Genomic DNA, 144179 nt, shown 5'->3' with positions numbered 1-144179 from the left:
ATTAAAAATATACGGAAATACTAAGAATAATACACAGTAAGTAAAACATAAAAATATTTCTTTGTCTTGTGAGCTAGGTAGGTTTTGTTTTTTCTTTCAATTTTAAAACATAGTATATGGCCCCACTAACTCAGTGACTTATAAGTATAAATCTTCAACCTAAGAAGAGGAAATGCAAGGCAGGGTTCTAGCCAGGATTCTGAGTTTACTCAGGGTGACCTTGGGAAAACTCCTTACATTGACTTTTCTTCTTTGTAAAGTAGGAAGAACCAAAACATCAGTCCCACAGGTTGCTTGTGAAGATTACATGGTATAATATATGTAAAGCACACAGGACAGTGCTATCACTCCATAGCACTGCAATTATTATTAATCACTGCTTTTGCTGCTTTGAAATTTGTATTCTTTACTGTTTTGGATCCTGAGCTCTGCTTTGCAATAAATAATGTTAACAATTAAATGACCTGCCTCTGGCCAGTGAGATGCCAGTTACCTACCCAGTTTCACTATTTTTAACACAAATTAGTGTAGAGAAATCTTTCAAGTTCATCTAAGATTTCTTCTAGATAAATCCAACTAGTATTTCAGTGAAATATAATCCAAAAGGCTTAATCTGAACACATTCAGGCTTAATCTGAACACTGTTTCGTCCCCCAATAATAGGTCCGTGATCAAAGGAGCGAGACTGATACAAAGCGAAGGTCAAGCAAAGCTTTATTTCGCACCAAGCATCGAGAATCAAACCGACCGGCCAGGGTCTTACAAAGAGGCGACCCTTCCCCGCCTTACCGACTAACTTTTAAAGGGCAAGGCCTATGTGGTTGGGCCTGGCCACACACAGGTGGCCAATGAGATTGCAACACACAGAGAAAGCTGCATAGTCATGCTAGGTCACACACAAGTGACCAACTGAATCACAATTTACCCTATAGTAGACATTTGAACTAGCCTATCACCTTGGTCAGAATTGGCGCCCAAAAGGCGGGGCCCACACTCCTTGGTAGCTAGGGACCCCGTATGCATGCCCCACTGATTGGATGTCTCCACCCGGCCTGACCCGTCCTTGTATTTGGGCTTTGTTACCTGGGACTAGTTTCCTGGACTTGCTTTTAAGTAAGTCCCCTGGCGGGGAGTGGGGGGGTCAGTTTAAGTTTTACTGCATAAACAACAAAATAACTGTTTAACTCGATGGAATCGCTATGGCTAAATAGGCCCTTACAAACACATTGAGCTCCCTGGGAATAAACCCACATTTTTGCTCTCACTGTCAAAAGCAAATTTATGCTTAAGAAGTTGAAGCATTCTATCTTTTCCTTCTCAGGGGCTACTTTATTATACTTCCTATGTTTATCAGACAAAGTAGGGTACTATAAGCCAGTATCACTTCTACAAATTGATGCTGCTTTCTGTTGCACACATTAGCACTAGCAATAAAAAGTTTAGGTCAGGGATCATCTGTTAGATGATTTCTCATCTCTTGATCAGGCCTCAGCTCAGGACAGCCCAGTGTGCTTTTTCCCACTCATGGCATCACGGCTTCTGTGCTCCTGACACCGATAAAGAACAGGTACCACTGAAGGAGCTAAAATTGTTAAGTCTGGAGACATGTTCCAGAGGGTACAGAGGTGACATTTTCACCAATTTCATTTTAACTCTCACTATATTTTTTGAAATTTTGTGTTCTTTGTATTTCCTTCTTCAAATCACCCCTGGAACCCTTCTGAGCCTACACATCACTGTCTTTGGGTTGAGAACTGTATTATTATGTCAAATTTGAGGCCCTTCACAGAAAGGGAACAATACTCACAGGGATTATGACCAAGGTGACATGCACTGGGAACCAAGGTACAAAGCGTGCCAAGGGAAAGGGGAGAATGGAGCTGAAAATGTTCATTCCCTCCAAGCAAGGAATTTACTGTCTCCCTAGGACTTACATTCTGTCCTACTATTAGAACGAGTGATTTCAGACTTTGAACTGGATGACCACATTATTGCAACATTGTTAGAAAGGTTATTTAGAGAACAAAAGACAGCATGGTTGTCTGCCCAACCCAGAAAAAGTTGTTATCTGAAAGCATCGTCCCTTTCATTTTTTAAAAACACCATGTAATGAGTGACAGTTACCCATTACCAATAGTACGCAGTGTAAATTAGGTGCCTTCAGATTCTGAATTAATTTCTCCAATTGTTCTGTTTTGGTTGATCATTGAAACCCAAAAGGGTGTAACTTCCAGATATATTTATCTTCTGGCCAAAGAACACCTTAAGCTTTTAGGAGATTCTAATTTAGAATCAGAATTGATTAGTAATTAAATTTAACCATTTGTTAATAATTTAATTTTAATAAGTACAAGCAAATTCATTGAATTTAAATGAAAGCATACTATTGATAAAAACCTGAATGGAATAATGAAGAATAAGGAACAGTAAAGAGTACTAATACCACAAGAGTAAAGAAAAAGTGAGACTGGAAAAATTATATCACAAATTTTAGCATTGAGAATTTGTGTCATTAGAGCAAAGTGAAAAAGTAATTGCTATATACAAAAGAAAAATGTTAAGCATAATGAAACTGGCAATACTAAGAGGTACTTTAGAAAAACAATAAATTTTTTGGTAAGTTTCCTCTCAATAGTAGAAAATTGATGAAACTGGTCATCAAAAATCAGAATTAAATGTCCACAAAATATATTTTAAATAGTTGTTAACAGGATCTAATCTTATAACTTCAGCCAGCTATAAATTGGCTGAGACTCCTGCACATAAAAGAAAACTTAAAAAAAAATTTTTTTTATTTATCTATTTGACAAAGAGGGACAGAGCGAGAGAGAAACACAAGCTGGGGGAGTGAGAGAGGGAGAACCAGGCTTCCTGGCAAGCAGGGAGCCTAATGCAGGACTCAATCCCAGGACCCTGGGATCATGACCCAAGAGGAATACTGATGCCCAATGACTGAGCCACCTAGATGCCCCGAAGAAAAAACTATTTTTAAATGGAGATATGAAGGGATGTCCTTAATTGGTACCCCACCCCATGCTCAAAAAATCTCATGCATGTCTTTTTGTAAATATTGTACCTTTCAAAGAATAATTTGAGCTAATATAAAAAATGAATTTGGGGCGCCTGGGTGGCTCGGTGGGTTAAAGCCTCTGCTTTCGGCTCAGGTCATGATCCCAGGGTCCTGGGATCGAGCCCCGCATCGGGCTCTCTGCTCAGCAGGGAGCCTGCTTCCTCCTCTCTCTCTGCCTGCCTCTCTGCCTACTTGTGATCTCTGTCAAATAAATAAATAAAATTTAAAAAAAATGAATTTATATCATGATGGACAATATTACAATTGTATTAGATAAAAATGTACATTTATCCGATAATTTCTAATTTGGAATTCTAAATTCTAAAACATTATTATTTCTCTTGTTTCATTCCTCTTATGTTGAAAATATTTATTCTCAGATTTTTGAAACAGAGTCTGTCTATAGAAGTATCATTGAAAGGACTGTCAAAATTCATCAGTATATCTGTATAATGGTACAGTATCAGCTGTTTATAAAACTGTTGAAGAAAAATACACAATGAATCTAGTGATCCCGTGTTCCTTGTCAGTACATATTGGTTAAGTCTTAGAAAAATTTTACAAAGATCAACTGTTTTGAATAGATTTGTGGTTAATTCAAAATAAAAATTTTCTTAGAAATTTAAAGTTCCAAGTTTATCTATGACCTAATTAGGCAGATAAAAAAGAAGTTGAAATGGAAAGCTTGCATAAATACAAATCAGTAATAATGATTTACACATCTAAAAAGTATTGATATAAAGAGTTCTTTCATTGTAATTTATAGCATTATGTAAATTGGCTGCAAAAAAACTACAAGAAAAAATTCTGAAAAACTTTTTGTGGATATAACTATACTTAGAGTTGCTTCTCATCTTCAAGACCTCTTCCAATGTAATGGTAATATTTAGTTGACATAAGAGATGGTGAATTAAGTTATTTAAACACATACAGTTCTACAACTGAGATTGTTTTTTATCAAAGATTCATACATTTGTTTATAAATTTTTAAGTTTATATTTATAAATTTTGGTTAATGTGGATACAAATATTAGAAGTGATTTCATTGTTTGAAATTTTAAGTATCTTTAAAACAACTTTCATGTGAATCTATGATTTTAACTTTTTATTTTACAAAATCTCAATTAAGTGCTTCCAGTGAAAATCTGAAATGGATATGGTGTAAGAATAAAATGCACAATGGACTTTGAAAACAACACAAAAGAGAACATAAAATCTCATTGATACTTTTATGTTTATTATATATTAAAATGATTATTTAAGATCTATTAGATAACAAAATATATTACTAAAATTAGTATGTTTCTTTTTACTTTTAAAATGTGACTACTAGGAAACTTAGAATTACATATGTGGCTTGCATTATATTTCTATTTGTTTTTCTTGAATTGTGCAATTTTTCACTATTAATATTTTGCCAACATTTTCCATTTCCCTTGTATTTTTTCCTGTGTGTATGATTGGTAATAAATACTACAAATATTTAGCCATAAAACTTAGCTTAGTATTTGTATTACATTCAGTGCCTTTTTGTTAAATCATTATTTACTCAAATTATTAGGAGAGTAAATGTGGAAATTGTGTTTTATTATATAAAATAATTATATATTGTATAATACATAATATTTCTTAGTCGTTTTGAGAATTTAATGTTAAAATGCTTTTAAATTAATCAACATTGTATCATTTTTGCTTGTGGGCAATGCCATGCAGAAAGCTAGATCTTAGATAGGGCCTGTGGCTGGCTCAGTGGGTTAAATGCCAACTCTTGGTTTCAGCTCAGGTCATGATCTTAGGGTTGTGGGATTAAGCCCCATGTGGGTCTCTGAGCTCAGGGGAGAGTCTGCTGGAGATTCTCTTCCTCTCTTTCTGCTCCTCTCCCTGCTTGTGTGCTTGTGCTCGCTCTTTCTCTCTCACTCCCTAAAATAAAGTCTTATAAAAAAAAAAAAAAAAAGAAAGAAAGCTAGGTCTTAGATATTAACATATCCTGTCCTTCCTTTTCTTTTAGATTTGTTCTTCTTTAAAACTGAGACTTTGAAATCTTCCTTTGACAAGGAAGCTTAAAGTGAGAAAAAAAAAGTATGTAAATTTCAGTATTTTTCCATTGTATCTGGGTTAAAATCATCAAAGGAAAAATATTTTAAAAATAAGACTTTCAGGGCACCTGGGTGGCTCAGTGGATTAAGTCTCTGCCTTCAGCTCTGGTCATGATCTCAGGGTCCTGGAATCGAGCCCCACATCAGGCTCTCTGCTCAGCAGGGAGCCTGCTTCCCCTTCTCCCTCTACCTGCCTCTCTGCCTACTTGTGATCTCTCTCTCTCTCTCTCTGTCAAAGAAATAAATACAATCTTAAAAAAAAAAAAATAACACTTCTTAGCAAATTTGAGAAGGATAGATTGGCACATATGTGAGACTGCTGGGTGTCATACTTCAGGGTTGATATATGGTAAAATCCTCTCCACTCCATCAAAGAGGAGGTGAATTAGAAATTAGATCAACATAACTATAGGATCACTAGACCTAGGCAACATAACTGTTCTCAGAGTCCCAGAAGTAGCTCAAATGATAGCCTCAGGGTAACTGGCACAGAGAGACACTGAAATTACATGTTGGGACCACAATCTCTGCAACTAATTTAATTATGCTCAGGACTACTAAGATCTGGTGCAGAATGGGATATTAAGGTTGACTCTGAAATGTGAATAATGCTGATTTGTCACAGATCGAGCTCAAAGTGTATTAATGTTTTAGGCCGTGGTATAGACATGATGGTCCGTCCTTCCTTAGACTTTTTTTTTTTACCTCCATATTTAGAGTTCTGAATCTCAAAACATAAACAAAACCAGAATAAGAGATGGAGGAAAAGCATATAGATAAGAGAAAGGGAAGTAAAGAGAAAAGGAGGAAAAACCCAGAAAAAGAGAAGTCAACAATAGCAATAACTCTAAAAACATTAGAAACGATTCCTGTATTCCTCACATAGAGTGAGTTCTACAATCGCACATTTCTTCCTTTTTTTGAAGAGAATGGAGTAGAAATTATAAACATTTTTCAATTTAACAGAGATTTTCCAACCCCTATTTCTTATCTTCATTCTCTTATGAACTTGGGCACCCTCAGCATCACAGTTACTTTCCTCAATCCCGGCAGGTTCCTGTTTAAAAGAATCAGAGTCTAAGACCTAAACTGGGTTCAGTCAAAACTCAAATGGACACACTCCCTGATTTCAAACTATACTACAGAGTTTTTGATAGTAATCAAAACAGGGTAGTACTGGCATGAAAACAGACATATAAATGAATGAAACCAGATAGAGAGCCAGAAAAATCCCTGATGATACTGTAAATTAATCTACGATAAAGGAGGCAAGAATACACAATGGGAAAAATACAGTCTCTTTAATACATAGTGCTGAGAAAACTGAACAGCTACATGCAAAAAAAAAAAAAAAAAAAAAAAGAAAGAAAGAAAGAAAGAAAGAAAGAAAAAGAAAAGAAACCAGATCACTATCTTATACCACATACAGAAATAAATTCAAAATGGATTAAAGACTTGAAGGTAAGATGTGAAATAATAAAACTCCTTGAAGAAATCAAAGGCAGTAAGTGCTTTCACATCAGTCTTAGCAATATATTATTCGGACTAGTCTCCCCACGCAAGGGCAACAAAGTCTAAAATAAATGCAACTATGTTAAACTAAACAGCTTTTGCAGAGTGAAAGAAACCATCAACAAAGTGAAAAGGCAACCTACAGAAAGGGGAAAGATATTCATAAAGCATACATCTGATAAGGGGTTAATATTCAAAATATATAAAACACTTATACAAATTAGTATCGAAAAACAAATCCAAATAACCTGGCTGAATAAATATTTTTTTTTCCAAAGAAGACATACATGTGAAAAGATGTTCAGCATCACTAATCATCAGGGAAATGCAAATCAAAACTACAATGAGCTACCCATCTCATTCTGGCAGGTTGGTTGTTATAAAAAAGATGAAAAAATAACAAGTGTCGGCAAGGATGTGGGGAAAAGGAAACCCTCATACACTTTGGTAGGAATGTAAATCAGTGCAGCCACTGTGGAAAACAGTACAGAAATTCCTCAAATAATGAAAAACATAGCTACTGTATGATTCAGCATGTCTACTTCTGAGTGTTTCTCCAAAGTGATACATGCACACTTACATGCAGATTTATTTACAATAGCCAAGATCTGGAAGCAACTTAAGTGTCCACTGATAAATTAATTTTTAAAAAGGGGGGGTGGAGTACACACACACACACACACACACAATGGACTATTGTCCAACCATAGAAAAGAATAAAATCTTACTATTTGTGACAACATGGATAACTTAGAGGAAATTATGTTAAGTGAAATAACTCTTACAGAGAAAGACAAATAATGTATGATTTCAGTTACACATTGTTTCTAAAAAAAACAAAACAAAATGAAATAGAAACATTGACAGATATAGGAAATAAACTGTTGGTTATGAAAGGAGGGAGGGATTGGAAGCAGATAAAATAGGTGAAGAGGATTATGAGGTACAAACTTCCAGTTATAAAATAAGTAATTCATGGGGATATAATGTACAGCATAGAGAATAGAGTCAATAATATTTTCATAACTTTGTATGGTGACATGGTAACTAGACTTATGGGGATCATTCCATAATATATAAAAATATCAAATCACTATGATGTACACCTGAAACTAATAGGATATTATATGTCACTTACACTTCAATCTAAAAATGTAAAAACTCAAATGCCATTAAATGAATGGGCATAGGCACCTGTACAGGTGCAAATACATGTACCCACACACACCAGAGTTCTACTACAATGAATGTTTTAAAGCTTAGAGTATGCAGTTTATCCACCATTAGAGCAGCTGGCAGTGCAGATAGACCAAGAGTGCTTTAGAAGTCTCATAATACACTCAATTACACTATTTGTAAATGAGTTGCCTGACAATGATTCTGTCATGTGCCATGCAGACCCAGAGAAGGTCAAGGGGAATTACTATTCTGCCAGAAAAACTTTGTCTTTTAGTAGGGGACATTAGCAAACCAATCGTTTATCAAGAGACCCCTGAACTAATATCAACTATTCAGGTGATCCATTTACAATATCTGGCCTAGGCACAGGGTAGAAAATGTGGTCTAGTTTCTTGATGCGTATAAAGTCTTTCTTTGATATAAATGAGGCAGAAGGGAAGATGCAGGGATACTCAGGGGACACGTAGAAGGTTACTGGCCAAAGAGGCTTTACGTGAAGTACAAGTACATGGAAGATGAGAGAAGTGTGTAAACTACAAATATAGCAGTAGTTTTACTTTATACTTTCTATGTGTCATCATTGGTGTGAATCCTTAGGGAATGTGTATGTGAGTCACCCAACTTTTTATCCTCTAAAAAGGGTTAAAATGATTCAAGATCGTTGTTGGTGTCTTTTTATTTACCCCCTTCAACACTTCCACTGGAGTTTTCATTATAGCTCTACTCTATGACCAACTGGACTTTCCATGTAAATGTGGCAAAGCTGAGAATATGAAGACCTCCAGACCAAGCCTGGGTGTAGTAAACAGGCATTCTCATTAAGATAGAACAAACATGAGCAACACGACACCACTATAATTATTCTATGCTTTTTGCTGTAATGTATTTCAGCACTTCATCAAGTGTGCCCAGTAGCATTTGCTGGAGACAGAGAACAAGGTTAAGATTTTCTCTCCCCTTATGGTGAGTGTTGTGAAGTGCATAAACCTGGCAATTCACAGATCTGTACCCCTGGGGCTAATAATACCTTATATGTTAATTTAAAAATTTTTAACAATTATTTAAAAAGAAGATTTTCTCTCCCCATGCATCTTAGTTCATAATGATTTCTGAGCATCTACAGAGCCTGGAACCAGCTTTGTTTACCCTTTGTGATAGTTGACAGAGTTTCCTGGAATATAATTTGCACACACATGCCATGCACCTTAATCATAGTTTTGACACAATCATTGTCTTCCCATGATCCTTTTGTACTCCAGTTTGTCTTATTCACATCGGCCTTATGCGTATCTCCCAATCAGTCCAGTGAGAAGTAGTCTTTTTCCTACCAAGGCCCTTTACTAGCACTATTAAATTAAAAAGCAGGGACAGTCTCTCTAAGTAGAATTTAAACAGTTAAGCCAAGAATTTGTCTTATACTGCTGCAGGAGTCTGCTAAAAATTCATGATTTTTATTCACTATTTACCTAAGCACTTTATATTATGTAGTGTTTTCTACATTTAAATAATCTTTAACCTGCCAATTGATGTTAATTGTAGTGCCAGCTGAAAATAATGTGCCGTGTTACCACGTTCAAATGCATGTATATGGAAATGTCATGTATTTTTCATGAAACTTAAAATTTTTTCCAGTAAGTGTGAGCACACTGCAAAAAATTATAAATGCATCTTGTATGCATAATTGAAAAAAAACTAGGTAATTTCAAAAGCAAAGTATTAAGACCATGTTGTTGTGAAGTTCCATGCATTTTTCCTTCCAACTATAATTCCATTCTGTCACTCTACAGATCTTATTCTATTTGAGGAATATTCAACTACTTACCTATTTTAGGCAAACTAACATAAGTATAAATATCACACAATAATTTGTGTGTTAAGTGTTTAGAAATTCAGAGAGACAATGCATATTTCTAAGCTACAAAATAATGCATTGTTCATAATTTCCTAATGTATTTGGTTTTTAAGATCCATTCAAATACCAAAACGTCAGAAACTAAACTCACCTTTTAATCTACATTTTAGCTGTTACAACATGGCATGAGCTTTAAGAGATACTTGCAGTATTACACACTTAGAAAGTTGTAGGTATAATGGATTCTGAATTTTTCCCAAAGTCTGTAGATTTGCTTTATCAAATTCAGACCCAATCAAGTTTCCTGAGATTCTTCACACTGGTACAAGTTTACACTGTGACATTCTGGTCATTTGGGTATTGCTCTGGTTTTGATCTTCATCATGGGTTGACATTATTAACTACATGAAAATTTGTTTTCTAAAAGTAGACTATAGAGACTCATGAAACTTCAGCACGCAGTTGAGCAATGGCACATATACTAGTAAGATATATAATCAAATTTCTATCATTATGGATATTATTCTACTGAAATCTTTGATCAGGACAAAAGTTTTTCTTTATGTAAATTCATCTTAGAATAGGTTTCATACATTGGTAATATGATTCAACTAATTAACTCCTTGCATACCTAAAATTTTTATGTTTTATCAGGTATTAAATAAAGTACTTAACCTAATGGTAATATTCTTCTAAACAAAATCTCTGAAACCAGACTAGGAAAATCAGTATTTTTTTCTGGAAATTAGTAATAAGACTCTTCACTTGGGTTTGATTTACATAGGTAAAATCTAGCTCTTACTAAGATCTTGATGGAAAAAGATGTTTAAAATCAGTGATGCTCTTTCCAAAACTTAGTGTCTATAAGAATCATCCTTCAGAAACACTAGAATTTCACTTTAAATTGTTGTCTGAAAGAAGAGGAGGAGGCCTGGAACAAACAGATTAAAATCCATGGAAACAGAATTATAGAATGAATGATGCCATGAAACCGCAAAACTGATGGGGCAACCAAGGTAGTCTGAGAGAGAGAGAGGGAAGAAGAGGTACAAGGAGCATATTAATGTCAAGAGTTGGAGCGATAAGAACAAAGGATACAAAGAAAAAGCAGCCAGTGAGGTAGGAGGAAAGCCAGGAAAGTGCATCTGGGAGTAAAGTGAAGTAACTATAAAGGAAGAAAGAGTGTGTGATACGTGCTTTTGCACAAGAAAAGCTAGGAACTGATAATGCATTTAGTAATAGGAATGCCACTGATGACGGATGGAGAGGTGGAAGTAAAAGGTGGATTGGAGTGCTGTGGGGGGGGAAAGGAACCTAAAAAGAGACATTACTACTGATCTTACAGCCTTTAAAAGGTAAAGAGAGGATCGAGCCCCACATCGGGCTCTCTGCTCAGTGGGGAGCCTGCTTCCTTCTCTCTCTCTGCCTGCTTGTGATCTCTGTCAAATAAATAAATAAAATCTTTAAAAAAAAAAAAGGTAAAGAGAATATTTTGAATAACTTTATGCTAAGACATTTTAAAATTTAACTAAAATGAGTCAGTTTTTAGAAAAACACAATTTATCAAAACTGACAGAAGATCTAAATAGCCCAACACATATTAAATTCAATCTGTGATTTAGAATGTACCCATAAAAATTCTAGTCCCAGATGGCTTCCCCTGTGAATTCTCAAAAGATTTTAAAAAGATATAACACTGACCTTATTCAAACTGAATAAAGTAGAACTGACCAGAAGGAACAGAAACAATATACAGTAACAGTCACTTTACAGACAGTACAATGGCACTAAATTTGTATCTTTCAATAATTATTCTGAATGTAAATGGACTAAATGCTCTTATCAAAGACACAGGATACCAGATTGGATTAAAAAAATAAGACCTACTGATATGCAGTCTACAAGAGAATCATTTGAGACCCAAAGACACCTACAGATTGAGATTAGGGGATGGAGAACCATTTATCATGCTAATGGACATCCAAAGAAAGCTGGAGTAGCAATCCTTAGACAAATTAGATTTTAAACCAAAGACTATAATAAGAGATGAAGAAGGACATTATACCATAATAAAAGGATCTACACAATAAGAAGACCCAACAATTGTAACTATTTTTGCCCCAAACTTGGCAGCAGCTAATAATATAAGCCCATGAATAACAAAATTAAAGGAACAGTTTGATAATAATACAATAATAGTAGGAGACTTTAACACTCCACTCACAGCAATGGACAGATCATCTAATCAGATCAACAAAGAAACAAAGGCTTTGAATGACACACTGGACCAGATGGACTTCAGATATATTCAGAGCATTTCATCCTAAAGCAACAGAATATACATTCTTCCCAAGTGCATATGGAACATTCCCCAGAATAAATTACATACTGGTTCACAAATCAGGTCTCAACTGGTACAAAAAGATTGAGATTATACCATGCATTTTTTCGGACCACAACGCTTTAAAACTTGAACTCAATCACAAGTAAAAATTTGGAAGGAACAAAAACATGTGGAGTTTAAAGAGCATCCTAACTAAAGAATGAATGGGTCAACCAGGAAATTAAAGAAGAATTAAAAAAAACAACATGGAAACAAATGAAAATGAACATACGACAGTTCAGAACCTTTGGGATGCAGCAAAGGTGGTACTAAGAGGGAAGTACATAGCAGTACAAGCCTTTCTCAAGAAACTAGAAAAGTCTCGGGGCACCTGGGTGCCTCAGTTGTTAAGCATCTGCCTTCGGCTCAGGTTATGATCCCAGGATCCTGGGATCAAGCCCTGCATCAGGCTCCCTACTCAGCAGGAAGCCTGCTTCTCCCTCTCCCACTCCCCCTGCTTATGTTCCCTCTCTCGCTGTCTCTAGCAAATAAATAAATAAAATCTTAAAAAAAAAAAAAAAGCTAGTAAAGTCTCAAATATACACCCAACCTTACACTTAAAGGGGCAAGAAAAAGAACAGTAAATGAAGCCCAAGTCCAGCAGAAGAGAAATAATATGGAAGGGAAATCAACGACATAGTAAAAAAACAAAACAAAACAAAAAAAAACAAGACAAACAAACAAACAAAAACAGCAGAACAGATCAATGAAACCAGGAGCTGGTTTTTTGAAAGAATTAATGAGATCAATAAACCCCTAGCCAGACTTATCAATAAAGAGAAAGGACCCAAATAAATAAAATCATAAATGAAAGAGCAGAGATCACAATCAATGCCAAAGAAATACAAATAATTAGAAAATAATGTTATGAGCAATGATACGCCAATAAATCAGGCAATCTGGAAAAAATGGATGCATTTTACTGATCAGTAATCAAAAATCACTCCCCCCCAAAAAAGAGTCCAGGGCCAGATGGCCTCCCAGGGGAATTCTACCAAACATTTAAAGAATTAATACCTATTCTTCTAAGGCTGCTTCAAAAAACAGATATGGAATGAAAATTTTGAAATTCCTTCTGTGAAACCAGCATTACCTTGATCTCAAAACCAAAAACCACACCAAAAAGGAATATTACAGACAAATATCCTTAACAAACATGGATGCAAAAATTTTCAACAAGATACTCACTAATAGGATCCAAAAGTACATTAAAAGGATTATTTATCAAGATGAGATGGGATTTATTCCTGGGCTGCAAGAGTAGTTCAGCGTCTGTACATCAATCAATGTGATACGCCACATTAATAAAAGAAAGGATAAGAGCCATGTGATCCTCCCAATAGCTGCAGAAACAGCATTTGACAAAATACAGCATCCTTTCTTGATAAAAACGTTCTTCAGTGTAGGATAAAGGGAACATACCTCAGTCTCACAGAAGCCAATGATGAAACAGCCAGAGTGAATATCATCCTCAATGGGGAGAAACTGAGAGCTTTCCCCTAAGGTCAGGAACATGGCAGGGATGTCTACTCTCACCACTGTTCAACATAATCCTGGAAGTCCAAGCCTCAGAAATCAGACAATAAAAAGAAATAAAAGCGATCTAGTGGTGCTTGGATGGCTCCGTCACTTAAGTGTCTGCCTTCAGCTCAGGTCATGATGCTGGGGTCCTAGGATGGAGCCCGAGTTGGGCTCCTCGCTCAGCAGGGAGTCTGCTTGGCCCTCTCCCTCTGCCTCTACCCCACACGTTCATGCCCTTGCTCACTCTCTCTCAGATAAATAAATAAAATCTCTAAAATAAAAAGTAAATAAAAGGAATCCAAACTGGCAAACAAGAAGCCAAACTTTCATTCTTTACCATTGATGTGATACTCTATGTAAAAAATCTAAAAGACCTCACCCCAAAATTCCTGAAAGAGGAATTCAGCAAAATTGGAGGAGATAAAATCAATGGTCAGGGACATTTCTCTACACTTAAAAATGATGCAGAAGAAAGAGAAATCAAGGAAACAATCCCATTTGCCACTGCACCAAACCCATAAGATACTTAGGAATAAACCTAAACAAAGAGGTAAAGCACCTGCTCTGAAAACTACAGAACACTCAGGAAAGAGGGGCGCCTGGGGGCACAGTTGGTTAAGCATCTGCCTTCAGCTCAGGTCATGATGCCAGTGTCCTAGGATGCAGCCCCCACATCAGGCTCCCTCCTCAGCTGGGGAGTCTGCTTCACCCTCTCTCTCCCTCCATGCTCCCTGTTCATATGCTCTCTCTCTCACTTTCTCTCTCTCACTTTCTCCCTCTCACTTTCTCTCTCAAATAAATAAAATTTAAAAAAAAAATAACACTCATAAAAGAAATCAAAGAAGACACAAAGATATGGAAAAATATTCCATGCTCATGGCTTAGAACAAATATTGTTAAAATGTGTATGGTACCCAAAACAATCTATCTGTGCAACGCAATCCCTATCAAAATACTATCATTTTTCAAAGAGCTGGAACAAACAATCCTAAAATTGGTATGGAACCAGAAAAGATCCCAAATAGCCAAAGTAATGTTTAAAAAGAAAACCAAAGCTGGAGGCATCACAATTCCAGACCTCAAGCTGTATTACACAGCTGTAATCATCAAGGCAGTGTCGTACTGCCACAAAAACAAATACATAGATCAATGGAACAGAATAGAGACCCCAGAGGGGAGCCTGCGTGGCTCAGTCGTTAAGCATCTGCCTTCATTCGACTCAGGTCATGATCCTGAGGTCCTGGTATTGAGATCCACATCGTGCTCCCTGCTCAGCGGGGAGGCTGCTTCTGCTCTCCCTCTGCCTCTCTCTCTTTGTGTCAAATAAATAAATAAAATCTTAAAAAAAAAAAAAAGAAAAAGGATAGAGATCCCAGAAATGGACCCTTAATTCTATGGTCAACTAATCTTTGACAAAACAGGAAAGAATATCCAGTGGATAAAAGACATTCTCTTCACAAGATAGGATTGGGAGGGAGACAAACCATAAGAGATTCTTAATCTCAATGAAACAAACTGAGGGTTGCTGGGGGTTGGGGGGGGTTAGGGATAGGGTGGCTGGGTTATGGACATTGGGGAGGGTATGTACTATGGTGAGTGCTGTGAAATGTGTAAGCCTGATGATTCATAGACCTGTACCCCAGGGCCAATAATACATTATATGCTAATAATAAACAAAAAAAATGGTATCATTGAATAAACAACAGAGTATTTCCTCTTGGGGAAAAAATAAAAGACATTCTCTTCAATAAATGGTGTTGGGAATATTGGACAGCCACATGCAGAAGAATGAAACCGGGTCATTTTCTTACACCATACACAAAGATAAAGTCAAAATGGATGAAAGACCTAAATGTGAGAGAGGAATCCATCAAAATCCCAAAGCAGAACACAGACAGCAACCTCCTCCACCTTGGCAGCAGCAACTTCTTGCTATACATCTTTCCACAGACAAGGGAAACAAAAGCAAAAATGAATTATCAAGATTTCATCAAAATAAAATGCTTTTGCACAACAAAGGAAACAGTCAACAAAACTAAAAGGCAGCCTACCCAAGGGGAGAAGATATTTGCAAATGCCTTATTAGATAAAGGGCTAGTATCCAAAAATCTATAAATAATCCAATCAAGAGATGGGCAGAAGACATGAACAGACATTTCTCCAAAGAAGTCATACAGGTGGCCTATGGATGCATGAAAAGATGCTCAACATCACTTATCATCAGGGAAATGCAAACCAAAACCACAACAAGATATCTCCTCACACCTGTCAGAATGGCTAAAATCAAAAACCTAAGAAAAAACTGGTGTTGGTGACAATGTGGAGAAAACAAACTCTCATGCACTGCGGGTGGGAATGCAAACTGGTCCAACCACTGGGGAAGAGAGTAGGGAGGTTCCTCAAAAATTAAAAATAGAACTACTTTATGATCCATTATTTTCACTACAGTTATTTACTTAAAGAATACAAAAACACTAACTTAGAAGATATATACACCCCTCTGCTTATTGCAGTGTTATTTACAATAGTCAAATTATGGAAGGAGCCCAAATGTCCATTGATAGATGAATGGAGATTTTATATATATATATATACACATATATATATATATATATGAATATGTATGTGTGTACACATATATATATGTATACACACACACACACACACACATAGATATATATGGCAGGATATTACTCAGCCATAAAAAAAGAATGAAATCTTGCTATTTGCAACAACATGGATGGAGCTAGAGAGTATTATGCTAAGCCAAATATGTCAGAAGACAAATACCATGTGATTTCACTCATGTAGAATTTAAGAAAGAAAACAACTGAACCAAGAAAAAGGAGACAAACCAAAAAGCAGACTTAATTATAGAGAACAAACAGATGGTTACCAGAGGGAAAGTGCATTGGGGGATGAGTGAATTAGATGAAGGGGATTAAGAGTACATTTACTGTGATGAGCACTGACTAATGTGGAGAATTATTGAGATACTATATTACACCTGAAACTAATTAAACACTACATGAATTACACTGGCATTTAAAAAACATTTTTTTAAAGTGAAAATGTAATGCTTGAAGGGGGAGAATATATTCAGCACTTACAATAGTCAAAGAGCCTGTATCTCAAACATGTAAAAACTTTTTCAAGCCATTAGGAAAAAGATAGATAATCCAATAGAAAAATAGAAAATATATTTGAGCAGGAACTTTGTAATATAGGATATGTAAGTGACAAATAACGCATGAAAAATGCTCAATATCATCACAAAGAAAAATGCAAGTTAAAACTACAGTATTGCACACCTCATACCACCAAAATGGCTAGGCTTAAGGAAAAAGACTGATGTTACTAAATACTGGTGAGTCACTAAGTAAATGGAGCAACAGAAACTCTCGCCCAGCTGGAAGAGTGCAAACTGCTTTAAACACATTGCGCTATCATTTAGATTTACCCCTGAAGTTGAATCTACGATATAATCTTGCAATTTCACTCTTGGGTATATGAAAATGCATGTATATTTGCACCCCCCCCCCCCGCAAAAAAAAGGTGCACATCAATGTTAGTGGCAACGTTATTCCTAATACCTAAGAATTGGAAACAATCCAGACAGCGCAGTAAGACTGCACAAATAAGTTGTGGGCATCTATAGAACCGACCACCAAAAAGGCAACAAAAGTTAAGGAATTATATCTGTATTCACCCATGAACAAATTTCACAAACATAATGTGGGATAAAAGAAACCAGAAATAAAATATATTCTAAGATTTTATCTGTGTAAAACTTTCAAAATTATGCAATAATAAACTCACAGTGTTTGGAGACAGGTGTCATCATTTTAAAGGGGCATGAAGATATTCCTGAGTGCTGACCGTCTCCTCTCACTGGATCTAGTTCAGTGTTCTAAACTGCATGTTCACTTTGTATTATTTCACTGAGAAGTACACATGTACTTTCTGTATGTGTTAGTACTACAGAATACTTTTTCAATATACATGTTACTTTTTTTTTTTCTAAATCGGGAACTTTCAACACTGGAAATCATCTTGTGATCATGTGTGTCCCTACCAGGAAGATACACTAGGACTAACTGCTGTTGAACTTTGAGAATGAACGATCTTTAGAAGGAGGACAATATTATTTTTCCCCTGGTTTAATTTCCTCTAAATAGAATAGAGGGGTTTTAGGCTTTTTCCCCATAAAAGTAGGCTACAATGTCAAGACATGCAATATATTTTGAATCTATGCAAAACCTTTCTTCCTGCTGTGCTTAATTTCTGAAGCCAACGCTGTCACAAAAACAGATGCAGTGTGATGCCGCAAGTAAAGAAGAAGTAAGGTTTTCATCAGGGCTACACGGCCCCTCCTGTAAATTGGTCTTGCATACTCTGCTCAGGCAGATGGACTACATGCTTTTAAAGGGTTTTATTTTAAAGATAGGCTAATAAAAAACAAAGTTCCTTTTAAAATCAAGAGACGAGGGGTGCCTGGGTGGCTCAGTGGGTTAAGCCTCTGCCTTCGGCTCAGGTCATGATCTCAGGGTCCTGGGATCGAGCCCCGCATCGGGCTCCCTGCTTCCTCCTCTCTTTCTGTCTGCCTCTCTGCCTACTTGTGATCTCTGTCAAATAAATAAATAAAATCTTTAAAAATAAATAAATAATAAAATAAAATAAAATAAAATGTCTTGTAGTTAAGCAGAATCACCTCCCAAACATGCAAACCCAGCAGCCAGTTTTGATGTCTGCGGAGTACCTGGATCCAAGTTACTTAACACTAGGACTTCCCTTATCAGTTGCGGACCCTACTGAGACTCTGGCTGGCACCTGTTGAAGACCTAAAGTAACAATATTCCTAGGTCAACCTGCATTTATGTCTACCAACCAGCCCTAAAGAGTCTATTTCAGGCATACATTTTTTAAGACCATCCCTTCCTCCTCTCATCCTCTACACCTTTTTCTCTCAGCACAGCGATCCTCATTATGCTTCCCTTCTCTTTACAAAAGCCTACTCAATTTTCAGTTTCTATCATGAATAACACCCTTTTCAGAGGCAGGAAATGGCAACATTCTAATCTTTTTGATGACTGGGTAATACACACATGTGGTGTGCATTCTTTATCCATTCATCGCTCCATGGATGTTTGGGCTTTTTCCATAACTTAGCTGTTGTTGACAATGCTGCTATAAACACTGGTGCATGTGTCCCTTTCAATCAGTATTTTTGTATCCTTTGGGTAAATACCTAGTAGTTCAGTCACTGAGTTACAGGGCAGTTCTATTTTTAACTTGTGTGATAAGGGGTCTTACTGGAACTCGGAGGATCTGATTCTTGGAAAGATACCATATGTTAATCAGTGTATTCTTTGAAGTCTGCTAAACATAGCCTAGGGCACAATGCACACAATGCTTAGATCACAGGGTGCCTGTTGGGGCTAAGAAAGCTTTGGGGAAGGCAAGTCACCACGGCATTCCTAGGGCAGAGTGGTTATGCTGGCCTGGGCATTCCAAAGACCTACGCCCTTCTCTGAAACCTTCCCTGAGGGATGTTGGCCTATACCCTGCTCTGAAACCTTTTCTCACCCGCAGCACCCTCTGTGTTAATTTTAGCAAGCCAGGTATTTATGATTTCATGCTCTACATCAGCCCCGACACAGTGTAATATTAATTTCAGATGTACAGTACAGTGATTCCACACTTTCACAAAACACTCAGTGCTCATCACAAGCGCCCTCCTTAATCCCCCCACCCACTGCCCCTCTGTTACCCATTCGTTTGTTCCCTATAATTAAGAGTCTGTTTATGGCACGTGGGTGGCTCAGTTGTTCAGCCTCTGCCTTTGGCTCAGGTCTTGCTCCCAGGGTCCTGGGATCGAGCCCCACACTGGGCTCCCTGCTTAGTGGGGAGCCTGCTTCTCCCTTTCCCACTCCCCCTGCTTGTGTTCCCTCTCTCGCTGTATCCCACTCTGTCAAATAATTGACTAAAATCTTTAAAAAATTTAAGAAGTGTTTCTTGGGTTGCCTCCCTCTTTTTTTCCCCCTTGCTCATTTTGTTTCCTAAATTTCCTGTATGAGTGAAATCATGTTTGTGTTTCTCTGAATGACTTATTTCATCTAGCATAATACTTTCTAGCTCTATCCATGTCATTGCAAATGGCAAGAGTTCATTCTTTTTCATGGCTGAGTATGATGCATGCGCATGCGTGCGTGCACGCCTCTGTGTGTATACTGTGTACTGTGTGTACATCTTTTTCATGCACTCACCAGGCAATGGGCACTTGGGCTGCTTTCATAACATGGCTATTATAGGTAATGCTGCTGTCAACATCAAGGTGCATGTATCCCTTTGAATTAGAATTTTTGTATTCTTTGGTTAATAACTAGTAGCATTTGATATTTACAAATTGCTAGGTCATAGCATAGTTCTACTTTTAATTTTTGAGGAACCTCCATACTGTGCTCAAGTGGCTGCACCAGTTTGCATTCCCACCAACAGTGCACAAACTGTCCCACCAACTGTCCCCACATCCTCACCAGCATCTGTTGTTTCTTATATTGCTGATTTTAGCCATTCAGACAGGTGGGAGGTGGTATCTCATTGTAGTTTTGATTTGTATTTCCCTGATGATCAGTTATGTTGAGCATCTCCTCATGTGTCTGCTGGCCATCTGGGTATATGTCTTCTTTAGAAAAATGTCTATTTATGTCTTTTGCCCATTTTTCAATTATATTATTTGGGGTTTTTTGGGTGTTGAGCCATACTACCCTGAACACACCTGATCTCATCTCTCCACTTTAAATCACCCCCTTCGATCCATTCTCCATGCAGAGTGGTCTTCGATCCCATCCTTATTAAAACTTCCCATTTATCCTAGCATATGTCCAAAATAACTCAATGTGGCCTGCAGCCCCTGCATGATCCGAGCTAGTTTCTGCTTCCATTTCTAGTCTCACCTCTGATTTGTCTTTTCCCTAAAATCTATAACCAACCATATTCACTTTATCCAGAATACCCCCTGATCCATGGCCTTCTCACAAGCCAGTCCTCTGAGTAGAAACCCTCTGTTCTCATCACACTCTCTTTGAATGGCTCTTTCATTCAAATTTTTCAGTATGACCTAAGGTATCACCTCCTGGGTGATAAGTTCTATTATCTCCTCTCCTTTTCTAGATCCTTCCCACATCCTTCTGGGCTAGGGCCTTCTTGAATTCTTCAGAACCTTCAGTGTTCCCTAGCCTAAGAATACCATGCTGTACTACATAGATTTACCTGTCACTATTCTCAATTAGTTGGTACACTGCAAAATAATGTTTATTTTCCAGCCAACAGTCTAAAATGGTACCATCTCTCATTACATCTCATCCTAAGCCCCTTTTGAGTCTCAAGATTATATTTCTTTTTTAAAAAAGATTTTATTTATTTATTTGACAGAGAGAGATCACAAGTAGGCAGAGAGGCAGGCAGAGAGAGAGGGGGAAGCAGGCTCCCTACCAAGCAGAGAACCCGATGCAGGGCTCTATCCCAGGACCCTGAGATCATGGCCTGAGCCAAAGGCAGAGGCTTAACCCACTGAGCCACCCAAGCGCCCCTCAGGATTTAATTTCTTGATCCTAGGGCTTACACTCTTATTTTATCATCTTCGGTTCCAGCAGCTTCCCAAGAAAGAATGTGTGATAAATAATTATTTCAATTTATTGTTTACCCCCGAATTGTCTTTATTCACCACTCACAATTAATTGTGTTGCTGGATATAGAAATCTAGTTTAAAAACATTTTATTTCAGAATTTTGAAGGTATTACTCCATTTCTTAAACACAAAATTTATTTAAACACATTACTGTTATAACTAAAGCAAATTCAGTCTTATATGTGGGGGGAAACAGTTTTAGGTAACTCTAATTGCTAGATTTTTATGCAAAAATCTTAACAGTTCATAATGTGAGAGTGACATTAAACAGCAACAACCAAAATACAATTCTCACATTACCTAGAAATAAAATACTTACTCATAAAATTTACTTTAGTTCTAACAAGATTTTTATTTCAACAGTAATTGTGTTTTTCAGTTTTTCAGCTTGTAAATAATCTCCAAGTCTTTAGGTAATTTAAAATCTTGGGTTAATGGTAAAATAATGACCTATGGTTAAATTCCCTGTGTGTGTGCATGTGTCTCATTGTTCTAAAAATCTCCCTCATGTTATTTCTATGTGGCCAAACCCTCCACAACTCCTAAAGCCTGCCAACTACTGATCTGTTCTCTACTGCTATATGCTCAGTTTTCCCAGAATGTCATATAAAGGGAGTTATAAAATACATATATAACTGGATGTCTTTCACTTAGCATAATGCCTTTCAGATTCATCCATGCTCTGTGCCTACCAAGATTTCGTTCCTTTTTTCCAGTAGTATTCATTTGTAGAGCTTTACCAGTACTCATTTACCCATTCACCCATTGGTAGACAATTGAGTTGGTTCTAGATTTAGGCAGTTATGGGTAGACCTGCTATAAAGTATGTATGTGTGTGTGTGTGTGTGTGTGTGTGTGTACGTGTACATCCATTTTTATTTCTCTAGAGTAAAGCCTCAAAGTATGGGTATGCAACTTGTGACAAGCATACATTTAACTTTGTAACAAACTTCTAAATTCTTCTTAAGAGTATTAAAAAAAAGAGTAGCTATACGATTTTGCACTCTCACAGCAATTTGTGAGGGCTCCACTGGTTCTACATCCTTGTCAACACTTGGTATTGTTAGTTTTTAATTTTAACCATTTAAATTTGTGTCATATGGTATCTAAACATGATTTTATTTTGCATTTCCCCTAACAGCAAATCGGAAGCATCTTTTCTTGTGATAATCTGCCATCCAGAGACAGTCTTTTGTGAAATATATGTTCAAATATTTTGTCCTTTTTACTGGGTTTAAGAATGGAGTTTTAAGAATTCTTTGGATACAAGTTCTTTATAATGCTTTCAAACTTTTTCTCAGTTTCCAGTTTTTCTTTCTATTCTCTTAAAGTCTTTCACAAAACAAAGGTTTTTTTAATGAAAAAGTTCAATTTATCTTTTCTTTCTTTTATGAATTGGGCTTTTAAGGTCAGATCTGAGATTTCTTTCCTAATGCTAGAGCATTAAGATTTTATTCCACATTCTAATGTTTTGGAGTTTATAACTCTCATTTAGAGCACTGATCTATTTAGTCTACTTTGTACAAGATGACAAGTTTAGGATAAGATTTTATGTTATTTTTTTAGCTAATGGATGTCTAATTGTTCACACCATTTGAAGACACTATCTTTTATCCATTGAATTACCTTTGCACATTTATCAAAAATGACCTTGGTCACATTAGTATGGGTTTATTTCTAGATTAAGCAGTTTAATTGATTGATCCATCTACCCTCTTCACCAAAACTAGTGTCTTAATTACTATGGAGTCATACTAAGTCTTAAAATTAAGTTCTCTCTTTCTTTTTTTTTTTTTTTAAGATTTTATTTATTTATTTATTTGACAGAGATCACAAGTAGGCAGAGAAGCAGACAGAGAGAGAGAGAGGGAAGCAGTCTCCCTGCTGAGCAGAGAGCCCGATGCAGGACTCGATCCCAGGACCCTGGGATCACGACCTGAGCCGAAGGCAGAGACTTAACCCACTGAGCCACCCAGGCGCCCTTCTCTGACTCTTTCATATTTACTTTTCAAAATTGTTTCAGTTATCCTAACTCCCTTTCTTTTTCATTTTTATTTTAGAAATAGCTTATCTATATCTACAATAACATCTACTGTGGTTCCCATTAAAACTGAATTATAGATGAATTTCCATAGATGAATTTGGGAAGAATTTACATCTTCACTACATTATGCCTTTCAATTTATGAACTTTTTAAAAAGGATTTCTTACAGTTTTTCATCAGCATTTAAACCTTTTCAACATACAGATTCTCTCCTGGTTTTGTTAGATTTATGCTCATTTGTTTTATATTGCTGCTCCAAGAAATTATTATAAACTTAGTGGCATAAAACAACACAAATTTATTACCTTATAATTCTGTAGATTAGAAATCTAACAGGTCTTACTGGGTTAAAAATCAAGCAGTTTACAAGGCCACATTCTTTTCTGGAGGCACTAAAGGAGAACCTGTCTCTTTGCCTTTTCCATTCAATGGAAACTGCTTGTATTTCTTGGCTTTGGGTACCATTGTTATCCATCTCTCTGAATCTCTTCTGCCTTCCCCTTCCACTTTGATTACATTAGGCCTGAACAAACCATCTAGGGTAATTTTTTTTTTTTTTTTTTTTTTAACTAGGATCCACACCCAGTGCAGAGCCCAGCATGAGGCCCAAACTCACAACCCTGAGATCAAGACCCAAACCAAGATCAAGAGTCAGATACCCAACCAAGTGAGACACCCAGGTGCCCCCAGAATAATCTATTTTAAGATCAGTTCATTACAACCTTAATTCCCCTTTGCATTGTAACATAATTCACATTTGATGTGAACATTATTCACAGTTTCTGGGAATTTCAATGTGGTGGACATCTTTAGGTGGCCATTATTTTGCCTACCACACTGAGCATTTCTTTTTTTTTTTTTTTAATTGAAATGGAATTGATTTTTTTAATTTCCAATATTCATTGATAACATGTAGAAACAGGATTAGTTTTTTTCCATGTTGACTCATGATCCAGTTACCCTGCTAAACTCATTTTCTAGCTTTTTCTGGTAGATTCCTTAAGATTTTCATAATAGGCATTCACGTCAGTGATGAGGAACAGTTATTTCTTCTTTTCCAATATGTACACCTTTTACTTTTTTCTTATTGCTGTTGATAATACTTGTTATTAAATGCTCCTTTAGTGAGGAGGAAGAATGAGACAGTGGATATCATTGTTTTGGTCCTAATCTCAGGAGGATGTGTTCAGTCTTTGACCACTAAGTATGATATTCGCTGCTAATTTATTTGTAGAGTCTCTTGTCAGACTAGGGAATTTACCTTCTGTTCCTGGGTTTCTGTGTCTTATGAATAGATGTTGAATTTTTATCAAATGCATTATGCATCAATTGAATGTGATCATGTAACTTTTGTTTTTAGTCTGTTAGTATGATAGACAATCAATTTTTAAATATCAAACCAACTTTGCATTACCAGGATAAATCTTATGTAGTCATGCTGTATCTTTTTGCATATGACTGAATTCCATTTACAAATATTTTGAGAAATTTTTTGTGTCCCTATTTGTGAGGATTATTAGTCTGTAGTTAGGCTGTCTTGTACTATTTTTGTCCGGTTTTGGCATCAGAGTAGTGCTGACTTCTCCAAATAAGTTGGGAAATTCTCAAACTTCTTTTATTTTTGGAAAGTATTTATATAGAATTTGTGTTATTTTGTGTTCTTTTTCTTCTTTAAGTACAACTGGAGATGGGAGAGATTTTTCTTCCCCTGAAATTTCTCTAAATAGGACAATTCTGGCAATTTATTTCTTTATGCGCAAGTGTTTATTGTTGGTTGTTTTTGAGGAACTGGTTCATGTCATTTAAGTTGTCAAATTTGTGTGCACAGAGGTATTCGTAATATTCCCCTAAAATTCTTTCAATGTTTTTATAGTATGTATTGATATCCCTCTTTCTTTCCTGATTTCAGGAATTTGTGTTCTCTCTGCCTTTATTAGTCTAGGTAGAAGCTTATCAATTTTAATAATCTTCTCAAAGAATCAGCTATTGTTTTTATTAAGTTTTTTCTCGATTTCACTAATTTCTGCTTGAATCCATGATTCCTTCTTTTAGTTATTCTTTTTAATTTTTTTTTTTTTTTAGTTTCTTAAAATGAGAGCTTAGACTGTAACTTGAGTCCTTTTTCTAAAAGAAAACATATAAGGCTATAAATTTCATCTCATCACTGATTTAGTTGCATTCCACTAACTTTAATGTATTGTACCTTCATATTTTTATAAAAGTTTAGTATGTTTTCTAGTTTTTCTGAAGACTTCTTTGACCTTTGAAATAAAAATGTGTTTAAGTTTTAAGTACTTTCTTTTTTTTCCCCATTTTATTTCCTTACAGTGTTCCAAAATTCATTGTTTATGCACCACACTCAGTGCTCAGTTCTTTTGGATTCTTTGTCCTTGCAACAAGTTCTCTAAGGTTTTTGAGGGGTTTTGTTTTTGTTTTGTTTTGTTTTTAATCTCGGAATGTATTCATTTGACTTTCATTCCTGAATGGTATTTTCACTGGGTATAGAATTCAGAGTTTGTAGTTCTCTTTTGGCACTTTGAAATATTACTGTTTCTGGTGTCCATGGTTATGATGGAAAATATGTAATCTTAGTAATAGGTCATTTTTATATGGCTGCTTTGAAGATTATTTGTCTTTAGTTTTCATTAGTTTGTTTCTGATGTATATTCAACACATTTCTTTGACAGTATCATCTTTGGTATTTGCTGAGCATTTTGAAACCCTAAGTTTACATTTTTCACCAAATTTGGGAAGTTTTCACTGATTATGCTTTTGTTGTTACATAAATTAACCCGTTTATTATAGACCAGCAATGTTTCAAATAATGGCCCTTCAACTGGTCTTTCATTTCCTTCAGTCTTCTTTCCTTCACTTTACTGTGATGGTAGAAGTGGTGTTGTATGTCCAGGCACCACCTGCTACCATTTTCATGCAGGAACCACAATGCCAGATGCCCACAGCTCATCTGTTCATCTTGGTTTTGCCACAGAAGGAGCAAGCATACTTGGTGTGCTGGTTTATTTCACTCTTTTCCTGAGGAAAGCACAATAGGTCCTATATTTACCAATGATTCTGACCTTCTTTGTGTTTAGCCATGTGACTGCAAACTAGGTCTGAATCCAGAGAGGATCAACCATCATGTGTTTGAATATTTTCTACACACTCTTGCTCTACGTCTGGAAATATAATACTACACGTTTTTAAAATGTTGCACCAGTGATTCCTAAGTTCCTTTATTTTTCAATCTTTTTCTCTGTCATTCAGATTGGATCATTTCTATTGATCTATATTCAAGTTCACTGATGTTTCTCCTCCTTTCTTCATTGTGCTATTGAGCCCACCCAAGGAAATTATCTTGGCTATGTTATTTTCAGTCCTATAATTTCCATTTTTTACTTACTCTTTCTGTTAACACTATCTCTCCATAGGTTGCACGAGTGTTTATGCTTACTTTCAGGAACATGGTTTTAATAGCTGCTTTAATGTTTTTGATTCTAATATCGGGGTCATCTTGGTTTACTCAAATCTTTTTTTCTTAAAATATTGAAAGGTTTCTGGTACTTTGTATATGAGATAATTTTATATGATATCCCAGCTCTTCTGAATATCTTATGAGACCCTGGGTCTTGTTTAAATTGTATAGAAAATGTTGATTGTTTGTTTCAGCAGGCAATTAGCCCAATTAGGTTTCATCTGCAAGTTTCTTCCCACATTTTTATGTTGTATCTTCATCATCAGTTTTCAAAACCTCTGCAGTGTCATTCCCTGTGTGTCCACTGCCCAGTAGCCAGTCTAGGACTGGGAGCATGTCTCAACTACTGTCTGTTCTCAAAGCTTTTCCTATGTTATTAAGGGTAATGTCCATGCATATGCAGCTCAGCAGTGAACCCAGGGGTTCATACACAACTTTGTGTGATTGTTTCCCTCACCTTCCTCCTCTCTACAATCTCTCCCACACTTTGCAGTTCCTAGAAGCCCTCTCTTCCTGACTATTTGGTTGTAAACCTGGGGTTCTGGTTCCACGGCTCTGCTATGTACTTCCCACTACTGTGCATGCCTAGGTGCATGGCAAAGTGATAAACAGAATGGGGAGAAGGGGAAAGCAGTAGGGAGGACTCTCCCTATGCTATTGCAACCACTGGAACACTGATCAGAGATGTAGTCTGTCCCCTCAAGTTTTACACACCTACTCAGTTACCACTGATGTTTCCACTACTGCCACTGTAGGGGTGACTGGGAGCTAAAACAGAAGAGAACAGGGGGTGGGGGGAGAATTAAAATTTTCCCTACTCTTGATACATGGGGGGTTCACTTTCCCAGTCCTCATAATAGAAATAGGAAAACTGTCTTGAAGCTCTTTCTGTCTGTATCTGATGTGCTATACTGGGTTTCACGTTACAAATGCACTCAGGCCAGGAAATACGAAAAGGGAAATACCATTTATTTTTCAGTCCTCAGCCACCTCATGCCTTCTGCCCAGAAATTTTAATTGTGTTCATTTGGTAAAACAGGATAGAGTATCCTTACTCTGTCTTGACTAGAACAGCATCCCTCCCCCCCCCCCTTTTTTTAAGAGAGGGAGAGAGAGTGGGGAGAGGGGCAGAGGGAGAGGGAGAGAAAGAATCTATAGCAACCTTCATGCCCAGTGTGGGGGTCAATCTCGCAACCCTGAGATCATGACCTGAGTTGAAATCAAGAGTCAGGTGTTTAATGGACTAAGCCACCCAGGTACTCCCCAGCATTTCTACTTTTAAAAGTTGAAAAAATTTTAATTGTGGTTTTAAAAAAACCCACAAGTTACCATCTTAACCATTTTTAAAGGCTATCGTTTGGGAGTGTTAAGTATATTCACTTTGTGAATAGACCTCCACATTTTTTTCATCTTGCAAAACAGAGTCTATGCCCATTAAATAACAACTCATTTCCCCCCTCCCTCCAGCCACCATTCTATTTTTGTTTCTCCATTTGACTACTTTAGATATTTCATCTAAGTGGAACCACAGACTATAGGTCTTTTTGTGACTGGTTTACCTCACTTAATATATGCTCTTCAAAGTTTATCTGCGTTGTAGCACATGACAGAAATTCCTTCTTTAAAGGCTGAATAGTATTCCAATCTATGTGTACATCACATTTTTGTTCCATTCATCCACTGATAGAAGTTGCATTGTTTCCACCTCTTGGCTCTAGTAAACTATGCTATTAAAAACGTTATGAACATGGGTATGCTAGTAAGTCTTTGAGATGCTGCTTTCAATTTTTTTGGTTACACATACCCACAAGTAGGATTAACTGTATCACATGGTAATTCTTATTTTTTTGAAAAACCTCAAAGCTGTTATCCATACCAGCTATACTATTTAATGGTGTTACACATCTTTTCATGTGTTTGTTGGTCATTTATATACCACCTTCAAAGAAACGTCTACTCTATCTTCTGCCCAATTTTTTAATTGGGGTTATTTTTGTTGAGTTGTAGGAGCTCTTTATTCTGCTTACCAGTTTCTTCTAAGATATTTAATTTGAAGTATTTTCTCCCATTCCATTTTCTTTTAGCTTCTAGTATCACCATTGAGAAGTCTGCGCTTTTTTTTTTTTTAAGATTTTATTTATTTTTGTGAAAGAGAAAGCATGCACATGGTGGGGGGGAGGTGGGCAGAGGGAGGAGCAGACTCCCCACTGAGCAGGAAGCCCAATAAGGGACTCGATCCCAGGACTCCAGGGCCCCAGGATCATAACCTGAGCCAAAGGCAGATGTTTAACCAAGTGAACCACCCAGGCACACTGGTCTGCCTTCTTGATCCTCTGTATGGAAGCTTTATTCCACCTACCTCTGAAAACTCTTATGATGCTCTTTTCCCCCCATCACTTCAAAATTTCAGGACTATGCAAATTGGCATGTATGTATTTTGCTCCATTTGTATGAGCCCTTTTCTTTTGAAAAGTTATCTCCTTCAGTTCTGAGAAAAATACTGCTCTTTGAACTTTTTTTTGTTGTACAATTACTATATTCCCTATTTGCTTCTCTTGTCTGTTCTATTTAGATCACTGAGTTATTAGAATTTTCTCATTCTCTTGTTCTTGTTATTCTTCTGGAATTTGTACAGTTCTGTAGCCTTCATGGCGATATAGCCTTATAGCCTATTTTCTACATCCCTGTGGAGGTTGAAGCCCCAGACCTACCCTCTTTAACCTATTTTCACCACCTAACACTCTGCGGGCTACCTACACTGCTATCCTTTGTATTTGGTCCATTTGTGGCCAAAAGGACATTTGTGATGGGTCTGTTTATTTATATTTAATCCAACATTTCTGTTTCTAACAGGTAGGGTTACACTGCAGAGTGTCACGCTGCTTCACAGAGCAGTCGTCCCTTAGCAACTGTCAAATACAAGCCTATGCAGAAGCACATATAGGTAGGTAGGTGAATGCATCAGGTGAAGTAAAATAGGCACATGATTTCACACGACTCCACGTAATAGTTTTGTTAGCCTTAATCTTATGAAGAGAGCTAGGTTATTTTATATAAACCAAAAAAATCCTTGACAACTGACACCTTTCAAAGCCTTTGTAGTTTTAGAGAAGTTGCCCCATAACCATCTCAGCTGAGTTTGATAATGACTATCACAGACAGCAGTGCACTGTGATCCCTAGCAAGAAAAACTTGTAGTTGTTGCAAGGAGTGAAATTTGGAAGTATTCATCAGACCTTCTGAACTTTGAACAAAGTTAGAAAGCCTGGCAGCATTTTTTCCCCCTGAACAATGTGTTGGTTGACTCAGAAAACAACTTTTCTATTTGAACCATGGCTTGTATCCCTCTGTGTTAGCCAGAGCAAATGTTCATCATTATTTTAAAAGCTATAGGGAGTAGGAGGGGGAGTAAAATATCTGCCTTGAGCATTTTTTTTCTCCAAAAATAAAAATAAAAAGAGAAGGGAGGGAAGACGCTTAAAACAATATTACGCTGCATTCTCCACTTTGTCGTTCAGTGCTTTACAATTGCCTAATTGTTCATCAGCGTCACAAAAGAAATGCCTTTTATTTTCTCCAGGCACTTAGAGATGACTAAGTGTCACTTAGTCGATTGGCAGAACAAAGAAGTCAATTTATGGATCACATTTTCTCTGTTTCCTTGTTCTTGAAAATAATTCACTTTATTGGTTTAGTGTTCTGGAAAGGTGAGCGATTGACAGGCCTGAAGTACAGAAATATCCTCCCTAAGATACAGGTTGCACACACATTTCTGTTCAAAACTAGAGGTGAAAAGGTAACCGTTGCTCAGTCTCTTCGTGTAGCAAACCACTCTAAAAATTCAATACTAACAACTCCTGACTTCTTCTATGCATTTTTCACCTGAAAGTAGTCACCTGCTGGCATTATTCTTCCCACACCAAGCCTATTGATTAATTAAGCTAGCCCTCATCTCTTTGATACATAATAGAAAGTAACTATTTAGCATTACAACATAAAAAGCTTAATATATCATTTTTATAGTTTTGTCTACTTTAAAGTAACATTTTAACTGCCAAGGTTTGGAAAATACGTACAATGTAAGGAAGAAAAAAAGAATTACCAACAATTTCCTACCAGAGAAACCCCCAATTAACACTTTTATATAATCTTGACATAATTTTTCTGGCATTCATATTAACAAATCATTATCATGTGAACTTACTTTAACTTAGTTTTATATTTTGTGAGCATTTACAAGAGATCAAATATTCCCCCGGAATGATTGCTAAACTGTCCATATATGAACATACATACTTTGTTAAACCATTCCCTTTCTATTGGACAAATTATGTACACTTGGAGGGATCATGACACTGAAGTAAGTTATCATTGAACCTGTCTTTGTATAGATCTATTTTCTTAGATTAACTTGTTTCTAATAAATTTACTATACTAAATGATACTGAAATTTTTTTAAGGCTTATACAATATGTGAGCAAATCACCTTCCCCAAGTTTACTAATTTACTACCCTTCAAGTGTAGTCAGTTTTACTTTATATTCATAATACATTTTGGAAGGGTGAAAATAATGTCTTATCAACAGACCATGGACTGCCTTGACTCAGAGTTGAGCTACTGGATTTTTCTATTAGCTTGTATAGAAAATTAAGTTTACTATGGAAGAATGTGTGCTCCTTTATTATTACACTTGTATTTTTCCCAGTATCATCTCAGAAAGAAAACAATCTTAATTTTATACTTTTAATTATCCTTTAATCTCATCTACTGGTAAGCCTGTGAAATAACTCATTGCTAGTTCAATAACTCTAAATTCATTCTTCAGAAATATGAAACATATTCACGTACCAACATGTTTCCTTATCTTTTAAGAAAGGTGTCTAATTACAGAATGTCATTATGCTCTTTAAGAAAATGTACTACTCCTTTTTAAATTAAACTGAAAACTTTTCAGAGTCTGGTTAGAGAAAAATTTAGAGAAAAAATATTTGGAAGAAAGATGCACAGATGTTTGCTATTCCCTTTTAATCACTTTCCCCCAGAAATTGTTTGTTTCACCGGAATTCACTAAATATGGGAATAAAACTGCTGCCGAGTACAATCTATATCCACAAATGAAATTATCTAGTTATATTCAATCTATTCTGTATTTTTGAACAGCAAGTGCATTTTCTATATGCATAGTGAGCATTGAAATGCACTACAGCCACAAATTGTGATTAGAAAACTGCTTGTTTAGCAGTTTCAAAGGAAACCAACATGACAATCAAACATGGAAAGCAGATGGAAGATTTATTTTAGGACATGTAGCAATAATAGAGAAATTAGGGAGCAATTAAAACATGAAAAAAAATCAGTTTAGCTGAGAAAGTGAATCCAAAGTTATTTCAGTTCAGTCCTCAATTATGCTTGTTCTTAAATGAAGATTTGAATTAGGAAGAATGAAATCTGAATGTTCTTTCAGCAAATAAGGTACAACGTAGAATGGCATGTAGTGATTGTTTAAAACAATCTTAGCAACCAGAGCAATTACTCAATACGAGCATTTATTTTTAGATGGTAAATTCCCATATTTAGACTGTTGGCTAGATATCAGCAGTATCAGAAATTCATTGTATTCAGCCTTGTACACTCTTAATTGTCTTTAAAAATTACATTTTCCATCGTAAGTAGATCAAATCATAGTAAGGCCCCATGTGTGAGTTTCTTATACCTCTTGCGCCGAATACATCAAGAGAAATCAATGTGACCCTTGAAAATAAAGCCTTCTATAAACCGCTATTACTGGACTTGGTGGGAACATGCCAAGGCACAAGGATACCTTTGTAGGAATATCTCCAGTTCTATACGTAATGAATTACAGTATCAGGTAGAAGCAATCCCAGACACTCACCCAGAATTCTCATATCGCACGTGCTGGAGACGGACACAGAAGGCAGCAGGCATATCCTGAGGAGAAAGGGTTGGTGGAAAAGGAATGGGTTTACCGGTGTTATTTATAGTGTCTTAGGCTGGATTCACAGGAAGGAGATCCTAACCCAGAGACTCATGTGCAAGTGGTTTAATAAGAAAGTGCTTCCAGGAGAAACCAACAGAGGAGTGGAGAACCCAAGACAAGGAAGAGTTGGCGCTAATTAGGTGCTGTTTTAAGCAGAGGCCCTGGAGGGCGATTTCAGCCTGATCCAAAGAGAATTTTGAAGTGTTAGTTATGCCTTAGTTTTATCCCAACACATAAACGTACTTCCGAGAAGACAAGACTTGATTAAATTAAGTTGCCGGTAGATGACTGGTCTCTTCAAAAGCTGATAATATATGGAGCAAATAACATCAGAGTCTACTTCTGACACATTAGATATGCAACATCCTTGAGAAGCCTGCATTATTGGTCCCTGCATAGTTGCCAACCTAACACCACAGCTACTCAGTTTGTGAGCCTAAAGGGGAAAAGATGGTAGTTGTTATAAAACATGATTTACATTTGTTGAAAAAAATTATACAGGTATATAAGGTACTGATGAATATCTTTTATTTCCCCACCTCCACCACAGGTATAATCACTATTAATTATTCAGTACATGCCTCTTTCAGACCTTTCCGAAAGTTTTCTCTGTAACTGTTTATTGAAAAACCCTGTGGGGAAAAATCATTCCTGAGTCTATGATCACTTTAAAAAAGTACTTGAATAAAGGGCAAGTTTCCCCTTCTGTCCTCCTTCCTCTCTTGAGAAACAGCTACTAGAAATAATCAGTATCATATTTGCTATTTATTCTTCCGTATTTTCCAAGTTTATACAGATATATCTGCTAATATGTATTTATATAAGTGTGGTTTTAGAAAAATATAACATGCTATGCTTATAATTCAGTGTATTGCTTTTTCCAGTCAAGAATATAATATGCACAGATTTCCAAATTAATATATACATATATAAATTATCACATTCTGTTTAATTCTTGTATAATATCCACCTTATAGGACACATTGTAATTCATCATAAATTATACGTTATAATTATAATTATAATTTATACATTATAAGTTACACATTATAATTTACCCATTCTGTTTTACAGGACATTAGATTGTTTCTAGGTTGTTGCTTCAGAAATAATACTGAAATAAATACCTTCTTACTGATATTATGGTATTGCTTTTTGGGGACAGATTCCCTGAAAAGAGACTTGTGTCAAATGTGTTTATCTTTTCATTTAATATATATCATCTTTACAGCAGTTTTTAAAAATAATGAAAAGTCTCCAAAACACAGGTTTTTAAAAAAAATCAATTCTATTGCTGCAGATATATAACTTAGTGGGAGGGAACATTATGTATTTTATAAAACAATTTTGAACAGTATATCTTAAAGATTAAAGAAATCTTTGGATTGTCTTAGCAATTTTTAATTTTTCAATTTTTTAAAAAGATTTTATTTATTTACTTGACAGACAGAGATCACAAGTAGGCAGAGAGGCAGGCAGAGAGAGGGAGGAAGCAGGCTCCCCGCTGAGCAGAGAGCCCAATGCGGGGCTTGATTCCAGGACCCCGAGATCATGACCTGAGCTGGAGGCAGAGGCTTAACCCACTGAGCCACCCAGGTGCCCCAGTTTTAGGAATGTTTTTAAAAGGATTTTATTTATTCATTTGAGACAGAGAAATACAGAGAGAAAGCTTGAGCAGGAGAGGCAGAGGGAGAAGCAGACTTCCTGCTGAGCCAGGAATCCAACACAGGGCTCCCTCCCAGGACCTGGAGATCATGATGACCCTACCCAGAGACAGACATTTAACCATCTGAGCCACTCAGGCGCCCCTGTTTCAGCGATTTTTCATAAAATCCCCGAACTGTTTGTTTATATGATAAAGCCAAGGCATGACATGCATGGCCTAGTCTCAGATAAAAGAAAAGAATTCCTCAGCCAAAGGAACTTTTAAAATTATTTCTTTGTCTATTGTTATACCTCACGCAGGAATACATGTTCACAATGGCACTAATTTAAATTCTTTTTCTCCCTTTTTTTTCTTCACACATTCAAGATGCTCCCGTGTTTCATCCTTAATGACTATCAAAAACCTCTACCTTAGTTTTAATCTGCATTCCACCTGTCTCCCTTCCCCATTCTTTTTGAGTTTTCATTTCAAATAAAAACATAGGCAAAGTATAATAACCCTCTAAAAACAAAGAGAAGAAACTAAGTCGGAAAGCTAGAATTCTCTTTAAAAAGGAGGCAATAGAAAGCAGGTAAACCTTCCTACCTATCTTTTTGTTTACTAGCCAACAATTTCATAAAGGACTTGAGGTTATTTTTTAAAATATATGCAATACAATAAAAAAAATAGATATGAGGCCAAACATAAAAGTAAAACCTATATTGCATAACAGAGATTTCCACAGGATGATTACACTATAGCCTAGAACCTGACTGTGACCTGGGAGGTAGTCAGAACAGAACAGAAGAGTGTACTTTGGGTTCTGTTGAGGATATAGAAAGCTGGAAAGTACATTACTCCCATCCATACAACAATAAAAACATTCAGATTCTGCAAAATCATAACTACTTTTGAACCCAATGGGAAGTTAAGGTTTCAGGGTAACTAACTTGAAATCTAAAGACAGGAACCTCCAAGGAGAGACAAGATATGAGCACTTACTAGCTTGACACCACACAATCTGGTAAGAGAAATTCAGGTGAAAATTTTAACCAATTGGTAGAGGCCAAATGCGGGCTAAATGTGAGAATATAGAACATCTGGAAGACAAAGACACAGGGAGGATTCATACCCACTCACCAAGTCTTCTTCACAGATCTCATCAGGTATGTATAACAACTGGGGCAAACTTTTTAGAATTAATAATTAGTGTTTCATGAAAGCTGTTTCTAAGGATAGAAAAAAAAACCCATTTTATTAAATGAATACAGCTTAATATCAAAACAGAACCGTAACAGTCAAAGAGAAGAAATTATATGCAAATTCCACTTGAAAAAAGATGTAAAACCCCAAATTAAAATGTTATCTAACCTAATTCTACAGCACATTTTTAAAACAAGACAATCATAATTGATTAAGATTTATCTCAGAATAGGTGGGTGGGGTATGGGATTAGGGAGGGTGAATGATGGGGACAAAAAGCAAAACAAAGGAAGTGAAATAAAATCAGGGTCATAAATGGACTGGATGATAGTAAGCTTCACATTTATTCTATGTACCTGAGTTTTAATTAAAAAGAAAGTAGACTGGAGGAAGAAGCTGTGGGAAATAACATGAAATGTTCATTTTTGGGAGCCGGTCAGATATCACCCTGGGAGAGCCAATATATTTTTCTCCCTGTTAACCTGCATCCTTTCCCCCACCCCAACAACAGTGGGAAGTGTCATCTGGTTGGTCTTGTCTCTGTGAACAAAAATTTATAAGGCATTTTATAATGTCAATACCTCGCAAGAATCCTGTGACCTTGAGATTATGTACACTCTGAGAAAGCAAGACTCATGTGGTCAAAACCCAAAAATGTATCCATGGACAGAATTTTGCAAAATACAGGAGAATGAAAATTAGAAAGTAAAAAAAATATATATTTTACCTATAAATAGAAGAAATATTAGGCAAATACCATTATAGACATCTCTCTAGCCACATTTCTAGATACAGGACAGAAGAATGTAGATAAGAGAAATTAATAGATATATTTTCATAAATAGAAACATACTGTGCATGTTATTTTAAAATAAATTATTAAATTAGTTTTATTGAAATATAACAAAAGAACAAGGAAATGAAGTGAAACAAATAACTGCTAACGTCACATAAATATTTCTTCACCACAACATATGTTAGTTTCTAAAATATACCTATAATGTTGAGTGTGAGAAATGCTACAAAGTCTTTAGGCATTAAAATAAAATCTTAACTACATTAGAAATTTCTAGGTATCAATTAACTCCCTGATATTAAATAAAAGTAATTAGTAATTTCGGCACTTATTTCCACCAGAAGTTTTTAAATCTGTCCACAAACACTTGGACATTCCTTTTGACAAGCTATAAAACTAACTCAACTTGTTCTCCCTTTGAGAATAGGAAAAAGTAACCTCTGAGATGAGGACATGACGGGCAATGTGGTTTTTACTTTTCTCTCTTCCTTAGACCACTCATTCTGGGGGAAGCCACATACTATGTCCTGAGGACATTCAAGCAGCCCTAGAGAAACATCCACTTCAAGAGGAACTGGGGCTCCCTGGGAACAATAGCAAAGGACTAAGTCCTTTGCCAACAGACATCAGTGATCCCCCAGCTGCCTCGCCAGCCTCAGTCAAGCCTTTTCATGACTCAGACCCAGCCAACAGCCTGACTCATGAGAAACGGTGAGTCAGAACCACTCAGCTACACCACCCCCAAATTCCTAACCCACAGAAATTGTGACTTAATGCAAGTTTTAGGGTGATTTTTTATGCAGCAGTAGATACCTAATACAGCTTTTTATTCTTGAATTTAAAAATTTTGATTCACTTTTAAACACTGGATTTTGGTTTTTCATTTTTCTTTTCCAGAAGAGTCAAGGGTTTGTTTTGACCTTTAAATCAAACGATAATTTAGCTGAGCATAAAATTCTTGGATCATATGTCCTTTCCTTTATAAATTTGTGGAGACACAGGGAGGACTTGATAGCCCATTTTCTGGTACTGACCGGTTAACTAGTCCCTTTAGCACAGTTTTCCCATTTATCCACAGAATAATTTGGTTCTCAAGTACTTAAAAAAAAAAAGTTTAAAAAAAATTTTTAGATTTATAGAAAATCTGCAAAGATCATAGACAATTCCCATATACCCTGTATTCATTTTCCTCTGTTATCAATATCTCACATTACACTGAGTTGGAGGACTTAAATGTTTCCAAAATGAGAAGAGCAATTCTGACTACAGATTAAATGTAGGTTTATTGCAATAGATAATTTTTGAAGTTCTCACCATGGATGAGACTGCCTAGGCAGTGAGTTTACAAAGAGAGTCTAGGGCAAAACCTTAAGGAAACCCAATGTTTATTAAAACAAACAATCAAAAAACAAAACAAAACAAAAACAAAAAACCAACGTTTAATGGCTAGATAGAGGAGAATGAGGCTAAGAAGTAAGTATAGAAAGAATAATGGCCAGGGCGCCTGGGTGGCTCAGTGGGTTAAGGCCTCTGCCTTCGGCTCAGGTCATGATCCCAGGGTCCTGGGATCGAGCCCCACATCGGGCTCTCTGCTCTGTGGAGAGCCTGCTTCCTCCTCTCTCTCTGCCTGCCTCTCTGCCTACTTGTGATCTCTGTCTGTCAAATAAATAAATAAAATCTTAAAAAAAAAAAAAAGAAGAATGGCCAAAAATATAGGGAAAATCATGAAAGTGCAATGTTACAGAAGCCAGTGTAAGAGTGTTTTTAAAAGGAGTAGTTAGGTTTATCAAATGCTATAGAAAGATCAAGAAAAATAAGTGTCCCTTGTACATATATGATATAAAAGTCCCTCTTTCAATAGGAAAACAGAAAACTCTCCAACAATGTCCATATTACAGCTTTTTGAAAAAAGGGTGACATGCTGGGGAATTCTAATAAAGGTAGTGAAATACCTTTAAGAATTTCTAATTATAATTTTCAGTGAAATGTAAGGCAAAATTGCATCCATGGAAAGGAGTCAATACCTAAAGTAGTGACTTCGGGTTCTGCACTCACAATTATAGTATACATGCCTTAATCTGTGTTTTGGGGATATTTCAAAATGTACACTTCTCCTAGTCATAGTTGATTAGACGAAGGGTGGATTCTTCATATTACAATGGCCCAGTCAGAGTCCTTTCCCAAGCCCAAATTAGAATTGGAAGTAAGATACAAAGACTCAACTTCTCTCTGAGACTCTAATCGTAACAGAAAGACTTGAAGACCATTTTGTCCCCAGTAAGGTTTGTATAGCCCAAAAAGTCATCTGCTCTACAAGAGATAGCTTGTTCTGATCTCTCTCTCTCATTTCTTTAATTCTCTCCCTGTGTATGTCTTCTTTGCCAGTGTAATACCCAGGGATTTCCTATTTTTCTTCAGCTCTAGAATTTCTAGTTTTGTTAAATAGGCTATATCATTATTCAAATTTCCAGTTCTTAACTGACATTTAAAAATTATGTTTTTAATTCTAAGAGCATTGTAAATAAAGTTATTTTACAATCTGTGACCAGTAATTTCATTGACTAGTGTGCCTGTGGATCTATTTCATTATCTATTGTGCTGCTTGTCGCTTATGTTATCTTTTTTGCCTCATCTTTGGCTGTGTGCTGGATTTTTTGGGTTTTTAAAATATATATATATATATATATATATATATATGTACACATATATATATGTGTGTGTATATATATATATATTGTTTAAGATTTGATTTGTTTATTTGACAGAGAGGGATCACAAGGAGGCAGAGAGGCAGACAGAGATAGGGGGGGAAGCAGGCTCCCCACTGAGCAGAGAGCCCAATGTGGGGCTCGATTCCAGGACCCTGAGATCATGACCTGAGCCAGAGGCAGAGGCTTAACCCACTGAGCCACCCAGGCACCCTGTGCTGGATGTTTTATTTGAAAAAGAATTTGTAGAAATAATTTGAAACCTGAAATGAAGTTATGTCCCTTCAGAGAGAATTTCCATTTTCTTTTGTCAGGCATCTTGGGGCACAAGCAAAACAGATGACCCTAAGTCAATTTTAAGATTTGAGGTTTTCTGTGGAAATGCAAAGGTTGCATTACTTTGTCCTTACTCCTAAGGTGTGGGTAGTCCTTAGGGGTTGTTTACCAGGGTAGGAAGCCTTGGACTCATCTTTTGTTACTCTAGATCAAATAAGTTGTCAAAGATACTGCTCAGCTTCACAAAGTTCTTTCTAGAACTGTACATGTCCCCTGCACAGAAGGAGACCCAAAGATCAACTGTATTTAGACTTCTATATTCTCCTAGATACTGACACAGTAACTTCTCACTATCATTTTGAACTCTAATACTTCTTTTGGTTGACTATAATGCTTTGTGCACTCCAAAATTTTAATACAATTTGTGGGTCCATCTTTAGGAAAAGGATACAAAATCAGACACAGGGTCTTGAGAGGAAGCATGCAAGTGAAAAGCCCTGGAACCTAAGCATCATTAGCTTCTTCGTAAATCCTCCTCTGGTAGGCTTCACTTGGTGGTTTGGTCCAAATTACCCGGCCATTCATTACCAAAATTGGAAGGCACTTTAATGTGTCCTTAAAGATCTGTACCCTAATCACTACGGTGTGAGATTCATATCACATGTGGAGCATGTAGAGCAGCAGAGCCGATAAAATATCTCTTTTTTCACATGAGTCTCCTCTTTGAATGGGAATGGCAGTCAGAATCAACCCCATTATTTATATAGTTATTTATATCTCACTCTCACACTCTTTCTCTCATATAAGTAAGCATATTTGAATCTGAATCTGCAGAAGTTAAATTTGTATGAGATGCAACTCCATTATTATCTGTAATTTTTCTTTTGAGGGCTTCTTCAACACAAGAGCTATTTCATAGTGCATATTCTAATATCAGATGAATATATATTTTAATCTATTTTTTATTGTTAATCACAAACTTTATCACATTGTTCTTAGTATTATAATTAGTATGGTTTATGCTTTTCGAAATTCTCGAGATTATGTTGAGGCCAAATTGTTAACTTTTTAACATTTTGTGTATGTCTTAAAACAATGTATATTTTCTTTTAGTTGGTAGGAAATTCTCTGTAAATGAATTGGATTAAAGCAATTGAATGTGTTGTTAAAATTCTCCACAGCCAGAAAGGGGAACCCTCCTACACTGTTGGTGGGAATGCAAGCTGGTGCAACCACTCTAGTTGAAAATAGAGCTATCCTACGACCCAGCAATTGCACTACTGGGTATTTACCCTAAAGATACAAATGTAGTGATCCCAAGGAGCACGTGCACCCAAATGTTTATAGCAGCAATGTCCACAATAGCCAAACTATGGAAAGAACCTAGATGTCCATCAACAGATGAATGGATAAAGAAGATGTGGTATATATATACAACGGAATACTATGCAGCCATCAAAAGAAATGAAATCTTGCCATTTGCGACAACGTGGATGGAACTAGAGGGTATTACGCTTAGCGAAATAAGTCAATCAGACAAAGACAACTATCATATGATCTCCCTGATATGAGGAAGTGGAGATGCAGCATGGGGGGTTGGAGGATAGGAAAAGAATAAATGAAACAAGATGGGATCGGGAGGGAGACAAACCATAAGAGATTCTTAATCTCACAAAACAAACTGAGGGTTGCCAGGGAGAGGAGGGGAGGGAGAGGGTGGTGGGGTTATGGACACTGGGGAGGGTATGTGCTATGGTGAGTGCTGTGAAGTGTGTAAACCTGGCGATTCACAGACCTATAACTCTGGGGCTAATAATACATTATATGTTATAAAAATTTTTTTTTTAATTTAAAAAATTAAAAAAAATTCTCCACAGCCTTATTTATTTTTCTATTTTACTTGTTGTTATCTGAAAGAAATGCCTATTGGCTGTGTCATCATCAATTCTTAATATGGTTGTGGTTTGTCAATGCTGTTAGAACACAGAAAATGGTCTCTGGTCAACCAGAAATTCCAAATAATCTGTGAAAAAAGGAAAGAGAATGGGATCTAACTGGAGAATTTATCAAGTCTCAAATACAAGCAGAGGTGTACATCTCTTGCCAAGATGTAGTAACAGGGACTGGAGTCACATTTTCATAGGAAACAATTAGAAAACTGGATTAAATATCTTTTTTAAAAACCTGTTTTTAAGACTTTGGACAACAGGCAGTTTAGGACCATTAAGGTAAACAAAATGGGTAAAGTCTATGATGGCCTGGCTTTCTGCCTGGAGGCAATTGCAAGCCGTGAAACGTGGAGAGCAGAACGTTGCTCTTGCTGAATCGACAGAGACTGGAGTTCAGGGAGACTGAGGCAGCCAGGAGTTGCAGGATAGAGTTATGGAGAAGGGGAGGTAAGCAGAAGAGGAGATTCACAATTCCACAGAAGAGTTTTCTTAAGTCTTTGCTGAATACTAAGAAGTGTATGTACAGGGCAAACAGGCAGCAGGGGCTTTCAGCTGAATACTTTCCAGAGCACACAGAAGATGTTCTTGAAATTCACTCAGGGAATTCAGTAGAAACCACAGAAGAACCATGTAGGACTAAACTATCTCCAGAGTAAAGGTTATTTTCAGCTCATCCAAACCATTGTTGAAAATGCCAGGGAAGCCACAAGTAAAATCTAAAGCCAGCATGATAGCAGGATACAAGGTCAGTGTGCAAAAATAATTTTCATGTGTATATACTAGCAAGTAAACTATTATAAATTAAAAGTTTTAAATACCATTTAAACTAGTGTTAAAAACATGGATTATTTAGGGATAAACTTAACATAATATATCCAGGGGCCAGACCTAGATACTGAAAACTACAAAGGTAGTTGTGAGAAATTAAAGGGGGTTTCAATAAATGGAGGGATATACCATGTTCATTCACCAGTATACTCAACATTAAGATGTATATTCTTCCTAAATTCCTCTGTAGATTCAATGCCATTCTAATCAAATCCAAGCAAGCTTTTTTTTGTTAAAATGCAAAACACTGGGATGCCTGAGTGGCTCAGTGGATTAAGCATCTACCTTCGACTCAGAAGCCTGCTTCTCCCTCTGCCTGCTTCTCCCCCTACCTGTTCTCTCTCTCTCTCTCTCTCTCAACATATAAGTATTTAAAAAAATATATAAAACAAAAAGCAAAATCTGATAATACCACATCAAGAATGCGGAGCAACTGGAATGCACATCGTTGGTGGAAATACAAAGTGATACACCTAACATATTATTCTTGTATTTCTGTGTAACAAATTGTCATAACCAGCGGCATAAAACACACACACAATTATTATTAACTAATAGTTTCCACAGGTCAGAAGCTTGGGCATGGCTTAGGGAGGTCCTCGGCTTAAGGTTTCACAAGATTGCCATAAAGGTGTGGCCAGGGCTAGGTTCTCATTTGAGGCTTAAGATTCTTTTCCAACTTCCTCAGGTTTTTGGCAGAATTTATTTTTTGGCTGTAGAATTCATGAAAGCTGGCTTTTTCAAAGACAGCAAGGTACAGAGTGACTCTAGAGTGAGTCTACCAGCCAGCAGAGATTCGTATATAAGATAATGTGTTGATGGGAATGACATACACTCATATTTGCCACATTCTGTTGGTTAGAAGCCAGTCACAGATCTTGCCCACATTCAAGGCATGGAGTTACAAAAGAGCATGAACACCAGGAAGCAGAAATCATGGGGCTACTTTAAAGTCTGTCTTCCACAGACAGACTGAAAAAGTCTGGAAGTTTCTTGGGGGTAAATCTGCACCATCGCACCACTCCCCACTTCTAATCCTAAGTATTTCCCTGAGAAAAATTAATGCATACATCCAGATAAAAAATTGTATACAAATGTTCATGTAAAACTCATGTATAATAACCTCAAACTGGGAACAATTCAAATGTCTAGTTTCTGGCAGATGGAAAAACAGACTGTGGTGTATATACAATGGGACGTCTTTCAGTATTAACAGGGGATAAGCCACTGACACATGCAATAACATGAATGAATCCCAAACATTTGTGCTAAGTAAATAAAGCCATACACAAAAGACTACATTTTACATATATGAAATGGTAAAGAATTTTATAAAGAAAAAAGGAAGATATAGTATTTCACAGTGACAGAAAGCAGATTTATACTTGCCTGGTGCCAGGCATGAGGGATGGAGACTGACCAGAAAGGAACACAAAGGAACATTTTGGGTAATAATGACATCCTGTATTTGCATTGTAGTGGTAGATTTCTGCAGGTGCATAATGTCAAATATTTATGACCAGCACTTGGGATACCCTTTTCAACATCATATCCCACTCCTCCTGGGAGGAAGTAGAGCATATAAAGGAATGAGATGTCCATCTCTTTGTAGAGATTGAGGGTGATAATATGAGTTCAGATTGCACTCAAAAAAAAGAAAAAAAAACAACCTCAACATTCATATGTCTGACTGTATGGGAATGGGAGTAAAGAAAATGAATGTGGGGTTCATTTCTGGATAGGAAAGCCCTGAAGGTAGACAGTTGAGGGGATTATAGTACATTTACTATGGCTGCTCTTAGAATTCAGATTGGTACAAGAGCAAAATAAAAACAGAGATATACTAGATCCAGTGAAAGTTAAAAGAAGGTTAAGTGGAAAAGAAGTGGGCGAGCTGTAGGTACAGGAGAGAGAATGCTGTAGATGTACCATGGGTAATGGCAATGTTCAAAGTTTGTAGAAATGCAATTGAGATATTTAGAGTTAAGGATGTTAAATGCAGAATTTTGGAAGATACATGAAGGGGAAGTTGAAGCTGCCAACCTTTAAGTCAAGTAATTAAATATGTGAAAAAAGATTAAATGATAGACAGGAAAACTGTATACTATGGCAATGAAGTTATGACAATGAAGATGGGGTGATCGTGATGCAAATAGCTACAGTGGTCTTCAACAGACATAGCACAGGATTGACACGGGACAACAACCTGAAGACAGGAGCTGTTTAGTCTTCTGGAAATATTCTTACCAAAACACCAATCTGTGTTCCAAAATATCAAAGTTCAGAAATTATCTTAGGAAATGAGACTCTGGGCTGCAACAATATACCTACACTAGGATTGAACCAGAGGTTAAATCAAGCCATCAGTTAGAATCCCTGCTTCCTGGGGTGCCTGGCTTGCTCAGTGGGTTAAAGCCTCTGCCTTAGGCTCAGGTCATGATCCCAGGGTCCTGGGATCCAGGCCCTCATTGGCCTCTCTGCTCATCAGGGAGCCTGCTTCCTCCTCTCTCTCCACCTGCCTCTCTGCCTACTTGTGATCTCTGTCTGTCAAATAAATAAAATCTTAAAAAAAAAAAAAAAAGAATCCTTGCTTCCTCACTAAAATGAGATCTATAACATCTTTGTAAATGCTTTTGCAATGAAATTTACCAAGATTACCTCCTTATTTTGTTTTTGTTTTTTTTTAAAGATTTTATTTATTTATTTGACAGAGAGAAAGACAGGAAGAGAGGGAACACAAGCAGGGGGAGTGTGAGAGGGAGGAGCAGGCTTCCTGCTGAGCAGGGAGCCCCACCCAGGGCTCCATCCCACAACCCTGGGATGATGACCTGAGCGGAAGGCAGATGCTTAACGACTGAGTCACCCAGGCGCCCCACTTTTAAAGTTTAAATTAGGGACCACTACAGCCAATATCATTTTGGCTGATTCTTGTATATAAGTAGTGATTTGAAAGATTCATTTGAACCGAATTTTCTCTGTCACTGGCCCTTCTATTAAACTGTTAATCGAATTAATTTATCAAGTTAATTTCAGTGAACCAGATATCATCCAAAGCCCTTAAAAAGAGGAAGCAGTAAAAGGAATTTTGAAATGTCAGGAAAAAGCAAAATCAAGAGCTGAATATATTGAGGAGCTCTATAATCATGATGTTGGGTTCATGCAAACCAAGCAGTTGTCTACTTTTTAATTTGAGGTAGAGAAGACCTAGCTGTCTATGTGTAAGCTTCCCATCTTATGTATAACAAGACCATAATTCTCAATAAGCAGTTAAGCTCCCTGAGTTGATTAAAAATAGTTTTCCCCTGTGGAGACAGAACATTTTCTAGAAAAAAACAGTCTACCAAATGATCTTACTAAAGAATGGCATTTATCTAACTTTGGTGGACTTGCTTATATGGTAGGCAATGCTTACTAAGGAGTCAAACAGGAAAGAAATGCTGCTGTAGGTAAACTGCAACCCAAACGTAAAGGCTGTTAGTTATTGTAGGTGAGATCACAGAGCAGATAGATTGTTTCTCCATTACAAATAGAGATCTATAAGATAGTACTGATGTTTTATTTTACTTTCCTATTATAGATGTTTTTGTTGATGTTGTTATAAAAAGGATAGCATGATAATATCTAACATAAGCTGAATTGTCAAAATGTATACATGGAAACAGCCTGGCTACATTGTGGTAATCTGCCCTTTGTGCAGATTATTTTTCTTCTGAAAGACTCTTTGGACCACAAATGTATAAACATACAACTATCAAATAAAAATATAAGAATCAGACATGTATAGATTGAAAACAGTGCTACTTCACATTCACAACTCAATTCAAATGCCTCAGGTCAAAAATTCATGCCTCAAGGGAGAGCATAAAGAAGTAAAGTATCCTGGTGAGAACTCCTGGCAGTTGGAAAACAGGGGGACCTGATTAGAAGAAGCAAACTTACCCGGCTCTGGAGTTTTGTTACTTCACAGGAATGCCAGCCTAGTAAGACACACTTTCTGATTTTCTTGGAAAGTCAAACCTGGTTTTTATGTAAAATCTTATAATTTTTCATCTTGGTAACTTATTTTAATTTTAAAACATTTACAGAACAAATTTTAGGTGTTTATTTTTGGGGGGAGAAGCTAGTGCTTGGCCCAATTTTATATCTGGGCCAATGGACTACCAATTGCACCAGATGGATTTACTGATTGAGGTTTGGTTGCATCTGTATGTTTGTTCACTCCGTCTGGATTGATTACCTGCAGCCCAATGGGTTGGCTTCAAAAGAGAGACTCAGACTTCCAATGTAATCAGCAAATTTATGAAACTTTATAAGAACTTACAGTTTTTAGCACTTAATTGTGGTCACAGAGCAAACAACTGAATGAATTATGAGCCTGGAAATTATGAATCCATCATTTAAACCAGTTAAGTTAGTTCCAGAAGCATAGGATGATGTCATGTGGGATATCCTACTTTGGTTTTCCATGGAACCTGTTCACTGAATAAGCTACTCTTGCTCAAATGCATACAAGATAAAGGTCTAAAGTGACCATGGCCTAGGGCAGTTCGGATTTGGTTTATAAATATTTTAAAGTTGTCAGAAATACCCCAGAGTTGTACAAGGGCCAAAGATTAAGAGATTCAATCCAAGAAAAGGAAAGAAAAATCCCACTAATGATATGAAGAATGGACAAAGGATGACATTAATGATACCCACTTATGTTTTGCTCTGACAGTTCATTTGAGGGGTGTGTGTGTGTGTGTGTGTGTGTGATGTGTTTCTTTGAAACTAGAAATATCTTTCTGAAGGAAGGCTTGGTTTTTTGCAACCAAAGCACAGCTAATGTAGCTTAAACAAGCAATAACTGTTATTGGTAAAAATGCACTTGAATTTTAATTAGAAAGTTGGAAAATTTTGAGGTTTAAAAGAAAAATCTGAATTTACTAACATGAAAATGCATTGTCATATTATTGATTGGTTTTGTAATCTTAGCATTTCTTCTGGGGCTTTTTTTTTTTTTTTTAAGATTTTATTTATTTATTTGAGAGAGTGAGAGAGAGAGAGAGCATGGGAAGGAGGGAGAAGGAGAAGCAGACTCCACTCTGAGCAGGGAGCTTGACATGGGGCTTAGTCCAGGACCCTGGGATCATGACTTAGGTTGAAGTGAGATGCTTAACCAACTGAACCACCTGTCTTTGGGGCCTTTCAATAAAGGTTCTTATATTGAAAACAAAATCAAACTATAATTATTGTTATCATTATCATTAGTAGCCACTGAAGTATTTTATCTGAAACATGTTTCTATTAGGATTAAGGTACATGAAGAAATGCTTTTTAGAGAAATAGCTGGGACCAGATAATTAACTATGTGCTCTGATTTTTAAGAAATAATCCTAGGGCACCTGGGTGGCTCAGTGGGTTAAAGCCTCTGCCTTCGGCTCAGGTCATGATCTCGGGGTCCTGGGATGGAGCCTCACATCGGGCTCTCTGCTCAGCGGGGAGCCTGCTTCCTCCTCTCTCTCTCTGCCTATCTCCTCTGCCTACATGTGATCTCTGTCAAATAAATAAATAAAAATCTTAAAAAAAATAATGAATCCTTATATAGATAGAGAAGCTTAATAAAAGGCAACTGTTGCTGATTAACCTAAATGTTGTTTCTTAGAAGTTTTCAATTTAGGATTCTTTACTTAGAAACTAAGAAACTACCAGTCCCTCTTTTGAATAATATGTTCTTAAGTCAATAGAAGAAAAAGAATTGCATGATTACTAAGTAGATGTCCTATTGGTTATCCATTAATTTTTATTCTGTATTTTGGAACAGATGTAAATATAATAATTAATAAATTAAATGAAAGAAGTTGTTAATAAATAAATAATGGAATAAGCAACTATGAAAGAAAGGAAATTATTTGAAATCATGAAAGCTGAAATTAGGCAACAAGAAATTACCACAAAGAAATCTCTTTCTTTCTAAATGCCTCCTAGGAAAACAATGTCCAATAATTAGATCCAGTCTTCTTCCCCACTCTGGCTTTCTTGAGGTCTGACTGATATACAAAATACTGCCCATATTTCATATATAGAATTTTATGTGTTCAGACACATACGTGCACTTGTGATACCATCACCACAATCAAGAAAATAAACATTGGATCTAGTCTTTGTAGCACTTACGATAAATGTAGCCAGCTTTGTAGAAATGCTTAAGTTTGCTTTAAATATTTTTATTTCTTAAAAGTATTGGAAAATTTATTACATTAAGTGAAGGGGACCAGAGTGATCGTGGAGTGAAGATGTGAGAACTATTAGAAAAACACTGGAAGTGATAAGTACTTTCTAGTCAGTAGTAACCGCAATGAGGATCATTGCCCTCTTATTTTTGAAGTTTACAAAGTATGTTCCAGAAAACAAAGAGAAAAACAAAAAGCAAACAAAAATACCTATCAGATGCATTCCAGCATTTTTAGCCATCTCCATTCTTATTAAAAAATAAAAAGTGGAGAATATCCTTGACAATGTAAAGCATTTTATGCCAGACATGCATTGTATCATTTAAATATTATGAATCCTGTCAATGTCTGTAATCGGTTCTCATATACACACGTGAGGATTCACATCTTTTCATGATTAGGACACTACATATTAGCATGCATTTCAGAAAACATTATTGCATTTGGGCTCCAAAAGTGAAAATCCTTGGAATTTAAAACTGCATATGCCAGAATCATCTTGGCCAAAATATTCACAATACCTATTTCTAATAAAAAATAATCTCCAATTCAAATAGAGCAGATACATATCAGTATTAAGAAAGCAATGAGCTCTACCTAATGTTGGAGATCTTCCATTGAACTTCACTTCCTAGTAAGATATTACCACCAAAGGATCCCTACATGAAAGACTTAATCAAGGGCCACATATGGCCCTGGGTTTGGTTATTAGTGTACTGAATTCTGTTTTTATTATAACTGTTTCTTCTTTACTCTTCTATGCTTAAGGGATCTGCTCATATAAATGACTGCAGGATAAATAAAGCTGACAAACACAAGTGACTGTATCTTTTGGCATTAAGATAATTATAGATCATTACACGGTAGGAATAGTCAATAGCCCTAAAGTAATATGATTAAATAAAGCACTTTAAAACTGTAATTCACCTAGCCTTTTTAATATTTTACTATTTCTTCTTTGTTGCTCCAAAGCTATGAATTTTAAGATTTATTTGTCACTACTCTCTATATTTTCTGCTGTACACAGTATTTGTGGGCTATGGCAACCAATCCCCTTGGGCTTTCTTTTGCTTTAATTTGCATAAACACAGGCATCATATGAATATTCAGTGAGTGGCTTTGCATTAAGTAAGTGTCCTTAATCAGCTTTTCAGTTCAGTTTTATTGGTTGCACGCACAGTCAGTTATTTCATCCAGAAAATCTGAAGGCCCTACAAACTAACCAGGTAAGGATTGTAATTCCTTGATGCATTTAATGAAAGAATATTATCATTTGATTACATAGGTTCTGGAGAATGCTAAAAGCATGGTGGTTTTTTTTTTTTTTTTCCCTGTGTTTTTTTCTTCCCTTGGTGGTCAGGTGGGTGCATGATTCTCTAATTTGCATAAACATCAGATCTATGAATAATTCATCAGGGTTATTTTAAACACTAGGCTTCTACTTTGGATGGCACCAGGGTACCGCCATTTGATTGGCTGAATGCTGTTTTCATCACCAGCAGAATTCCTATAACATGAAAGCACCTAAAGGAGCTGAATTGAATATACAGTATTTGTTTTTTGAAAAATGTCTGTTATCTTTTCAAAGCAAATTGTGCTGCTTCTCCCCCTCCCCAACATTAGAACTTCTAGCTTTTCATGATAAATACATTACAAGCTCAAATGTGGCTACCGTTTGTAGACTTGACCGGTGTCTATGATTTCTGCAGAATGGGGTAGCAGCTGTATTCTTCTGAACATGCATAAACATGAGCGACATCTAAATAAGAAACTGTCACATGCATATGGAGTCCCGAACAGCTCCATTGCTAGGATCCATCTATTTCTCTTTATCAGAATTTCTCTCAATAGGTAACTTTGAACCTGTTTCATCTATTTTAAAATACCATGGACAATTATGGTACTATACACACACATAATAAGCATATATGATCTGACAAATTATTTCTTGTGCAATATGTAATTTATAGTTTCTTCTCAGCCCACCTACAGATTTTTAAATCTGGTAGTTCTTTGCAGTATAATAGCGACAGGAAAAGTATTCATCAAGAATGACCAGCTAATTAATTTAGATATTAGGGTGTAATTCACTCCCACAATTTACTAAAAATAGATTATACCTTTCTTTATGCTTGTGGAGATGAGGAATATGGAGGTTTACACCATCCTTTGTTAGTCACTTGAACATTAGCCATTTGCATTTCTGGTCTCAGAGTCCTCACTGACAAGATTCTCATTGTAAACATTTGTGATCTTGAAACATTGCAGAAACATGGGATTGGAGAATGGTGTAAATTGAATTTAGTCTTTGGCACATTCCATTTCTGTTTTCCTACTCCACAGAGGAGTATATCACAAATAAGATGTTGAACAATTACTGTTATGGAAGGTATACTGAACGATATGTATAATCAGCCTGTGTAATCAACTATAAAATACTCCACGTTCAGTGTACTTGCTATACATTATCTGGATAAAAATACCAAAGGCATCTTTAACAGTGAATAAAAAGGCTGAAAATTTCTCAGTATTTCATAGGTTTTCCATACAAAATTTTTAAAGTTTCCTCTATTATGCTGTAACATTTTTCAGACTTTTTGTTAAAAAAAATTCATATGTGAGCTTCATATGATGCTGAAAATAAAGAAAAATAAAATCCTTTTTATTTTATTTTCTAGGTTTCTATATACCTAATGATAGTGTTGGGCTAGTTTCCATTTTCCTTTATTTGAATTATTTATAATTAGGTGAGGGTCTATTTCTATTTTTCTTTCTTTCTTTCATTTGCTGTATCTTTGGAATCAATACAGTAAAGAAATATTTTTGAAACAATATTTCTTCACTCAGAATCAACTATCATAAACACATTTGTCATGTTTATTATTTTATCTGTTGACAAAACACTTTGTAAAAAATATGGAAAAAGGAATTCAAAACAAAAATTGCTTAAAATGAGATAAAATTGCAAATTTCTCTCAGAATTCCATGTACTCATATCAGCAATTGTGTTTTACATTTAATTATAAATAGTAATATAAATCTCACATCTGCCGTATGCTATGTTTAATTAAGTCTTGCAGGATTCGGTATGGATGCTGTTTATTTAATTATCAACCATTAAATGTTTACAGCTGTAATAAACACCAAGCAATCTTTACCATACTATATAGAGATTACAGATTTGGAAATTTTAACCGAAGACTCTTACTCAGGTGATGCTCATCTTATTGAATACTTATCATATGAAATCAGCTAACCTTACATTTCTTCAATATATAGTCCTTTCATTTGTTTCAAAATAATGCAAATTATTTTCTAAACAAAAAATGAATAGTTATCATTTCAGAAGAGATGTTGTCCTTCTTTAGATCTATGATAGCATATTTATGATTCTATTTTAGGTACACATAATTTTGAAAATGAAAAATTCTCATTTAACTCTTTTTGATGAAGCTATTGTGAAACCACTTTAATGTGATAAACGAGTTCCTTTGTGCTTTTGCCATCTGTATTATTTGCAAGAATCATTGAAGCTCTTTTAAAGAAAACATATTTTAAATGAAGTTGGAAACAACAAAGATAGTAAATGACCACAGAATTTACCTTTCATTTTAGTAAGAGATTCTTCCTAGAAGGGCAGGAGTCATCTTGTATTGCCTTGTGTAAAGAAAACAAAGCATTTGTTTAGATTTTGGAAAGAAATCATCAAATAAATAGAATTAAAATTATAATGCATTACATTCCTAAGGAAGAAAAATAATTTGCATCTTGCAAATAGTTTTATTTCATGTAGTGCTTATTTTATTTTTAGGCATTTAAGAAGAAAAGCAGTTGAGCATAATATATAAGTTTATGCTGTCATTTTAAAAGGTATTTTTCTTTAAAAAAAGATTTTTTTAAACATCGAATCACCCTGTGTTTGGTGAACAAAAAATATATATTCAGATACTATGATCTGTAATATTTGCATTCTCATTTTAATCTTCTCGTTAAAATGGTCGGAAAATTGTCCCAAAATTGTTGGTGAGTGATTTAAACAATTAAAGCTGTATATTTATCATTGCTAAATCAATTGATAGTTAAGGTAAATTGTAACCAACAAGTGCTTTGACCTATATAAAATAAAACGTGGATTGATCTATATGAGGTGAAGCCTTAAACTTGAGGAACACTTGTCTATACAGAAGTTTGGGAACTGAATATCACCTTAAGGCAAGAGATATCAGTTACCTTATCTGGATCCCCTAGCAAGATCATGCATCCTTAAAAAAGACTGAATGTTCTCAATGAAGCTAAGACATCCTTTAGGAATTCTTAATCTAATTGATGGTGCAAGTACATGATATGACCCATATACAAATCTCTCCACCCAGTGTTACTCATCTCTCAGGAACTCAATCATTCCAATTTGCAAATATACCTGAAATTTTCATTTTCCTGAACTAATACTGTTGAAATCTAGATAGACAAAAGTCTTTTTAGTAACACTGTGTGTGAGTTAGCCAATTAAGTTTCTTAGTATAGTGGAGGACAAGGAGGAGGAGAGGAGATGGAGGCTTGGCTTACTTTTAAGTTCTCTTCTGATTGGAGTTCCCCTCAGCTACTCTGGTTGCTTGATTCTCTTAATTAGAATTTATACAATCGATAATTTAATGGGTGTGTTTTGTAAAGTTATTGGGTAATGAACTTGTACAATCATTCTTACATTATGATCCTTATCATATTTAGGCTGCCGGCCAATATCAGCAAAGATTCTATAAGCTTAGGTAGTATATATTTTTATTACACTTTAAGTTCAAAACTTGTTTGCAATTTTCTAAGGACCGCCAACCCCGTAGCATTCTGAACTCAGTGATAAGGAGAACAAAAATTATTTGTAATTAAAATTCTATTTTAGAGGTTAATTATTTTGGAGGGAATTAAAACATTTTCTGCTTTCTATCATATGATTTATGGAGGACATATATGATATACAGAGAATCTACCTGGGATGAGTACTTAAAATAGAAAGATCTTTAAGAAGAAATTTTAATAAGGGAGCCCCTTTTAGGATTACCATTGCTCTCTTCATTTGTTATCATAGTGCATTACATGTATAAATTTCTTCTGGTGACTCTTGAAAAAAATCACAAATACTAGTTAGTATCATATGCAGTGTTCTTCCACTTCTAATTTTAAGTGAGAGTGGTTAAAAAATTGGGTGTTATATTTTTTGTCAAGTTTTAGTATCAAAATTATGTTAGCCTTATAAAATGTGTTGAGCAGATTTCCTCTTTTCTCTGACACAGGTTCTATATGAATTACCTATTTCTTTGGGTTTTGTATAAATTGCCTATAAATCTATCTGGGCCACACATCTTTTGAGGGGAATTTTTTTTCTTTCTGATTCAGTTTCTGAAGAAGTAGTGATCAATTGGGTTATTTCTTATTGCATATATTTTAATCATTTATATTTTTTCTAGGAAAAGGTTCTTCTCATCTACATTTCAACTTCATTAACATGAACTTTTTCATTGTATTTTCTTATGATTTATAAAATGTCTACTATATGTCTAATATGTCCCTTTTTTCATTTTGTATTTTATCTATTTGTGATATTCTATTTTTTCCCTTGGTAATTCTTGCAAGAGGTTGGTCTATTATCAATAGTTTCAAGAACCAGTTTTGGGTCATCTATATTGTTTCCTTGTTCTTTATTTTTATTCTTTTCTGTTTTTTTAAAGCTTTGTGGTCTCAAGTTCCTTAGAGATGATCTCAGAGCTTTGTCCTAGCTCTAAAATTCTGTCATTCTATAAAAAGTTATCCTGTTTTCAGAAGCCATTGGAATACTCCCATAAGCATGAAATGAAGTAGGATGTTAGTTATTAATTTGGTGAACTTATTTTTTATGCAGAAACCTTTTGTTCTGAGTAATCACAACCAGACCATTTCACAAGGTTGTGAGTAGACTTTAGCCTTGGAGGAAATCTACTTGGAAAGACTCTTATTCTGCTATCCTGATGATAACATGATTTTTTTAGTGACTTTTTAAAAAGTGTGTCATTTTGACAGAGCTCAAATAGTCTATGGAGTAGTACTTGAAATACATTGTGCTCATGATTAAATACAATTGCATTAATTGCTTAGAATATGTTTGTGAAAAGTTCAGAACACAACACATGATTGCTTTAGACTCATATAGAAGGTTGTTAATCTACTTGGGATTTTTTTTACTTTCTCCATTTTGCAAGGGGACCACTAATGTAAATTTATCTCAAAATCAGGCAAAATTAATGAAAAAGTGCATCAGTGTTCTAGTCCGTCTGCTTGGATAGGATTTTTTTAGGAAAATCTGATTCATGCCTTTGGTATTTCAACATTAAGTCAAGTTAAATTCTCAAGTTAATAGACAGACACACACAAAAATCACAGACTGAATTCTTATCTGTATGAAGAGTTGGTTTTTGTGTGCTTGTGTGATTGTTTAGTTGCCTTTTTGTAAATTCTCCTAGAATGAACTGAATATGCATATCTGCTGTCATTCTTCCCTCTGAGCATGGTAACATGATGAATCATTTGGCCTAAACAAACACCGATTGAAGCTACCCATTGGAAATGTTTGAAATTCTATACAAATACACTTAAACAAAATCCAAAAAGAAAACAAGAACTTTTTGGAGAAAATATTTTAGCAAAATGATCAACTGTCTTGTGGAATATAGTAACCTCGATTGACAGCTATAACATTAGAATTTTGTCATCAGTTAGAGCCCCCTTGTACTTTTTTGATTCATAGCATATGGATTTGACCTACTTTAGTTAATAAAGTCTCTGATTAATTTATCTGATTTAAAAATATAAGTAAATTTGGGAAGAAAACAGTTATTTAAATGTTAGTGCTATATACAAGTGATCAAACATGTAGAAAATAATTTTCTTTTAAATACAAATCATACATTACCTAGTTACATTTTAGTCATGATTATTTTTATTCTGATGTGGTCAATTTTACATTTGCTTCTTAACATGATTTCAAGAGCAATATTCTACTTATTTCAAGGTCTGTAAATTGTTTAGTTCAATATCTAGTTCCCAGATACTTGTATCAAAATATGTCTGAGCTTGCACCTATATTTTCACATTAAATTAGACCATTAAACCTAACTTCAAATACCCCACTCAGTGATTCTTTTTCTCTGAGACTATCCAAATTCCTTTGCCACCAATTTTGAAGTCTTCTGGTCACAGTGAGAAGAATTTTGCCTACCAGCAGACTATTTTAATAAGTCACATAAAGTACCCTGGAGAGAATTTGATTTCACATAGAACAGAGAATAAAGTCTCAATAGTGGTTGTTTCTTGATATCTCTGAGACAATAAATAATGTTTTAAAAGTAGTAAGATCAAGATTTTGAGGGTTTTTAATTCTAATTAACTTACAATATCTTTGTGCAACCTGATAGGATTTTTACCTGATGGTAGATTTGTATGACATAACAGAACAAGCTGGGAATAGATTCAAATCCCCTAACAGATCTTGCAATTATATTAGGACTCTCCTGCAAAAGAGTTATCATTCTCTCACATGTACAATGCAGTATTATATTACCAGTATTTATATTTTATAAATCAAACATAGAACGTCTTCTTTCTTCTGCTCCTTCTTTGAGAAATAAATGATAACTTTCTCTAAGTGCTGAGCCTCACATGAGGCAATCTGTTAAAAGGCAGCGCAATGAAAACAACACTGCTCGGGAACACTTTCCTCTTTACGTCAAAAGTTGTAGCCTTTTCTCTTTATGTCATCAGAAACAGAGAAGAATCTCCTTCTTCTGTTATTGTCCATCCACTATGCTAGTCTTTGATTACTGCATTTACAATAAAGTTCATTGAAGCGGATGGTAATATGTCAAGCAATAGATGCAAGTATGAGAAATAGGAAGTCATAGCAGGCGATGATTTTTTAAAAAATCAAAATATCCTTTTCATGTAAATGCCTGGGGATGGAGGTAGAGAGAGAGAAAGAAAATCGCAGTATCTACGTGCAAAGAATGAAGTGGACCCCTATCTTACAAAACGTAACTCAAACGGATTAAAAACCTACATTTAAGACCAAAACCATAAAACTCCTAGAAGAAAACAAGGGGATAAAGTTTCAGGACGTTGGATTTGGCAAAGATTTCCTGGCTGTGACACCAAAAGCACAGGTAACAAAGAAAAAATAAACAACACTACATCAAACTTAAAAACTCCTGCACATCAAAGGACACAATCGGTCAAATTAAAAAAGCAACCTATGGAATGTGAGATAATATTTGCAATCATATACTTGATAAGGATATACAACTCAACAAATATGAAAGCTGTAGTTTACAATATACTGCATCTAGAACCCAGAGGAGGTGAATTGGACGGAAGAAATAGGGGTGCCTGGGTGGCTCAATGGGTTAAGGCCTCTGCCTCCGGCTCAGGCCATGATCCTAGGGTCCTGGGATCGAGCCCCGCATTGGGCTCTCTGCTCTGCGGGGAGCCTGCTTCCTCCTCTTTCTCTGTCTGCCTCTCTGCCTACTTGTGATCTCTGTCTGTCAAATAAATAAGTAAAATCTTTAAAAAAAAAAAGAAGAAGAAATAGTCATTCTAATTAATCAATCAGGTAATATGACACGTTGGTTGCACTTAAGTTTCCTTTTTCCCTTAATGATTAGAGGTCCCAAGTTGTCTCCAGTCCCTTCATTGTGTTTTGTGTGAAACCCATCACCGAATGGGAAATTTTTGGACCTCCAACAACGGCAGTACACACCTTTCCAAGTCCTCCATGTCAAAAGCAGGTAGTATCTTGGGGCTGTCTTTCTGGATGTGAAGGTTATTAACATAGATTTGTCCTGATGATCTTTAACAGAAAATCTTTTGTAGGCTACATAATGAATCGTAGCTATCTCAGCAGCAATGGTAACTGCCACGATTATTCAGCTCGTACCCTGAAGTCAGACTCACGGCGCCATTGCTTGCAAGGCATGTGCACAGGACACTTGGCACAAACAGGCTTTCAAGGAGGGTCTGAGTAAAGATGAGAGAAGCATCATACGTGCCCAAACTCCAGACCACTAAGGTGCAGGGACCGAGGTGGATACTAAGCACGTGTGTGTGCTTCTGATATTTTTAATATCTAGTTATCAATCTGTCTTTATCCACACACCCATCCATCCAACCCTCCATTCATTCATCTACATGTACATACTTTACCTCCTTCCTTTCCTTCCTTCTACCCCAAAAACCTGTGGGTGATTACCTTAGCCATATGTTCCCAAATATTTTAATTCTCTAAGAACTTAAAGAATACTGAAAGAAGAGTTATTAAGAATTTTTAAGAATTGCCATAATATTGACGAGACTATGGATATACCTTGTGCTTTTATTACCTACCTATAAAATCCCCCAAATGAAAAGCAACAGCAAATGTGACTCAACTTTTCTTAAACTAAATGACAAAAGGAAGCTGCACTGTGATTCACTTACTCCCTTACTATTAACAACTATTGTGTTTGCTGTTCTTCACACTAGTTGCTGTGTCAGGACAACTGCACACTTTGCACAGTGTTCTCTAGCAAATGTTTTGAAATTTATCCTCCAGAGACCATCTGCTATAAATGGGCTTCAGTGGAGTTAATGAATATTTTATTACTCTCTCGCCTTTTTTTTTTTTTTTTGGTTTAAAATGGGAAACATGGGTTAAGTGTGAAGTGTCAAATTAACAATAATGTTTCATTGAACCACTCATTTTCTGAGAAAGTTTTGTTCAGTATATGTGCATAATCAGTTTATCAATGTGAATATATACCAGGGAAAACATAAGTGACTCAGTATGAAATGTCGAATACTTTCTAGGCATAATTTCTGACACTATAAACACATCACTTTTGATTGACTTGAAATAAGGCAGTCATTGACTGGTTCAATGAATCTGATAGGTCATATGTTCTCTTGAAAATTAAATGGCTTGAGAAAATTTTCTGTAGTAAGATTATTCACCTCACAGCATTTTATCTATTGTCACTGTTTGATCATCTTTTGCTTTGTAGCCATGTAAAACAGTGCTGAACTTCTCAAGTCATTCATTATTTGCCTATCAGAGAATTACTATGAGTTCTGGGTCACATTTGGGGCTTTAGCCTTCAAAATTCCTTCTTTCTAAAACAAAGAACCATTAATTAAACAATGTTACATGACATCACATTTTTGTATTCCAGCAACTGCACATATGTTTTCTGTGGTTTTAAAAACAGATGAGCTGAAATATTATGTGAGATTTGATGACTTCATGTCACATGATACAATTAAAAATATCTACTGAAGATCTACTGTGTGCCTGATACAATGTTGTGATTTTCAGATGTATCATCTCATTTTATCCCCACACTGATTTATGAGAATGGATATCACCTACATTTTATAGCTGAGGAAGTTCAAATTCAGAAAGGCCAAGCAGTTTATCCAAGGTCACCCACTTTTAAGTTGAAGTTTCTGTTAGTCTAATGCAAAAACCTAGGTTTTCTGTTTTATCATGCAGACTCCAGGCTAATATTGATAGCTCTTCATAACATGAATAGAGTTACTTTTATATTAAAAATTTTTAAAACTCACTTTGCTTTTTCAAAAGAAAAGTAAAAAGGAAGAGAAACTTAAGTCCTCTTATTACGTGATAAACATTATGCAAGATATTGTCAAATACTTTCAACTGAATCTTTAAAATAAAAACTAGATTATTTCTATAGTAAATATGATAGGTATGGTTGGAATTCTTAATTCTAGACTTCATTTCTAGTTAACATAATCCATGCTTTTCTTAATTAGGTGGATAATTTATTTTTTAACCTTAGATAACCATTATAGATAATGCATGTTTTGCTTTTAGGTATCAAGGACTGAGCCACTTTTTTGCTGATTTTCTTTATTCACTTACCAAATACTCACCAAGTGTATATAATAGGCCAGGTAGCTTCTAGGTGTTCAAGTTGTAGATAAAAATATCTATTACTGTAGAACTTACATCTTACTGAATTTTATCTCTAGAACTCACTCATATACTACATGGAAAAATATCAGTTATAGACAATATGCCTATTTGATAATGTTCATCTACCATTGGTTTAATTTAAGAGGTCAGGATCATCAAAACATCAAACTTAAGTTGTATCTTAATTTGCCAGTTGGTAAAACCATTTCTTCCTTTTTTTCTAACCTCAAGAGAATGAGTAGAAAAAGTGCTCACATGTTTACCTGAAAGAAACTTTCTTTCCATCAACAAATAACATCAATAGCAAATTCTGAGATCAAGTAGGTAGCAATTTACTGAGCTTCTTTTATTTTTTTTTTCCCCACAGTCATCTCTCTTGCATTCCTTTGCTTTCTTATCCCCTGCCTAAGGCCCAAGACACCTACTTTATATCTCACACCTTCTTACATTCATTCTTTATTACCACTCCTAGTGACATTTCTGTTTCTCCATCATTTTCTTCCATATTAATGCATGCATAAAAAGTTTCAAAGTTGTTACATGTGTGAAGAAATCTAGTTTCTGTGGTTACAACGCTCTCATATAATACGGTGATGTTGAGCATATATGTTGAGCCATTACAAATTTCATTCAGTCCTTAAAACTTATCATTATGTGTATACAACAGTTGTCTTCATTCTCTGACTACTTGAACAGTTTAAAAAGATAGAAAGGGTGTTGAGTTTGAGAAGTTCTTTCTAGACCTTAGATATTAGCCCTTTGTCTGTAGTGTTATTTACGACTACCTTCTCCCATTCTGTGGGTTGCCTCTTTGTTTTATTGACTGTTTCCTTTGCTGTACAGAAGCTTTTTATCTTGATAAAGTCCCAAAAGATCATTTTCTCTTTTGTCTCCCTTGCCTTTGGAGATGTGTCTTGAAAGAAGTTGCTGTGGCCGATGTCGAAGAGATTACAGCCATGTTTTCCTCTAGGATTTTGATGGATTCCTGTCTCACATTGAGGTCTTTCATCCATTTTGAGTTTATCTTTGTGTATGGTGTAAGAGAGTGGTCGAGTTTCATCCTTCTACACATAGCTGTCCAATTTTCCCAGCACCATTTATTGAAGTGACTGTCTTTTTTCCACCAGATATTTTTTCTTGCTTTGACAAAGACTATTTGACCATAGAGTTAAGGGTCCATATCTGGGCTCTCTATTCTGTTCCATTGGTCTATGTGTCTGTTTTTGTGCCAGTACCATGCTGTTTTGGTGATCACACCTTTGTACTATAGCTTGAAATCAGGCAACATGATGCCCCCAACTTTGTTTTTCTTTTCCAACATTTCCTTGGAGATTCCAGGTCTTTTCTGTTTCCATGCAAATTTTAGGATTGTTTGTTCCAGCCCTTTGAAAAATGCTGATGGTATTTTGATTGGGAGGGTGTTGAAAATATAGATTGTTCTGGGCAACATAGACATTTTAACAATGTTTATTCTTCCCACCCATGAGCATGGGAAGATTTTCCATCTTCTTTGTGTCTTCTTCAATTTTTTTTGTGAGTGTTCTGTAGTTCCTTGCTAATAGATCCCTTACTTCTTTGGTTAGGTTTATTCCAAGGTATCTTATGGTTTTTGGTGCTATTGTAAATGGAATTGATTCTCAAATTTCCCTTCCTACAGTTTCATTGTTAGTATATAAGAAAGCAACTGACTTCTGTGCATTGACTTTGTATCCTGCCACATTACTGAATTGCTATATGAGTTCTAGTAATTTGCAGGTGGAGACTTTTGAGTTTTTCACATAAAGTATCATGTCATCTGCAAAGAGAGAGAGTTTGACTTCTTCTCTGTCAGTCTGAATACTTTTTATTTCTTTTTGTTGATAATATGGGCAGAAGACAAGAATAAACACTTATCCAATGAAGACACACAAATGGCTTACAGACACATGAAAAAATATTTGTCATTAGACATCAGGGAAATTCAAATCAAAACCACACTGAGATACCACCTTACACCTGTTAGAATGGCAAAAATTAACAAGGCAAGAAACAGTAAATGGAGAGGATGTGGAAAAAGGGGAACCCTCTTACACTGTTGGTGGCAATGCAAGTTGGTGCAGCCACTTTGGAAAACAGTGTGGAGATTCCTCAAAAAATTAAAAATACAGCTACCCTATGACCTGGCAATTGTACTACCAGGTACTTACCCCAAAGATACAGATGTAGTGAAAAGAAGGGCTATATGTACCCCAATGCTCATACCAGCTAACATCCACAATAGCCAAACTGTGGAAAGAGCCTAGATGCCCTTCAACAAATGAATGGATAAAGAAGATGTGGTCCATATATACAATGGAATATTACTCATCCATCAGAAAGGATGAATACCCAATTTTTACATCAACATGGATGGGACTGGAGGAGATTATGCTGAGTGAAATAAGTCAAGCAGAAATAGTCAATTATCATATATTTTCACTTGTGGAACATAAGAAATAACATGGAGGATGTCAGGAGAAGGAAAGGAAAAGTGAAGGGGGTGGGAAATCAGAGCGGGAGATGAACCACGAGAAACTGTGGACTCTGAGAAACAAAACTGAGGGTTTTAGAGGAGAAGGAGATGGGGGCATGGATGAGCCTGGTGGTAGGTATTAAGGAGGACCCGTATTGCATGGAGCACTGGGTGTTACATGTAAACAATGAATCCTGGAACACATTAAAAACTAATGATGTATTGTATGGTGACTAACATAACATAACACACACACACACACACACACACACACACAAAGATAGAAAGACATAGAAAATTAGGGGTCATTTCTCCACAAAGTACAAATACTATACTCATCCTAGTCAAAAGCAGACAGTTCAGAAACAACAACAACAAAAAAATGATAATTTCCAAGAAAGCTATTTACATGCTCTTTCCTTAACCTAAACACAGATGAGCATGAAAATAGGAAAACCACTGTTAGGTAGAAACCCAACTACATTTAACCTTTGCTGCTAATAGGTAATTAACACGGAAAGGAAACTTTGATCCCAAGACTTCTGGGCATAAGAGGTAGAGTTGTCCTCTTTTTGCCAAAGACACTGCAGCAAATAAAGACCTTTATAAAACGTCCTTAGTAGTAGACTTACTTACAGAATTGGAAAGCTAAGTCTGAAATTGCAGCATTTGTATATCCCTTTGCATTAGAAAATAGAAATAGAAACAGCTTATTATATAGAATTATAATTGGTGAGTACTCTAAACTTTTAAAATCAAAACTTGGAACAAAATGCTGTTAGCTTATCAAATTTCACATGGGTAAGGAGTTAACGTGAATTGGGCTGGATCAGCCTGAAAAGGGATACAGATGATGCTCATGGAAGGACATGGAGCCATACAACTCAAAAGGAAATAACCATTTCAACACCAGGAAATAACCATTTCACCAGAACAACTCCAGAGACATTCTACCTCGTTACAGCTTAACTAAAGACAATTATTACACCAGAAATTCCCTCCTTCCTTCATTCATTTATTCATTGGGATTGAATAACTCATTAAGATCTAGGCAGTAACAACCAGAGAAAGACAATTATCATTGATCTCTCTGGTATCAGGAGTTTGAGAGGCAGGGTGGGGGGCCGTGAGGGGTAGGGAAGGAAAAAATGAAACAAGATGGGATCGGGAGGAAGACAAACCATAAGAGACTCTTAATCTCACAAAACAAACTGAGGGTTGCTAGGGTGTGGGTGGGTAGGGATAGGGTGGCTGGGTTATGGACATTGGGGAGGATATGTGCTGTGGTGAGTGCTGTGAAGTGTATAAGCCTGATGATTCACAGACCTGTACCCCTGGGGCAAATAATACAGTATATGTTAATACAAAAATGACACCACCTAAAAAACAAAAACAAACAAACAAACAAAAGATCTAGACACTAAGATAGGTGTTAGAGATACATCAGTGAACGAAAAACAGAATCTCCTCCTCAGAACTCACACTTCCGTTATTTATGTATACTTTTGGTAGTTTGGTATTATTTGTATAGTAGTAGATACTCTTTGCTGCCAATCCCATATCCATTCACCTCTTTTCCTTTTAAAAAAAATCTCTGTATTATCGAAGGTGCCACTGTACTCAGAAAAAGCAGCATTTCCCACCTTCCCTTTAAAAGAGATATGTTGGGGCATCTGGGTGGTTCAGTGGGTTAAGCCTCTGCCTTCAGCTCAGGTCATGATCTCAGGGTTCTGGGATCAAGACCCGTGTCGGGCTCTCTGCTCAGCAGGGAGCCTGCTTCCTCCTCTCTCTCTGCCTGCCTCTCTGCCTACTTGTGATCTCTGTCTGTCAAATAAATAAATAAAATATTTGAAAAAATAAGTAAAATAAAAGAGAGATGTCTAATCAAATGTCAGCAAAGTCAATGGATGAGGTTTCCAGCAAAGCTCTTTAACTCTGAGAGCTCTTTAACTGAGCTCTTAATCCCTGCGCACTTCTTCCTTCTTCTTTCCTCCTGTATGGAACATGAATATGATGGCCGGAGCTGAACAGTTATTTTGAAACTATGAGACAATTTGAACATGGAAACAATATTCTAAAAATGTAGAGGAGAAAAATCATAGGGGTCTAATTTTTAGTGAAATCTCAGAGTGACCACAGAAGTTCCGGAAAGTCTGCCTCTGAATTTCTTCCACATGAAAAATAAAGTCATATATTCATCTCAAATTATTACTTGAGTTTTTAAAAATATGCCTTTCTTTCTAATCTTGATATATACCAAATATATATATAATATGTTATATATATAGAATAAATTCTAACAAAAACATGCATTTATACACATACTGAAATGTTATTCCAAATATGGACTTGGTTATTTTCAAGTAAAACTTCCACACACCCCTACCATTCCAGCTTTATAAAGCTTTCTGTTGAAAGACGGCTTTGAGATGCTTTTAAGGAAAGAGACCTAACTCAAGAAACTGGATGGCTATTCTAAGCAGTTTTTCAGTATTCAGGAGGGAGAAACTAGCCAAGAAGAGCCCCTTCCCCAGTGAAGTTCAAGATAAGCTGCTCCTATTTGATATCTTTTACATGTGCATTGATTTCAGTTTTATCATTTTGTAAATTCTTATAACATATCTTCTAGGTCACAGAATTCATTGCTTAATTAACCACGTTTAGTTTAGTAACCACGTTTAGTAACTTTATGAGTATCTTCTGCTCTTCAGTACAATGACCCCTGCATATAGGAACACTACTTCTTCATGTTACTTCAGTCACCGACTCAGATTAGGACAGGATATTCAATTATTAATGAGGTGACTGTATCACCCAGGGGTCCATATTTAGGGAATGAAACACGCTATTTTGATTTTATTGGAACAGTTAAAATTTGTTTTTTAGAAAGATGTTTATACGAGCACTTCTTATAAGGTACATGTTTTCTAATACATAAAATGTCATCTTTTTTGCAATCTACAAGAACATTTTTAGAAGAATGTCTTTAGAGGAGATCTCAGTGACAAATTCTGTGATACTAGTCAACATGGGGTTCTGTCGTTCTTTAATTCAGCAGATCTTCCTTGAGGACCCTCTACCTAGCGAGCGTTAATTTAAGCTGGAGGGGAAGGGCAAGATGGTTGGGATGCAGTTAAGACAAAAACTGCACCACAAAGAACTATCCTAACTGGGAAAGTAGACTACAGACAAGCATGCAAATGTATAATATAATTATAATTCTATAATATAATTATAATATAATATAATGTATCTATAATTCTAGATAATGAGAGTAAAAAGTTCTAGAATGAAATTAAAGCATAATGGAAGGAGAGAGAATGATGGGATGAAGACTACTTTTCCACACGGAGGTAGCAAAGCCTGCAAAACCAAGCTCTAGAAAACCAGATTCCAGAGCCTGAGGTAGATATGCACTGGGTTTACTCCAGAAAGGCTAATGTGTCTGGATGGCTATAAGTGAGGCATAGTGCTAGGAGCAGAGCTCCCAAAGGGAGGCAGAGAACAGATTGTTCAGGATTTAGGAGGCAAAAGTAAGTTTGCATTGTACCCCAAGGGCAATGGGAAGTAACTAGAAAGTTTTAACTAGGGCAATGCATCATCAGATTTACATAGCAAATTGTTCCTCTGGGTACAAGGTAAAGGATAGAGTGTTTGGAGAGCCTGAGAGGAAACTGAGAGACCAGGTGAGAGATCACAAAAGTAGTTTAGGTGAGAAAGAAAATGGAGTAGACAAGGAGAGTAGCATTGAGAAGTCAAAAGGGGCCACATTTAGAAAATATTCAGCAGGTAGAATTGAGAGGACTTTCTGATACAGGTGATGCGGTGGCAATGTTTTGTTTAGAGTCAACATGTAGAGCAGATGAAATCCAGAGTGACCACATTAACACACTGAGGTATTGAAAAAAATGTTCTCATTTCATCTAGAGAAAAACACAGCTTTGCTTATAAGAGTTTGCCTTTCAAATGAATGACCCGTAGTGGATAAAGGGAGTCATAGAATACTTTATAAAGAATTCTTATTGGTGGCTAATAATTCTTAAAGTGGCTAATCAAGAGTAAAAGGGAGAAAAATAAAGAACATTAATTTTTATGATGATCATTATTTTGCGAACAATTTAAATCATCTGGCTTTTAAATTACAAATGTTGCAAGTTGCTGCTTTTATTTTGCTCAAAGCGTTCGCCCTGGCCTCTGGCAACTGGGCAATTTTAATCATAGTAAGAAAAATTTTAAAAATTGACAACTTAAAAATTTATAAAACCAGATCAGTTAAGTTGCAAGCACTCAGTAGGAAGCTCTACTTCATTTCTGAGTTATTGGGTACCATCAGAAATGTAGACATTCAGAGGAAGGAGCACATATCAGGAAATTGACAGCTTTGTGGATGGCTTAAAAGGTAGGAGTAAGATATATTTTTTAAAAAATACCAGAGAAAAGGAGTGAAGCTTCCCAAATGTAGAGAACTCAGTGATTAAGTGTGTTTTCAATAGATTCTGACAGTAGGTACGCGGCAAGACTTCAGGCATTTCTCACACTGGCACTATTGCACCAGACAGGTAAACAAATATCCACTCATTTGCTCCCTGAATTTGATGACTTTACTCCAGTTCCCATATAGTCAACACTACTAGGATTTAGTGCTATTTATTATCGATTCCACAGGGAATATCTGTCTGGAATATGGCTCATTTGTGACCAAGCACGATGAGAAGTGAATCTACTGGTGATAAGTAGGTAGGCAGGTAGGTAAGTTGACAAGCGCTGAAGCAATTGTGGCTGGACTGTTGTACCCACAAGAGGGTGGAAACATTTAATATGCCCTCATGTAACACTCCTGGGTTTGTTTGTTTGTTTGTTATTTCACACGACAGCTCTTACTTAGATATTCTTTGCAATTTTAGAAATTAAAAACTAAAAAGAAACTGATGAACAGAATAACTTCACGGAGATCATTTTGGAAGCACTCAAATTTTAACATTCAGTTCTCATTAAAAGTCTTAATGTGGGAAACTTCTTTTTTTTTTTTTTTTTTTTTTTTTTAAAAGATTTATTTATTTATTTATTTGACAGACAGAGATCACAAGTAGGCAGAGAGGCAGGCAGAGAGAGAGAGGAGGAAGCAGGCTCCCTGCTGAGCAGAGAGCCCGATGCGGGGCTCGATCCCAGGACCCTGGGATCATGACCTGAGCCGAAGGCAGAGGTTTTAACCCACTGAGCCACCCAGGCGCCCCAATGTGGGAAACTTCTAAAAATGATTGACGATCCAATGATATCAGCACTAACAGTTTTTGCCAAGATAAAGCCTGACCTTTCTAACTTAAGCTAGGTTATCAGGTTCACTGGGGAGAATAATGGCACTTAGAGTTGGAACCAGTAGTTAGCAAATAGGGGCTGTACATTATAACAATTTCATTTAGCATTCAAATAACTTTAAGATGTGATTTTTATCTCCATTTCATAAGATAGGGAAACAGAGGTTCAAAAAGATAAGTAGTATCTAGGATTTGCAAAGAAAAGTAAAGTAACCGGTGGAACTCTGATTCAAACTCACTCTTTTCATGGTATTCCCACACCCTTCTTTCAGTAAGTCTCCTCTTCAGCAGTAGGGAATCTTCATTAGATTGAAAGAAATGGTTAGAAGGTAGATTTCTACTCATAAAAAGGAAGCGCCTTCTATCTACTAACTACTCTTCAAGCAAAACAGATTTTCTCAGGAGGTATTGAGATCTCTGTCAACTGTCACATCACAGGAGTCTATTACTATATTCTATAATCGTGATGAAATAAATCAGGAATGGGATTTTATCATGCAATTCAATTTATTACAAAAAGGGAGTCAGGGGGGTATGGGTCACCTAGGAACTGCTAACAGCACCCAGGGAAGCTAAAGAAAGATGGCCTATACCCCCTTCACCACTGTGCAGACACCAGACTGACACTGCTCAGCTTTCGTTGCCTTGCAGACTAGCAGTAAGAGATGAGACCAGAGTTAGATTGTGAATATCACCCACACGGAGCTACGCATGAGTTGACTGATGTGTTGTTCAGAACAACTAGCAAAGAAAATGCACCAGACGGTTTCTGATTCCCCAAGGGCTACTCTTATCTTTTGCAAGTTTTGAAATGAGATATTTACTTTATATCTTCACCAAAGCACACTCTATCGTCTGATAGAAACTGAACCAAAATTATTGGTCTGCCTAGTGACACAAACTACTCTCAATTGTTTTGAGTCCAATACAAATATATTTAAGAGAGAAAAATGCTACCCTAATATAAAGACAAATGTCCTTAACAAATAATACTTCTCATTCAGCTGATGCACCAGAACCACCCCAGTTATTTCCTCTTTTGTGAGAAAAGAAAATTTTGAGGAGCAAGGGATATGTTCACGATCTTGGCTTTGTTGCTATTTGAGTGGATGAACACATATTTCAAAACGTATATTCTACACTTCTGATATGGGCAGTTTATTACATGTCAATTTTATCTTCATAAAGTCACACAAAAAGACTACATATATAATAGAGTTGCTTGTTTTGGAAGAAAAATATTTATAGTTAAGCCAAGGCTCATCATGCTACTCAAGAAGTCTTCTGAGCATTTAGTTAATACATTCAGAAGACCACTTTTTAAATTTTATTTTATTTTATTTTTTTAGAAGACCACTTTTTTTAAATGATGCAAAATGCCAAACAACAGTGAACATGTGTTACTCTGAAAATACCCTCTTGTCTATCCCCAGTGCCTGTTTTTAATTATAGAATTCACCTAACTGTTTCAAGGAGCTGATGTTAGAAACCTACAACTGGAAAAAACTCATATGCAAAATTTTTACCTCTGTTCACACTGGATATTATACTTGGTCCACGGTCAGCTTTGTTTTAGCTCCAACTCTAATAAAAAGCAAAGTGGACTTTTACAACGAAAACTAACCTCCTTTCTAACGTAACTGGAATCTGTTACTCGCTGTCATTGCTGTTTACACCGAAATGTTACCTAAGCCCCAGTCGTGCATCATGTACTGATAATAATAGTCACTTGGGACAGTATTCACCTCCAGGAATAATGGAATTGTAGTCTAGAAAACCTCTTCGTTTAATGCTCCTCAGCCGTGCTGTGTGTCAGAGTAAAGACCCTTTTATTCAGTATTAATATACCCGTTTCCTGATAGGAGCCTCAGTTCTCTCCTATATATTTCTCTATAATGATGAAAAAAAAAAAACCTCTTTTATTAGTTTGTATTGCTAATGTTCTTAGCCATCTAAGTATTGCACTCTGTCACCCAGGTTCATTCTCATCTGATACAGTAAGACTTGCTGTTAGAATATGTTGTGAAGGAAGCCACAGTACATAGGCCAGTATTTAGCTGTAGTTCCCCTTTGTGTGTAAGAACCTCCTTTGTTCCCAGCATTTACTATTCTCAGACGGAAACTCAGTAGGGAGTTTCAAGTCTTCTAATACTTTGACATCCCACTGAGAAGCTGTGTGATACAGGAAGGATTAAATATCCAAAGCCTGTCTGTGAGAAAGTTTCTTTTTTCCAGGCATTAAAAAAAGGTCAATTGATAACCAGTTAAGAACTCTGGCTACCCCCAGGGACCTCCCCACTTACTAACTTATTCAGGAGAGGTGGAATGTAGCCTACCTAAAGGTACACTGAAAGCATGAATTTAATGGCAAGGCCAGCTTCATGGGCACTGACGACCTGTGCAGTCACACTGTGCTTAGAGAGGCCTATGTTTGGTTTAATATTCTTTTTTTGCCTCTTGAAGGGCAATGATTTTTGAACAAGGGGTCCCATATTTTCATCTTACATTGGGCTCTCACAGATTGGGTAGCCATTCCTACTAAGAGCTCAGACAGACCATTTATAAGTTGTATGCCCTTCTAAGAACCTGTTTCCTCATCCATAAAATGAAGGTAATTATCACACCTACCTCCCAGAATTGTTCTTAGGAGGATATGAGAAATACTTAAGCTTCATGTCTGGCACATAATAAATACTGAATAAATGTTGACTATTATCTTTGTTGCTCTAAAGTCATTTGGTTCACTATGGTCTTCTGTTTGAAGTTGTGTATTACATTGTTCAGTATGGATAGATTGGTGTGTTAACTTTTAAAACACACATATATATATAATTTAAAGTGGATTATGTGTATGAATGCCTTACATGACGTTCTCTTGAATTTCCTCAGGAGAATGAGGACTAACACACTGAATTTTACTGCATCCCATGCTTCCAAACAACTGATGATAAAGAAGAGGTTAATGCTCCCCTCAGCTTGGCTACACTTGAGACAGGTTTCTTCTTGACTCTAGGCTCTTGGCCTCCCTTCTCTTAGAGCATTTAGTTTAGCAAACTTGAAATTCTAAGTTTTTTCTTTGCCCTTTTGAGATATAATTCTCCTCCCAGACTTTGGCCAGTTTTCCAACCCAGTAACTGTCCTTTCAGGATCTCTCTATCCCAGTCTTGGTGAGAAAGTGGGAGCCTAACTTAAATAAGCAGCAATTAACAAACACAGATTACCTAATCACTTTGACTGACCTTCCCCTAACATCCCTCAGCAATTTTTTTCACTGGCTTACCCCAGCACTTAAAAATCCTCTGTTTTTTTCAGTGGAGATAAGGTCAGTATTTCTCTTGTACTGAGATAGTCTTAAAGGAATCGTCCATGCCTGTTTAAGTCTATCTAGCATAATTTTTCTGACACTGAGGACACTTTTAAGGGTTTATGACTACCTCAAAGTGTGTCCAAGAAAGCAAGCTGTGTGGATTCAGATCCTAGTCACACCATTTATTATCTATGGTGTACTTGGGTATGTATCTTAAACCCTCTGAATCCTGGTTTCCTCAATTACATATTCATAATATTAATATTGTCTTACAGAGATCTGGTGTGAAATAAATGAGATGGTCATTTATAACTCTTAGCCAATCTAAGGTTGGCAATCTAAGGTTGATCCAGCCCGGGCCAACTCTCCAGCCTCCTGTCTTGGGACCACCCACCTGCATTTCTGTTTGCATGCATCCCCTACCCTGTGTGCTGGGAAACCTTTCCCTATCTTCCACATAAGGCACAGGTAGTCTTTAAGACTCACTCAAATGCCAACTTCCCTGTGAAGTCTTTATGTTTGTTCATTTTTGTACTGATTTCATTTATATTATAATTAAAATATAATCTAAATTTATTGTAGAATATTCACAAAATTCAAAGACAGAATGCAGAGATCATTTCCTTAACATGTCTCCCCTTTTTCATACCCTTTCTGAAATGTAACCATTGTTTAGAGTTTGGTTTTCTTCTTTTCACTGCACTTATAAACTAATACGCAAAAAGATGCTAGATATATATTTTTTTAAACAAAAGTATGATCATACTGAACATACAATTCTGAAACTTGCTCCTTTTTTAAAACACTATTTTATGAGTGATGTCATTTTCTTCCACAAGGACCTATGAAATAGGAGGCAATATTATCTCCCGTTTTCCAGCAAAGAAAAAAAGTTCAGAGAAGTTTACTCCATGGCTTAAGTTCATATGGATAGTAACAGGCAGAGATGGATGACTGACCCCAAGACGAATGGGAGGTAGCCATCACAGAAAGGCCCAAATTTGACATCTTAGCAGTGGAAGAGTTTGAAGCCCATGTAAGCTTCAACAGAAGTGTTGCTGGAGGCAACAGAGAAGGACAAGGAACTTGGAAATCTTAAATCTCCCTTTTCAGAGAAAATAGTAGAGCCAGGAAAGGCTGAGTTCAGTTTCCTAAAGCCGACACCTACGGGACTTGGTTTATGGGACTATGCGTTTGCTTCTTGGTTTAGGAAACTGGGAGGCGTGGTAGGGAAAGTATGGCCACCACTTCTCCCTTTGTAGGTGAACAACTGTCCTGATTTGTCCTTTTCCCATGACATGGGACTTTCAGCACTAGAAGCAGAAAGCACAAAACACCGAGGATGAACTAGTCACCCTGCTTGAAAATAACCTTCTGGAAAAACTCCTCCCAAATTTCCACCTGTATCTCTTAGACCTATTTTAATCCCACTCAGCCTTGAAGGTCCACCTTAGATGTCATATTTTCCATGTCATTCCTATAATTTCTACTATTAATAATAATTTCATTTAATAATTATGCCAATATTAATGATCTCAATACCACATATTCAATAATCCGTGTTTTCCCACTGACCTAATCTCTCATACGTTTAGTTTCCATATGTGCTAGGTCCTGTTTCTAGGTTCTCTCTTAGAATTCAAACAGCTTAGTAAGAAGCCATCATCCTAGTCATTTTGAGTCACCACCACCCCCTCCCCAAATGCCAAACTCTATGTATCCTACTTGGTAGGTGCTTAACAAATATTTACTGAACTTAATTAAAACAAGCCTATTATTGTTATAAGCCCTTTTTTACTTTTACTGCCTCAGATCAAAGGGAAGATTCATGGAAATTTTAAGTGCGCTAGAGCTGAAAGGACATCATTGGAGGATTTGCATTACAAAGCTTCAAAAACCTGTTTAACATATTTCTGACTATTCACTTGGATTGGACTTCAAATATGACATCAGATTAGATTCTAAAGCAGAAAAAAAAATTTACCATTTCAATTTGAAACAGCCAAAGTATTCACTTGAAAACTAATATGAAGATTAGAAGTGGTTTTCAAAATTTGAAAACATGGAGACACTGTTTATGAAACAAAATATGGGGTGCCTGGTTGGTCCAGTCAGTTAAGCAGCTGCCTTCGACTCTGGTCATAATCCCGGGGAATTGGGATTGAGTCTCGCATGGGGCTCCCTGGTCAGTGGGGAGTCTACGTCTCCCTCCCTCTCTGCCTCTGTCCCACCCCGCTACGTGTGCTTTCTTTCTCTCAAATAAATAAATGAATAAAATATTTAAAATAAATAAATAAAATGAAATATGAAAATAAAACCATGGGATGGCAAGGGAATGGGATATTGGAGAAAATAATATACAAGATTATTGTCCAGTTTCTACCTTTTGTTTTGGGTGGTGGGTTAATAAGTGTTTATTTTACTATTTAAAATAATAAATAATAATTAAAACTTAGGACATACATAGACTGCTAATGAGAGAACATAATGGACTATAGGTTACATTTACTCTAATTCTGTGCAACTGAAGTACGATTTTTTAAAAAATGGGGAAGTGTCAATAATGTAGATATGTGGAAATATATATTGCCTATATCAGCCATTGATATTAAATATTGGCTCACTTTAACAAATATATATTGAACATATATTGGAGGCTTATAATTTGGCTTTTGGGTAAGTAATTATTTTTAGGTCATTGGAAACTACTTTTTTAAAGAAATTATTATCTTAAAAATTAGAACCAATAATATAAATTAGTTAATTTTAAAAACTGCTTCCCCGACTTTTGATCATGTACCTCATTAATGAACATTTTTTTTGAAGATTTTATTTATTTATTTGACAGAGAGAGAGAGCACAAGCAGGCAGAGTGGCAGGCAGAGGGAGAGAAGGAGAAGCAGGCTCCCCACTGAGCAAGGAGCGTGATGCAGGACTTGATCCCAGGACCCTGGGATCATGACCCGAGCCGTTTAACGGACTGAGCCACCCAGGAGACCCATTAATGAAATTTTTTTTAAAAATACAGGCTCAATGTAAACATATTCATTTATTTATATCCATATATATCTTTCACTTTCACTGGCTATTTTAAGGAAAAATATACATTTAGGGAAAGGTTAACTGTTTGGTTTTGTTAAAAGATTTTATTTATTTATTTGACAGAGATCACAAGTAGGCAGAGAGGCAGGCAGAGAGAGAGAGAGAGGGGAAGCAGGCTCCCTGCTGAGCAGAGAGCCTGACGTGGGCCTCAATCCCAGGACCCTAAGAGCATGACCTGAGCATGAGGCTTAACCCACTGAGCCACCCAGGTGCCCAAGAAAGACTAACTGTTAATGATGGATAAAAAATCTTCTATTCTTAACATCGTCTTACTCTATGTTATCATGGTGTCTTTGAATTACCTTATAATATGGCTGAAAACTCCTACCAGAAGTAGGAGAAATTTCAGCTCTGTCATTTTCCTTTGATTCCCTTTTGTACAAATTATAAGTATTTTTGATTCAATCGGTAATTCTGTCACCGTTTACCAAGGCATATTTTAATTAACATAAAATAACAGACTCTGGAAATCCATTTAATCAATCAACTGGAGGTAAATAAAGGCAGGGGGACACTCTCAAGGCCTCCAAATGATGGAACACTCATACACACCTGGTACCAATACTTTTGCAATATTTCTGAAGCACATATTAAAAAGTTCCTGACAGTAACAACAACAAAATTCTGAGAAGTGTTACTTTGGAGAATTTATGTTAAGAAAACTGTCACTGAAACAGACAAAGATTTATAAACTTAGGTGTTCCCAGAGCATTATTTCTATTATCGAAAAATCTAATGAGTTTAAAATTTTCAACTGAAGAATGTTTAAACAATTTGTACTCATCCACATGCTGGAATAATAGGTAGCCATTAACATGGTATTTCTAAAATATTTGACAACAATGAGAAATGCCTATAATAGTAAGTAAAAACAGCAGGATACAAAATAGCATATACAATTTAAAAATATAAATGTAGGGAAAATTGTAAGGTAGCACATTTTACATTTTCCTTTGTTCTATTCTTCAAATTGCAAATTATCCACAATAAGCAAGAATTACATTTATAACAACAAAATCTCCTTATAAAGTTATTTTTAAAATTAACCCTCATAATCCTGCCACCCAGAGATAACCATTATTAAAATTTTGGTCTCTTCCTATATTCTTTCCAGGGATATTAGTATAGTGGCTATCATACATACGTATACAATTTTAGTATCTTTTTAAAGTTAACATTAGCGAATAAACACATAATCAGTATATACTAGTACTTAAAAGATCTTTGGGTCTGATAGATCTGAGCTTAAGTCTTGATTTTTCCACTGACCAGCTGCATCAAATAGATCTTCGGCTGTACTTACCTAACAATGTAACTTGTGTGACTTAATCAAACACCGTTCAGGGACTTACGTAAACATGGGTTTGTGCAGTCTTCAAGAATTTCCTCAGGTCCAGGCTTCCCCTAGCCTCCTGTCCTGCCATTCTTAGCTTGTGGTTTTCAGCCATGGTTATAAGATGACTACTACCCACACAGGCTTCACCTGCTCGTTTGGGAGAAGAAAGGAGGAAAGATGAGGGTCAAAAGGCTGAGAAGTCCTGTTCTGTTGAGTCTTCCTTTAGAATAGCAATCTCTGCTTCAAATGAATTGGCCATAACTGGTCATGTGGCCAGCCTCAATTGTGTTAGTCTAGCGGCTCAGTATTTTCGGCTGAGCTCATTGCAAACTCAAACAAAATTGGAGACCTGTTAGTAAGCAAGAAGCGAGAATGGATTTTAGATGTAAAATCCTCAGCAAAACACTTAGCCTTGCTGAGGTTCAGTTTTTCCACCTTTGAAATGAGATCAAGAAAGTATCTCACCAGGTGACTGGGAAGACCTAAAGGGTATAAAATGATTAGCAAAATGCCTAAAATCTATAAGTATTCAAGAAGTTTCAGCTATTATTTATTAGAACTCAAAAGCATAATAGTCTATGATATGATGATGTACCTCAATTTCATTGACAATGCTAATTTATTTTGGCTATTGTAAACATATCTGTTCTAATTGATAATAAATATATTATTGTTTAATGCTGTTATAAACAATTTGTGCATAATTTTTCTGTTAGTTTTTATTCTTGAGAAAAATTCATAGAAACTGAATTAGTGGATCCAAGAGTTTGAACAATTTTCAAACACTGGATCCATCTTGGCAGTTTGCTCTCCAAAATGTTTCTTTTCATGATTTATTTCCACAACAGTTCTCACCTCCTCACTCTAAACTTTACCTCACTGGGTATAGTCATCAAAAATCAAATTGCTAACTTGATTTAGCAAAGACTACTACCTACTCATCAAAGCCCACATTTTCCTCTTCTTCCTGTCTGCACAACTTTTCTAGCTGTTATATTTTGTTACTTAATGTTTTAATAAAGAAACACCTTTATTATTATTCACATGTTCCTGTAATATTTTACTGTTACACTTCAATTTAATTGGCTTCTTTTGAAATCTTTTAAATTCTATTTTATGTATTTTTTTAAAGATTTTATTTATTTATTTGATGAGAGAGAGATCACAAGTAAGCAGAGAGGCAACCAGAGGGAAAGGGGGAAGCAGGCTCCCTGCCGAGCAGAGAGCCCAATGAGGGGCTCGATCCCAGGACCCCGAGATCATGACCTGAGCCAAAGGCAGAGGCTTTAACCCACTGAGCCACCCAGGTGCCCCATCTATTTTATGTATTTAAAAACATTTTCTGATGGGGTGCCTGGATAGCTCAGTTGCTTGGATAGCATCTACCTTCATTTCAGGTCATGTTGTCCAGGTCCTGGGATGGAGCTCCGCTTTGGGGCTCCCTGCTCAGTGGGTAGTTTGCTTCACCCTCTCCTTTTACCCCTCCCACCGCTCATGCTCTCTCTCTCTCTCTCTCTTTCAAGTAAATAAATAAAATTTTAAAAATTTATTCAGAAAAGAGGTCCTAAGCTTCACCAGACTACTAAGATGCCCCCGGTACAAAAAAAAACTTAAGAATGTTTGCTTATATTATGTTTGAGCCATTTTACACCGTTGAGTCTTTTTGTTACACCTGTTAGCACTGCCCTAACTTATGTAAGTAATGAATAGTGTCTGTCGGGTTTGGGCATTGTAAAGCTAAATTTAATGTCATTACATATGTATGTGTATTTTATACATCAGTCTTATGAGATTATTGTATTTGTGGCAAATGTTCTTACCAGTTCTTGATTGTCTTTTAATTTTATGGTCTTTGATGTATAGCATTCAAATGTGTTTATGTGGTCAAATCTATCATTCACTTCTTATGTGATTTTTATATATCTCTCTCTTTAAAAAAATTCTTTCCCAACCAAAAGCCAGTCACGGGTATTAACGTTCCTCACCCAAGAAGGTGTACCAGTCCATGTGAGTATAACTCCTGAGTTGTGTAGCCTCCAACATGGGCAACTATAGTCAGCAACATCAATTTGTTAAATTCTTACCTATATATTTTAAGTCTTTAATCCATCTGGAATGTATTTCTCTGTTGTGAGATGGATAAAGAAGATGGAAAATTTTTACAATACCAATTTTCCAATAATTTGGCTTTTCCACTGCTATTTCCTTTGGAATGTTAAATTTTAAAAATATATATGGCTCTATTTTTGAATGGTTCCATGCTAATCTTGTGCCAGTACTATATCTTAAAAATTATTGTTAATTTTATTTCATTGTTTCATAGCTGATTGGGCTAGTTTACCTTTGTTACTCATAATTTTTAAGTTTTTGATACTCTGAAAAAATCTCCCAGAAAAAATTGCAGAATGTACTCTCAGCAGAATGAAATTTGACATTTGCAGGCAAAATCTATATTGCCAAGCAAAGAATGACTCCAAGATTTCTTGGTATATTTTGTCCCAAAGAAAATATTGTACTTATATTTTACCCACAAATTTATGAGTGACCTCACTACAACTTTTTCACATAGACTTAATGGTGTGGTGAGAAGAGTTCTGGAATAAGAGTCAGAAAACCTCAACTTGAAACCATCTTTAATTCTTTCCAGGTGTCTAACTTTAGACAAGTGGCTTATTGTCTTAGAGTCTTAGTTTCCTCATGGGTAAAATGTGAGTATAACTTCAATTCTACCTATTATTCAGGACTGCCATGAAGAATGAGATCATATATTTGAAATCTTTTTAAAAACTGTAAAGTATTATAGGCAACAAATTAATATTTAATTAAAGTTACTGTTTTACTGGACCTGGAGATGTGTTTACTGTGGTCCACATTTGTATTACCGCATTCTCTAGAGCAGAATTTGATATAAGACAGACATGTTTTGGATATTATCCAAGAAGATTTAGTTTTGCTGGAGAAGCCAAAAAAGATCTCATTATAAGTTAGTCCCATGACATGGACTCTCAGGATGCTATTAGACACAGGTTACAATTTATGTGCCTTTCAGTGTTTGAATGGGATAATTGAGGGGAAAAATTAACAATGACTTGACTCGACACAAAGGTAAAATATGAGGATAGAAGCTGAAAATAATTTAACCCCCCCCCAAAAAAGATGAGAGCCTGGTTTTAGTTGTACAAAAGAAAAATATTTTTGAATAGGGGTCAAGATTCTAGATGGTTCAGAGTTGTCAAATGTATACCTGTCAAAGCCGAGTTTTGCAAGGAGTTTGAGTGCAAGGTAGAACACAGTGGTGCAACATTCAGTAACATTTATTGTGGAGCAGCATTTAATTTCCTTACAGAACAAACACATTCCTTGGAGACACTGTATAGCACACTATGTCTTCCAAAATTATATGTACAAATTGTGATTGATATGTTTCCACTCTAAAATTACCATTATGTGTGTACAGTCGCACTGTTGATGTAGAGAATTACCTTAAGCGTCAACAGGAGGAGTGCATTTCCCTATGAAATGATGCCCAATACTGTAAAACTGTTTATAAAAAAGGAAGTACATTCTTTAAACAGACTCCACGTGCCGTCCTCTATTGCTCTTTTTAAAATAAGAAATGTTTTTACCAATTATGAAGGGAAATGGTGAGGGAACTAGCATTTTATGGACTCCTACTATGTGTCACCCACATACAAGCAGTATGTTATAATCATAGCATTAAATGTTTCCATGCATAACAGCTTTGCAAGTTGATTTCTAAGTTTGCTAATGTTAACTTTATAAAGGAGAGGCAGTTTTCCATAGTGTGTAGACTCTAGGGTCAGCAAAACCGGGTTTGGAAACCAATTCTGGCTCTTCTGCACTATAAAAATTACTTGACCTCCCTAAATTTAAGCTTGATTTTTCATTTCTATTAATAATAACCGATACTACTACTAATAGGAATGGTGATATTAATACATCATAATAATATTAGGAAATAATAGTAGTTGTGTGACCAAGATAATAAACATAAAGAGTTTATTCAATATCTAAACTTAGTAAACAATAAAAAGTATTATGAAGACTCCCAAACTTTTACTGATAAAAAGAAAACTTTCATATTAAATTGTGTTTTCCAAGATATTTTTTCGTTATCTCTTTTCTGGAATTTATGTAGTTCCTGCTGTAACTTAGAAATTTTTCACTGAGCCAGATTATTAATTGAATCTCTTTAAGGTGCATAGCATCTCAACTAGATAGCACTCTGGCCCTGCTTCATTTTACGTTTCTGAATAGTTAGCGAAATACTGTGGGCTCAGTAAAATTGGCTAATTCAACTTCCTGCTTCCAGAAACAAAAATAATTATTTGTAGCCTGACAGATTTAACATAAAGGGATCTATTTTGAAATTTACACATCATACTACATAAAGTGAGCAGCTAGGAGGTTTTAATCTACTTATAAAATGACTGAATTATAGTTCTTTAGTATCTCCAATTTAAAAATCCTCAGAGCATTATAATTGTTAAAGAGAAGACTGAAATTCCCTCAGATTCTATTCCAGTGGCTTCCTGCTCACTTGAAAAAAGACTGACGTCCTCGGAATGGCCAACAAAGTACTAAACAATCTGCCTCCCCCAAATTCTTCACCCCAACACTCACACAGTTCCCTCTAAGACCTTGATTCCTCCTCCAAGCTTTAAGTTCTAGCCACACTGATTCCACCACCAAACATCAGGCTCCCAGGTGCATCTTCTTTTTCCTGTGCCTGAAACACTCTTCCCAAGATATCCTGATGGCTCCCCGACTCACCTCATTTGGAAATTTACTCAGATGTTTTCTTTGTGGCAAGACCTACCCAAACTCTCCTCAGAACCAAACCCCACTTTGTCCAGGGACCACCGTCTCCCCTCCCTGTTTAATTTTTCTCTATAACCTCTATCAACTCTCTTTAATACTTCTTATTTTACTTTACTTTATTTTTCATCTTCTTTGCAACAAAATGTAAGTGGTATGATAGCACAGATTTCAATTTGGTTCACAGATCTATCTCCAGTGCCTGTTATATACATCATTCCAGGCATATAATAGACACTTACTAAATTTTGATTAAATGAACACTTTCTTCCTTCAAAAGTAAAAGTTTTAATTGGTGACTTCCAACATGAAAAAAAAAATGCACATGTACTCCTATGAGACACTAATGGCTAAATATTTAATGTCTACTTCCAATCCAAGAACAAGGAACAACTCCAGGAACACAATTTATTTAAGGGGACATCCCTACATTATTCTATACAACCAGAAGGAATGAAAATTCTGAGGAAGTAAATGCTGGATAGGGGAGAAAGAGCCTCGGGGCACTGGAGGATATCTTCAAATGCAATGGGACAGCTCCCTAATCCATCCTATGAGAAATTACTGAAAGAAGTACATAATTGAGAACTTCTATACCAAAATGAAATAATGTTAAACTAAAAGACAAGACATATTCTAAACTACAAATAAAACGTATACTGATGCTATGTTCCTCTTGGTTGTTAAACTGAATTATTCAGAATGAATTTCCAAATGAAATTTTATGGCTCTAGACTATTATTTCAATGTTTCTAGTTGTATATCCAACAAAACCGCCACTATTACAGTTTTGCAATTCAACTAACAATATTTTTATTTGTCTTCCATCTGCCCAACTTTTCTAAACTCTACTCCAAGGTCATACTGCATCCTTTAATTGTGACCAGATTGACAAGGTCAAGCCCTTTTTTACTTTGAGAATGACACCCAGACATCATTTTTCAACCCTGATAATTGATGCAGACAGCACTGTGGGTAGAGGAAAGGTGGAATGGAATTCACTCCATTTGTTGTTAGGGATGTTGTTAGGGATGCCACACGTCTTACGAATGCAATAAAAGCCTAATGACAAGTTAGACTCTGTTCCCTTAGTTGGGCTATAATGAGCACTTGAAAATTTCTTCCATGAAACAAGGGAGAGGACTTATCTTTAGTAATCAATGAAGACATTTGGAAAGGATCATGTTAAAATTGTTGATAAATTCTTCATCTTTCCTCTATTAATTTCTGGGATTATGGAGCCATTGCATGTGAAAAGCAAGCGAGGAGTTCTCTGGAGCAAGGGCAGGGCGGCACTTCTGACATCTCTAAGAAAGCAAAGCTTTTTGCTCCCAACACAGGACGATGAACACAGAGACACAGTTTGTTGCTTTTGTTATTGTTTTCATGTTGACTATTTTTTTTTTCATGGAATTGATCGCTGAAAGTATCTAGCTACTCATTCTAACGTTCTTATGAAATGCCAAGTGTTTTTCAGAAATGTTTAAATCATTAATTACAACAAACACTTGCTTTGTAGCCATATCTAAGAACTACAACTTCAGTATTTCCAAATGTTGTTTTTAATAACATGGATTGTCTGAAGGTCCTAGAGTCTGAACAGTTGTCTTCCATTCACATGTCTCATCTACCTCATTCCACAACAGCAGAAGAGGAATTCATTTCCTTTATTTGAAATTTCTCCCTCTTCCAAGCCATTGCTTCTATTAAATTATCCTCAAAATGTGAGACTCGTAGTTTTTTTGTTGAAGTTCAAAACACATGAGTTTAGCTGTTTAAAAGTTAGCATATATCACAATTTTTGCTGCATTTAAAGAAAACACACACACACAATACCTCATGGATATTTTGACCAAGCTGCTTCAAGTCTTTTATCTTCCCTTCCCTTTTATGCATAGGACTGGAAACAAGTAGTTGAAATCAAGAGAAAAAACAAACAAGAGCCAATGGGCTCTCCCTAAGTACATCTGTCCTCTGAACAAGCCGATCAGGAAACCGCTGTCTCATTTTTCTCAGGTAGCCTAAAATACCCTTGCTTGTAAAGTTATTCTAGAACACACGTATAATCGTATGTGAAACTTTCTACTTTTCAATCAGTCTCCAGAAATCTATTTACATTACATATTTACTGTCATTTTTTACAGGTTTATAGTGTTCAGAATTTACCATATAGAAAAGCTCCTTGCTTCCTAGTTTAACACTTTATGACAATACATTACCTCCAGCTTCTCAAGAATGCTCTTCAACTTTTCAAAATGCTTTCACAAAAAAATGAAAAGAAACTGTTTCCCTGGAAGTGTAACATCACCATTTGTATCCAGTTTAGGCGCTAAGGAAGTTAAAGTAGAAATAATTTTCAAGTGTTCGAAACCTATTTAACAGTTTAAGGCAAACATGACATAATTATTGGATCATCTTTTCAGTCTTTAATATAGGCAGTGTGTTCATTTAGTACTTTATAATTTGCTCTCTAGTCTTACTTGAAATCTTCCAAAGACTTGATTTTCTGGGTTAGTGAGGACCTGCAGTAGAACGATTGGCTTCACTTTATCCAACACTCTCAACAGCACTACTCGGGTGCTTTGAGTAATATACCTAAATTTCTCTTGAAAGATTTAATGTTTACAGGAGCAAGTTGTGTATTTTATTTAAGCAGATTTCCTGTTTTCTAAAAAGGGTTATTTAAGCCAGTGAAATATCTGAAATATAATTATAAGAGTGAATAATAATTTATTAATTGTTTCTTATTTTTCGATCTCTTTCACGGCGTCTAACATACCTTATGTCATTTCACTCTCATAGCAGCCTGTGGGTAGGTTCTACTCTTGCGTCCATTTTATGGATGAGGAAGGGGTGCATGGGAGGTACAGTCAGTTAAGTTTCTGACCCTTGGTTTCAGCTCAGGACATGATCTCTGGGTCATGAGATGGAGCCTCAGGTCAGGCTCCATGCTGAGCAGCAGAGTCTGCTCGAAATTCTCTCTCCCTCTTCCTCTGCGCCTCCCACTCATACGCTCACTCACTTTCTCAAATAAATAAATAATTCTTTATAGATGAGGAAAATGGGGCACAGTGGCCTCCACAGCCATAATGCAACTTGCCCAGGGTCAAATGGCAAAACACGGCACTTGTTTTGACTACAACTTATTTAATACATGGAACTTTCATCTTTGCAAATGATAAACATCTTCAAATATTTCAAGTGGTGAGATGCCTAAAAGAACATGTGGGCAATGTAGGATTGTTCTAGGCATATGACAGATTTGGAGCACTGTTTCCTGCAATCAGAAGGACTAAGTATATGATTTTAAACAAATCTGTTTGATTTCTTAAACCCTCAGTTTCTTTGTCTGCCATATTGTCAATATCAATATGATCTGTGAGAATTAAAATGAAGTAATAAATATGTAAGGACCTAGGAGCACCAGGCTTATTTAAGGTTCTTAGTAAATATTAGTTGAATTTTCTCCTTCCTGAAGACTCAATATCCAAATTTATGATAATTTGATTCTCACACTGTACTGAAAACTCACATCTAACTTATTACAACTTTTTATTTAAGAATCCTTGCTCTTACATTTGTCATGCTTAAATACCCCATTTTATAATTGAACCCCATTTTATAATTTAGCTTCATATTTCTATCTTGTATGCCAAATCTCTCCCTTTTTTCTTATGATATATAGTTGACGTAAATCTCTCTTTAATATCATCGCTCCAATGAGATTCCATAGGAGTTGAAATTTCTAACAACTAATTTAGGAGAAAAATTACTTTTGTTCCTATTAAATATCTTTCCTACTCATTTATGGTAGAAGTCATTGTCTCATGAAAAAGTCTATGGTTGTGTTCCAGGTGTTAGTGAAACTTTGATTTGTTACTAAAACTTGTTTTTTTTCTCTTAAATATGAGGCTCAGCCACCTAGAACATAAGCATCATTGTCTGTGAAGATGCCATGGAGGCTTTTCAACCACTTAATAGGAAACATAAAACTTATCAATTATACAGATTCTAAAGGAAAATGTGTTTCTAAGTTTAAATGATTTTACATATTGATTTATCTCTTCTGCTTCTCTGTAATATGATTATTCTTAAGAATTGCTTAGCAACAAATTAGGTCTTTTTTTTCTTTAAATCTCTAAAATCTTGATTTTAATTAGTAGACAATCATCTACCTACTGAAGAATATTACAGGTAGAACAATGCAGCAAATTCTCATAAATGATGGTCTTGCTTATCTTAGCAGTGTACAAAATGTTTTCTAAAGTCATGTGTGCAAAGTAAACATGAACTGAGGGGAAATATCAGAAGACTTCATGATGTAATATATCAATGTATTTATATGTTTCAAGGCCATGGATTAAAAAAAGGAAATTTTTACCAATGACATTAAAATAGGTACTTTTAATATTTTTGGATATACTATACATTTTCATTTAACAGTTAAATAAATTTAAATCTTACTCCATTCAAGAAAGACCATATACTCTAATACTGTATTTGGGCTAAAACAATCAGGTGGTCAATATATATTTTAGGTTCTGCCCAGTCTCAGTCACTGTATACTCTCTCTTTGTCTCCCAATATGACCATAACTCTCAACCCTATCCTCTCCCCATCATGGCCAAGGGCTGTGGCTTATTTTCATCAGAAATAATGACTTACTGTGGTAGAAAATTTCAGTGAGGTGGTAGGAAAGAGTAAAGTCAAATCCAAAAGGGTGTTAATCCAAGTCAATGGTTTGGAAATCCCTACCACCACACAACATGATGCAATGGTTGAGGATGCCTTCTTTCTAGCATATTCTCCAGGCTAAGTCCTGACCAGACACAAGAAGGTGTTTAAAGGGGTCTTGGTCAATACTCAGATACTCGATGCCAGCTCACCCATGAAGCTACCCTGGAAGGAGTTTCAAAAGCATGCCAAAAGCATGGTCTTTGAGCATGGCCTCTATCTCGGTTCCAAGTCCCACTCTCCATCTTGGGTTCTGCTTTTCACTGGGCTCTGGCTGGTACCCAGTCACTTTCTTCTCAGGCCTTCATTTTCCATATATAGGTCTCTGCCAGGTTCCTGCTTGACCCCTCCCTACAACTGTATTGTGTACGCATGCTGGCAGCACAAGATAGCATGTTGAAGCTGAGAAGGCCTTGAGAAATCATTTAATCTAATATCCTCCTTTCAGAGATGTGGAAGCCAGGAATTAAAGCAGACTTTACCACTTAAATGCTAAAAACATGGCTTGAGTGTGACTCCTCATTCTTCACTATGACTGCGCGGGGTGCATCATCTACAAATCCAGATATTCCTTACCCAGACCTAACCTGCCATATGTTTCCTCCTTCCTCATTGACACTTCCTTTCTGTGTGTTATCCTGGGTCTTGTGCCACCTGCAGAGAGACTGCTGTCTTGCACACAATGCAGGTCTACATGTGTAATGACGGAATGAGAGATGCTCCGCATTCAGATTCTCACTTGCCAGAGAGTAACTGCTCCTTCTTTTTCAACTCGGGGAACCTGAGGACTGTCTGACATCCTTTATGCAGATAGAAAAATGACATTCATCCTATAGAAAAGCAGAATTAAGATACTGGTTTTGAAACCTGCTTGCATCTCTAGCTTTTCTGTCATGTGGCCTGTCCCTTAGGCATCTCCTGCTACCAACAGAATCAGTCACATCTGCTTTTGAAGTGGTCCTGGTGTGAAAGTCTGGAGCTGGAAAGGTTTTCTCCCACTGAAACAAGTGAGGTCTAGTTGAAATAGTACTATTATTACCATCGTGTAAGTCTATTTTGCATTAAATAGGCTTTTTTTTTCATTCTTCGCCAAGAACATAATCAGCAGATACACGTAATTTCAATGGGAAGATGTGTCTTAAGATCCAACCCATATCAAAATGAACTTTCATCTCACATAATTCATTCAAAAGTTCACAAATACCAGAACTTAGCAGTTTAAAGTGGTCTGCATTTCTTGTTGTGTGGTGTTTGTGTTTGGTGTTTCAATATAACTGAATTTCTTCCCTTGGTATTTCCTTGCTTAGCATTGACAGTCAAGAGTTTATACATCAAGATGAGTAAGAGGTAACAATTCATTCTCAAATGTCTGTTAAAGCTTTTTCTTTTTTTCTTCTGGCTGAGTGAAAAAAATCGATCCTACATAATGTTAAAGCAAAAGACAGAGTTAAAAGGTCAAGGTTCTAAACAAACTTGTCCAGGGACTGCCTGCTTAGGCTCAAGTTTGTTATGTCAGCTTTCCGTGAATCAGGTTCCACATCAACCAAATACCCTCAGTTCTTGTTTGCAAAATACAGAGAAGTCCTTGAGAAAATGCATTTTGTGTTATAATGCAGAATAGGCTTACCATTGAGAAGAGTGTGTTAAAGGGCTCACCGTCCAGTTTTTGTGCACATAAAATCAGCCCATGTTCTGGGAAATGCATAGACTGTCTGGCTGCAAAGAAAAGATGTATTTAATACAGCAAAATGTTTTACTAACTAAATGTTGTGTGCTTAGTTAGGTTACTGAGGAAGAGAGGCTGAGAATCTTTTATGTGATAAATGTGTGAAATTCATCTTCTATAGTCAAAGAAATTGCTCTATCAGAAGAAGGAAAAAAAAGAGAACACGTTCTATATGGGCATACTCCTTTTTTAATAAAACCTTAGGGAAAGCTACGTGTTCCAGGTTGAGGTTAGGAGAAATATGACAGACGTGAAAATATGAATTTGCTTTACAAACTTGTCCAGTATTTGGACACACAATGAATGACCCACCCAGGGGTCTATTTTTGCACAGGGCCACAAGGATTGGCGATTGTTTATGAGAGTGGGCAAAATGAACCGAGGAGAGTAATCACCAGGCAATTCAGATGCAGATCACCAGCATGGAGGGAAAGGGTGGGAACTTGCAGTTATGATGAGTAAAATCGCTGACTTTAGTCATCAAGACCAAGTGTTAAATATGTGTTTGCTTTGTTAGGGATGAATCAGGCTGAATGACAATTGTCTGTGGTTGTGGTTAGTGAGAAGAGAGTGGCAATGTGTTATATGAGTGCCTGGCAAATGTTCTCACCCTGTGTGAGCCTGGGGGGAAAGAAAAAAAAGGTTCCTATCACTATTTCCATTGGCCAAGTCATGTGATCATTCCTAGGGCATAAAAATCGTGGCAGAAATTTATATAAATTAAACAAGCACTGCAATACATACCCATTATGCCACAATGTCATGCAAACTGTAGTTAGTATTAATATTATTGAACATAGAGAATGTTAAAAAAGAGTGTATTGAAAATGAGATATCAAAACTGTGTAATTAATAATTCTTTGATTTAGGAGAAAGACAGGGAAGTTTCTCCAATGTAGAAAGACTGTAACTTCTGACAGGTCAGCTCCGCAAGTCTGGATTAACAAACTACGCTAGGCGTAGCACGGTTCAACCTATTATGAGGGATGAATTCATGGGAGAGGAATCAGCAAGGAAAGTGTTCTTCATCAAAAAGAGCAACAACAATAATAGGAGCATATGCAAGTAGTGCATGGCAAGGCCAGGATTATAAATCCTACAGGAATGTGGAAAAGAGATCATTCAAAATGAAAATGAAAGTTTTGATGGTCTATTTTATATTTGATCAGTTGGAAAGCAATATAGTACGACAGAAAATGAGCTACCTAAGTGGTAGGAAAATCTGTCCTTTTCTTTTGAGCTTCAGCTTCATCATTTCCAAGTTGGGACACTTTAGGAAGAATAAATAATGCTCACTGACAATATATTGCATTCAAATTTTGAAGCTAGACTTTCAACCCAGGCTATAAGCCATTATTTCATTCTTAATGTCTTACCTTTGTTATGTCTTACCTTAACTCCTTTCCTCATCAAATGGAAAATTATCAGGTCAGAAGATAAGGTTCCAAATCTTAAATTCTATAATACATCAACATTGATTGATTGAAGTCAGTGAAGCCTAAAAACAAAACATAACTATCTCTTAAATTAACAACCAAAAATAGATAAGTTAGTTCTTATGGCAACCCAATAATTGTACAATTGCTGGAGTTATTCTTCAGAATGCAAATTAGAAATCTCTATTATGTTCATATTTTTCAACTTAGTAATTCCATTTCTAGTTATCTAAAGTATAACATTTAGTGTAGAAAAACTATTTGTACGAAGGTGCTTACTTCAACCTTGATCAATGCAACCAACTAAAAAAAAATAGAGAATTGACTGGGAAAATTGATGGAATACCATGCAACTACTAAAACTGATAGTTATGAAGACTGTAACAATGGCATCCCAAATGCCCATCCAAGTGAGAATAGATGAAAAAAGTGTGATAGAGTCACAGTATTCCACAATGAATGACATAGAATGATAGACAGCATTATGAGTAAGTCTTAGTAATGAGATTATTAAATGAAAAAAGTAGATTCCAAAAGATTATATGCAGTATATTAAACCTTTTACAAAGTCAGAAATAAAATATGTATTTTTAGGATCACATGTAAGTATAATTTATATATGTGTATACACACAATAATTTATATACTTATAATGTATATAATATATATATATTTCATATATATGAATTAAGGGGACAATAACAACAGAATTCTGAATGCCACTTCTGTGGGGGAAGGCAGGTAGAGGGATAGGAGATACAGTGTGTGTTATAGTAAGTTATTGTCAAGCTCATAGCTTTTGGAGGAATGGTGGTGAATTTCTGAGGGATTTTGTAGTATTACAAAGAAGTACATGCTTGAGCCACTAATTAGAATGTTATCATGAAGCAAGGATTATGATTCCTGCAATTATGTATATCCACAAGTCAGAGGGGGAAGAAGAAAAAGCACCTTTTTAAAAAATATATACTTTTTACAGATTCATTAATAAAAAAGACTAGAAGATAATAAACACAAATAATGGTCATGTTAATGTGATAACTGTGTGATTTTTTTTCTTTTTCAAATTTTCTAAAATGTATTATTTTAAGGAGAACAACTGTTTATAACTCATTAAAAAACAGTATGCAGACTCATCGATCTCTATGCCAGTGAACTTTTGTTAAACATGAAGAAGACAAATGAAATAATATAAAACTGATCAGCATTTCAGCAGGCTGTTGACCAATCTCCATGGCTGGAGGACTTGAAAGAGGCACTATTGACCTTGCACGGATAACTAATTTAAGAATCAATCACGATGGGCGCCTGGGTGGCTCAGTGGGCTAAGCCGCTGCCTTCGGCTCAGGTCATGATCTCAGGGTCCTGGGATCGAGTTCTGCATCCGGCTCTCTGCTTGGCGGGGAGTCTGCTTCCCTTTCTCTCTCTCTGCCTCCTTGTGATCTCTCTCTCTCTGTCAAATAAATAAATAAAATCTTTTAAAAAAAATCACGAAAAAAGAAATGTGACTATTTGCAAGAGCACATACCAGATCCAACTTGTAATGAAAAGTTGTATTACCGACTAGAAAATATCTCCATTTGGTACTGACCCAGAGAGTACAACTCTTGGGTCTCACAAACACGAAAGTAGTATGACCGATATGCTCTCCTTTTCGGTTATTTCCGTAGAGGTTGTATACAGAGGAATTTTAGATTAACACACATAACATGGACTTTGAGACCATTAGCTGAATGCTGATGTGCAGAAAACCAATAGGAATAGGGGATGATTCAGAATACAAACAAATTGATTGGGCACGTTGACAATGATGCTCCTACAGCATGACATCATTGCTGGTTGGATGTTAATGCACTAGAAGGCTCATTCAGCATGAGAAAAATATTACACCAAATTACGATTTTACAAAGAGTTGGCTGAAAACCTTTGATTTACAAATATTTCCCTTACTGTTAGCTTTTAAGATATAAGCCACACTATTGTTTTAAAAATATAAGGATAATTTTCATTGTATTTGAAGAATACCAGATGAATTAGGTGAGTGGCATACTTTGCAGCATTGTGTTGTATATATTTTCCTTGAATTTAGTGTTTTCTTTCTAGTACACCATCTGTAACACATATAAATCAGTAGATTTCACAGTGTGTTTATTCCAGTTTTATTTCCAGTAATTAAAAGAAAAAAAAATCTTGGGCAAGAAGTAGCTTTCAGAAAACAGTCTGTTTAGGGAATTTAAAAAATATTTTCCCTTTCTCTTCTCTTTTGTCCTGTTTTTAATTGTAAAATAAAAACAAAAGTTGGAAAGTATTTTATGAAGTAATTATTTATCATTTCTTATCAATCGTATTTCACAAACAAAAGTGTTTGGGTTTTCTCTTCTTGCTAGTTAGTTAAAGTCTATGGCTTTCAATGACAGGTGTAGAAGGCTATGTGATAAAATTAAATGGATCTTCAGATTTGAAAGAAAATAGCTGAGTTTGAATTCTCACGCTGCCGCCTTGAAAAAAAAATCACATAAAATCTCTGAATCTTATCTTCCTAATATGTGAGAAGTTGAAAGCAGCCCAATGTAGCTTACAAGGCTCCTTGAAAAATAAATGGGAGTTTTTATTCAAATAAGCAAAACTCTGATGTTTTCTAATAATTGTTTGAGAATGAATTTCTAAAAATAGACGAAATAATTGTTTTAGAATAAAGAACTTGAAACCAAACTCTCCTCTGGGTGAGGGGCAAGGAGGACCAGGCTGTAACAAGAACACATGGAAATCCCAATGAACCCTTTTGTAACGGATTAAGGGCAGTCTTTTTGGAGCTCAGTCACCCGATATGAGACAATGCCAATACTGCCATGTTTTCCTGAGAAGGAGCATGGCAGCGCTCGCTCTCTGCAGTTGAACTGAATTCAGTCTGTGGGCTCCGATGTAAGCACCTACACAGATGTGCTGTGGAGATTCTGGACAAGAGGAGTCACTGTCAGAAAGTGGAGAAAAGGTGTGGCACAAGTGAGCTCGTGCCATATAAACACAGCATCTGGTCTAAGCTTCTAGCATAGCTATGAATCATGACATTTCAATATATGTATTTGTTGCATTTTAAAATTATTTAAATTATTCATGTTTATGCAGAAAGATAGATGCCAAAAATAAAACCAAGCAGAAAAAAATTACCCATAATCCTACCACCATAACTGCTATTAAGTATATTTCCACCAATAGCATAGAACCACTAGAGCATTTCGGACAATATTTTTATATGTTATTTTCAATATGTATGGCTGAAATAATATGTATCTTTAAAGTGGGATCAAAGTGGGACATATTCATTGGAAAACTACGTTTAGCATTTAGCAACATATCATCAACACGCTACATATTGATCGATGTAGATTGACACCATTATTTGTAATAATTGAGAAGAATTCCATTTTATGGATATATGAGTTACTCAAGCAATAACCTAGAACTGTACATTTAAGTTATTTTCAGCTTTCCCACATTATAAATAATGTTTTTGATACATATCTTAACATTTCTATCTTTATGAATCTGATTATTGAAAAAATTCTTGGAAGTGGAATTTCTGAATTAAATACATTACTTCCTGTTACACTGTAGAAAGTTTCTACTAATTTTACTCCTGCCAACAATCTGTGAGAGCCCATCTCTTTTCAGTGAACCATACTGGGCATTTTCCTTCTCTAACTCTTTGACAGCCTGATGACTGATGAGAAGAGAGAGGATCTCTAATTTTTTGTTCATAGTTATGATTACTAGTAAGATGAAATGATTTTCACCATATATTATCATTTATATTTCTGATTTTTTGTATCTTGCCTGTTATATGTTATTTTTGTTACAAGTTTGTAAGATTTCTACATCTTAGACATTAACAACTTTTTGTCACACATAGTTATATTTTTTCTTGTCTGTCATTTGCTTTCTCACTTGGATTGTGGTACTTTTCCCCACAGAGATATCTTAAAGTATTTATCTTTCAATTTTTGCCTTGAGTCTTCACTGAAAGGGCTTTCTTCACCTGTACATATGCATTTATATTTTCTTCTAGTAGTTTTAAATTTTATTATGCACTTATATCCAACCCATTTGGAGAATTAATTTTATTTTAGGGTTTGGGTTAGGGTTTTAAATTTATCCTTGCCAAGTGGTTAACTGGTTGCCACAATAATTTTTATCAAATTGTACATATTTATCTTACTAAATCGCCTTTATTATACAGTCATCCCCCTTATCCAAAGTTTCACTTCCAGTTTGTTACCCATAGTCAACTGCAGTCCAGAAGTAGATGATCCTCCTTCTGACCTATCGTCAGAAGGTCAATAGTAGCCTAATGCTATGTTCCAGTGCCCGTGTCACTCACCTCACTTCATTTCATCATGTAGGCATTCCGTCATCTCACACCATCACAAGAAGTGTGACTACCATACAATAAGATATTTTGAAAGAGAGAGAGATCACATTCACATAACTCTTATTACAGCATATTATTATAAGTGTTCTATTTTATTATTAGTTGTTGTTGTTAATCTCCTACTATACCTAATTTCTAAATTAAACTTTATCATAGGCATGTATAGGAAAAATACATAATGGGTATTACACAGTATATACAATATACTTAGATATGTTACACAGAGGGTTACACATAGCATCTAGGGTGTTCACTAGGATTACCCATAATCCTATCACCATTAGCACTATTAGCTACATTTTCATTCTTAGCTATGGAACCACTATTAGCATACAACCACTAGCAGATTTAACTACTACAATGAATAGTGGAGGACTAGAAAATTCTACATCAGGACTTGGACAATAATTAAAGCTTTTCTAGTGTGTGCACCTGGTCCAAGTAGAGTTACCTATATACAGATGGATATAAAAAGATGGCTTGTAACCAATTCAAAGGAAGAACTGGGAATTAAGAAATGCCAAGGAAGGGGAGCCAGCAAAAAAAGACTAACAAAGAATGGCTTAAGAAGTAGGACAAAACAGGAGAACATCCAAGATTTGGAAGACCAAAACAAACAACAACAACAAGAAAAACGAGTTTTGAGAAGGACTGTTGTTTCTAAGTTAGAGAATTTTCCTAACTTATCAAGTTATGTCTTCAAGGAAAAGTTAGATAACACCAAAAAACACTGGCGCTAAAGAAGTAATGATCAATAATTGTTTTAAATTGAGTATCTAACAAATTCAAAGTCTAAGAAGAACTTTAACTGTTTTATAATTTTAATTTCAAATATTTAGTCTTTACCTATAGTTTTTTTTAGCTAAGCATAAAACTTCCTATTGCATCTTGTAATAGAACAGAGTTATCCTTTACACCTTGATTTTTCCACATTCCATGTCTAATATGTTATAAAATCTTGTAGTTTACAACTTTGAAATCTCTCCTCACAAGTCATCTCCTGCCATCCTGATCCAAGCCACCATCACCTACTGCTTGGGATGATATAACAGCCTCTGGAACTGGGCTCCAGGATTTCACCCAACCCTCCAGTCCATATTTCTCTGAGTCAGTGTGATCCTTTTACAAAATAAGTCAGTTCTTAATCACTCCTCCGCTGAAACCCCTTGGATGGTTTCCCGTCTCTCTCGGAGTAAAAGGAAGAGTATGTAAAATTCTCCTGCAAGTCTCCATGATCTGACCATCTGCTGCCTCACAGATGGCATCTCCTACAGCAATTTCTCCCTTACCCCATCGGCCATCCTAACAATCCTTGAACCTAGCAAGCCAGTTTTGAATGTCGGGGCTCCCCCCTTCGCTTCATTCAAATTTCTGGACAAATATCACTGTACCAAGAGAAACTTTTCTGGCCTGTTAAAGGAGCAGCCTCCTTTTCCTTGTTCTATATACCCTTATTCTGTTTCATTTTTTTCTCTATAGCACTTCTCACCATCTGTCATCTATTGTATTATATTGCATTGCATTCTATTCTATTCTATTCTATTCTATCTATTCTCTAATCTCCCCTCTCACTAGGAAGTGAGTCCCATGAAGGCACAATCTTTCTTCAGTTTTCTGCTGGATCCTGAGAGCCAAGAACAGTGCCAGCATTTAGTAACTATCTGCCTAAATGAATGAACATATATCCAGATATTTTTAAAAATCACCATAAGTCTTCTAAATCACTGCTGGCATTAGAAGTAATGTTTCCAATTTTGAAGTCTTTCAGATAGGGTTTCTTCTCCCCAAGAGAAGATTCAATTTCATGCTTTGAAATATTAAATGAAAGGGAATTTGAGTGATGATGACAGAATTTTGGAATATCATAATTTCAAGAGATTTTTTTACTGATACAACTTTATTGTAATAATTGAGAATAAAAATATTTCCTAAAAGGTCATATGGCATAAAAATGAAAAATTTAACACTTTGGGACTTTACAAGATGAATCCGGTCTTGGGAGATCTATTTCCCAGCTGTGTAACTTTGGTACCTCTCTATGCCTCAGTTTTCTCCTCTGTAAAACAAGGTCAATATTGTAATGCTGTCATGAGGATTAAATGATTTAGATTATGTAAAGGGATTAAAAAGTGCTTTGAACACAGTACTTCATAATAATTTGCTGTTATTATTTATTTGATAATAGTATTATCATTTCACAAGTAAATCGCTATTCTTAGTTAGCAGACTTTTTTGGATTTTGTTTATTTTTCTCCATAATGATTCTATGAAAAAATCTCTTTTATAGGAAAAGTCTAGACAGTGTTAATTGTGTAGGTACAGAAAGTGGATAAGAGAATTAAGGCAATTTCTAGTCGTTTGCATAAACTCTCCTTTTTTTCACTGGTGTGATTCAAACAAACTTTTCTGGCCCTTACATTTTGCAAATGAATTTCTGCCTTACTTGCATGGGTAAAATCAAGGATGAAATAAGGTGGATTCAGCAAGGGATTCCCTAACAGAATGAAACTCTAAAAGCAAGTTTTCTTGCTCCCAGAAAAGGCTATTTAGAAGAGTATGGAGCTCCAACATTGAGATTGAATGGGGAAAGTCCAAAATCACACACACCCTAGGTTTTAAAAAATTGGCCCTATAAAAAATTTGGGCCCTTAAATATTTGTCCTCCTCAGGCAAATTAGACTTAAACCAATCATCCATACTTTTACTTCCAGAATCTAACTTCAGTGATCATTTTTTTTTTAGCCTTCCAAAATACCTAGAAATTTCATATATTACATTTGGTAAATCTACTGGAATGATGATATTAACAGTTATAATTGGTATTGAACCATGGTTTTTAAATTTTGCATCACTTGTGTTTATATGTATCTATCATTTTATTTGGCTGTAATCTTTATTAAATTAGGTCTTTTGTTTCCTTAGTAATTCCCCGAAGAGGCAAGATCAGTGCTCAGGAAGTAATATTATTGGTGGAGATCTAACAATCAAACAGAATTTTGAAGGACATCATGTCCTCTCTTTCAAATAGTATTGCTTTTGAAAAATATAATCTGTTATCCAAAAGTAAATTTTAACAAGGAAAAATTCACTGTTGCATATGTAAAACATTTGACATGATTTTTTGAACAATAGTGAACACACCTACAAGTTGATTTTTCTTCTGCCATGACCCGAGGCTTGTTTATTAGTTGTTCACTGCCTAAATGTCTCAGCCTAAAATCCAGGAACAACCCAGACTTGATATTAATTTAACTGAGCAAAATATTCACTTTAAGGATTGAAAATATAAAAGAATTATATGAAATTATTTTCCTCCAACTCTGCCCCAGGGTTTACAATCCTGGCAGACACAAGTCATACCAGTGGGAAATGGCATCAAATGAAATCCTGAACCAACAGCACTCATAGAGCCAAGAGATCAGAGAAGGAAGTCATCACTTTGTGATCTTCTTAGGGAGAAAGTGGGGCCCCAGCTAAAACCTAAATGGTGTGTAGAGTTTGGAGAAGGAGATGGGAGAGAAGATGGTTATAGTTCTGACTTTAGAAACTTCATAACTTTTTTTTATCATTGGCCAGGACACATTTACAGATGACCTATTGAATTGTAAAAAAGATCTTGTCCACCTTTATAATCTTTGTATCTCCCAAATCTGCTCATAGGTGACTCAGAGTCTACATAAACAAAGTTTATAGTCTGAGACAAAAATCTCATAAAATTATATAAAATTGTTCCTGTTTTTTTTTTCTTTTTTTTAAATACTGAAGGATTTGTTTTGCAGAGAGAGGGAGGCATTAAGCAGGGGTAAAATATATGTATATTTTAATATATCCCCAACATTTATCATAATAGAATCTAGTATCCTTTATTTTGTCACTTACACCCTGGGGAAATACACTACAAACTCCATTTTTACATCTCCAGTCCTTCTTTTCTGCAGAAAAATTAGCATTAAAAGTATCCTTAGTTAAGTCATCATATCAACGTAAGTTATAACTAAAAATAATGAAATATAAAGCAATTGATCATTTTTATTATTTGCAAAATGCTTAATTGTAATTCTACTGAAGAAGAAACTAACAACTACCACAACAAAATTGTTTACAGGATCTAATAATGTGGGGGGCAATAGATTAAAGGAGATGGGAAAAGAGAAAAGACAATTCTGTTAAGAGTCCCAGCTTTACTTTAATTTTATTCTATTTATACTAATTTTAATATGTGTCATCCTATAAAAATCCTGCCTCTTAACTAAAAAAGAAAGGTATTGATCCAAAATATTTCGAGGGGGTTTCCGGGAAAGAGAAAGGGGAAGATACAGGGGATTGGGAAAAATTTATAGCTGGAGCTGATACTGAGTGAAAATTTAGAGTACATACCTAGCATGTTTTCTGCTTCCTTTCTTCCAGAGAGGAAATGACACTTTAGATTCCCTGGGATGCTGGAACCACATGCAAAAAAGGATGGGCAAATTTGTCATTCAGAATTTATGAAGGATATTTTTTCTTCTCACTGACTAAAAAGAACAAATCAAACACTAGGTTTCCAATTCTGAAAATTAGTAGACTCTGGAGAGCCAATTAAACATTATTCCCCTATCTCGACTCTGTTTTAACATCCTTCTTTATTGCACACTGTTTCTTTCGCTCACAAGGCAGGTAGATGGTGTTATCAGGCTAATTTGGGGACAGTTATCATTATAATGTAATTTTTTGCAATTATGTGGTAGACCAGGTGGCAAGACAGCATGGCTTTGCATTGCCAAGGTGCAAAACAAATTCAGTGTTCAATCAACCTGAGAGAGAAAGGACAATTCTCATTTGCATAAACATGTAGCCACGGAAACGAGATGCACAGAGGTATAAGGGGAAAGAGACCTATTTTACATGATGTGCATAGAATATTTGACAGTTTAGATTGGAGGCGTCATTGATGTGGGTTGGAATGGTACGGTTGGTTGCCATGGATATGGTTTTCCCTACTGGCAGTGCAGAGATTGGCAGGGATGGATGCTGGAAAAAAAAAAAAAAAAAAAAAAAGCCCAAACCACTGCAACACTCTGGCAGCCTCATTCTTTTCTTTTGTTGAAAAGCTATGTATCCTTTCTGCACTAATGACAGCTCATCAAGTATGCAGTGTAATCTAGAAACACTGATATTTCTGTAATAAATCATTCATGTATAATATATATGCATTTATACATTCTATGCACATATATATGTGGCAATCTACATGTATATATTTGGAATAACATGTATGCAGATTAATAAAAGATTAGATTCAGGAGGAAAATATTTACCTCTTTGCTACTCTTTTCTATTTAGCATTAATTTAGGAAATTCTTAGATATAAAGATTTATTAAATAAAACAATGTATAAGTATACCGAATTATCTGAATTATCATCTAACTTAGGAAAGGAGAACTGCACAGTTTGTTTTCGTGGATAAGGCAAACAATGAAAGGAAGGAGGAGTGTCTCATCACAATGGCCTAGTCTCTGATTATTTGACCCCTACAGTCACCACATTGCTGTAATATAACTACACAAATGATATTTGTCCATGAAAAACAAGGTAGTTTCTATTTTCTTTATAGGTTCTAGCAAACCATTGAGCATCATACAAACCCAAATAAGCTATTTATGCTTTTTTTTTTAAGAACAGTTAGGCATTTACTTTTTATTTCTAAAGGCTCACCCACCTTGTTTCTATACAGTTAGTCCAGAACCTTGTTTTTACTGAAAGGATTACAGGAATGCCTTTTGTCTTTCAGAATTTATCCACTAACAGTCCATGTGATAAGAAGGCCTGAAGGAGTAAAGTCTCTTATCCCACAGGGTAAGAACTTTTGTCTCCATGAATTTAGCTTTGCACTCAGCCATACTCCTGAGATCTGAAGGCTGGTCGACAAGTTCTTACGGACTCATGGGTTTTCTCAATCCTCCTCCCAGACTGGGGAGAAATGTCGAGTGACACAGCGTCTTCTAAAACGTCTGTCCACCCAAACATTGGAAGCCGAGAAAAGAGTTGGAAATGGGATTTATTGTACAATCAAAATATTAGGATCCCTCTTGAAACATGACCAGATCATTTGCCTTTAATAATTGACTCAATATTATAATAATTGATCCATATAGCCAAAACTTGATGGATAATTACCAGTGAACCGATCTGCATTTAGATTAAGATTTAAGAGAATGTATAATTGAGAGAGCAATTAAAATGTTTTTCTCTCACCTTATAAAAAAGGTCTTTTAAAATGGGCCAATAAAGAACATCTGCATTGATACTACATAATTTTGTCTTCACTTAACATTCTGGTGAAGATCTGTTATTTGTTGATAAAGCATATGAAAGCACTGGTTATTTTTGCTCTTTTATTTTTTTTAATGAACCCTACTAGTGGGTCAGTTCCTATAAGAACCCTCACTCCAAGCCAGTCAACCTTGTTCTCAGCTTTCCCTAGAAATCACTCAACACTTGCTAATATCCCTTCTATGATACACTAGTTAGTGACCCCTTTCTCAAGGTGAAAATCAGCTGTAGTCTTATTGTACTTAGTTTCAGTATCTTTATTAGTTGATTTTTACCTGTGCTTCTTAGAATGATGAGCTCTTATTTATTCCCTAAATCTATTTGTTTCTAGTTCATGTAGACATGAATAAATATTTGTTGCCCAAAAAATAAAAGTTAGTAATTGCTTTAATCTCTGCATTTTATTGTTCCCTAAGTTTTAAAGAAATGAAATAGGACCTCAAAATTATATCCAGATAATAAGTTTATCATATAAGAATGAGGTTCAAATGATTAAAAAGTGAATGAGTACCCCTTTAAATACAGTATATTAACATAATGCACAGGGTCAGCGTGGCTATATACCATGTCATCACATGTAACACTCCCATGTAGGCACTCCTCTTACTTATACTTTACTGTCTTATGTGTTTTGCTTTATTTTCTATAACACCCTGTGTTCTTTTCTGTTTTTCTTTCCCACTCCTTTGCTTCACATCTGTGCACTACTCCTCCATTTGTAACTGATATGAAAGGTACTATACTGAAGAAAAGTCAAGTGATGCTGGGGCATGTTCACCACTGCCCCCGTATTGTGGAGACACTTGAGAGATCATAGCATGTTTCTTTATTTATATAAAATATTTAGATGCTACAGCACGGAGCCCGTCACACGTCACTGTAGAGGTGAATGAGTCAGCTGATATGTATCATGCACCGAAATAAAAGTTTTTAAAACCCTGTTTCTATTTCAAAGACACGAAATTGCTTGTTCATCATTAAAAATCAATTTTTAGTCTTGCAGAAATAAAGAAATACGAATGTGGTTATTTTATGAGCAAAGACCTGATTATCTCACGCTGTGCGTGTGACTCCTCAATGGTCAGAAGGGGAGTTCTGGAGAGGTCTACTTTTCTTGGGCAAGTTTACACATGCCTCAATCTCACTCATAAACCAGGAAACAGTCACATGTACTGGGGCTTAACTGTGTTCATTTCAAACCAGGCAGGAGGCCTGACACACATACTAAATTTTCAATATTAGCATCTCCAAATCTTTATCCTTGTATATGTAGATTGATTCATTTTCAGAATTTGGTAACTGGTTTAATGTTAAATCATTTCAAAGCTTTGTTGAATACTTTATTTTCTGACTTTTATGTTGTTACAACATTCAGCTATACTTAGTTTTAGTCACTTCCATTTGAGAAAAATGTAAGTTTTACATTTTGTATCATGGATTCACTTTTTTCCCCTCTGAAAATAAACATTTTCCTTGTTTCTCAGACTCATTCAAAATATAGGCACTATTTCTTCCAGGAAAGAAAAAAAGGCAGCAAATTGATTACTTATTGTGATCAAGCTTATTAAAACAGAGACAGAAAACCAGAATTCACTTCCTAGATCTGTCATTTGGTGATAAAAGGGGGAGGGTTTCTTTTTCTTGTCTTACTTTCCTCATTTAAAGTGATGCCCTCTGATCTTCATAACCACATTTGACACAGTAAAACGAGTAAGTCATGATTTCCAAATTCAGTGTGATGAGGAGCAGTGACTGATTTCCTTGTGTTTTTTTAACTGCAGCCTCAGGTGGGACATGTGCTCAGTTGGCCATGACAGACCTAGTTGCTGACACAGGTGAGGAGAGGACAGGTTGGTGGCCAGATCTGATGACACAAGTTGCTGACTTGGACTAAATGTTAATTTAGTTTAACTAAACTGGTTAATTTAACTAAATTTAGTTAATTAGCTTTTGACAGCTAATGATGCATTATGATCAATCTTCGGAATAACTGACTGATTACTGATGTCTTAGAAGTTCTTGGAGAAAGTGTTACCTATATTGACATGTGCTTTATATCTCGTCTTCTTCATCTCTCAATGAAATTAAAGATCCTTTTATCTTCTATTTAAATCCATCCCCTTCCTTGGGATGGCATGAGCATTGGTATAATAAAGTGCAGAAAGTATATTTGTTATGTGAAATGTACTAAAATTCCTGATGAAGTATGCATCTCATTATGATGACATTTCCTTCATTCTGATAAAATTCTACAGATATTAAATTTTCACTCACAAATTTGTCTATCTGCCACCTACACATAACATGACTCCACAAACCTGCTATCAATCTTGTTTTCCTTTTAGACTTCTAAAGAGTTAAGAGGGGAAAAAAAATCCTTTTAGATCTCAGAATTACTAGATAGTGTTTCTTATCTAGAAAAGAAAAAGCACTTTCATTCAGGGCTAACCTCAAATTTTTATTTTTCTGGTCTTCAAAATGCCACATGTCATTTTCTCACTGTACCACTATTTCGTGTCACCCATGATGACATCAAACCATGTGCCAATATGAACTTACCCTTATCCAGTCAGCTCAATAGGATGATGCCCTTCACCATTCAAATTAAATCTGAACCCTGTGTCACTGCTCCTAAGCTGCTATTCATCAATTTTTTCATGTTGTCATGTAGCCATGCTGTGGCTTTTTCTAATGTCCTTATCTCCATCATTAATTTTACCTTCTGATGTAGTAGTACGGAATGATATGATTTACAACTTAACAAAATGAGTTTTTAAAACATTAGATAAACTAGTAAATCAATTTTTATAAGAGTCAGCAGTCTAGGGTTTTGAAGGTAGACTTAATTTACCTCCTTTGCCTGATTTCATCTCAGGTGAACTGAATGGCATAAAACAATACAGTAAACAATGCAGTCATGCATAATACATAGCCATTGAATTCAATTTTAGTGGTTCCCCCAATGGTGTCCAGATGAGAACAGGGTGGGAATGGAAGTGTTGATAGGTGTTCTAAGGCATCTCCTTGACTTTGAAATCTTACTTTCTTACTTTTTTAACCTTTATGCCCTGAGTATAAAATTTATCTCTGTGGACACAATCCTTAAGTGGAGGGCAACTGTTTTTCACTGTTTGGAATACCAACTAAAAAGAAAAAAAATGTACTCAGTTGAAGGATAAATAAACTGACATAAGAGAGATTATTGATAAATAGTTTGGCACAGTTTTCTGCCTTTAGGCAGGTAATTAGCCAAACCACCTAAGACAGATAGTTAAAAAAAATCAGATATTTATCTTCTAAGTGCAGAAAGAAGCGATTTGTTCTCCCTACTCACCAAGATGCCAATTTAAAGGACTAAGGCAATTCCAAATATTACCCAAATGTGTGTCTGGTAAGGTAATCTGAATTCTGTAACTGGATGGTAGTAAATTCCAGGATAACAAATACAATCTAGCCTATTATCAACCAACATACTTTTGAATAGTTACCGGTGTGAATGGTTGTTATTCATTCATTCATGAAACCCAATACAAGTTCTCTATATCATCCCAAAGACCTGTGTGAGTATTTGTAGGATCTACTGCCAAAAATAAAAAGTAACTGACCATCAAGAGCATTTTTCAATGGCCTGAAATGGTGGGAGTAAGAATATCTAAATGCTTCATTACTCACCACCACACCATCACGCCCCACGCCCACCCCAGGGAATGGAGTGTTCAGTGGAATTTCCAAGCTTTAAAAAGTACTTTTCTTTCCTTAATTTTGAAATCTCCACAGAAAATGATTAAATTCAAGAAGGAGATCCCAGTGTGGGTGAAGATGGAGAAAAGCAAGAAACAGACTTCGTAGTAAACAAGGATATGATACTGTTATTCTATTAGTGACAAATAATGGCAGCCATACTTCTAAGAACGATGTGTCAACAAGACCAAACACAGGTAGCTTTGCAAATATCCCTAAAGGACATTGACCTCTCTTCCCTGGGCCTCAGTGCCTTAAACACAAATAAAGGTCTGTGTAGCTTTTAGACTTCAATTTCGATATTATCCTGCAGTGTCAAATTTGAACAATTGTTGGGTCTCCTTAGGACCTCATCGGTGATGGAAAAGTAAGAAAACAGATTCAAATTGATGGTGCATCTGCACTGGAATTTTCCTGGCATGTCTGCTTCCTACAATTGAAGAAAGTATATCTGCACATACAACGCAGGTGGAATCTATTTTAGAGATTTAATCTGGAAAAAGATCCAGATCCTGGTAGAACTTTGATACTCATACGTAAAAAATATTTATATTTATCAGCTCAGAAAGACAAAGGCTTATTGGATGTATGATCAAAGTTTACAAAATTAAAAGTAAGTTCTATTTAAAGTAAATAGATTATCCCATCAAATCGTGAAATGCTACAGCAAATAGATACCCATGGAAACTCAAAAACTAATTTTAGCACAGGTCAGTATAGCAGTATTATTTTATTACTTACATGTCCAGCACATACTAAATTCTGCAGTGGATATGGAAGTGTAAGTCGTAATTCATGTGCCTAAGTAGGTACAATCTAATTGGGAGCTCCAAGAGTTTATGTGCATGTGCCAAATTTCCTAATACAGACCACAAATGTACTGGTTTATTGTTTTTACTGTAAGTGGTATAATATGGTCCTCTAAGTATGAAAACCCAAACAGGATTAGGAATTAGATTAGATTAAGGTGTCCCAAAGTGTGTAACTGGAGACAGTAATCATAGGGAATACTCTTTAATACTGGCTTTTGAGGTCAAAAACATCGTATATTATATCCCTGCTTTGGGTGTTAATAAGGTATCTTAGCGTAAGAAAGGCTCTAAGAAGTCATGCAGAAAAGTTATCCTTATAGTTTCATTTAATCCAGTATTTTCCAAATTTAATTAACCATGGGACCCTTAAGGTCTCTTAACACTTATATTTCCCCAAACACACTTTAGAAAATAAATCCATAAATCACAAAAGCATGATATAGCAGTAACGGAACATAAGAAAACCAGGAATATGTCTATTTTTGTAAAGATGAATTTCAGGATGACAGTCAGGATCTTCTTGATAGACATAAAATTTGGCTGATGGACCATGATTCATCTAACATGACTCTTCGTGGCATTATTATGCTCTTGGGAATCAGTCTAATATCCAAGCTAATGTTTCTGTTGTATTTTTTTATAGAATCGCAACAAAGACACCCATACAAGAAAAAAATTTTTTATAAAAATAGAACCATAGATGATAGCCATAGAGTTTACTGCTGGATATCTCAGCAGCACTCCATTTGACTTCTCCATGCAGGTGCTGGCACAGGGATAGGTGATGACAGGTTTGCCATTGACAATAGGAATTTAGTTCTGATTGTAAGAAGTTTTGATTGGAAATTACTACTGTAAACTGACTAAGCAAAGAGGTTTGGTCTAAGCTCCTCTATGTCGTTTTCAGGATAGTTATTTATTTCAAGATTTAATCTTGGAAAACAAATACTTTATTTATAGCATTTTCTCCACCTCAGTATAAAAGTTAGTAATGGTGCTATCAATATTTTAACTAAAATAATTGACCCACATCATTTTATGTCAAACCCAACCAACTACAGGGTCTCAAACTGTTGGTACTCTGTAGTAACATAATTCTGAAGCCTCTCGTGTCATTAGGCTACATGAAAACACACTGACAGAAAAGAGGTTTAAAAATAAGTTGTCCTGGTAGAATGGCATCAATAAGCATTCCTATTACTATCCACTGATATTTTCCATTGTGAACCCTTGACTTGGAGCAGTGCCAACCAAATTTGCATGTACAAAAAGATGATTCTGTGGATTTTGTTAAAATGCATATTCTGATTCAGAAGGCTTGGGACCTGCCTCAAATTCTGCATTTCTTTCTTTCTTTCTTTCTTTTTTTTTTTTTTGGTTTATTTGAAAGAGAGAGAAAGAATGTGGAAGGAGGGGCAGAGGGAGAAGGAGAGAAAGAGAAAAAAAAATCCTTCAAGCAGACTCCCTGCTGAGTATCAAGTCTAACCCAGGGCTCGATCCCAGGACCCTGAGATCATGACCAGAGCAGAAATTAAGAGTCAGTCACTAAGGGACTGAGTCACCCAAGTGCCCCAAATTCTGCATTTCTAATGAGCTCTCAGGTGATATATCCCCCAAACCACTCTCTAAAGAGCACGATCACAGAGAACGAACACATAACAAAAAGACTGACTCCTCTCCTGTCCTGGGAGCTTATTGGTTTTTCATTCCCAAAAGCACCTGGCAGAGGGATAAAAGGTAGCAGAGCTTTGTTTCGAGACTGTCCTTCTCTCTGTGTGTTGTCCTTACCTAAAAATTCCAATCATTGTTACTTCCAGAGCAGTGTTTGTTTCATTAGTTCTGGATAAATATAAGTTCTTGATAATTCATTTGTTTTTCAAATATTTGAAGGAAAGCAAAAACGTTTTTGTAGACTCTCTTCTATCAGTCTCCTCTTTTAAAAGTGGGCCTGAACAGATATCCTGCACTTGCCTGGGCTATGTTGCCTAAAGCCAACAGATCCTTGCCCAGGCATAGTTGAGAAAAGACTTGTGGCCGTTTAGGCTGAAAATCACTGACTGTAAGCAGGATACCCCTGGGATTGGTCAGGATGTAGCAGGGGCAGTCTTCAGGGAATGACCACTTCATTTTACTCCTAATGAGGCGGCAATGCCAGGCTGCTGTGGATTTTACCCAAGGTGTTGTGTAGGCATTTTTTAATGAAGTCTCAGACATATTTTGCATGCTTTTACCCAGCAGCCTAACCATGCTTCAAAGTTTCAATCTTTTGATTGATCTCACTCATCTTGTTTGGGGATGAGGGGAGAGGGGAAATCTTCTGTAGCTGGTTGGAGGCAGATCCCACAAGAAAGCAATAAACTTCAGAATTGAAGAAAAATCTAATTTGTGTACGCTAACTCTTTTTGGTAATGTTAATTTTTTTTTTCATTCTAAGTGTACACTTCCATGGCCATAACTTCCTTTCGTTGGACTACTCATTAACTAATAGCCCACAGCAGTTAATTTCCTGCCTTTCCCTCCTCCTACTTCACTTTATTTGTTTAGCTGACAGGCTTTTGAAGCAAGCCTGCTAAAGCCTGCAAGAATTCCTGGCTTTTTTCCTCCTTCATTCTTGTTATTATTAGGAATATGGACAAGGTGCTAGTATGTGTATTCCATCCGAAAATCATGCTGGAGTTTCTGTCTCTTGGGAAAGAACCAAATTGCTTCATAATCGTCATGGACCCAATCCTGGAACTACCCGCAGACAAAATTCTTGTTAGTGCCAAGGGGAGTTTCGCCCTCGTTTAAGGTTACAAGATCAAGTGGTAAAGGTATTTATAGCCACCTCACTTTCCCTAAGAAACTAAGTTAAACCAGATATGGGGAAAAATCACTAAATGTGCTATAGCTGCTTTTTTTTTTCACTCAAGCAATTTCTCCTAAGATAAATCAATGAAAAGACTTAAAAAGAAAAAAAAAAAGAAAGAAAATTAATATTAATTGGTGACTAGTGTTTCAACTAACGATCACCTTCTTTTTCACTTTTCATGATGAAATATACATTTCACTGGAGGACACGTGAAATATAAAAATTAGTGGCTCTCTTTTCTTAGCCACACATGAAATGAATATTCTGATCATCTGTCCCTCATAAGGTTCGTAGAAAAGCGAAAAATTTACAAGGCTCTTTGAAGGTCAGTCATTCAAACAGCACTGTCTTTCCAAAAAATGGACTAGCGTTGGGTTTGTCAGCACCCAGCTCATGCTGTGGTGGCACTAATGCGTCTACTCAGCCCCTCCCCCTTGTCTTCCCTCCCCACACTTCACCTACAAAAATGTGATGGTGGAATGGTGGTTGAGTCAGAGAACTTCAAGCCAGAACTTTTGCTCTAGTCTAGTTTTACAACTATGCCTCTGGTGGAAAGTGCTTGACCTTTCTGGTCTTAATTACCTCATTTATAAATGAGTGGGGTGGATTAGCTATTCTTAGGTTTCTCTGGATCAAATATCCCATCATGAGTACAGGTTATAAATTTTACATAAATATTTAACTTTATCTACATAATGGGGAAGCTGAAAAGAGAAAAGCCAATCAGTATATCGTACTTTTCATTTCCTATACAACTCTACAGATCTGTTTGTGATTTTTTTTTTTAATTAAATAGTTCTGCAGCGAGAAGGGAGACTGAATTCAGACAGACTTTTATTAGGTTGCCGGCACTGTAAGGTGACTTTGGGCAAGTTAGTTAATCTCAAAATAGAAATTTGTAATTGATTTATCAGTAAAATTGGGATATTAAAACCTAGCTTAGAGGATTGTTAAGAGAATAAAGACTTTCCATGCCAGACACATAACAGCCCAACAAATGGTAGCTGTTCTGATTACATACTATTCCCTATATGGGTGTGAGTAGTAGTGAAAAAAAAAATTGGTTTAGGCATTAGAACATATGGATTCTAGTGCCAGTTCTCCCATGCCTAGCCAAATCATAGTTTTCTCATTTGTTAAATGAACTATTCCACAGAAGAATTTTTAGGTCTCCTTCTAGCCTTAACTTTTCAGAGTTTTAATGTGTGAAGACTGCACTGAGGCTTTTTGTCACTCAAAATACAGATATTCTTTTCTACAAATATTTAAATAATCCTGATTGTTTTTAACAGTTTATTTCAATAGTTGCTACTCAAGTCTGACTTTCCTTGTAAATATTCAAACTTTTTTCTCTGGTATCTGCATTAGTGCCATTTAGAATTAATGTTGATTTTTTTCAAGGACAAACAAATTGATCCACATTTAGAATCTAGGTCCTTGAATTTTATAACAAAAGGCATTTAAAATATTAAAATATAAGTATTTTGTTTTTTAGTATTTGAATCAACTCCTCAGTAATTTGACTTAGGAAAACAGAAAGAAAAGAATGTAAAAAGACTTCAACAGTAATAATTATTTAAACACACAAACATTTCCCTTGGGTTGGTAATACAGTATGTTCCTTTTCTTTTCAAAATGAACCTATAATGAAATATGATTTTAAAAAACTGGTATTTTTTCTGTATTGCAAATGAATTGCAATTTATATTTTTAAATCCAATCTATTTTACATTCTTAGGTATCCACCGGGGTCAGATTGTCATTTGGTGGTCAGATAGCTTGCATAAAATGAGAACCCAACTTACAACTTGTTGTGTATTAGTCATTGATCATTAAGTTGCCTGGTTTGAACAAAACAAATCTCCTTAACAACTTTTATACTGTGTATGTATCTCCTAAATACTGACAGTTATTCAGAAATATCTATATTGCTATAGCTGGATTTTACAGTCACAAAAAGTATCTTGGCTTAAAAAATATTTGGAAGGTTGCAGTTACTTCTGTACTTGAAACCACCAAAGTATCAATGGCAGATAAAGGTCCAAATATATTTGCTAAGACAAATTTCTCTTCCAAAAATGACTCTGTGAAATTCATATCCATTTTACACAAAAAAGAAATGCTGCTAAGATGACAATGAATTTTTCAAATGGATATGGTTAAGAATGTTGTTGGTGCAGAACCTGATCATAAAGACATAAAATGTGAAATGAAATATATTATGTGATGAACCTATATACATATTCTTAAAGACATCTTGAACCATCATTAAATCATATTACTGTTGATTTTCATTTAAGTAAGGGTTGCAAACTGAAATGCCTTCAGGGCCTAAGCAAGTATCATAAATGTAGGACAAAGTCAGAAACTAAACAATTGAGAGGTGTTAAGACTGTGATTTACAGGACAGCATATGCTTCATCCCAAAGCATTCAAATTACATTAAAAGCAAAATAAAAATCGGGATAACTGAATTAAACACAGCTAGGGGCGGGATTCTTTTAAACCAATGAGAATATCAAATTCACGTAAGGGCCTTGGAGCTGCATTTTTCTGTTTTAAACAATGGATACTGAGAAGTTGAGAATGGACTAGGATTAAGTGGAAAATTAATTAAATTCAGGCACTTAGTAGTCATGAAAAGTATACTTTGTAGTCTGAAGAACCGAGCCAAGGCAATTCCTCAGTTTTCCAGAAAGGAAAATAAAATTGGAGCACTGGTAGAGATACCATTCTAATCTTTGATTCTAATAATGAAAATTCCATAATCATAGCAGAAAATTTAGAAACCAATGACCCTGAGACAGCATTACCAATTTCAGCGTCTTTAAACTTCTCTGTAGTAGGGATTTCTAAGTAAAAAAGAAAAAGAAGGAGAAGGTGGAAAATAAAGAGAAGAGGAAGTAGAAGGAAGACCAGAATTTTTTTTCCCTCCGGCACATGAGTTCATGAAGTTTGAGACAAACACACCAGATCAGATTTGCTCAGCATTCTGTACATTGAGACACCCCAGGAAGCATGTGTCCCAAATTTTATCCTGCCTGAATGGCCACATCCAATTTATCAGTTAATTTTAACTTCAGATTGAATTATTTTCTTATACATCTGGTTGATCCTTAATCACTCATGCGACGACTGATAAGAAGGGTGCCTCCACGGCCTCTCAGGCTGACCCCTATGGCGATGTCTTGATTGGCTAGGCCTTTTACTCACGGGCGCTTTACAGGCATAGTTTTCAAATGTGAGGCTGTCTGATCAGTTATTTCCCAATTTCTTTGGGTTTTGTGTGGCTACATTTTAGGTGTATGCAGCACTGGAAAAGCGTTAATCAGTGCATTCGAGGCAGTCTAAAGAGGTGGTTTCGAATCCTGGCTCTGCCTCATTCCTCGCGCAGCCCCTAAGAAAGTTCCCTAATCTCCCTGAGACTCCCTACCTTCACCTATGAAAAGGCCTTGAGCATCGTTTTCTCTTAGAGCAACGGCAAGGCCAACTGCCCTAACTAATGTGTGTGACGTGTCTGAAACAGCTGTGACACACAGGAGGTGAGCCCTCAGTAAACATGCTCCTTTTCACACTCAACAAGAACTGATAATTACAGCAAATCAACTTCAAGACTTTCAAAACAACCTCACTGATTACTAGGATCAGTTCAGCTGCTCTCTCTGGTCAGAAATAAAAACCCTTCAACAAAGAAAATTTAGATCAATGCCTGGGTAGGATTTGAGAATTCAATAGCTGGCTAGGAACAAGGGTAACAGCTCTTAAAAACATGAAGATCCTAAGGGCCAGTATGTCTTGGTATTTGGTCCAGAAGCTTCTTAAGGAGATGTAATGCTTTCTGCAAGGAAGCCAATGGGAAGGCTGTGATCACAGCTCAGAGAAATAAGAAACACCCAGTGAAAGAATTTCTATTCAGCTGGGATTGCTTCTGGTCACCAATCATAAAGCTGTGCCTAAAATATGCTTAATGTATTCAAGAGCAATCAGCAAGAGCCTTATTATTTAAATTTCATGATCAGAAGTACCAAAGGACCCTTGCTCCCCTAGCCAAGTGAGTAAGTGCTGACAAATTACCAAAATCTAAATTTAATAAAATTGTATTAGTCACCTTCCAAGGTGTCATCTCAGAGTAATGCTGAGATCAAAACCCTGATTTGAACATGTCAAACCAATTGCAGGATGCCAGGTGGCTTGTGAGTTGGAGAGAAATGAGTGACATGAGGGTCCGTGCAGCTCTGCTGGTAAAGGAAAATCACTCTGTCTTTTAGGAGTTGTGACCAAGTCATATCCTTCTTGCCCCAAAACATCGTTTGCCAGAACCTGGGCGATATTTTGTGTTTGTACATAATCAGCAGCCAACAGGCAGTCAGCACCATTGTTCTATGCCGTGAATCAAGTACAACCAACTCAAAAGAACAATGCCCTGGTAACCAGAATTAAGTTGCAAAAACAATATTAGAATCGGGAAAAATTGTCTCTGACCTCGGCTTTCTAATTTGACCTGTGGAAATAATGATGACTGCACAGCCAACAGCAAGAGGTAGTTTAAACAGTATAATTTTGTAACATGTGACAGCATGCCTTACACTGCAAAATACCATACAAACCTAGCATTTATTTATCAAATATTTATTATTCACATACTATGTACAGGCACATTTCCAAATTCCTGGGACAAATCAGAGAACAAAAAAGAACCGAGTTTGTGTTCGGAACTCATAATCTAGTACAAGAGAGAGAAAACAAGCAATAGATGTTAATGAAATAAAAAGTAAATGTCATCAAATGTTAAAATGGCTAAGTATAATGGAAAAAAGAAAAAAAAATAGAGCGAGGAAAGGGTCTTAGGAGCGTGGGGCTGGGAAGGGGGTTGCAGAATGAACCAAGGATATTAGGTTGGAGTTGGTCTGTTTGTGAAGGTGTTACTTGAGCAAAGACTGGAGATTGTGAGAGAATTGGGCTTTCAGATATCTGTGGGATGGTTCTGCAGCTCAAGTGAACAGACCTAAGGTAGGAGCACATAAAGTGTATGAGTCAAGCAGAGTAAGTGAGAAGAAGAGTGGCCCCAGGCAGAGTCAGAGAGGTACCATGGTCCACATTTTGTAAGATCCTGTAGGTTTTTATAAAGACTTTAGCTTTTGTTCTTAGTTGAAAAAGAAGTTGTTGCAGGATTTGAACAAAGGAGTGACATGCTCTGTTCTTTTTTAGAATCTCTGTTTTTGCCTGCCTACTAAAAATAGATTGTGGGGTGCCAGGAGTACAAGATTACTACAATACCTCCAATTGGAGGTGCTGAGTAGGCAGTTAACTATGTGGATCTAGACTCAGAAAAGAAGTCCAGACATACAAATTTAGAAGCTATCAACATATAAGTGGTAAGCAAAGCCATGAGACTGAACAAAATCACTGAGGCCATGAAACAGAGAAATGAAGAGACCTAAGGACAGTCATGGTAAACTCAGGGATTCACTTTGTTGAAGATGTGAGAAGTCAGCAGAGGGGACTGAGAAGTGATAGCTAGTGCAACAGAAGAAAAATCAGAAGAACGTGGTAAACTGAAAGCCAAATGAAGAAAAATTTCAAGGGGGAGGAACCAACTCTGTCAAATGCTAATGAAAGGTGAGATCAGAAGCAATGGTGCCCATTGGATTTACCAGTACGGTTGTCACTAGAAAACAAGAATGGTTTGAAGAGGCAATGAAGAAATAAGAAGGACATGCATGTGATCTCCAGGTCCATATATATGAGGATTGTGGAAGAAAAACAAAGAACAGCCACCAAAAACAAACAAAACCCCCTGCCTATACCTGAGAGACCTTGTAAGGAAAGCAGCCTTCTTACAGAAGAGCCAGGTTTCCACTAGAATGAAAAAGATAAAGGGAGTGTTTAAGAAGTTAAGAATCTATGGGATTTTGTTGACTGCAGACCATGAATTCCAGAGAGCATGGTGGAGGGATTTCATGAACTGGGGAGTGCTGGGAGAATGGAACAGGACAGAGACTATGCAGAGCCCTGCAAAAATTAGAGACAGATATGAGGGGTGACAGGATCCTGGGCTTCTTTGAATGACTGGCATAGACAGGGAGAATGGGAGCAATATGTCCCTGGTAGAGTCAAGCCAAACATGGCAGCAAAGCAGTAAGTGTGAGGAGATGGAAAAGTTTGGGTGTCTAGGCCTTCTGCTAGACCCCTATTGGGAGAAGCCAGGAGGTCTGGGAAAGCTGTGGAGAGTTGAAGTCCAAAGCCTTGGATTCAGCCTTGACACTTGTGGATGGAGCTGAGACTCCTGAGGAAAGGGGGTTTTGCTATAACTTACAATTCAATCCCCTTCTCTACCCCTGAGGAGAGTTAGAAGACCTAGAGGAGGCACAGACATTGCCCTTGCCTGAGGGTTCCCTTTTAACCTCTCTTGAGAGAGGAAAGGAATTACCACAAATATTCTCTGAGTCTCTTTTGCTCCTTGTTGATGGAATTGAGAACTCCTGAGGAAGCATTTTTATGGTGATCTGAAACTTAAAAGAAGTATGGTCTCAGGAAGATACAATTAGATGAAACCATCTAACTCAATGAATAGGACATGAAAGTATGGGATGGGAGAACAGAACTGACATTCATTGGGTCCTTATTATGTGCCCAGTTGCTATACATACATGTTACATTTCATTTAGTCTATAATGTCATAGTTAAGTAGTTAACTATCTTCACTCTAAACAAATGACATGCTTGAGCTGCTGACCCGAGGATATGATATCAATGTGATTACACTATGGAGATTTTGTTGGGATCAACTTCCAAATGTATTTCCATTTTTGTGCTGATATATACTATTGATAGTATGTCTAGTTCCAAATGTCTTATAAGCGTTGCTATGCCTTTTCATGAATTATTCTAAAGTAGCTAGTACAAGGCTGATTTTCAGTATGTTTGCTCATTGACTAAATGGCTCATTAATTCAATATTTTTTTATCATTATTCAACAAACATGGGTGTTTCCTGTGTATAAAGAAGCATAAAGTCCTTCCATTACACTTTACATTCACTGTCCAACCAGTTGACCGAATCGCACCTTATTTTCATCTTTAATGTAAATTTTTTTAACAGGTCAATTCTAAGTGCCATAAAGTCTTTAAATATTATAGAGCCAGAGAAAAAGACCCTTCTTGATATTTAAAAATATTGGGTGTATAGGGGCTCCTGAGTGGCTCAGTCTGTTAAGCTTCCGACTCTTGATTTTGGCTCAGGTCATGATCTCAGTGTCCTGAGATTGAGCCCGGTGGTAGACTCTGTGCTCAGCAGGGAGTCAGCTTGAGATTCTCTCTCCCTCTCTGCCCACTCCTGCTGGTGTTTGCTCACTCTCTCTCTTTCTCTCTCTCAAATAAATAAATCTTTTAAAAATAGGTCTATAATGTATTTACTTGAAACATTGAATACAGTTCTCATTTTAACAATTTATTCTCCTTTAATTCTGTAAATGGGTGTATTCATCCAACCCCTTCACTAAAAACTCTAGTACTATGATTAAGAGTTCTCATTCTGAAGTTAAGCAGAACTGATTTGGAATTGTGGCTTCACACAACCTAGCTGTGTAAATTTGGGCAAGCTTCTAAAATTCTCTAAACTTTAGTGTCTTCCTTCATTAAATGTTAATGACAATAATGCCTTTCCCACAGTATTCCTGTAAGAATTAAAAGAGACAGTGAGTGAAAACCTTGTAGCACAGTGCCTGGAACATATTAGAGGTTCACTAAATGCTATCTAATACTATTCCCATCATTATTATTAACTCAAAGCACTATATATACAAGTGAGTAAGACCTGGTTCCTAACACCAAGTAGTTAGTGATTCAGCAGAGAAAACTAGAGGTTTACAAATAATCACTATAGCAGGCCATACAAATGCCATCAAATGGTCTAAATCAAGTTCAGGGGAGTAATAAATCACTTCTTGCCCAAATAAGCAGCAAGATTTTGGTTGAGATTGACCATTAGTTCATAGTCCTTGAATCAAACATTAGTCACAGGCCGAGGGAAAATGAAAGTGTATCTAGAGATTTGAGGGATGATACTAAACTAACAGCAGCCAGACACCAAAGCCAGTCCAGGGAAGAATTGTGACTTCCAGGGACAGAACCAGAAGCCAATATTTTCTTATGAGGATGGGAGGTTATAAGAACTAAATGGAATGAATTTTGGAATCAGAGTTTTGACAAAAGCCAGGTCAAGAGCATGCAGAAGCAAATAAAGCATCGAAATTTGCTATGGACTTAAAGACTCAGATGCCAGAACCTATTTTCAACACTAAGCCTCCTTGCATAGATTGCTTTTTAAAAGAGGAAGAGCACACTTTTACAGCTCTCTTGTCCCTCCTCTTGAAAGAAATCCTCGGCCAGAGTTTACAGAGTTTGGTAAAGCAGAGGTCTATGGTAAGGGAGGCTTCCAAACGCGAGCAATGGCATGAACTGTGGTGCAGAGGCAGGAGAGCCTAATGACAGAATGGTCATCCTACTTTGCAGAACTCTAGGATACACTCCAGGAATAAATCCTCTGTGGAAAGCAATGATTTGGGGGACAAAGCGAGATTTAAAAAATCAATTCACAGTTTGCCTTTGCCTTACTTTGTATTTCAGAGTCGCACTCTATAAAGACTGTTTTGTGTCATTCTCTCAGCTTCCCTGCCCATTAGATGCTGTTATTTTTGTCTTGGGCTCATTAAACAAAGTGCTGGCAGGGTATAGGCCCCTGCTTCCCTTGAAAGTGACTTCATCTATTGTAAGCATGTTGTGCGATAATGTAACAGTAAGCTCTCTGTCAGAGCTCTGAGTCCTAAAATAGAGCGACAGGACCTCACTTACTTAGCCCGAGCACGTCACCATTGTACTGTGGTTCTGACAGCACTGGCAAGGAAACCCAGAGGTGGGGCTCAATCTGTTTGTTCTCATCTCAAAGAACTTATAATATAGTAATAGTAGCTAGAGGCACTCCCAAAGGAAGCAGATGCGCATATAGAACCTACGCTTTATTTCAAAGAGCTGAGGCACCAAGAGGAGCTGATTAAAAAGGAGAGAGAAACCCACTTAAGATTAGAGACCCAGTTGCCTACTGCATAAGAGAGCAGGGCCTGGAGTCAGATCAACCTGGAAAAAAGTGCTGAGTCTACCGACAGAGATCTCAGGTAAATCAGTTATCCTTGAAGATCCTTAGCTCCTCACCTGTAAAATGGAAAATTGTAATACGTGTCTCACAGGGTTACTGCTGAAAGGTTGTATGACGTCATATATATTCATTGTTATATATATGATGTCACATATATTTATTGTTATATATGACATCATATATATTTATTGTTATATATATGACATCATATATATTTATTGTTATATATGACGTCATATATATTTAGCTCCTGCTGGGCACACGGCAAAACAGGTCCAAGAATCCTACACAAACAGAATCAAAGGTATATATCTGTTTTCTAAGACTAGAGTTCAGTTCGTTTTGAACCCCGGTTGATGTAAACATGAATTAAGAGTTAATGAGACTAACAATGTCACAGAAAGAGGTTTCCCACAGGGTGGAGGGCCCATTGAAGGTCTCTGTCCTTTCTGTCACTACGTCAACTCTGGTCTTCAACTTTCCTGTCCCCGAAACCTGGTGGTACTTCTCCCCTGGCAAAGAGGGCCAACAATACTGGCACTTTGAGGTTAAGGTCATTGTGGTTGTTGGGTTCCAACCTCCTCAAGCCAGAAGGAAAACAGACCTGGCTATCTAGAGCAAAGTTCATGACACCATGCTCTAAGGGATAGTCATTGTCCAGTGAAATCACACATTGCCGCAAAAAGAAGAGCTGGTGAATTTTTCAAAGGTCACTGAACAAAAGAAGAGCGTATGAAGTAGTTTAAATCATCAGAATCACTTGGGTATTTATTGAAAATGAAGTTTCCTGGGCTTCTATCCTATGCTACTGAATCAGGGCCTGTGGAAGCATAGATTTCCAGAATGTATATTTTATTTATTTTTTTAAAAGATTTTATTTATTTACTTGACAGAAAGACATCACAAGTAGGCGGAGGGGCAGGCAGAGAGGGAGGGGGAAGCAGGCTCCCCGCCGAGCAGAGAGCCCGATGCGGGCTCGATCCCAGGACCTTGGGATCATGACCTGAGCCGAAGGCAGAGGCTTTAACCCACTGAGCCACCCACGTGCCCCCAGAACATATATTTTAACAAGCATCCCCATGTGATTCTGGTTTAGGTGGCCTCTGTGTCCCACTTTGAAAATCACTTGTTTAAATCAAGCTTAAATATACTGGGGAAATGTGGAGGGAGTTTTATATGCAAGGAAGCCCAAAGGACTAAAGTCTTCAAGGAAAAAATAAAAATAAAAGAGACTTCAGCCTATTTTAGCTAGAGCAGTGTAGATCCAGGGAAAAGGTACGTTCTTTAGTAAGCCGCTGCTGAACTTTATTACTCAGAACGGTGAAAGACACTTAATTAATCGATTTGACTGTAATATCTTTCTGGACTCTACCGCAACAGCTTCTTAGATATGTCAATGTTATTCATAAGGAACAATAATATAAGGCAATTTATTTTCCTAGGCCACTCAAGCTTTAAGACATCCAATATTTATCAGCTCTTTACGGTGCAAGTAGTAAAAAGCAAATTAAAACAAATAAGAAATAAGAGCTGAGTGATTAGCCGATCTTTTTTTCTCCATGATTAAAATTAAAAGTCTAACAGGACATAAGATTTCCGTAGCTTTAAGCCTAAGGAATTTGCATCTTCCAGGCCTTTTCCCTATTTAATTCACCTCTGTTGCCAGGATGGCATTATGCATTTAAATTTTTCAAGATTGCCATGTGTTTGTTATGAGGATTTCCTTTTAATTGCTTGAATACAATCTTCTGCTTCAGCCAGAGCATAAGATGGCAGATAACAGTATTCATTATCATCATTTGTGGGTGAAAATTGGACACTGATTTGGATAGGGTAATGGGAGCAATGTTATTTTTCCTTAAAAACAATGACATTTCTGTGATTTTTTTTTTTTTTTTACTTACTTGGGTTGGGGATTTTTTTTTTTAACATGTAATGATAAAATATTGTGATAGATGGCAGTTCTTCTCTCTTAATTGCACTAAAAGCAAAACACTCACTCCTAAGGCATAGTTGTGGCTTATACAAATACAAATCTTTTTCTTTTCAATATAGAGTAAGCCACTCTCCATTTAAAGGATCAGCCCGTGTACAATCACAGTCCCTGGTAGTCTGCCAAACACAATAGGGCATTAATTAACATGTGCTGGGGGATTCATCAACATGCACAGTGGTAGCGTGCAATTGGAACCTTTTTCTTCCCTCCCCTTTCCTCTCTACGTTGGCAGAATTCATGAAAGATCTACTCTAGTATGTAAATCAGTTCTTGCTAAACGCCTCGTAATGGAGTTCCTTTATTTTTCAAAGCTGTTGTCAGAGCTACTCACATATCCTAGAACGACACTTACTCTGTCTCTTTCTTATGTTTAAAATCCAACCACAGTGGGCAAAAATAACATATTTGTTTACTTGTCACGCAGATTGCACTGTAAATAAATCATCTGATAAATTACTCCCCAAAAAAGAACAGAATGAGATTCATTTCCCTTAATGTGGCACTGGTGGAAACGGCAGAGTTACTCCCCCTGTTAGCCCAGAGTGACAGTATGTTGGCCTGCTAACCTACGTGAATGTTGAGAGATGCACGCAAGTCCTACTGTATCTAGCTTCTACTGCGTGGCATGAAGAGGTAAAAACAAACAAACGAACAAATAAATAAGAAAAGTAAAATTGATTTTAGTTAGCTCTAAGTTGGGTCTTGCATCTAAGTCTTTCTTACCTTGCTATGTCCTTGAGGATTCCATTCCATTTCCATTTGCATGTTCTTTGGGGCCACCGTATGGATTTAAGCATTCAGACTTGTAGGAACCAGCCTTGGGACAATAAAAAAATCTGTCTACTTGAAGTGAAAGTAGAATCGGGGAAATGGAAAATTGTGTTTATATTTTCCACTTCTGAAAAAATATATATGCATGTTTCAATTTAGTTTGAGATTTAGATTGTAAAATTTGTGGCTAGTTCTTTTTTAATGAAATAATACATGTTAAGTGCTTAGCAAAATACCTCAAGTAAATGCTAAGTAAATGGCAATAGAAATTATTCTTGAAGGTGGTGATAGAGTTGTGATTATTATCATTTATTGTCTTTTATAGCCCAGAAATCACTGGTATTATAAAAAGCACAATGCCATTTTCGTATTTTAATCATTTTCAATATATGTCAATAAAATGCTTAGTTTAGGGATGGAGAGGAGAAACAATTTGAAGGCTCAATTTGATCTTCTTGCCCTTCCATAAATGTGTGCCCTTTATATGATCTACGTTAAAGAGAAGCAGTTTAGTGATTCCGGTGTCTTTGGAGTTGTGCAGACCTGGTGTCTATCCCAGTTCTACCATGTATGATCTTGAGCAAATTATTTAACTGCACAGAGGTTCAGCTTCTTTTCTTAAAAAATGGGAATAATGGTTAGAGGGATTCACTGAGACGTTGTGTATCAAACACTTGGCAGTATCCTGGCACAAAGAAATGACTCAATAAAAGGTAGAGACACATTCTTAGTATAACCCAAATCTCCCTTCTCCTATGTTGAAAGACACAGGAAGCATTCTTTGGTCCCACTTAGGAGGGAGATTGCTTCTTTTTCCTCTACCAAAGAGCAAGGGCTCCTGTCCACTGATACTCAGAGAAGCTGAGAAAGTAAGCCAGATGGTAAGTATTCTATGTTGTTGCTTCTCCTTCTTGATTTTTCCCTAAGATTTACACTATATAATTAGTAGTCAGTGAGAACCAGATAATTAAACTGTTTACATAAAAAAAAATAATAAAGCAAAACAACCACTTTTAATAAATAGGAAGTTTTGAAATATTAAAATTTACAACTTAACTGAAATATTATCTTTATAAATACACATTTTTCCCCTAGAAACTTCTAGGAAAATACTTCTGTTTTATGAGCTTTCATTCCATCATGAATTCCAGCATGATTTTGTTTTTAATTTTCTCTTTGAAATGATGGAATATTTGGGGCAATGTTCTTACTATAGTTCCTTGAAGTGTGAAAAATTAGTTATAATATCCTATAAATTGTTTTTCATTGAGAATATGTTTTTAGCAATTAGTACAATTGTGTTGATGTGTTTCCATGGATCCATTTTTCCCTGCAGCCCTATTTATATCATATTTGACTTGTAAGATATTAAATAATTCATATCTTACATTTACTCTTATCCATAACAAGAAATTACAAGGTAATTTTTCTATATTGAATTTAAACAGACTAAAAAATATGATAGAACTTGGATTTTATGTGGAAAAGGGGTCATCATAAAAAAAAGTGTCGATCTCCCCCTCAGCTACTGTCCAGAGCATGGGGAAGTAAAGTTAATTCCATTGGAAAAAACTTTCAGAGGAAGACAATTATTCTTTCATGAAGAAAAGAGTATATTGTGCTTCAAATTTGCTGCTTCACTTCAAAGGAATAGATAACTGCTCAATTCTTTGTTAAAACAGGGCAGACATACATAGGACATATTTAATATTAGAGGATATGGAAATTTGGGTGTGGTTTTTTTTTTATTGAGACTGTATAAGAAATCTGTCTACAAAAATCATCTGAAACTGCGATTTCAGTGTTAATTGAAGCGATATTCTAAGAACAACAACAGAAAAAGGACTAGAGGTTACCCCTTCCTGCGCATAACTGTGTCTCAAGGAATTTGAACTGAAGTGAGATGGGAATGGGGATGGAGAGTGCCAGAACAGCAGAGCCTGGACTTCCCCTCTCTGATGGCTGCTGTTCCTTTATGAAAAGATGGGCCTGGCCATTTAAAATAATCATAATTCCCCAACCGTGTCATGTTTGCTGAGAACATTTATTATGAATACTAACATGGAGTTTTTTCCTATGTCCCCAGCACCCCCCTGATCACCTTGTAAACGACAGCCCATCTCACCTTCATAACAACCCAATGAATCATGGGTTTTATCATCATCCCCAGTTTACAGATGAATAAACTGACACACTGACCAATTAAGGAACTTGCCTCTGGTCTTCCAGCTAGGAAGTGGTCGCCCCGTGACCGCAATCCCTGACAGTTTGGCTCCAACGGCCATGTTTTGAACCACCATGCCATGCAGCTTCGCCAGCAAGCTGTGTTAGTTTTCTTCTCCGTGAAAAAAAATGGAATTGAGTAGTAGGGAAAGATGGGTGACAGAAAAAGAGAATCTACAACAGCCTGTCACCCGTTCGAGGCCACCACAGTGCATATCTAGCATCCTTTCAAACCCAAAGGTGAGGCTAGGACTGATTATGGCAAACTCTTATTAATTCAACAAGCAACAAGGCAGAATTCAACAACATTAATTAAGTGACTTGAGGTTAAATTCTTCTAAATTATTCATCATTTTGTAAAGAATGCCTAACATTTAATCAGCTAAAGACTACCAGTGACTTTGAATTACATCTTATTTTGAATAAATCAGCACTGGCTTAACAAACCTTTATTAATTATCAATGGTTATATTCTTTGTTGGTATAAAAAAATCATTATTGATATCAGTTTATTTAAAAATGGCTGTAATTTGAAGCAATTGCTAACATCTCCCACTGGTTTTGTAAAGGCCCAACAAATGATTCAGCAGCCAGGTCTTCGTGCTACCATCTTTGTTTCTCACTGGATTAATCAGTCAGGTTTAAGGATTATAAAGAAACGAGAGGGAGTTGAGAGAGAAGGAAAGAAAGAACAAAAAGGAACAAAATTAATTTTAGGAGAGTTTTCCCCATGTTTTTTGAGAACCCTTGTTCTCAAAGTATTTTTCACTGCCAAAATACAATATGATGGCATAGGCTCAATAATTTTCCATGCATATATGCAGCTCTACGTGTGTGGGGGTGTGCTGTGGGGTGCGTGTGTATGTGCGCGTGTGGGTGACGTGTAAAAGATAATCTTGCCAACTATCAATGACATAACACACACAGAAATGCCATATTTAAAACTAAAACATTATGATCCAAAACAATCTAACATTTTTGGACATTTAACTGTTGCTTTCTAAGCAAAGATCACTAATGCAAGGTTAGGACTATGAACCTCAGGAAGACCGAAGTCCCATATGTCATTATCACGGGATTGCCTCATGGTAAGGACACCTTTTTGCCTCCCTGCCTCCTCTCCCACCGTACTCACACAAGCAAATGTGTGCACACGACAGCCACACACACTCACATACTGATGCTGCATTTATAAACTCCAACAGTCTGTTGGAAAATGAAGAACTGGCGTCAGTTACCTGAATATTTTTGTCTACTCTGACATCTAACAATTTGTCTCATTATTCCCCCCACCACCAGAGAGGCCAATCCCATCAGCAGTTAAATTGACTGATTTGTGTTTTTTTTTTTTCTTTTTAATCAAATTGTCTGCTCCTTACAAAAGTCACCTGCTTGGCAATGGTTCAACCCTGCCTTTGACCATTTCAGAGGTTTCTTTTCCTTTGCTCACTCCTTCCCAGAATTCCCTCACGCACGCCCTGCATTCCCTCACGGATCCATTATTTTTGGAGTGGGCCTTTCAGCCTTCTCTCTATGGGATTTAAGTTCACATTTCTTATTAACCCATTGCCTCTCTGACACATTTTGGTGGAAGACCTCTTTATAATTCCTATTAAGTATAAATTACCGTATAGCTCACAGGGGACACAAACTAATTTGCAAAATTCTGCAATCCTCAGCGGCCCTTCCTATCAATAGGGTCAATGAGCTCTTGTGCTTGATGAGTGAGGGGGTGGGTGAGGGGTGAGTAAGTGGGAGAGCAAAAGGCTCTGCCCTTCCTCTTAATGTATTTAATATTTGCCTTATCTATACTGAAATGGGCACGGTATTGAGACTTCTAAGAGGCCCAGTGCAGCACGTTCCAGGCAGAATGAGTCCAATAATGATGCAAAGTGCAGGGCACTGTGGTTGGTTTCAGACACACAGTGATGATGGGCTGGTAAACTCAGTTTTAGCACTGTACTCAGATCAGGGGCAAGTGACAAATGTTGGCACAGATGACTCATTTCTCTTTGGAAATTTACTTTAACTCTTCTCAGCTGCGAGAAGCAGTTTCAGTGTCCTGTTTACCAAGAAGTATTTTTGAAGGTGTCTGTAGCAATCATCTTTGCCAATTTTTGTGAATCATTTATTTCTCCCATTCAAAGTTTTAAGATACTTTTGCATAAATCTTTGATGATAATCACTTTATTGTCATTCTTTGATTAAATGAATAATATCAAAGAAAATAGAAGAAACTCTTTGGAGCCTCCCACTGACATTCAAGGGCTTTTTACATGTGAGGTCCATCAAGGTTAATGAAAGTTACCCCTGCAATTCCTTAGGCACTGGTGGGAGAATAGATCACTTAATTTCTACTCAGAGGGCATTCCCACATGGAGTAGCTGATCTGTTGGAGAAGTGAGAGATGCAAGTTGGATGAACTAGAAGCTGATATACACAGCAGGTCATATAGAACTGAAATTAATTTTTCTATTTGTCATCTTCCTAATTAATATTATGTGACCAAACTATCAGAATGGAATTTTATTTAAATCTTTTTCACCCTATTGGAAAATTTACTCTGTCCTCATAGAATATCGTAGATTGAGGCAGAGACAAAACGGAGGGTAATTGTTTGGCAGAAAACAAGTAACAAAGTAAGATTTATTTTTGGAACTCACAAGATTACCACATTTCAAATGAAAGGCAAAGCTACGTGTTCCTGGTTTTATTTTATTTAAAGTCACATTTCACTATGTCTGATATTTATCCTGGAATATTTGTGCTTAGTTATCATGAGTGAAAAATGTGCTCCTACAAGATATGCCCCTCCCAAAGAATGAACACTGGATGGGAGGGGTTATTCATCTGATCTCATAAGGTGACCAAAATAATCATTGCAAGTGATCCTACCTGACTCTTGAATGGAACATATGACTCACAGACAATGCCTACATAGTAAGCATAGAATGCATCAAGACCTTTGTACCAAGTTCATAAGAACCCAAAATTGATTAAGAGCATTAGAAACTACTTTTACCAACTTAAGTCAGAGGAGATGGTTTCTGAGTTTATCTGTATGTCTATCTTTATGTTTATCTATGTTGATCTGTAGAGTCTGTGAGTCCCCATCTGATACGACCTGCCACCCAACTCCACCTTATCATCCCCCTCTCTATATTTCTCTGCCTCCCCTGTAGTGATTCTGGATCCTTCCTGTTCCTCAACACCAAACACCCCTGTGTTGTCAGGGCCACTGTACTTGTTACTTTCTTGGCCCAGAAAGCTTCTCCCTCTTGATCGTCACGGTTCGCTCCATCAGTGACTTCACATTTTTGCTTAAATGGCATTTGATCAAAGATGTCTTCTCTGAACATCACTTGTAAACCAGCACCCTCGATCCCACTTCCACTGTTTTATTTTTCTTCCTATCACTTATTACCATCTGACATATTATGTATTTGTCTTGTTTAATGTCTCCTCTCAACTCCCAACACCAAAATGTGAGATCCGTGAGGGGCCAGTTTTGTTGTCTGCTGTTTCCTTAGCCCCCAGAATAGTACTTGGCTCATAGGAGACCCTTGATAAGTATTAGATGAATGAATGAATGAATGAATGACTTCTCCTTTGACCCACTCCTAACATCAGCTATATCATTCTCTGAAAACAATACTTGAGGAAAGCAGCATAGTTAAGGGCAGGAACTTGACTTTGCAACTTAAGATCTGAGTTTATATCTAATTTTGTCATTTATGAGTTATGAAAACTGGAGCAAGATAAATATCTCTCAGTTTCATTCTCCTCATCTATAACGTCATTATTCTCATACCTATCTTCCTGAGACATTTAAAAATATAAATCCATGTCTACTACACAGCCATCGTTACCATGTACATACTTAAAAATATTGAAACCCTTCATGACACGGAAGGCATGAATTCTCTTCCATAACTCGTGGAGTTCAAGAATTGTCACTTTTTATTTTTTCTAAAGCAGATAAAAATTCTTCAAGTCCTTTCCTAATTAGATGGAGAGAAAGGCAATATTAGTGATAATTTGGAAGTTCCTACACCTTAAGTCATGTTAAGATTCTAGTGTTCTACCCACTGCAGACTCTCTCATGAAGCACCCTCTGGTCTTCAGTTCACATTGGGCCCTTGAAAGGCTTAATGCTTGAGCAATGTCCCTTGAAGACTGATGGCTTAAGTGCTCTAAATTAGAGACTCAGAGCCTAGTCTCCACTCTTTCCAGGTATTGCCATAACTGCTTCTATCTGAGGTCTTGCTATCTCCTTGTGACATTGCATGGGGCCAAAACTCTGATTCTGTCACCTGCAGAATAAGCAAGACTCCAGCTCCTTCCTTACCCTATCTCCCAAATAACTCTCCCAACCTCTCTTACTCCTCCCACTGGCTCATTTTGGACTCTTTTTTTTTTAAGACTTTATTTATTTATTTGACAGAGAGAGATCACAAGTAGGCAGAGAGGCAGGCAGAGAGGAGGAAACAGGCTCCCTGCTGAGCAGAGAGCCCGATGCGGGGCTCGATCCCAGGACCCTGGGATCATGACCTGAGCCGAAGGCAGAGGCTTTAACCCACTGAGCCACCCAGGCGCCCCTCATTTTGGACTCTTAATCCTTGAAGGTCTTTTCCCCATTGGCACGTACAGTCCATTATTTAAAAGAGGCTGGGCTTTTCCAAGCCAAAGTATTGGGTGAGAATTACCTTTGATTCCTGGAAATTTAACAACTCTTAGGTCACAGAAAGACAATGGCTTGGCAATTTTTTTAAGGTGTGGGGAGGGGAAATCTACATATCAGAAGAGAACACAAATTATCCTACCAAAATTTAATCTAATCAAAATTCTGGAAAATAGGGACAATATACTAGCAGGCTCTTGCAACCCAGTCATATTAAAATCCCATAAAGGAAGTTCTATCACAACTCAGAGTTCTTAAATGTTTAAGTATCAGTTACTTTCCAGGCTTTGCAGCTAGAGGGTCAAATCAAGGAATAGGAGTCAGAGCAGCAACGATAAAATAAGACTTAAGGTTCTGAGGCCTCACTGGAATAACTGCTGGAATTCTTCCTTAGGTTCTTTCTCTTTACTTCCAGTTACTTGTGGGTTTTTGCTTTTTGTTTTCTGTTTTGTTTTTTTTTTTCAGTACTGCTTTTGTGTCTTTAGTCAGCCTATGTTTTCAAGTTACAGCACAGTAGTATGCTTTCCTATATCATTATCCTTGCGTGGATCCACAGAATGAAGCTATTAAAATGAAGCTGGACTAATGGCATTGCTACTTCTGTTTGTTTGGTTTTTTTAAGATTTTATTTATTTATTTGACAGACAGAGATCACAAGTAGGCGGAGAGGCAGGCAGAGAGAGAGGGGGAAGCAGGGTCCCTGCTGAGCAGAGAGCCCAATGCGGGGCTCGATCCCGGGACCCTGGGATCATGACCTGAGCCGAAGGCAGAGGCTTAACCCACTGAGCCACCCAGGCGCCCACTACTTCTGTTTTTGATAACAGTCCTGAGAGTCTGCTTTGCTAGCTCCCAAGCCTAGGACTTCTAACTTCTTTTACTAGGAGCTGACATCTTTCTCAAGCTCCTTCTCTTATTCCTTGCCACTAAATCAGGAAGCCGTGGGAACTTCCTGCTACTTTTAGAGGAAACTAGTATTTTTCTTGTCTTCCTTATTATATAGGGACTGGGGCTTCCCCAGGACAAATCCTTGTCCCTACCCAGCTCATCCCCAAATTTAGGCCATTCCTCCCAAAGGTTCCCTATTACACTTTCTCATACTTGTTTAGTAGTTTACTATTAATAAAGAACTCTCCTGCATACATTATTTTCCTTAACTCTTTCAAGAATCTTGTGTTACAGAGAATAGTATTTTCTTTATTTTCTAGAAGAAGGAAATGGGATGTAGAGTGGTTAAATGTTTTGCCCCATGTTAGAGCTACCGAGTGTTAACTGGATCTCAAACGATGGTCGTGTGACTACAAATGTTTCGCCTCTCACCCCATATGACAGCTGAAGGTTCTGATTTGTATTTCACACATTGTCAAACATAGCATGTTGTTCATTATATCTATCCAATAAATACTTGTTGACTTATTTATAACATTTGCATGTGCCAGACCATGTTTTGGAACTAGTTTGGAAGGACAGGAAGGCATTTTCCTGAACTTGGAGGGTACATACAAACTTCTGCCAGGATAATCTATATCTAATCAAATATTTCCAGAGATCAGAGAGGTCTCTGAATTATTTTATTATTGGTGATGCTGTGATTGTCCAGGGGGCAGATGGAAAATATACCTACCATAAGCCAGGAAGGGGTGGAAAGTGACAATCTTACAAAAATAATTTGGAGCAAGGTATCTACCACTCCTGAGAAGACTGTGCATGGCAGGAATAAGATGTGCTGATAATATATCTAACAAGAGAATATGATGTGGATGAAATAGTTCTTCTGGGGTAGGAGAATGAGAGATTCCAGGAGCTTAGGGGTAGCAAGGAATAGAAAAAATCATGGTGTTCTTTAGACCAATGACTATGGCCTAGGTATTGCCATTCTCAACAAATGTTTATCGGGAGATCTAAGTAGAGATAGAAATTCATAGTTGAACTATATTTCTTTGGAGGCAAAATAAGTTTAGAACTGAACGTGAGTGTCTGAATTTAAGAATGTTAAACTAAGGCTATGAAACTAGAAAATATGAGCTATCCAGCCTTTTTGCTGGTTGCAGTGTCTGTTAATATATTAACTTCAGAGGGATCACAATTCTTTTCCCTTTCTACATTGTAATTTTTAGCTGTAGCAATTTCCAGTGTAAAGAGAAATTAGATTTTACACACTAAGGTCAACAACTCCAGCCAAGATAGAATATCTAAATTAATGCCATTATTCTCAGATTTTTTAAGAAATGGTTTCTAGTTTTTAAATTGCAAAAGACCAATGCTATATTTTAAATCTTGTATATACAAATAGAAATATTTGTATACATAAATGAAAGAATAACATTTCCTTTTTCATCAGATTGCCTTACAAGCTTTGCCTTCCCACTTTTCCATTGTGTCTGCCCACTCCAAATATTGAATATGAAGTGGAGCCACTAATTCAATTATTTCAGTGTCCAATTGTTTGCTTCGACTGTCATAATGGCTAAATATTTAGCAATTGATTGGATTTAAAAAATGACACCAACATGAAGAGAATATGTCTCATCTGTTATTCACCCATGTACACTACAAATAACTGATCTGCTGGCCGTTAGACTAGCTCTAGCACACCTTCCAATTTTATTAATCTCTGTTTGGTCTGAAAACTATCTTGAGCTGATATCTGCCCTCGTTGCCATTTCTCCTCTCCTATTTCAGTGGTCTCATTTCTTTCAAAATAGAATTTGTTTTATTTTCCATATCTACGAGTAATAAAAAATGTAGAAATGAATCATTTATTTTTGCCCTTACTAATCAGAGCCTGAATTTGTAAATTGTAGGTAGCCTTTTAGTTAACTACAAAAAAACGTTAGAAGAGAATTGCATGGCAGTAGGTAAAGTTTACTGAGCCCTGCATTTGAATAATATGATGATGTTGTATACAGACTAATCAATGTATTTTACTCCTTATATCTGTTCCAAAAGTCAACATTTAGAAGTCAAATTGTCCACACTTGAGGTAGGCTTGAAAGTTCATTGTTTAAAAGTCTAAGAAACATCTTCTCATCCAGTATTGTTATAGGAAATGAACAAGATGTTCTTGTTCTGCTTTCAAAGGAATTTAAAATTGTTTCTGATTCCATATAACTCAGGAGTAATTCTGAGTATTTTTATAAAATAACAATATGCAATTTCCACTAGACTTGGAGTCACAAAATCATTATTGTTACTATGGAGTTTCTTAACAATTTCGTTTGGTTCCCAAATGGACATGAATACTTGTGTGTGCCGTAGATTGTCTGATACCTCAATATTCCTCTGATTTAGTTCCAACAGGAGAGGGGAGAAAAGATAATTAAATTTCAAGAAAAAATTTTAGTAGTATAGGTAAAAACAGATAAATTATACATAAGAAGAAAGAAGCAATATTTTATGAGCTATACAAATCATGTTCTGATAGACACTCTCCTGCTCAAAAACTCCCTCTTGCCTATGGAATCACAGCCAACTCCAAACTCCTTAGCAAAGTCATTGAGCATAAACAGACTTGTTCACTCTTGACTTCCATCACTCCTCCTCAAGCAGTTTACGTTATGTCCAGTCCAGGTACTACCTGTCACACACAAATGCTCTGCTTTTGCTCACCTTGATGCCTTTTCTCTTGCCATTTTCCTATCTGGGATGTATCAATCCTGTCAAACCATTCCTGTCCCTCTTATACCATCACTCCAGTTGAATGCATCTTTCAAGGCTGTGTTGAAGTGGTTTCTCCTCTGTGAAGTCTTCCTAACTCAGCTGGAAGAAATCTCATTGATTTGTTCTGATGGAATTTTGTGGCTTTCTGTTCTTATTCATCATAGTCTACCTTTTATTATGGTTGTGCACTTGACTTTTTTGCTATATTGTAGAATTCCTAAGGCTGGAGAAGATGCCTTATTCATTTTTATATCTCCCCATGATCCAAGTGAAATACCTTACTGACAGTAGATCAAGAAAGATTTGTTGCATTCAACCAAACTGAAAAACATGAACTCCATTGAGAATCCAACGATCAGAATTAAATGTCTTAGTGTTTTTATTAAATAGAATTCTACCTCTCTTCCTCCTCTCTTTGTAAGTGAAGTTCGGATATTTCAAACCACTAAGAAAAATTAAAGGCTTTAAAAATTAGTGATGAGACTATTTTTCATCATATTCTGATCAAACATTGAAGGAGAAAGATGAAATAAATGGGAATCAGCATTGTATGTTCCTCAAAATATACATTGGGTGTGATTATGAAAAATTACCAGGTAGATGGCTTTGGGGCTAATGATGTCACAAGCTATTTAAATTGTCTATCATTTAGAAGTGGCATACCTTGGTGTTCCGCCTTGACTGAACTTGAGGCTCTTGTCAGAGGGAGCCCTCCAATCTAAAGAGGCAAAGTTGTATAACCTTCTTAATAACCACCTAGTACTTTTCAGTGAACTGTGTTCTTCCACTGGGACAAATGCCTTCTAATATTTTATATATTCCTGGTCAGTGACTTAAAAAAAAAAAAAAAAAACCTACCCAATTGCAGTCTGCCATTCAAAAGGAATATTTCTGCAAAGAAAAAGATGTGAAAATGTAGGCATTCAAGTGAAAATTCAATCCTTCACAGTACAGAGCCTCTGCGAAGTCTTTTAAATGACCCTTTTTATCATGGTGCCATGTCTGTACCTTTCTGAATAGTGAGACCTGGTAAGAAAAATAGATGTATGTATACAAGTGGTTGAGTAATGTATTACTCATATGCACTTTGTTCTTTTTGGCAAACTGACCTTATCAAAGGAAAGAAAGCTATACATTGTGACAAGCTGAGCCTTACCAGAAAGTCTGAATTAGAAGTGCGAGTCCTCTGTTATCTGGATTAAAATGTGATCAGAACAAAAAAAAAAAAAAATTGTCATTTAACCTCTTGAGAAGTGGAGATGCTAGAGAATTGAGTTCTTTTTAAATCAAGACCTAGCCTTCTTGTTACATTTAGATTAAGCCATCAGAGATGATTTACATTAAAAACAATAACAAAAATAAATACTTTTTTCCTCTGAACACTTATCAAGTGTTTTTTGTAATGTTCAAATAAAGTGTTAGATTTTTTTGATTGCCTATACTTCTATAGAGAATTATTTTAAGAAGATGGTGATCAAATAACCTTCATCATTTTATCCAGGGCAAATCCTGTGCCTTATTTCCTACCTCCATAGATCACTTTTAAATGAAAAATTAAACTTTTGCCATAATATTACACAGTTAGCAGAAGGCTTTGGTAGTTATTTGAGAAGCCTCTTGGAACATACAAGACTTAACACCAATATAACCCATTTAGTACAAATAGCAAACTATTTTTCAAATTCGTTAGTGCAGGAATAGTGAATCAAATTCATTCCTTTCAAAATAAACAGACATATACAAGTCAGCTCATCTGTGGTCTTATTTCCTTTATAATAAACAACCCCTTTCCAAGCAAGTACACAAAGATGGACAAAATAATCTGGAATGGATAAAGCCAAGAGGGAAAAAAATGGCATCTGACATAGCACACAGGCACACAAAACTATCGCAATTTTATTCACATTACAAGAGTATGTATGTTGCTGCTGCCCAGTTATTGTGCATGTGAATTTGCCAGATCTAGATGTATTTGCCTAATTAATTACTATGCTGTTCAACAATGATGGGTAATGGTCCAAACAGCCTGCTCCCCTTCAGATCACCGATGGAATTCATGCACGCATAATGTCCTCTCTTCAGAAAATGATCCCAACAAGCTCTATAATTATTTTTTTTCTTTTGAAATAAAAGCATCAATTCAATTATATGTTAAAACAGTTTATAGGAGAAGGAAAGGAAATGAAGCAGGATCTCTCTCTCTCTCTCTCTTTACCTTTCTGGGTAGAAAGCTGGTAGGCGAGCTTCCCCCACTCTACTCTTTCTAATAGCAAACTTCGATATTAAAAAATAATTGCTGATCAAAATTGTTCATCATTACCCTTAATTAGTCTGTTGGTTTTCAATAGTTTTCTTCGTTAAAACAGATGAAGGTGTGTTCTTCCACGTTCAATTATACAATGCTATCCCTCCGTGCTGGTAAGCAGATGACTAAGCTTATGATGTAGCAGATCAAACAAAGAACTCTCGTGTACAAATGCTTGGCAGTCCCCATAAACTGGGCTAATTAGCATTGTAATTAACTCACGTGACGACTACAACAAAATCAGAGTAACCTAAGAATCACTTAGAAAGGATACTAAGTGGTGCCCTCCCCAACTCACTCACTCACACACACACACACACACACACACACACACACTTTGTTTCTAGTGCTGGGAGAACCCGAGTCACATGCTCCCACCAGCTGCGCAGCTCTGCACCTCCTGGGGGCTCAAACTAAGTTCTCTGCCGAGGCTTGGACAGCAAAGGATGTAAGGGGCTCTGCTGTGTCTGCTCTACTGATGTTGTTAAGATTTTAGTGTAGTGCAGGAGGTTGCCTGCAGTTAAAGTAGCTTATTAAAAAGGATTTCTTTCTTCCTTTGCCTTTGCTGAAGTGGACAGATACAGTTCTCTTTGTTAGCTTGAGAAACGAAAGCAAGAGTGGACATTTGGACTTCCTTCAATGCAGACCTATGTGCTCAGGTAGAAGCAAATGTTAAGTACACACATGGAGTTCTACTTACATGCTTCCACACCGATATCGCCTATAAAAGAGTGGGGTCCGCAAGCCTAAATGATTTTCTTTGGAATTTCTCATGTAATGATGAAGGCATCTGGCTAATTGATACAGATTCTCTTACTAATTTTATACAATTATGAAAAATAGTTCCAAAGTTCTATCAGAGAGAGGAAGTTCAGAGACCATAAGTAAAAATCAAAGGGAAAAAAAAGACGAGTGGAGAAAAACAAGTTAATATTTGGAATAGCAGAATTCCCTCTTTACATAACTTTGTGTCACCTAAGATTAATTATTCTTTGTTCAAGCATTCTCACTTTTTATTTCATTTGATCCTCACAATTACCTTGCAAAAGAGCTATGGAAGGTATTTTAATTCCCACTTTACACAACAGGAAATGGCCTCAGAAGTGTTAAGTGACAGAGAACATAATCAACACAGAACATAATCCCTCAGACTTTTAGTTCAGTGAGCCTTCCACTTTGGCAAGCAGACCATGCTGAGACTAGCTCCCTGAGACTAGGAAAGTTTCTTTTTGGTTTTGTTTTTTTAAATTTAGTCTTTATCTAACTTCGACTTGTTATTTTAAATTTTCTGACTTAAACTTGCTAAATTGTTCTTAGTTTGTTACTATCTTTAGACCTACATACATATATAAAATATCAATCATTATTCAAAAAAAATTGGAGATTAATTCTATTATAACACATTTTAGCATTATCTAAAGTTAATTCCTCTGGGGGCGCCTGGGTGGCTCAGTCAGCTAAGCGTCCACCTTCGGCTCAGGTCATGGTCTCAGGGTCCTGGGATAGAGCCCCACAAGGAATCTGCTTCTGCCTCTCCCTCTGCCCTCCCCCATGCTCATGCTCTCTTAAATAAAGAAATAAAATCTTTAAAAATAATAATAATAAAATAAAATTACCTCCTCAAAAGTTACGCTTATCCACTCTTTTTTTAGTGACTGGAGTAGATTAACTGAAGATCTCAGATTCTGTACTCCCTTTTTTCAAGGCCAATGTCCATTTATTTGGGAGAGAATTACATTTGTTCTCCTTTAAAGAAAAGTTCATGTAATTAACAGCCACGAAAATATAAAAATTTTGACCTCACTAATGAGTCAGTTGGTCATTTGATGTATTACCTACCTCAGTTTACTCTATTTGATAGAATTTGACCAACTAGTTTTCAAAACAGCAGATCCAGTCTTGTGTTAGATAAAGCCTAAATGGCAGTGTAAGATTGTTGATTCTCAGGATTGATGGCAAAAGCTCGGTAAATATTCATAAAATGTTATTTGAGATTTCCTAAAGAATAGTTGCAACAGAAATGAAATGGATACATTATTACCAAAAACTTGTGTTTACATTCTGTGTGATACAGGAATACTCGTAATTAAGATACAGTTTGTTCTTGGTATGTCATAAAATTATGTATGGACAAGCTAGCTCTTAACAAAAAAGAAATAACAAAAGACCTAGATTGGCATTTGGAGTGACTGCTGGGAATCAGACAGCTAATCCAAAGAAAACATGTACCCTCTGCTTCTACTTTCTTGTCTCCTTTTACAGAAGAATGTGGGAAAGTGAAATTAGGGGTGCAGTGGCTATGATTTAGCCAGCTTAATTATAATAGGGGCATAACTAAATTGACAGAAGGGTCATCAGTAGTAAGTGAGGGTAAGACTGATATAGCACACCCTTCATACTCTTCTAAGTCTCCAGGTTTAATTGGTGTTAGAAATGGAGAAAGGAAGATTCCAATACAGATTTCTTCTTAATTTGCAAACTACAAAAATAATTTTGGGCCCTGTCCGCTACCTGGTTTTGAAATTTAAATAGAAAAGATACAAGACACAGATAAGCCAAAGAAATCTGGCAGTAGGATATCTTGTACTCCACCATTGAAGCATAAATTAGCATCTGATGGATCACTTAAATGAAATGCGATTTTTCAGGAGAAAAGAATTAAGGAAAACAGGAAATAAGATTATTACTAATCGAGACCCAAAAGTACGTCAATGGTCTATGGAGGAAACTAAAATTGCAAAATAGTCTACAAATTAATAAGTGCAAAGTAATATAAAATATATTAAAAATATATAAAATATGCATTATGATCTATTATTATGTTTACTTTATCATTATGCATCATATCATTGCATTTCTCCATGCTAGTGCCTTCTCCTCTTCCTTTTCTTTCATCCCCTCCATCTGGAATCCAAGGGTAGGCTTTCAGACACCCTTGCCCACCTGAAATTGCATGGTGATTTTTTCTATGCAACTGTATTTGTATACTTGTGAGAGGATGATCCATAACTTTTGTCAGATACATTAAGAAGCCCGCATCCCCAAATGGTTAACTCAGAGTCCTATAGCTAATCAACATGAACTTCCCAATGATTTTTCCCCTTTAAAATTTTCCCATCTAGACCTTCAATACTCACACCCTGATTGTGTTTCCCACACGCATTCTTTACCTCCTGTCTCCCTTCTCTAACTCATCATCTATAGCAAATACCGTCAAACCAATCTTATTAAAAACATCATCTGTATGGGTCTCGAATCCATTAAAAAAAAAAAAAGCAAATAAAAACACAAATAATTTTCACTTTACTTACAGGGTTTAGACCTCTCATTTTGGCATTCAAATCCATCTAATACTGGGTTCTTTCTCACCACTACTAAGGGTGGCGAACATTTATGGAGTGGCATTAATGTGCCAGGAACAATGCTAAGTGCTTTGCATAAATGGACTCACATAATCTCTCAAATGTCTCTATAAGATCAGTTCTATTCGAATCATAACACTTACAGATGCTTTATTGAGGCTTAAGAGGTGAGGTCATCTGCCAACTTTACACACTAAGAGACAGATCGTGAATTCAAACCCAAGCTGCTTTTCCCTGCATGAGTTTTTAGCCATGAAGCTCCTTCCTGCCTACCTAATTTGCTTCTTGCCAATGTGAATCTTCCTCTCTAGACAAAGGAGGTTTTTACTATCAACTGAACAAAGCATATTTCTGACCTCCAGCCTTTTTCAAACTCCATCTTCCCTGTTCTCCAAAGTCTCACCTCTCCTATAATAAGCTCTTTGTAGCTCTTCTTAGAACCAAAATGTTCCCTGTCCGCTTCCATTGTGCTGATCATAAACAATTTTGCTTTGTGACTTTTCTCTAATTGGAGAGTAAGCCACTGGCGGGCAGGGCTTTGATCTGGTATTTTTGTTCTGTCATCTTCGGCACATCAACCAGGTCCTTTCATCAAGTTTGCACTAAAAAAAAAAAATACACACTGAGGGAATAAATTAACCTGAACTTCTAGAGAGTGTCACGTTTGAAAAATGATACTCTAATTAGTTCTCTAACATTCCATTATATTTTGATAAAAGCTCCTGTATATGGTGGCAGATGGGCTTATCAGCTATTGCTACCATTTTGAAACTGGCTTTCTATATTTTCTCAGTTTGCCTGAGGTAAATTTGATAGGCAATACAAAGAAGTAGCCCAAGGTGAGTGCCTGTGTGCGTGATTTGGGGAGAAGAATTCGTTTTCATCTAAGAAATGCTTTGTTAGAAATGAATAATAAAAGAAATCACGTCGCCAATTTTTTTTTCCTTTAAATGAATTCAGTGCTACTGGTTTATCTTCTTCTCAAGAAAAGGATCTATTTAGAGAAGAATCTCTCCCTGATCCAGAGTCAGAATTTCTGCTCAATAAGAGCAAGAAAATTCCAAGGATTCAAATTTATACACAGTTCTTGGGAACAGTAAGAGCCTTCCGTTCTTTTAATCCTTCCTTGGGATATGTGAAACAGGACAAGTCTCTAGTTCATGGGCCAATGTCAGATTGCCCCATCAATGCATCTCTTGAGGGCTGGGTCCTTTCTCACCATCAGACATTCTAGCACCGACTGATAGAAAGATAACAGGGAAGGAAGAGCTCTACTCCTATGCTTAAGAACTCAATTCTCTCACGCAGAACTATCTACATTCAAATTCTTCTGTTTTCTTCTCTTATATACATAGAACACCTTGTGTCTTCCACATCTAATGAAAACATATATTACCCATTTTATTGTCCAATCTTTAGAAATATGTATTATGGAAGATACATTGTATAATAATTCATGTTACAGCTAATCTGGTTAATTATATTATGTACACGTGTATTGCAAATTTATAATAGAACGCTTTTACTATTTAAAAAATCCTTTTGAAATTTCTAAAAGTAGCTCATTCCTGAAGCATCTAATCTCTCAGTGGATAACACCCAGGGCTTAGATGCATCACTATAAATGACTCAGCTTTCCTTTTAATAGTTTAAAATGCAGGGCTTAGACTAAATCAGGAATCACTTAAATGCTTACAGACGGAAGGCAGATAATGAATGCTTGAAGTGGAGTTGGTGGAAATCTCTCTGAGAAGTACTGAGGACTGAGGCAAATTGAAGAAAGTATGCCCCGTCCAAAGAGAATAGCTAATGTTCAGTCCCAGATGATTTCACCCTCTAAGACCCAGTGTTAGAAAACTTTCCAGTTCTTCATGAGAAGCAAGGTTTTTTGTTTTTGTTTTTGTTTTTTAAGTAAAATGTCCTGGGTTTGGGGGGTTTCTTTGAAGATTTTTATCTATTTGAGAGAGAGAAAAGGCACTAGCAGGGGATGGGACAGAGGGAGAAGAGAAGGAGCATCCCCCCTGAGCAGGGAGCCCGATGCAGGGCTCAATTCCAGGACCCTGCTACCATGACCTGAGCCAAAGGTAGAGGCCTAACCCACTGAGCCACCCAGGTACTCCCGAAAAGCCCTGGTTTTTTGATTTAAAAAATCTTGAAAACTGGATAGTTCAAACAAAGCATATATGAGAATGGGATGTAGCCCAGAAGCTACTAGTTTGTTACTGAATGGTGGACTGAATGATTCATACCTACTTATTTGACCCATGTAATATGTACATATGTATGCAGCTATTTTCAATATATAGTTTCAAAAACCTTTTAAAAATCAAAGATATTCAACCATAATCAGTGTGGCTGAATTAAAAACAATTTCTCTCAGATACTCTATTAAAAATACTTGGTAAACGGAGGAATACATTGCTATAACGTATCGCAACTTCAACAAAATTTTTCATTCTGATCTTCATGACGTGCTCACCCATAAACTATAGTTAAGATTCAGTAAGAATTTTCAGATGGATCTAAAACTGTACCCAAAGAAAGGTTATTAGGCTCTGGATCATCCCAGAAAATATTTAACAAATAATTTGCGATAGGGATGAATCCAAGGGCACCTGGGTGGCTCAGTCAGTTAGGCATCCAACTCTTGGTTTCCACTCAGATCATAATCTCAAGGTCCTGAGATCAAGTCCCACATCAGGCTCCAAGCTCAGTGGGGAATCTGCTTGAGATTCTCTCCCTCTCACTTTCCCTCAGCCTCTCCCCCTGCTCACTCTCTCTCTCTCTTTCTCTAAAATAAATAAATAAATCTTAAGGGGGAAAAAAAAAGAAAGAAAAGAATTAGCCTCATCTTATTTAATGTCTTCTTAATGCATATGATAAAATGAGTGTTATTGCTTACCCTAAGACTGGGGAAATGACTTGATGATCTGCCATCCATCTGGCTTGGTCTTAATTCTTAAAAAGGTAGCTCTTTTTTGGAGCATTCCACTGAGTAGATTGGATGGATATTATGGAAAGGTAGGAAATGAAAATTCCTTCCCCTGTGAAAGCTTTGAATATGATTTAAAATATCGAACACATATATGAAATGAAATAACAAGTTTATTTTACAAACTGATATGGTAGAAATTAATGCCAAGCAGTGCCAAGACAAAAAGGAATCTGATCAAGTGGGTCAATCACCACAGTCTCCTGGAAGTGAATCTCATACTGGACTTTGAAGAAAGTTATGAGGCCAGGCAAGGCAGAGATTAACAAGTCCTGCTAGGTCTACTGTGTTTTATGTTTGAAGTGATAAGACGAATAAGTCAAGTGCAAGACTCTCCAGACAAATGAGATAAAAGGCAGCAGTTACAAACAAAGGAAAAACGGTGCCATTCCATAAAATGGAGTACTGATACAGGATATGTGAAAAATAATAATTACCACATTCATCCATTAGAGTTCATTTGAATATTGCATTAAATCCAGTTTGTTAGCATTATTACCCTTCATTTTGACCAAAGAATAGTGCTTTGATAACTGACATACCTTATTAGAGTTCTGTGTCTGCTTTTGCTGAAAAGTGAATATTGTAAATATATTGCTATTTACAAATTCACATTCAGTTCAATTTAAGAAGTGTTTAGGAAATGTCACAGTCTCTATAATCAAATAATGATATATATGAGAAACATGGCACAATTTCTGACTCATATTAGTAATCAGCATGGCATGGAGGAATGAAGTGTGGTAGAATAAAGCGGACATGGATTTGAATTTATTTTGTCACTTGATAGCCTGGTGATCATGGGCAAGTCAACCAAATTCTCTGACTTTCAGTTTCCTGATGTGTAAAATAAATAGTCCCTATTTTGTGAGATTGTTCAAAAGATGAGCAAAAATAAAATGTGAATCATGGCAGATGGCATTAAGTAATAACTATTATTATGAAAATTATCATTATTAGTCATATAACAATTGTAAGTTCCCTTATAAAATTCATAAACACTCTGGTAATGAATCGATTACTAAATTGCTATTGTAATGAAGGTAGGACATCTTTCTTAAGTTACAATTTTAGAATCTTTTAAGCAGAAATATATTATTTAAATTTCTTTACCTGTAGTCCTTAATTTAAATATTAACTAGCTCAGAATCTTAGCTAAAACATATGCACACTCATTTTTCCACAAAATATAATAAGATGTTTGTGATAGATTATATTACTGTGCTTCACAAGAAGAAAGAAAAGAAAAAAGAAAAGAAGGAAGGGCTAGTGGGAAGGGGAAGGAGGGAAGGGGAAAGAAAAAAGAAGGAAAGGAGGGAGGGAGGGAGGAAGGAAGGGAGGGGGAGGGAGGGAGGGAGAGAGGGAAGAAAGGAAGGAAGGAAGGAAGGAGAGAAAGAGAGAAATTTCCCCTGGGATTCTTGTGGAAAATTAATCTGCTAATTTCTAAACCTCACTGTGATTCAAAATGCCTTGTTGAGTCTTGAACACATGTATTGTTTTAAACATAACAGATGCTTCCGTGTGGGGCATGGTTTTCCACCCTCTGCTTCACTTATAAGACAGAAAGAATGGGGTAGTGCTGCAGCCTAGCTGTGTAACCCAAAAGAAAAATACAGCCCAGAAAAAGTGCAAGAATGATCACTATTCAGAATATTGCTTCTAAGTGCAGCACTAGGTAAAGAACACCTGAGCAAGGACACTCATTAGATTTCCGTACACCAGATACACTCCTACACGTGAAAGGGAGGAAAGAGCCCCCTTGATTTGTGTTTATGAGATTACAAATCATTCCTCCAGAAAATATAGAAAGACTCTCCCTCGGGTATATAACATAAATACCAAAGTCAATTAATTCCATTAAAGCCTCTGAAAAAAAAACTAAAATTCCAGACATCTGTATTGATCTAAATCTGAATTTACCTGGAGATACATATATCAGGTAAATTCATCCTAAGATAAAAATAGGCTAAAAGAAAGAGATGCGAAATGCACATTCATCAGGATTCAAGTGTAACACCTAAAGAATGAGCCAATTATTTTACCCTTGGGGAGACCAAGGTTAAATTATGAAGATCTTTCCTGGTACTTTCTGTATCAAAAACATTTTAATCATAATTCAAATTCTCTCTTTCTCTGGTTTTATAGATGCTGCTTCTTTGTTTATTTCACTTTATTTATGCAGAAATGATACCAAAAAAAGAAAACTACCTACGTAAGTTTAGCAAGATTAAAACATGGACATTTTAATTTATCATAAACAGTTGATTTTTTAAATACTTATGGACTTCTTGCTTTTCAGTAATTCTAAATATCAAATCCATCTTTTAGGATGAGCCAAGTTCAGCAGCCTGTGGCCTAAAAACTTATCAACTATACACATTTGAAAGCACCATTTTTCTTATCATAAAGCTACAAACATCTGCACTGATTACAATTAAAAACAGTGTAAAAGATTATCACTCCAATTATAGCTTCTTGTTCTCATCAAAATTCAGAACTGCCCTCAGACAGCAACGTGTGTGATGCCCATATGCCTTTTTCTTTGAAATGAAACCTCCCTGAGAAATTTTCCACTTCTTTAAAACAATGAATATGTGTAGTTGCACTGAATTTATCTTTATCAGAAAACCGGCCTTTTATTGAGACACATGTTCAAAACTCTTCGAAAGCCCATTTTTTCCTTTCTGATTATGTGAATCTACATAAAAGAAATGAAGAAAAGCACCAGTATGCTACCCAACAAAAAAGTTTCCAGTTTTCCAGTTTTGGGGAGTTTTTCTGAATGTTGTTTTAAGGGACACTACTCTCTATGGTTCACAATATTACTGAAATTAAAAAGTATAGACAAGCTGCTGGATTTGAAATATGTATGCATTAAATTATTACAGAATATTACATTAAAAACAGAACCAATACTTCTCAGAACTCTGTAAGTTGTTTCTTTGAAGACCGTATGCAATAATTATTTAAAAAGATATAAAAACCAAATACATTTTTTAAAGTATCAGATCAGGTGAGAAATTATATAATAAAATCACTTGAAAAATCACTAAAAACGGTTATTTATGGATCTATATCTACATACAGATATAAAAAATATCACTAAATGTTTGTTTAGGATCTAGTATTGCCACTTAAGGCAAAAAAAAAAAATGGGGGGGAATATTTGGTTTTTTGTGCAACTTAAATTTTCCACCACAGTTGTTTAAAAATCTATAAATGAGGAGAAAAGTGAAAATGCAAATCTGACCTCTTTAAGCAAACTTACACTAAAATTTAGTACAAAGTTGAGAAATTAAAGAACATTCTGTTTGGGGCAACACTTAAAAAGAACATCCTTACTTTAAAATACCTGTTCATCATCTAAATTAAATGGTGAAGGGGCACCTAGGTGGCTCAGTGGGTTAAGCCTCTGTCTTTGGCTCAGGTCATGATCTTAGGGTCCTGGGATCGAGTCCTGCATCGGGCTCTCTGCCCAGCGGGGAGCCTGCTTCTCCCTTTCCCTCTGCCTGTCACTCTGCCTACTTGTGATCTCTCTCTCTCTGTCAAATAAATAAATAAAATATTTTAAAAAATTAATTAAATGTTGAAAACACAAACATTCAAAAAGAATACAACTAAGGCAAATCCATCGTATCAATCAGAAAATGTTAAATTCATATTTTATGAATTTCTATGTTCATAAATTGAATCTTTGAAACTAAATGTTTAATAAACATGCCAAAAATAAGGCAAAAATAAAATTATTTTCCCACTATGATATTATGTAAAATGTATGAAAGTTAAATTTCTACACCTCTTCAACAAGAAATTCATTTAGTAAATTCTTTCAGCAGGGATATTTTAAAGAAAATATTTATCAGCCATTGATCACCATGTATATAAAGTTCCAACTTGTATTTCTTATTGCTCTCCAACCACAATAAAACAATACAATTCTTAGGCCACAGTCTTCAAAATTCCTGTTTTGCAGATATAATGCCACAGCTTTTTTCACTAAAAGCCCCCTTTTTAAATTATTTACAAACCTTAATCCTTGATCCATGTCTAAAGCTATGCAGGTGCTTGTTACATAAATATGGAAATCTGCTGCCTTGCGTCATTAAAAGGCATCTATACCTCATCAGTGACAATATTATAAATCTAACCTTTTCACATTATACCAAAGGCACCTATATTCCCAGAGTGGAATGGTTTCTGTCTGCAGGTACACTAAGTGTAATATTATAATATTAATAATATTAAAATGTATGATTATTATTAATCATACTAAGTGTAATATTAAAATGTATGATTCAGTGGAATCAAAAGGGAGAATCCCAATGCCAATGGAATAAATCTCAAACAGGAAAGATAGAAATGTGTAATTTTGGTTAAGTGCACTTGATACCAGTTGAAGATTGACTTGTTAAAGAAAGTTCAAGGACACTTGCTATACATATAAATAGTGTGGATAAGGACATTTTAATGACATTTTGCAAGGATAACAATGGAAAGTCGTGTTTCTGTGAGTGACAAAAATACCTTAGGTGGTAAACTTACACCTTTACAGTTTGATGTTCCAAGCACTCCTTGTAGGGAAGCCACATCAGAAGGGAGGTAAGAGAAGAGTGTCTGAGAATATAACTATTTTAGGTGTTTCCAAGAAAGTGGTTCTTTGACTTTATCATCTCAACAGTAGAGTGCTGAAGAGGAGATTTTAGGGGTGGGGGGTGCTGATAGAAGTGGGAGCGCACGTGTGCACACGCACACACATAATCTTCAAGTCTTTGAAAAACCGAAAACCAAAACAAGAATTTTAAAGTGAAGATGCGGAGAAAGAATGGAGTGGAATAGAATGGAAAGGAAAAGGAAAGGAAAAAGAGCCCTAATTCTTGGACTAGATCCACCCAAGCCAAAATGGCACCCAAAATTGAAAGCCAGATTACTTCAACGGCTGGGATTCTTTAACCCAAAACCCTTATATTCTTCAAGCACACTAACTCCTTTTCGCCCGAATTCTCTGAATAATTATGATCATTCCTCTCTCTCATTTGCCTTGTCGACACAATCTAAATACGGACAGGAATTGGTTCCCTGAGATCAGAAGGTCTTGAGGAGACTTCTCCTCGGCCACTAGATGGCATGAAAGCACCGCATTGGGCCCACGCGGCCAAGCCGCCGCTTTCCACATCGACGCGTTTATTCTCCTGCTGAGAGCTCAGTGTTCAGTCAAGTAAGATGCATTTTCTTTCAGAGAAATCTTTCTGTGTCGCATGACACTTTTCAGGACACAAAGGGGGTATTCTACCCTCCCCCCCAACACACACACTCAGAAAATGTCGAATTAAATTTGGAATAGTAAAAATCATTTCAGTATTTACTGGGGCTTCCTGAGAACTTTACCTTTCAGTTCTTTAGGGGATAGTCTGCTATTTGTTATGCAGTCTTCCTTAATAGGTGGTTAGAGGGGAAGAGAAGTCCCCTCAGCATTACGCCTGAGCTCAAACAACTGCAGACAAAGTTTGCATATTCTCAGTCATCTCTCTCTTTCCCCTGATTTTTTTTTTTTTCATCAAAAATTCTCTTTGTCCTTCTTCATCTGATATTGTGGGGTCTCTCATTAAGGACCGTAATATGAAAAGCTGGATTTAAAACTGCTGTCAGAATGGCGGTTGTCCTCTTTTAATATGCTTTCCCAGCAAAGCAAAAGGAAATGTCTTTGTTCTTGCTTTTCAAATGCAATGTTTTTGCTTCATTTAATGTTTCTGCCTGATCACTAGGCACCTTCTAACCCACCCTCCAAACTTTGAGATATACTTTGAGATATACTTTCATACTGGATGTATTTCCAGCTTCCCAGTATATGTAGAAGGCATATACCTCTGTGTGCCTCCAAGACAGGAACAATTACCATATTCCTCTGGATATTATCACCATCTCTCTTCACAAATCTCCATTGTAAAAGCTGTTTTGATCTTCTCGATAAGTGCTTTAATTTCAAACAATAGCAAAAAGGTAAAATTAGGCCTCTATGCTCAGCAGTGCATGAATGACAAATCTGTTGTAGTTGGAGCATATTTTAAAAGATTCCTTCTAAAACCTCTTATAGCAAATTTACATGTGATCAAAAATTATTTTACACACTGGCAAACTGAACCGCATAATTTATTTCATATGCTACTGATATAGCTATGTTTATACATATAGTGGCTTTTATAGTTCTTACAGATTATATAAATTCAAAGTCAAAGATTTCTATAAGTGTTGGGGTTTTGTTTTGTTTTCCACCCTCGGAAAGTTTTTTTTCCTTTGTATCATGTCTCAGAGCAAGATTATCATTTTTCAAGTATCTTCTTAGCCCTGATTTAAATGAATTTACAAAAAAAAAAAAATACAAACAGATTTTATAAGGACATTCAATTGAAATGTTTAGAAAAATAAGGAGTCATTAAAATGCAATCATACCTCTTTAAAACACAAATATTGGAGACCAAATGGACAACTTGGCAAACTTGCTTCATAGGCAATGTTACATCTTGTTTTTATCCTGTGTAGTTCTGGTTTATGGAAACATAAGTTAATTTGTCATATTAATAGATCCATGAAATAAGTCCTGTGAGTCATGTTTTAATTGGCTCTAATCTTTGGTATCATTTAAAATCTTTATTATTATACAATGAGTTGCTATAAAACAGATAATAGATGATAGATAGATAGATAGATAGATAGATGATAGATATATCTTGAAACAGGAACAGTGTAGGCACAACTGACTTGCTATCCTTAGACATTCTGTGGAATTCACAGTTGGTCATAAAGGATATACTATGGACTAATGGGTTAATACTTTTAAAGTGGGTGATTTTACATAACAATCTAAAACAATTTCTAGTATTATGATTTTAACTGACTGTGAATGACCACTAAGTTTTCTTGCAGCCATCTGACTATTTAACACCAGTGAAGCATTAAGTCACTTTACACTTGAAAATCCACCTGGGAGTATATACATGTGCTGTAGAAACTGCCTGCTCAGTTCTGTTTGATTACTTGCTGAAAAATAATAGCTTTTCACTGGTTTTGAGAGGGATGTTGCCTCCATAATTATTGCAATTAATTATTTCAAGGAAAGCCTTTTTTTAAAATCTTTTTAAAAATTTGGACTCCTTTTAGATAAATGAGTAAACTATCTCCATA

The 144179-nt window shown here is 36.2% G+C and overlaps 1 pseudogene across 1 annotated transcript; it reads right to left on the bottom strand.

Annotated features, from left to right (window-relative positions):
* Positions 1-26111: 26111 nt before the first annotated feature.
* Positions 26112-142173, bottom strand: LOC308343297 (large ribosomal subunit protein eL43-like; annotated as a pseudogene). The gene is made up of 2 exons: positions 142060-142173; positions 26112-26454 (listed from the first exon to the last, which is right to left on the bottom strand). The product of its transcript is annotated as a large ribosomal subunit protein eL43-like (transcript).
* Positions 142174-144179: the final 2006 nt, after the last annotated feature.

This window comes from Martes martes (assembly GCF_963455335.1).
Source record: "Martes martes genome assembly, chromosome: 5".
Classification (NCBI taxonomy): domain Eukaryota; kingdom Metazoa; phylum Chordata; class Mammalia; order Carnivora; family Mustelidae; genus Martes; species Martes martes.
The sequence above is the reverse complement of the archived record's forward strand: the minus strand, read 5'-3'. Positions and strand labels throughout refer to the sequence as shown.